This window comes from Macrobrachium nipponense, chromosome 43, assembly GCF_015104395.2.
Source record: "Macrobrachium nipponense isolate FS-2020 chromosome 43, ASM1510439v2, whole genome shotgun sequence".
In the NCBI taxonomy this organism is placed as follows: Eukaryota; Metazoa; Arthropoda; class Malacostraca; order Decapoda; family Palaemonidae; genus Macrobrachium; species Macrobrachium nipponense.
In genome coordinates, this window is record NC_061104.1 from 38,874,676 (window position 1) to 39,015,991 (window position 141,316).

The window sequence follows — 141,316 nt, forward strand, 5'->3', positions numbered from 1 at the left end:
ATGATAAAATGTTTGAAGTTGCAATAAAGACCCAGGAAATACTAGGATGCAGTCAATGTCACTTTACCTCTAGGAAAAAGGAGACTATACTAACTATACACAATGTGCTAGTTTGGCCTCCACTTAGAGCATGCAGTTAGTTGGTCACTGGCCTAGAGTAAGTATAATTGAAAATGAGAAGCATTACAGGCCAGAACAGCCAAACTAATACCTGAAATCACCTTGGATATCTAAGGAGGACAGGATGCCTCAACTTGTACTCATCAGAAAAATGTTCACCAAGAAGTTAATAGAAACTTGCAAGATAATCAAAGGTTACAAATATAAACTACAGTAACAGAAATAGATTGTGGGAATAGATACATATACAGAGTAGTATCCAAACTTGGTCTAGCAGATAGGAATTGGAATTAAAATGGTTCAGCCTTTGTGGGAATTTCCTTTCTTATGAGATAGTCTCATTTTGGAATAGACCAACCAACTACAAGATTAGATTACAGGATCAACACATTTTCAAAATTATTTTTATTAATTTGTATTTTTACAGTGGTCTTTTTGGATTCACTAGACTCTTGAGACATGTTTATCCATGTAACATGCTTTGTATTCAGGGTTGCTTTGTTGCTTTAAATACAATGTTATTAAAAAAAAAAATTTTTACGCACAGGTGTTAGTGATGCCTACCAGCATGGACGTGGAGTCGCGTTGACAGATTTCAATGGAGATGAGAAAATTGACATTGTTTTTGGAAACTGGAATGGACCTCACAGGATCTTTTTGCAACAAGAGGATACAGCAGGACAGCCAACATTCATGGTGAGAGTAATTATTTATATGTGGAAAAAGCTTTTGGCATTTTAATATAAAATTTAAGGTTGAATATTCCTTGTTTGGTTTGCTTTTGTAGTTTAGTACTTCTTTATAATTGAAAAATACAAATAATTCTGAATTCTCCTAGAAATGCAATAAGTACTTTATAGTCTCAATTTGCACAGAAAAATTGTCCCCCAAAATTTATTGGGATTAGAAGTACCAGCCAAGAGCAGAGTCGAAACTGAATAATTTATATTCCCTGAGAATGATGAGAATGAGGCATTCAGCCAACTCGTAAGCTAGGCTACTGACAACTAGTAGTTCAGTGATAAGGCATTGGTGAATTGAACTCAGAACACCACAGATTGTTTTAGAGTTACTACTATTACCTGCATTTCTCATTACAAACCCATTATTGTATTAGCCTTATTGTACATCCACACAATCATTTAGGCCCTGTACAGAAGAAGAATTTTGCCAGTTGTCCTGGCTGAATATGCATTTGAGCTCACAGTTTCTTTTGGGGTAGAGGTAGTCATTCCTTCTACTAGTCTGAAACAGTTTCACAAAACATGTGAAATAAGAGGTTTGTGTTACACAAATTAATTTTGTTTTTAAGATAAATAATATTGCTTAGAGATTGATTGCATTGGAGCTACAAGGGAAACATTTATGAAATATAATGAGATGCAGTGCTTAGTAGAGACAAAATGATCAATTTTAAGTTAGGTTAGTTACAAGCAGTGCCATAGAGGTAATTAGCAAATGATTGGTTGCCTGATAATGACAGTACAAAAATCAAAACAGAAAACTGCACCAGATCAGGAAAATATTAAAAAAAGATACCAGAACTGTAACAGAAGTAGTAAGTATGTGAAAAATCCTCTAAAATACCTCCAAGCCAGCATTGAAATCATTGTATCTATTCTTTGTTAGGTGGCTGGCAATGAAATTGTAACTGCTATTAGATAACAGTGTGCTGAATGAAAAATAGAATAGGGATAAATGAATTAAATGAATAATAAGAGGGTAATTAAGGCAGTCAAGAAACTAATCCAGACTGATGGAAAAAACTTCTTTATCTTGGTAAAAAAGGGATCCAGTTTGCCACTAGAGTCATGGGGACAGGAAAATGAGATTATAAAGCTAATGAGTTTGCAATCAAAATTTAATTTTTGAAGGATCCACTGATGTGCATTTCTAGAAGTTAAATATTGCAGCTAGTATTTAAAAAGATAATTTTACAAACATAACTAAGATAATGAAAGATAGCCGAGACAAATCTTTGAAATTTTAGCACTCCTATTTTTAATTTACAAGTTTTCTTCATAACAGAACATTGCAACAGAGGAATTTGCAAGCCCTTCTCCAATTAGAACAGTCATTGCTGCAGATTTCAACAATGATGGAAATTTAGAGGTTTGTTACTTATTATAGCATGTTCATTACAAATGTATGTGTTGTTTATTAGAAGAATATTTTTTAATTTTCAATACAGTAGTCATAATAGTTTGATATTTATATAGGATATGGTAGTATGATTATAAAGATAACATACAGTTGTTGCCATGTTTTTATTATGGTGTCAGGTAGTCATAATAGTTGATGGTTTATATGGAATACAGTATTTTGAATATAAATGTAACATGCAGTTGTTGTCATGGTATTTTATTGCCTGTCAGGTTTTGCTCAACAACATAGCTTATCGCGGTGCAGCTCCAAACAAATTGTTCACTGTTGACCGTGGTCTGAATGATCAGGATTTAACTGTGAGGAAGCTCAACATTGGAGATGCAGAAGAGAAAAATGGACGAGGCACAGGTATTTTAAGATTATTAAATAACCTTCCTTCCAAATCCCCCACCCCCTCAAACACACACACACACACACACACACACACACACACACACACACACACACACACACACACACACACACACAAGGTCCTCTACAACATCCCTACTTACCCTGGTTCTCAGGTGTATTGCTAATCATCCATTCCTTGTAGTGTCTTCCCAGTTAGCTGTCCAACTACTTTAATGTGACCTTGCTCCAGCTTCACCTCTTATTTAAGAACAGATCTTCCTGAAGACCCGAAAGGGAGTCAAGAAATGGTATTTACTTGTCTCATTAAAGTACTTCATAATGGTAGAGGCTTATTTGTGTCAGTCATAATAATCATTAAGTAATGTCTCAGTAATGATAATATTAATGAAATATGTAGTAACCTTCTTGTTAACTGGTATTCAGATAACCAACCTGAACTCTCAATCATCTGGCCAAAATAAAAAGGCTGCTGGGTACAAGTACAGGCAGTCCCCGGGTTACGACGGGGGTTCCGTTCTTGAGACGCGTCGTAAGCCGAAAATCGTCTTAAGCCGGAACATCGTCAAAAATCCTAAGAAAACCTTACTTTTAATGCTTTGGGTGCATTGAAAACTATGTAAACTGCATTCTTATGGCATTTTTCATCAAAAAAACCTTCAAATATTGATTATTTTGCATTTTTGGTGTCATATTTCATCTGCCAGATGAGCGTTGTAGGCGTCGTAACCCTGGAAATAATGTCTGATGAATATAATTGAAAAGCGTTGTAACCTCGGAACGTCTTAAGCCAAGACCATCGTAACCCCGGGACTGCCTGTATAGTCATATAAAGTAGACAAGGTGTTGAGACATCTGCCAGCTACTAGATTGGTACATCTCACAAATGAGATGTCAAGTTTGGAGGAAAATAAAGTTAAAGTACTTGGCCCACTATGCCAGGTGAGAAAAAACCAAGGAGAATGGGCAATAAGAAGGCCAGAAACTGTATTCTGAAGTCAAAGGATACTTCAATGAACCTTCATTGCTACCTGCAGTGTCTTACAAATGAAAGGGGTGTCGTCTGCATTTTTTCTCATATTGTAGGCTATACTAAAGATTCATTGCAACCTCTTTTCAGATTCCAGCTGCACTGCATTCTTTTCTGTCTTGTAGTTTTTTCTTACTTGCTTTGATCTTTCTCTGCATAGCTGTCCAACTGCTTTAACTATGTTTTGCTTCAATCTTGACTCTTTGCTCAAGCAAAATAGAAAGAGACTGCAAGGATCGGAAACTTTTTTTATTCTTTTTTTTTTCTTTTTTCTTTTTTTTCAGATTTATTGCTTTGTATAGTTTTTGTGTAGTTACTTATGAATATATCCTCACAGCAGTATGGTTAAACTTCTCCTTGTACCCTTTTTTTAACAGGAAATGTACACGATGGTTTGTTTCTCTTGGTAGATGTTTGTCTTCTGATATGATGATTATTATAGACATGTGCCTCTTAAATCTGCCTCAAGAACTCAGCCAGTTTGGTCCACAGCTAAAGTTTTGTTAAAAGGGTGTAGTGAGGGAGGGGGTTGGGTGAAGTATCCCATAAATGGTTGAACTTGAAGGAAGTAAGACTGCCGATAAAAGCCATTGAAGAATTTTTTGACAAGAAACTTTCTCCTTTATAGGTGGCACAGTAACAGATTTAGATGGTGATGGTGTCTTGGAGGTTATTCTCTCTCATGGGGAATCAGCGGAGCAACCACTATCTGTGTACAAGTTAAGCTCAGACCAGGTATAAAAAAATTAAATACCTTTTATAACTTTATTTAGTGTATAGAAAATTGTGAAAATTCTGAAAATGTGAATACATATCATTATTGTCAAACTTTGGCATCTGGATGAAGGCATGTTCAGTAGATACACAGTATACAAAATAAATAGCCTAAATCTTCTATCTTAAATCTGATTACTAGGTAAAAATGGAGAATCTGTCTCTTGTATAATACAAAATAAATTCTTCTTGAGGCTATTTATTATTTGTTTTTGATAAAGTAGTCTCTGTCTTGTTATCAAGGATTACCCTCCCATGGTCTATCCAGAGCTCCATGTGACCAGACTAATGTCAAAGAATTCTCTTTAGCTGGTCTTGTGGTTGGGTATTGTGTCGAAATGATAAACATTGTAACTCATGATAGAGTATAAAACAACTCGGGATAAGAGGGCGCTTTCTCTTATCCTCAGCAAATGCTGAAACTAGTTTACTGAAATCAAAACCCACAAGAAGAAGAAGTGGTTGTTTTGCGCATATGCACTGTCATATTGTTTACATATGAGCAAAAATAGACCAAGAATCCCTTCGTTTTCTGTCAGTAAACAAACCAGAGGTCTGAGAATTTAATTCTTTGCTTATTGTTTTCGTTACCAAGGATGATGGAAACATCTAAGTTGAAAGCTAAATTCATAATTTTAAGTTTCGGTTAAAAATTATTAGTTTAGAATGTGGAACAATGATTTTATCGTATGTGAGAAGCCGTAGACTGGCTTTTTTGCCAGCACACAGCGCTTCTCACGATTGATATGATCTTTATTTGTAGAAGTGCAAATTGTTTAGAAGAATTTATCATTCTGTTTAGAAGTTTTATCTAAAGAAATGTTCCACAGTTATTATTATTAATAATAACAGATAATCCTTTCAGATAACAATGTCAGCAATAGCCTACCTAGTGGGCAGTAGCCGACAATCTACATCGATGTACTAATGAGAATAAGTTAGCTACAATGTAGTAGATATTGTCTGTAGCTTATAACCAGGATTGTATATCCTTAAGGTGAACAAAAATAACCTAGATTAGGTAGTAATCTGAATTAAGGTAAGATTTAAAGACATATCCTATTAGGCTATGGGCCTAGGCAACAGCTAAAGTTTACACCAAAGACCTTAGTATTAGATGAAAGGCTATAGATAATTTCTTTTTATATTGCCTGTATACTTAAGCATAGTCTTAATAGTACTCTAAGCTATCATGTGCATACCCTTAAAAGGGAATTAAATAATTTGGATTGATTAGACAATAACCTAGACTAGGTGACAGCCTAACTATAAAGTTTCACATTAGTAAGTTACTATTTTTATATAGTAGACCAAAAACAGTATGTAAACCGAATATGCTATGAGGTCTAGACTAACCTGAAGGCTACAGATTACATTTGGTTAATCCCATACCCTTAAAGGTAAATTAATTAGGATTAGACAATAACCTATACTAGGTGATACCTAACTATAAAGTTTCACATTAGGAAGTTACTGTTTTATATAGTACATAGACCAAATGGACCATGAGGTAGTGGCCTATCTTGAAGGCTGCAAATTACACCAGGTTAGTCCCCATACCCATAAAGGTAAATTAATTAATCAGGATTTGACAGTAACCTAGTACGGTATACTAGGTGATAGCATAAGTATAAAGTTTCACATTATAAAGTTACTGTTTTATATAGTAGACCAAACAACCTAGGGCTAGATATAAACAATCTGGTTTAGGTAAAAACTGTAGCCTAACTATGAGTTTACATAAGAGTTAGTTTCTTTTTTTAATATGGTTTGACTCTAGTGTAGAAGTTGTCAATTCCCTTTACAGTCCTTTGCACTGCAAAGACCCGCTCTCAAGAGGTTCCAATTACTTGGTCCCTGAACAAGGTGCTTAGACCTAATTCAAATCAGCCCCTCAATTCAGCAGACCTGGTACAACCACAACTCACAAGCTACAATAGGTGATCTTGATTGCATTAGTATCAGGAGCTCGTATTAGCAAACTGGGCTCTCTTAGACGGGGACAATACATTATGCAAATGGCTGACCATGAATTATTATTGCCCTCTGGCCGTTTATCCTGGCCAAGAATGAGATTCCTTTAAGAAGGAAATCTTCTAAGTAAACTATATGTAGCAGCAAAACGTTACGTTTATGCCCATTTCAAGCACTTAAAGTTTACCTAGAGGTAACAACAAACATCCCAGAAGGTCTGTTTTTTCCTATGCTCCAGCAACACTATTGCCATAGTGCCACGAGCTTAAACAAATTTGACTACATTGTGTATTGGTAGGTGGCATGGATAGTCTTGACCCATAGGTGCCACAATGGCAAATCACGGTTCATCCTAACAGGTGGATACACTAACTATCACTGGGGAAGATTTGACAATACTGCAACCATACCCAGAATGCTTAGTTTAGTCACCACAGAACTTCACCCTAAAAAACGTAGGTTCGCACATGGTTTCTTGTTCTTTGCTACCAAACCTGAAGGTATTTAGAATAAAGAATGGGGCATTGAAACTCGTGGCTTGACCGTAAACCAAAAATGTTTTTGGGTTGTTAGGGTTAGAATTTGAGAGCTTTTCGGCACCTGTCAATTTCTTTGTATAGCTCCTTGAGGACATGACAGTGACTACGCTGTCAGAAAACAGGTTTTTAGGTAAGAAAACCCTGTTTTTGGTAGTCGCTGTTGAGTCTTCAAAACCCTCCCTCTTCCCCGACAAAAAGACATGCGATTTGGATAAGGGATTATCCTGCATTGACCCACAGAAAGGGATGGCTTCTTGGTCTGTTTTTGTTCATATGTAAGCAATATGACTGTGCATATGCACATAGCTGCCACTTCTTTTTGAGGGTTTTGACGAAGGTTAATTGGATTCAGCATTCACTGAGGATAAGAGAAAGTGTCTTCTTATCTTGAGTCCAATTATACTTTATCACGTTATATTAATGTTTATCATTACGACACAATACCCGGCAACAAGACCAGCTAAAAGAGAATTCTTTAACATTAGTCTGGTCACCATGGAGCTCTGAATAGAACATGGAAGGGTAATCCTTGAGGAATCAACAGCTAATACCAACAATAGGTTTTTCCAAAGTCAAAAACTTTTTTAGTTTATGTAAGCTATTTTATCCAGGACACCTCGTCCAATGGTTGGTTGCGTGTCCAAGTCCTCACATCATCTGGAGCCCCAGCAAGAGGTGCTAAAGTAACATTGCACACTACTGGGAGGAAACATTCACGAGTCATTGATGCCGGGTCTGGATACCTATGTCAGATGGAACCGGTTGCCCACTTCGGTTTTGGGCAAGATGAACCAACAAGGTAAGTGTGCCTCGGTACTATCATGTTTTCCTAGTTATATTTATGACACCTTTTGTTAAAAATTGATCTTTGCACCAGTAGCAGAATGTTAATTTGAGTTACCTGAAATTTTTTACGGATAGTTTTGTATCATTGTGGGAGCTCATAATGTTCAAATTGCTATATATTACCAGTGTTTTATAAGATATCATTTTAGAGTTATGATGTAATCTTATACATTTAGATCCTTGACCCTTAAACACGTTGCTGTTAAGGAGTAGTGACTTTAATATATATGTTGCTGCTCGTTTCATAGTTTCATTCTTCAGAGATTTTGGGCATCTTTTATAATACATTAAGTATTGGACTTAATTTTTGTCTAATTTTTTCTAAACTTCAATTTCAATTTCACTCCTTCAAATTGTCCCAGGCTTGAAGTTGTGTGGCCTGACTCGAGCTACGAAATGATGGAACTGAACTCCACGAGTACAAACATAGAAATTACTGTGAATCACCCAAGGCCTGGGGTCCAAGCCCTGAAGCGTGGACTACCTGTTGCTGAGGTATAGTTTTGTATTTTTACTAATGCATAATGCATCACCATCTTTACCTATTTAAGCTTTATGCAAATGCATTGAGACTTGCTGATGTTTTTGTTTCTATATTTATCACTGACCTTGCTAATTTTCATGTTAGAGAAGGCAGATATTCTGTGCACATGCAAGCTCATTCGTTAACTACACTAACTTAAGGATGGCTGATTACTAGCAAAATACAGGCGGTCCCTGGGTTACGACAGGGGTTCCGTTCTTAAGACACGTCGTAACCCGAAAATTGTCGTAAGCCGGAACGACGTTCTTGAAAACATGTCCACAGGGAAAATTTCACTACTAATTTGCAATTTTTCTTAGGGCTGTATCTCTAAAATTATCACTAATTTACTTTTTTTTTCATGTGCAACACTGTGTAGTTCACAAAATTACTGTATAGTTTTTCATTAAAATACGAGAGAGAGAGAGAGAGAGAGAGAGAGTGAGAGAGAGAGAGAGAGAGAGAGAGAGAGAGAGAGAGAGACGAGAGAGAGAAATAACTCCTTAGAAAGTTTAAATCACAATAGATTGAAATGAACGTCTGTAGGCAACTTTTTCCCCCTCCCATAAATACATATATTTCTCCAGAGAAGAGAGAAAGAGAGGACTGTGCAATTATGTTTGTCTGTCTATCAATTCTTTTGCTGAGAGCGAGAAGGAAGAAATAGAAACACCAAGTGTATGACAAGTATCTTGTGGAGAGAGAGAGAGAGAGTTGTCCTTACAGTATTTAAAAGAGAGAAATGGAATGATTATTGTATTTAAAATACTCAGATATGAATTTTGTACTTATAGTATTATTATTGGAAAATATTAATGATAAACTTACTTATTACATACACGTCCATGAAAATGATCTCATCTCAGTAAGAGAGAGAGAGAGAGAGGAGAGAGAGAGAGAGAGAGAGAGAGAGAGAGAGAGAGAGAGAGAGAGAGAGAGAGAGAGAGATTACATAAAACCATTAAATTCGTTGACCATTGTATGGCATTGTTAAGCTTGAGCGTCACTCGAGTTGAGGTGGGGAAATTGATACAGAAAAAGACAAAGGGAAGAATTTTCTTTTGAAATTAGTTATCATATTATTACTACTTCTATTATTATTATTATTATTATTTGAAAAATATAATAAACACGTGCATCTACCATAAAAAATTCTCTCATCTCGGTAAGAAAGAGGAATTATCCTTACAAGTGAAATGGAAAGGTCATTTTCATCTCTTTTAAAATACGACCATTATGAATTTTGTAATTAAAGTTTTATTATTATTATTATTATTATTATTATTATTAAATAACTGAATTATCAATAAACATTTTACATACTAGTACCATAAAAATTCTTTCATCTCGGTAAAAGAGGGAGAGAGAGAGAGAGAAAGTGTTTAATCTCTCTCTGTTTATAACGCTTCCAGCGAAAGAGAGGGAGGGAGTTACCACTATGTATGACACATTATTATCTGTAGCAAAAGAGAGAGAGAGAGAGAGAGTTAACCTTAATTAAAAGTGACATGAATAGATTAGTACGTAGTGTATTTCTTTAAAATACTATCACATATGAATTTTGTAATTACAGTTGTATTATTATTATATTATTATTAATTATTATTATTATTATTATATTATTATTTTGAAAGTATTAAAAACAAATAGTACAAGTACATAAAAAATCTCGAGTCTCATTAAATGAAGGAGATAGAGAGAGAGAGAGAGAGAGAGAGAGAGAGAGAGAGAGAAGAGAGGAGGAAGAGAGAGAGAGAAGGAGAAGGGGGAAATGTCAGGACCACCGTGATTGCAAACACTGCAGCTCTCTCCCCAGAGAGAGAGAGAGAGAGAGAGAGAGAGAGAGAGAGAGAGAGAGAGAAGAGAGGAGAGAAGGAGAGAGAGAGGGGAAAATGTCAGGACCAAACGTGATTGCAACACTGCAGCTCTCCCCCAGCTCTTCCCCCTCCTGTCTGTCACAGAACTTGATATATAGCTAACAGTTTTAGTACCTGGATCTCGAAAAAAGGTTACTGGAAGTTACTTCAAGAAGACTGGGATTTCCTTCATTCTTCCATAATTAAATATAAGCTAAAATCTTACTAATTCACTATGGTATTTTCTTTAATGAATTGATATTATTGCTGTATAAATTAATATTAATTATTTGAAAATAGTAAATCATTTATTTATCATACTAAAAAACATACATCTTTGTAGTAGAGAGAGAGAGAGAGAGAGAGAGGAAGAGATGAGAGAGAGAGAGAGAGAGAGAGAGAGAGAGAGAGAGAGAAACTGTGCTAAACTATAAAGGATTCTTATCTTATCATAGTATGTGTTTTTTAAAAAGCATCGTAAACTCGGAGCGTCGGAAGCGTCAGCGTCGTAACCTCGGAACAAGCGTCGTAACCCAGGGCGGATTTTTCAATGAATATTTAAGAAAAAGCGTCGTAACCTCGGAAGGTCGTAAGCCGGACCCGTCGTAACCCGGGGACCGCCTGTAGTGGAAACTTCTCTGAGATGAAAGTTCTGTACTGTGGGTGCTTTGGCAGTCGATGTGCTATGTAACAGTTCGTTATGTTTCTGATCTCTTGTGTTAGAAGTATCTGTGATCTCTGCATTTTATTTGTGGGTCATCATCTTGGCTGCATACAAGTTGTATTTATTTTTATTCTATTTAAAAATGATTAAGGCTAGTATGTTTTGTGCTTTTTTAATTTCTTTTATGTATGAGAATTAACTGAAATTATTGACTCTGCATATGTTTAAAAATATTGGTTTGTTCAGAGGGAATTTTGAATACTGTTGTTGCATTAAAAACCAGTGGTCAAATTCATATACTTTAAGAGTTGTATGTGGCTTAGTGTAGCTACCAATTTAGCTGGCCAAAAGTGACTGATAGCTTCATTTACTTTCACCTTCCACCATTGTTTTTCTGTGTTATTTTTATCTTGATGGGTTCATTTGACTTAATATAATTAGATTCATTAATCATAGTTCTCCCAACAACCTGGTTGATACTAATATGTACTGACATACTTGAATTGAATTGTTAGAAAAAAAAACAATGAATTCTTTAAAGTTGTTGATTCCAAGTTCAAATTTTCCTGTGCCAGCCAACAAAAATCCTCAGGTGGAAGAAATGCAATATCCTCTAACTTCCACTCATATTGCCAGTAGAACAGAACTGATCCAAGTTGCACTTCATAATATGAAACTTTTACTTGTGATTTAACATAAATATATGAGGCTCTGGCAGCATTCTAGAGACCATACACTGTCTTCTTTGATTTTCATTGCAAACCAGTAAAATATTTTTGGGCAATAAAACATCACTCATATTATGATATCCAAGTAAAACTTCTTCTTGATTTTATATTTCAATGTCATTTCCTTTAGTGGCATTCTCATTATCATCACTATACTCTGCATTGATACCTAGGGAAGATAAGCTGACTGAATGGTAAATATGCATTGATACCTAGGGAAGATGAGCTGACTGAATGGTAAATAAGCATCACAAAGCTTTCAGTGGTCTTTTGATAGCTTTGCATTTGAATGTCATTGTATGTCATTGCTTGCCAAAACAGGCTGTAGTTTGAATCCTTCTTGTGGCAAATCAGTTATCAATTATAAATCCCCTTAAATGTAAAGTGCATACCATTCCCAAGGTATAGTGAATGAGATATTAATTGATATTTGTGGCTTTATATTTGAATCTAAAAAATATCACAGTATAACAAAAATATATGCCTAATTTCATACAAACACATATACATACAGGTGTATCTTGCTCAACGTCAGTAATTGGCTCCAAAACACACAACTTGAGTTAAATAATTACAGACACCACCCTACTTACAAAATGTCCCAGCTTACAAGCATTCAGAGATGCAGAGAAATGGGATCGCAGATTAAAATTGTGTTCAGAGCTTCCCCTTTGCCACCCATAAGTACAAATTTTTGGATGAAAAAACATACAATGTATTGACTTTATATAATGCTTTACTTAAATAGGCATATACAGGCAGTCCCCAGGTTACAATGGGCTCCGTTCTAGAAATAATTTCTGATGAATGTAATTGAAAAGCGCCTTAACCTTGGAACGTCGTAACCCAAACCCATCGTAACCCGGGGACTGCCTGTATAGTGCTGTAATTAAATATGCACGAAGAGTAGAGTGAAAACTTACAAACAATTCAACTTACGAACGGCCATCCAGAACATAACTCATTTGTAAGTAGGGTGGTGTGTGTATTTAGTACCAACTTAGCTTTCTAAAAGAATAACCTGGACTGATATAACTACCCAATGTATTTGCCAAGGCATCCTCATCAACCCAGTGGCCCCAGAGTAGGATCCCTTGGAGAAGGTGAACGTGGTCTACTGATACACATGCCCCATCCGAGGATGCCTTGGCAAATACATCAGCATGACCACCATGTGATTATCCAAGCGAATCTCCTGCCAAGCCAAAGAAGGAGCCATTTGTAATCATGCCAGGACTTCCCATAACAAGAATAAAAATGAGTGATATACCTAATATCGAGATTATCGACCAAACTACTGATACCTGACGTCTACGCCTCCTGGGACCACCATATAGGAAAGGAGAAACCTGATTTGGATATTACTCAAGAAATGTTTCTCCTTCCTACCGCCACCCAGAGATCAGCAGCAAATGACCCTCCGACAATGCCAGATATTCAGGAGCACCTGCAGAATGATAGGACTCCTGCTGCAGGCAGGACTCCAGACATTCATTCCTGGGCACACTACTCGAGTGCTCACATGGCTGAATCCCTGTGACCATCAGTGCAGGATCCACGACCTCGCACAAGACTGGCTCAACCTATCAGGATTCAGCTCTAGGTCTGAGCCGCTATAAGTAATGGCATGCAGACACCACCTCTTTACTTTTACTGCTGACTAGCCAAGAAGATGACCTAGGAGGAGGTCAAAATGTTACAATAAGCCAGCTACGCCAGCTGAACACCAGGGACAATCCTGGCCTGACATTGACCTTGCTTATGGAATAATACTAACACTGACAAGAACCCCTGCTTGACCTGGACCTGAGATCCACCATTCCTGTATACCATTACTATAGTATACCAGTATACCAGTTTATGACAGCAAAATCCTGTTTAGAATTTAAAAAATTCACGTTCAGCATCATTTAAATTTCTCCCAATATGAATGAGATTTATTGGCTGGTTATTGAGAAAAATTGCTGAGCCAGAGAAGTGAATAATAAGAAAAATACTAGAAAAAACAATATATTATTATTATTATTATTATTATTATTATTATTATTTTATTATTATTATTATTATTATTATTATTATTATTATTATTATTATTATATTCAGAAGATGAAACCTATTCATATGGAAAAAGCCCACTGGGACCATCGAATTAATCTCTCTCCATAACAACACGCTGTTGCCTGGAAGGGTTGGGAGTAGCCAATCACACAGCTCGAAGGTCGACTTATGAGTTGTATTTTTGCTCTCTCTCTGCTCTCGTCCTCTTCTCTTCTCTCCTTCTCTCTCCTTCTCTCTATCTCTCTCGCTCTCTCTCTCTCTCTCTCTCTCTCTCTCTCTCTCTCTCTCTCTCTCTCTCTCTCCTCAGATGAGAGATAGAGAGATCTTTTATGCATATGTATCTGTGGGGGTTGTGTATGTACCAGACCCCCACCCTCACAAATAGCTAAAATCCGTGAATACTGAAAAGCCCTCTAAAAATGCTAACTGCCTATTTTGTTAGTTCAAACATAAAAAGCTATCTAAAAATATTTATACCTGAATAATTCAATAGTTTTATCACAAAAAGTGCATTTAGTCTTGAAATTGATATGAAAATACAGTAATTAGTGAATATTTCCTGGTTAAAAACACTGCAAATAGGCAAATTTTCCTCAAATAAGGGGTAGATAGATACGACCCGTAGAGAAACCCGAGAATAGCTGAGTTCACGAATCTTGTGAATTTGAATATGGCGGCTCCACTGTAGTTTTATAGGTAAACGCGACGTTACTTTGTCATTCAATTTTTAATATTTTCCAAGCTATAATTGGAAATTTTTGCATTTCAATAATTAGGTAATTTATGTGGGTATACAGTACCTGCATGATTTACGTAATCTTAAACGTATCATTATTTCTTATGTACAGTACATATTGGTGTTTGAACCATTAAAATAGGCAGGGAACTATGTATTAAAATAGTTACAAGCATTTCAGTTTAAAAGTATACAGGGTATGATAAAAAATTATAAACAGGCAGTTCCCAGTTATGGGTGAGGGTTCCGTTCTTGGGGGGGTGCTGATAAGCGAAAGCCACCATTAACAAAAACTCTTTGATTTATGGCTGCCTAGATTGCCAATTTTATGGTGGTAGACAATCACCATAAAACCGGATCGCCATTAACCGAGTATGCCGATAACCAAGGACTGCTTGTTCTAATTTTCAATATTAACATTAATGTAATACAGCAAAACAATTCGTTAAGAAAATAATAGTAAATTAGGATTTTAGCACAATTCTTTACCCAGTCTTTACTGTCACGAAGTCTCCCGCTTAGGTTGAGGGATGTAGGTTAACTGTCAATCATCTTGACATATTAAAGGGAAGGGGGGAAGCACCTGGACAAAGAACTCTCTCTCTATCTCTCTCTCTCTCTCTCTCTCTCTCTCTCTCTCTCTCTCTCTCTCTCTCTCTCTCTCTCTCTCTCTCTCTCTATCAGGTATTTCTGGAAATATATGATGTACTTATATACATAATATCAACATAGCATTATACTACAAAGTAAAGAATGGGAAAATTTGTGACGGTTTGTGTTTGTGAAGAATTGAAATTTGAACTTGCATGTAATCCACCACAGGAAAAGTTTATCCCAGTTTGCCTTGCTTGTTTTATTAAATATAAAACCTTTCTGTGCAAGTTGCTCTCTCACTGCTCTTTTCTTTTTTTCATATTACAGAGCAAAATTCTTAGAGATGAAATGTAATGTGTTCTACTGCATAGTAGACAGAACAGTCTTCATGTCACTAACATCTACAGAATTGCTTTTGCCGCTGACATATTAAGATCTTTGTAAATATCAGACTGAAATTACTATTTCTCAGAACTAACAGGTGCGTTTTTCCTTTTTTTGTTTTTTCATTCCAGAATGCTGAGGCAGCCACTATTCGTGGTCTGGAAATATTTGATGTTGCCATGTTCTTAGTGGCTAATCTGCTATTGTTTATCTTGTAACATATATGGGTATGAGATTCATGTTGTACACATTTACTTTGGTAAAGTCTACTTGCGCATTGGTGTTGTTGGTAATTTCCATATTTCTTCAGAAATGTTAAATCTGTCATTAATCTTTTGGAGTAACAAAGACATTTCTTTCAACCATAGTTCTCCAGAGTATTATCCTTCTCGTGTACAAATACTATGAGCTTTTAGAGCAATTTGATTACAATGGCATTTGTAATGATATTAATTTTTATTCAAGTTTTACAGAACAAAAGGTTTGTATCAAAGATTTTCAAAATGTTCTTTAAATGTGAAATAAAGGCTTGTACGTATATGTTTATTAGAGATTCTCCTTCCTGATGTTAGTAACTGTATAATTACAATGTATTTCAATTTTATTTGCCTACATTCTTGGTCTCCCCATCCCAAAACACTTCACTCACTTGTTTAACAGACAGAAGTACTCTAATTCAATAGAAGCACAGCATATTACCACCTGGAAACAAACCCCTCACATTTGTTGTGTGTTCATTGCTGTTAATATCTGTAAAAATTTCCCTAGGTCTTGTCCTCCTCTGCAGAATCCTGACTCACTGATCCATGTATTTCTCCCTTATCTAATTCATTCTCTTATTGTGTTCATGTAAGTGATTAAAAGTGGGATATTTACTAAATTCTTAGCATATAATTTCTCTTTTTCAATTCTTGTCTCCTTTGATTGTTGGCCTTGTTGTGAGCATGTTAATTGTATGTAATTCTACTTACAATGAGACAAGCCAAGAGTAATGCTACTAACGTATATATCGTCAACTTTGGAGTCTCCAGCTTTATCTCCAGATCAGCAGCAGAACTTCTTTCCCTTTGACAGACTGATTTGTAGCCCAACTTTGTGAAGGGCAATGGCAACCTCCTACTATTTTTTTCGGCTGAACAGGATGTTCCGCAGAGCCCATAAATGTGCAACAAGAATTTTTCTGCAGGGAAGATTATCTGCTGTGACTGAAAGGATGTTCCTGATTAACTCTTTCCAGTCATCATTGATTTTTGTTATTTAGTGCTCTCTAAGGTATTTTTGTTGAAGAATGGCTAAAGACCAAGATTGTTCTACTGCGAGGATTGCTAATTGAAGCCCCTGACCAAGGGCTAAATTGAACATTGGTTATGGTAAATGTATGGAAACCCCACATTCTTCTTCTTCTCTGCATGACCATCTCCTGCATAGATTTTATATCCAAAGCTGGTTCTCACAGGTATGCCATCCTTCTTCAACAGTTATATAGTCAGAGCTGGCATCATAATTGGTTCCTTACTCAGTTCTGTTTTCAATGGTGGAAATCAGTATATGAATTTGTTCATGAAGTAAATCTCTTTCTGGAAGGAAGCAGTGGCCTCCTTTTGATTGTTCCTTTAGGAAAGAGGGACCTTTGGCATCCTTGTACAGTATGCATACTTTCCCACCCCAGTAGACCTGTCTGGAAGAAATCACCTGCACTGCACTACTGCTGATCTTCTGTCTCTCCCTCTGTCTGTTACACAATTGAGTGCTGTGTCTGGGACATTCAGAGACCATAAGTTTGGGCATATATGAATATGTAATGGTATGGTATGACAGGATCAGTTGTACTTCATACATAAAAATTCAGCATTGTATGTTATAGGACAAGAGTGGGAATTAAAAGAGCCAGCACAAATGGTGTAGTGTTAACTAGGATGTATTCACTTTTTTATGAAACTAGAGGAAACTTTAGCTAAATTTTGTCAGATTTGATTTAACCACCTGATAGTATCCTTTACTGAGCAGCCTACTTTTTTAAGGTGTTGGTGGATCTGGGAGGGACCCATGGCTTGGAAACAGGAAATGTTTGTTTATCAAATTCAAATTGCTTTTTTCTTCAGTTAAGTGCTGTGATCTTTACCAACCTGAGTCCTGTTAATTATTTTTTAAATGATAAAATTTTATAGTTTAAGGTAAATAAGATTTATATTCATTACCATAAGCTACTAATTTTCTCATTTATATGGTAAAATATCAGTGACTAAAAATATTTGGTTTTGTCTTATCTGAGAAGTTTGGTTGAACTTAAAAATTTGCAAATCAGAAGAAAACAACAGGAATTTATAACTCCTATTATTTTCTTCTGATTTACAAATTTAATCTGTATTTTACAAGGAATAGCATTTTCCTCAAACTGCAAGTTCTAGTTTTTTTACTTTGCAAAATAATCAATGACAGAAGATTCAAGTATAATAACACTAATGTAATGTTTCCAGAAAGCCTGTATTATCAGATATTGATGAATCAAGGTTGCTTTTGCTTTACTGCACATGAACAAGCATCCATATAAGAGACTGCTGGTTCATTTTGTATGTTTGTGTACTGTAACAGGTACAGCAGAGATATGATAGTTTGGCATCCTTGGAACAGAACCCGTTCTCAATGTAAAAAAATTATGAACAATTATATTGTCTGTCTTCTCATTTCCTGAAATATTTTGTTGATCAACTTGAAGCAATTTCTATTAGTAAGTGTATGTGTTGCTACTAATATTATGGCTAAAAGTATATTCTTGTTAAAAAAAATGTAAACTAATATATAAAAAGTAAAAAAAATGTAAAGTAGTATATAAAAATACACCTCAACTACATTTGACAACATTCCAAAATACCTGTACAAAAAACACCTCAGAGATTCAATTGTCATAAAAGATGCTAGGAGGCCTAAGCTACAGTGGGGATCTCAAGCAATAGAGGGCTGTACTACAAGCTCCTCTGATGCTGGATCAAGAAAACCACCAAGCCTCAAAGCCATCAGCATCGGAAAGCTTGAGGTCGTAAGTTTCCAAGGGCTAAGGATTATCAGTGTACAAGAGCTTGGCCAGGGTCATCCAGCTTTAAGCAGTGACAGATGGCTCTGATATTAAGTTGTACAGCGTCAGAAGAGGTTCAAGAGTTGTTGCAGATGATGGGAAGAGAGTGAGAGATGAGTAGGCAGAAGTTCTATCAGTATACCTAAAAAGGTCTTAGATTGTTGCCTGCTTACAAGATTCTGCTCTTGTATATGATGGGGTAGTGCATAATTCCTGTGCTGTTAAAGTGAGAACACCTCTCAACTGGAGTGCAGTTTCACGCGACTAATTCAGTTCTTCCTCTTTTTGTCTTCATCATATGGATAGCAATACAATGAATGCCTGCCACACCAGAAGCTTGATTCAGAGTTTTGCATCACTCTATCTTTAAGTTGCAGAAGAGAGAGCTCTCTTTTCAGCTCCATGAAAATTACATTAATTTAATTGCCTACCTCATCTCTCACTGATACAGGAGTATTGAGCCTCATTGGAGGAACAAAACCTCCCTGCTGTGACATCACTTGCATGGAATGAATAGGCGGTATCTTCTCGAAAGTTGGATGGAAGTGAACTGGCCAAGGCAAACCAGATTTTCATGCAAACAACCTTGCCTTCATTATTTTAATAATAAAAAAATTTTTGAATGCGATTTATCTGGAAAAAGGTTACCAGATTATCATGGTTTATGGAGAATTAGCTGCCAAATAATCATATTTCTACTGTAATGAGTTTAAGCTTGTTCCTGTAATTATGTATTCTCTTTTTGTATTTATTGCAGTACATATATAATTGTAAAGAGTTTGTAATTTCCCAAGGTAATTTTCAAAATTAAGAAACCATGCTTTTTTGAGTATATCATTACAGTAAAGCTACTGACATTCATCCTTTAAGCTTCAGACGACATCATCCGCCAAAAAAAATTTTTGAGGAGAACTTGGTGCTGTTCGTACCTTTTATTTTTAGAGTTTTTCACTTACAAGAGTGAGTATAGTATGGATATTCACTTCAAAGTAGCACCAAAACCAGCTTGAAAGTAAGTAGCAAGTAATAAAAAAAAGCAGTTTGTGTGATAAAAATCCACAATTATATAGTAAGCTGTATTACTGTGAAAACAGTTTATTACTATACACATGACTGTGGATTTTGATTACTCAAACTGTTTTTTCACGAGATTGTGATTTTCTCGGCAAAGAAAATATTGCTATGTGCAATATTGGTCAAAGTGCTCTTTGCCAGACAGATTTTGCCCCCCACCCCCCAAATCTTGAAGGGTTAAAGAGTATGAAAATTTATATTGCCATTATTTATGATAGCACTAGCTAGCCATTTAATCCACTAATGAGCTATAGAATGTACCCTATCAAACTTACTCTTAGTGCCTGCCCATGAAGCTTTGAGGCTTGACATTAACTCACATTAACATAAAATACTGTTTGTAACTTATGTTAAAAGTAACTTATGTTAAAATATGTTGTAACTATGAATAAGCAATTCTATAAAACCTCTCTTTATATTAGTCAGAAATATTAATATAATTATGATTTTCTATTTAAAACATATTTTTTCTCTCATCCATATTGTTCTGCAAAGCTGTTTTGAAATCTAAATCTGTTTATAATAAAAATGATCTTAGTGTCTAGTGTTTTGCTTTGTGCTTTTTCATTGAATAGGGTCATAGCATTATGTTGTAAGTGGCTTGCTTACCTACTTGTGAAATGTACAGTACATATTTGATTGTTTTATAAAACTTTTTTTGTAAGGTTATTGCAAAATCATTATGACTTAGAAAACTTTGCAGAGTTCATGAATCTATTATTAAAAATTTCACGGTTCATTCTAGTTCATTAAAAATGCAAAGTGTATTCTTTAAATCTGATCATTTTCCCTTTAAATCAGGATTGTCAGCATGGCAGATGCGTTAAAACTCAAGAAAGGTCTCTTTCTTTGGGTAGCCATGACTATGTTTCTAGAACTGTGGGCAAAGTTAGTTATGGCCAAGATAGCCCAGACAGTGTCAGTTCTTTAAGGGAGGATCTTGAATCTAGCGTCAAGGATTTGAAAAGAAGTCTCAGAACCATGAAGGACAGTCTCAAATCTACGTTAGATGTAGAGTCATTGAGGTCAGTCATTAGGTCAAGCATTAGAATGCTTCGGAAAAGTCTGAAGTCAAGTCTTAATGCACTGAAGACAAGTCAGGAGTTGTAAGTGGATTAGTATTTACCAGGCGTATCCCAAGTGGCACACTGCATTTATTGACTGTCTAGCTTAGTTTATACACTGCAGTAACCGAGTGGGTTTTCAATGTTTCAAAAAGCATATGTGTAATACTGTACCTGTTGGAATTATTCCAGTTTTTTTGTTGTCATACTAAATAGTTTTTTAAATAACTTGTTTATTTTGTTGTTTATTTTGTAAGAATTTTTACATTCAAAACAATTCCCAATTTGTAGAAAATAAAGCTTAAACCTACATTTTAATAAAGCTTTGAAGTCACAGTTGGTTTTATTCTTGTCATTGTGAATTAAAATCATTTTTTTCTCTATTGGAACTGAGCAAGGGTTGGGTTCCAGTGTCAATAGAATCTTGTGGTACCATGTCTGAAAATACCCAATTTGACTACAGTTTAAACAAACTCAAATCTTTGTGTTCATAAAGAAGAACTCTAATACAGAAGTGGTCATTAAAACTGAATGATCACCTGTTAGTTGGGAAGATTAGTCCCTGAAACTACTGAAATGATAGTTAGAGGGTTGATAAGACCTCCTCTGCTATGGGGATTTCCCCCTCCCACTTGCCACAGCTCATGTTTCTCAGCATGGTTTGACATTGGGTAAGTTTCCCAATTTTTTCGTAACTCATTTTTGACACTTCATTTAATGTTCACTTCATCTTCATCTATTTTGGTATTGGGTTTAGTTAGTTTGTTTGGGAGTGTCGGTGTAAAATGATGTAGTTTGTACGTCATTGATGGCCTCTTTAGCTATGTAGTTTTCAACATCAGTTGCTGATTTAGGTCTTAGAACTACAAGGCCTTTTGTGTAGTAAACCATTAATGAACTATTAATTTGTTTTACCTGTTTTTTCTTGCTGGTTGTAAGTTTCTGTAAGTTTCATATCTTCATTACCATCATCATCATCAACATAAACATTTTAATAATAGATCTTCCATTTATGGGGTTAGATATTTAAATGAGGCCTCTCCACTTTCCATTGTCATGTGCACTTTCTACTTGAATTCCCATCATTTGTTGAGTTTTACCATGTTTTGCTGGCCTTCCGGCAGGTCTTCACCCTGCTACTTCCAAATCTGCTTTCCTAACTGTTCCTCATCTCTTCTCATGAAATGTCCAGCCAGTCAGACCACTATAAATAGTGTGAAGGGTGAGGTACTGTAACCTTACTCTGAAGATGAGAATGTTGATACAACAATGCTAGACTTTCTTCAGTGAAGATATGATAACGTGAAGGCCTATGGTAAGCCTATATCTACATCTGCAGTTTTGGATGGTATGCCTATATCTACTGCAGTTTTGGATGGTAAGCCTCTATTTACCACAGTTTTGGATGGTATGACCATAACTACTACAGTTCTGGATGGTATGCCTACATCTGCAGTTTCAGATGGTATGACCATAACTACTGCAGTTTTGGATGGTATGCCTATATCTACTGCAGTTTTGGATGGTATGCCTATATCTACTGCAGTTTTGGATGGTATGCCTGTTTCTACTGCAGGTTTGGATGGTAAGCCTAAATCTACTTTAGTTCTTACTCTGGAGGGAGATTGGAATATATATCTGACCTCTATTTTTCCCTTATTTTTCTGAAGATGACCCAGCCAATGAATTTCATTTTTTTGCACTTTAATAAGGCTTCCTACTAGGAAGCCTCATTAAAGTGGGAAAAAATTAAATTCATTGGCTGAGTCATTTTAAGAAAAAAGGGAAAAGTAGGGAGGTCAGATTATATATTCCAAGATCCCTCCAGAGTAAGAACTAAGTAGATACAGGCATACCATCTAAAACTGCAGTAGATTTAGGCATAGTATCCACAAATGCAGTAGATATATGCATCCATCCAATAGCATCCAAAAATGCGTAGATATATGCAATACCATCCAAACTTCAGTAGATGTAGGCATACCATCTGAACTGCAATAGATGTGGGCATACCATCCAAAACTGCAGTAGAAACTATAGGCATGCCATCCAAACTGCAGTAGATATAGTATACATATAGGCATACCATCCAAAACATCATTATATAGACATACCATCCAAATCTGCAGTAGATATAGGCATACCATACAAGACTGCAGTAGATACTGGCATGACATCCAAAACTGTAGTAGATATAGGAATATCATTCAAAACTGAAGTAGATACAGGCTTACTGTCCCAAATTGCAGTAGATAGGTATAAGCAAATCTGCAGTAGATGCATCTCAGGACACCATCCAAAATTTCAGTAAATATAGGCATTATGTCCAAAACTGCAGTAGATACAGGCATACCATCCAAAACTACAATAAATACAGGCATGCAATCCAAAACTGCAGTATATATATAAGCAACCCATCCAAAAATGCAGTAGATACAGGCATACCCTCCAAACCTGCAACAGATAAAGGCAAACCATCCAAAATGGCAGTAGTTATAGGTGTACTGTCCAAAACTGCAGTAAATATAAGCAAACCATAAAATCTGCTGTAGATGTAGGCATACCATAAAAAACTGCAGACGACATGGGCATACCATACTAACTGCAGTAGACAGCCAAACCATAAAAACTGCAGTAGATGTAGGTATACAATAAAAATAGTACAATAAATATAGGCAAACCATAAAAACTGCTGTAGATATAGGCATACCATAAAATACTGCAGTAGACATGGCATACCATACTGACTGCAGTAGACACAGACATACCATAAAAAAACTGCAGTAGATGTAGTCATACCATAATAATACTGCAGTTTGATATAGGTATACCATAAAATACTGCGGTAGACATAGGGTTACCATTACAAAACTGCAGTAGATAGAGGCATACCATAAAAACTGCAGTAAACATAGGCATACCATAAAATACCGAAGTAAATATAGACATACATATAATGCTGCAGTAGATATAGCATACCATAAAATACTGTAGTAGACATAGGCATACCATAAAATACCAAAGTAAATATAGGCATACATATACTGCAGTAGATATAGGCATGCCATAAAATACTGCAGGAGACATAGGCATGCCTTATAAATACTACAGTAGCGCATACTCATACCATAGAATACTACTGCAGTAGACGTAGGCATACCGTGAAAACTGCAGTAGATATAGACATACCATAAATAAGAATAGCAATCTAGGATGCTGACTCCATGGGCGCCCACAACATATTTTCTAAGGGGGGGGGGGGGGGGGAGTGGCGGCAAACTTCATACATATACATGGATAGGTTATGGTATCAAGCAGACAAATACTTTTGACCATTTGAACTAGCAGCTTAATTCCAAGAACCATATCAGCGCCTGCATTTCTTTAATGAATAAAACACATATATATATGATATACATATACTGTGTGTATATATATATATATATATATATATATATATATATATATATATATATATATATTATATATATTACCATGTATACAATATATTATTTGCAGTGGAATTGGGATGCCAATAATGTAAGTGAAGCAAGATGCAGAAAAAAATGTCACTGACTTTCTTTTTCAATAGTCCCATATCCTGTTCAACTGAAATTAAACCTTTCTTGAAAGAGTAATGCAGTTATATACAGCATAAATATAATAAGGATACCTTTAATTTACTTGAACTGAAAGAATACACTGTAGAACGGAAGGAAAACCAAAGTGATATTGTGAGGACTGAGTAAGATGAGGAGAGTGAGCGAACTAATTTTATTCGTTGTTGTTCGAGATTAAGCTGGCCTTATGCCAGCACGGGCTCTTGCTCCTAGTTTTTTATTCGTTGTTGTTTTTATTAAGCTGACCTTGTGTCAGCACGGGCTCTTGCTCACAGAGCAGCCCGTAACTATTCGGCAAATGAGGCTGAACATAAGGCGGCGTGCGGACGGAAGCGTAGTATCCGTCACACACGCACGAACAAACATAAACATAAAGGGACAGGGCCCCCACTGTGAATGTCTTTTTCACAGACGAAAATACGTGAATACTATTACATAGAGGGAACGGATTACCGACATATATGCATCAAAAGAAAGGGCGTAAAATAATCTGCATTTTAAGTTCCTGGAAGAAAAGAGAGGACATATGGATATACAGATTTTTACAATGGAAGGGCGAACATTCGCCCGAATGTTGTCCTTACAATATGATTAAATGTAATAATTTTGTTTCAAGTTAGTCACTGTTCATTTTGTTTTGTTTATATGGTGTTTTTACGTTGCATGGAACCAGTGGTTATTCAGCAACGGGACCAATAGCTTTACGTGACTTCCGAACCACGTCGAGAGTGAACTTCTATCACCAGAAATACACATCTCTCACCCCTCAGTGGAACGCCCGAGAATCGAACTCGCGGCCAACGAGGTGGCACGCCAACACCATATCGAGCGCACCACTGAGGCGCTTCACTGTTCATTTTTGAAAAGGAACTGTAACCTCATGTGGTCACAGGATCAGGATTTCTAGGGGTGAGGGGTATAAGCAACCTTGCCCCTACTACGTGCGGGTGCCCCTGGCAGACTAAGCAGATCAAATGACAACCCTCCAGTTACTCCAAGAACTCCAAATCTGTCCACAAAGCCATCTTCACGGTGCCTAACTTTGCATTTAAAAAACCTAAGGCGACTACGCCTTCATGTTCTCCAAACAAAGAAAGAAGAGATTTAAAACTTTTCTGAAAAGACTCTCTCTCTCTCTCTCTCTCTCTCTCTCTCTCTCTCCTGTTATCAACCTTTTGGTCTCCAGTCCTTGTAGTACATTTTGTACGTGACCAGGCCATCTGAAAACACCCTGACTTATCTTTACATGTAGAATTATTTCTTCATTGCTTCTTCTACTTATTCCCTACATAAATTCGGTTCATGACACTTATACTGCTTAAATAGTTGCTCCAAGTTTTTTTTTTTTTTTTTACATTCAATTGCATTTAAAATCCACAATTTACTTTCGTAATGGAGGAATAGCTTAACAGCTTGTTTTTTGAGGTCGTACTCATGTTCCAAATCTTATGCATGTCATGCTATCATCCTACTACATCGTCCATTACATTCACTCCCAAATAACTCTACAAATCATCAGCTTCCGTTCTCCTTGGAGAGTGTCGCTAGATAATTGGTCATATTTCAAATCCTAATTCGTAACGGTTGGCTGCTCAAACACAGACGCATCCAAGTGCTTCAAATATTGATTTTAACAAGGTTGCGAAATCAACTAAATCCCCTGTGGCTCACTTTCATCCAGATTGGAATCTGTTATTATGATCAATGTAAAAGGGACAACGGTCTCTCCTTCCTCCTCTTGCAAAGGTATTTATGTGTGTGTGTGTGTGTGTGTGCGTGTTCTTAGTGTTTTAAAGATGTATAGTAAAGGTAGTTAATACATCTTTGGATAGAAAAAGAAACATGTAAAAGGCGAACACCCTCTTTTAACTTGCTTTTTCTTCTTTGGTAAACACTCAAGCCTTCCTCCTGTGGTTATCATCCAAACCTCAGTGACTGCTGCTGTTTGTTAGAGGAGTTTAGAATATAAGGAAATTTGGAATGCCTTTTGGAAATCATATTCATTCCAGTTTCATAGCCACTCTTTCCATTTATCTTAAACTGATTCTACAACAGACTAATGAAAGAAAGAGCTGAAATGTGAAGAAGAAAAACATGAATCCCACTATTCTGAAGCTGTGTTTAAATGTAGGCCCTCTGGTAAACGTCTTCTTTTCCCCGTAGTGGGGTAGTGTCGTCAGTGCAACTCACGTGGTGCACTGTAGACATTATTAGAGGTTCACTGCAGCGTGCTTTCGGGCCCTTGCAGCAACCACTTTCGTCCCTATTACTCTATCTCCATTCATATTCTCTTTCTTCCATCTGACCTTCCACCCTCTCTAACAGTTGTTTCATAGTGCAACTGAGTTTTTTTCCTGTTACATCTTACAAACAACCTTACTGTCAGTTTCCCTTTCAGCCCTGAATGACCCCATAGGTTCCAGCGCTGGGCCTTTGGCCTAAATTCTATAATCTAACCATCTTTCTATTAGACAACCTCTTGCTCTCATCATCCATGGCTGATTGGTGAATTATCTCGTATCTGGCAACCATTGGTTGTTATCAACAAGTGTATCCTTGATTCGGACACCGGACGCGAAAGGTAAGAAACCCTGGCCTGCGGTGTCTGCCAGTTGTATGCTGAAAAGTGTCACGGGAATGGGTTCTAAAGATTTTCTTCGTCGCCCCCTTCTTCTTCTTCTTCTTACTCTGCTTTTGACATCCGTCGCCTCTGAGGAATCCTGCGGGGACTCGAGCATCAACTTACGACCAATCATAGGTAAGATCAAGGTCTAGACCTTGGATAAGATCATGACGAGGAGAAGCCATTTTCTTGGAAGATCTCAGAACTAAGAACTTATTTCAGGTGTGCTTGTGCTTGTGGCCCCAGGTGGTGTTAACATCTGTAAAGATGTTCTCTGTATACGTGAACAAATATCCACATTTTAATATTCATGCATGCACTAAATATGCTGTGTGTCTGGAAGTAATGGAGTCTCTTGGATTACAATGAAACCTGGAATCCAACAGATGATAATAGTGCTTTGATTTATGGGGAATGGTCAATCGATTCTAAATCAATAATGTGTTGACCACATTTTTCTTCATCAAGTGAAGTGTAGTCTAATAGCAATTGCGTCCCATAAACACTCTAAGTGATTTGCAGGATGCTCTAGGAATTGAGTGTAAGCAACATTGGATCCCAAGGATTCTAGTATCCGAAAGATTTTTGAGAGAATTAGAAGAATGAAATAGTAAGTCTTTCCTTCGAAGCAAAGGTACCTTCACTAAGAGGTAGAACAGATTCCAAGTAGGTTTGTATTATGGTAGTGACTTATTTATTCATTTATTATTTCTTTTTTGATAAGTGAGATCTCTTCTTTCTGTATTTCCAATTACCATGTGTTACTTCTTCGTAAAAAGCACCATATTCTTTGGACGCCTGAGTTTCAAGTCAGTGGCCCCTGTGGTGGTGGGGTTGTTCCTGATGAATAGGGTTCTTCATCTTCTGAATAATAATAATCATCATCATCATCTTCATTATTAACTGGAGGCACATTCCCATGAAACATTTAAAAAGCCCATCAGCCTCCAAATCGAGCTTTCATAGCACACAATACCTCTTGAAGTCTGACAAAAGAGAGAGAGAGAGAGAGAGCTCATGAATAGTCATTCCAATAGGGCTAGTGCCGTCAGTGCATATCATGCGGTGTACTACAGGCATTATTTAAGGTTCTTTGTATCATCCCTACCTTAGGAACGTAGCTGCAACCCCTTTCATTGCTTTTACTGTACCTCCGTTCAGATTCTCTTCTGTTTCTCTTTTCCACCCCCTCATAACAAATGTTTCTGTCACAACTGCGAGATTTCCTCCTGTCACACCTTTCGAACCTTCTACTCACTTTCCCTTCCAGAGCTGAATGACCTCATCGTAGGTCCCAGCGCTTGACCTTCGGCCTAAGTCTTATATTCCGTTCCATTCATACCAATAAGTCAGCAGACAAATAAAAATCCCCCACAGGCATTCTCACCCAAGAGCCTCCGGAGGACCTACTGGAATTGTTGCCAGATAAGAACTACACATCTTTCATCGATGCCTGCTACGTCAAGTTCGTAGAGAGTGCTGGAGCCAGGGTGGTTCCGATATTGTGAGTTTCAAGAAAATGGCCTTTTTTTGTTATCTTATTAGGGTACGTGTCATGTTACGAGCTACAGGACTCTTTCTGGTCCATTTAGAATCTTGTGTTGTGCATCGCGTCTTCAGTTAACGGGTTAGTCAGTGCGTCTGTTTCCTTGTTCATTCCTTGCAGTATATTACCTTGTGCAGTTTGTGAAATCCCCTGTCACCCTCTCTTTCCCGAATTAGGTAGGTACCATGACGCTATCTGACAAGCGCAGACATCATCACTGAGACAGAATGGTGTGCTTAGATGCAGAGAGGTGGTTAATGAATCAATGGATCTGGAGGTAAAATGTGCTAATGAAGAGTTACTGTCGGAAGGGAACGCGGTAATATTGACGGAAGTGATGAGCTGCTAGATTTTGAAGGCAATAGAGAAGTACATTTAAATGAATCAAGAGTTGAAGGGGTTCATAGGGATTTGAGATCGACTCCAGAGGTGAAGTTTGAGGATGTAAGGGTGAAATTGAAAGACTTCAGAAAGGGAATCTGTCACCACTTTCTTTTTCACTGGCTCTTATGGTCTTTCATCTTATTTTACCTACCAGCTGGTGCAGTTTTTGTGCCAGTTTGTATGCAGAACTTTGCACAACATTTTGAGGATTTTTACAGTAATTTGGAGAATGTGGGCTTCGAGACTACCAACGAAAGAATAGATTTTGGGTGAGTTTTTTTCCGGCTGAGAGAGGACCTCACGGGCGGTTGAAGACATAAAAAAGCAAAACTGCGCACCAGTGCCATAGATTTTGCCAACCAGATGTCTTCGTCACCTCTGCGGATGATGTCAGAAGAGAGGATATGCCCCAATTCAACTGTAATAGAGTTCGTTAGTGATCTTCCGACTAAGCATTTGTAGCTTGACCCCGACGGAGGAAAGAGCTCTGCAAATGTCTCTTATACATAATGTTTGAACAGGGTCTCATATAGCTTTACAAATGTTCATCCTTTCTTCTCAATATGTGATGATATTAATAGGAATAATGGTAGCACTGCTTCTCATGTAAAGTTTATGTTAATATTATTATTCGTTGGAGAGACATTTAAATTAATATAATTATTTTAACATAAACTTCCCAGAATCCTATTTCCCGGAGGGGACGTCTCCATGACCAACTCGAGTGGCTATGGCGCCGCAGGACAAAAGCTTTATGAACTCGTGAGTCTTCTACTTGTCATTTTGGTTATGTCCTTCTTTTCCATAATCAGCAATATGAATAACAAGAAAAAGAAAATTCCGTTCTTTCTCGCATACTGAGTCTGTATACGGAGATACTACATTGAAAAAAAAATTCCGTTCTTTCTCGCATACTGAGTCTGTAGTATACGGAGATACTCCTATGTTGCTTTCACAGGCAGTGAAAGCTTACGATGAGGGAATTCACCTGCCCATCTGGGGAACGTGTCTCGGTCAGGAGATGATCCTGTACTTGGCTGCGAACCAGACTGACTGGATGACCAGCTGTCTGGCGGAAAATAAAGCCGACTCTCTCACCTTGCAGCCAGGTAAAGACACAGTGCTTTCACCGCTAAAACTTTTTTTTTTTTCATCTATGGTGTATCACTATACCGTGCCCTGAAATAATAGGTAAGAAAAAAAACGCAATAATGTATTTATATGACCGACTCTTGTTTTTCAAAATACAAAAAAGGTTAAAAAGGGGAAGTTTGGACTGTTTGCACAAAGGGTCAGCGATGTGTATTTCTATTGATAGAAGTTCACTTTCGACGAGGTTCGGAAGTCACGTAAAGCCGTTGGTCCCGTTGCTGAATAACCACAGGCTCCATGCAACGTAAAAAAGCCACACAAACAAACAACGGTCGAAAGCTCCCTATTTTTCACCATTTTTTGTACTCTGAAATATTAAGGTGCTCAAAAGCAGCTCCTTTTGTGAATAATACAAATCATTACTGCAGAGCAGATTAATATATATATTTAATAATATAATAGTGAAGAAATCCAGAGTGGTGTAGGTGTCAATGTATATATATATATATATATATATATATATATATATATATATATATATATATATATATATATATATATATTGACACTTACACCACTGTGGATTTCTTTACCATTTTAGTAACTCATTCTCTGTTATAATATAATAATAATAGTGATAAGAAATTCAGTCTCGTTAAAAACAATGTGTTATAATAATCCACAATTACATAGAAATACAGTACTAATATAATAATAAAATAATAATAATAATAATAATAATAATAATAATAATAATAATAATAATAATAATAATATATGAAGGTAGGAGACCCTCTCTTAAACATGTTTTGTTGAAGAGGATGGCAGGCATCAGTGTAATTGATTCTATATATGGTCTTTTCAATTCTTATTATTATTTTCTCATCAGGGCTGATATTTGCTAATAGCTGGCCGGTGTTCATATTCTGGTTAAGGAAATGTCTTCTAAAAACATTAATTTATTGATATGATAACTAAAAGTGGCGTGTGGTCGCCGTAGAGTTTACAAAGTGTAGTCTGGAAATCAGGATTATTGTTCTCGTTGTCTAAGGGCGTAGTAATAATGTTTATAATATTAATATCGGCTGCGCTCCACAGATCACGAGGAATCTCTCCTATTTCGCGAGATGCCGAAGAGAATCAAGCACTTCCTACAATTTGAGAACACCACAGTAAACTTCCACGAGTTCTGTTCAACCCCAGAGGTAGGTAGTACGGTAGTTGTCTTACTGATTCTGTACGTCTCTCGTTAATCTCAGTTATATTATCTGCGTTCCTTGACAAAATCTTGTGCTATTTATTATTATTATTATTATTATTATTATTATTATTATTATTATTATTATTCATAAAAATCTCATAATAGCTTGTTACTAAAATGGAAATCAATCCACAGTGGGTGTAAGTGAAATTCATAATATTATATTATATAATATATATATATATATATATATATATATTATGAGTATAGTATATATATATATAATATATATATACTTCTTTTGCAAGTAAACAAGTTACAAAGTGATTTTGTGGGTTTCTTTTTCAATCTTCAGAATAAAACTGAAAGAAGTTTTTGTTTGGTTTATATATATATTACACCACGGCAGGATTCATCATCCTAATTGTTATTATTAGAGAAACGAATCCACAGTTATGTATGGGTACAAATATATTTCAAAATAAGTCTAATCTAATGAGAGAGCGCTCTCTCAGTTTAGATTTATTCTTAAATTAATATATTTGTACCAGTACATAATTGGATTCGTCTCTCCATTTCAGGATTCGAGCTGCTATGAGTATTTTCTTTAAAATCTTTAATTTTAATTTCAAAAGTTCAAGCAGAGATGCATAGCATTGCTTCCCTAAGGCTATTACCTGTTTATTCATTTTTTTTTCCTTTTTAATAAGCGAGATCTCCACTTTCTGTATTTCCCCATACCTCATCTTGCTTCTTCCTAATGAACACCTTAATATTCTTTGGAAACTTGAATTTCAAGTCAATGGCCCCTGTGGTGGGCTTGTTCCATATGAAAAGGCTTCATCTTCTGAAAATTATTATTATTGTTATTATTATTATTATTCTTATTATTATTATTATTATTATTATTATTGAATTATTATTATTATTACATTTGAGAGAGCTCCCTTTATCAGGAGTGAGCTATTTGTCATCATGGGAGAGGAGCAGATGGTCCCCTGTTACCTGTTCATTAAGTGGGAAAAGTTGTTGTGCTACCTGTGTGGAGCTATGAAAAATTATTATATAATCATATGCGGTTGCCTTGAAGATTACATGATGGAAAAAAGTGCACAGTGATAGTTTGCAAAGAATGCTCTTAAATTTTAGGGTATATATATATGTGTGTGAGTGTATGTATGCATGTATTGATTGTGTGTATGTAAGCATTGCATATCATCTTTATTAACCGACCTCGTAAACTTTTACCAGATTATGATAAGTGGTGGCCTTCAAATGGCCATAAATGGAATTTTATTTTTAACTTTACTAATAGCTGAGTCTTCTAAAAAAAAAAAAAATACACAGAAATGGCCGTTCTTCGTCGTGTTTGATCTGTTTATGATTATTGATAAATTCCTGTCAGTTTCACTTATATTCCATGTAATGAAATTAACTGACTCTGTTCTTATGTTCTTGTAATGTTATAACTCTTCAGATAAAGAGAAAGAGTACCCAGTGCTCTAAATGCAAATTTTGAACCGCCGAACTTGCATTAACAGCTACGATTCTTCCATTTTCACAGTCACACTTTTCCATCTTAACGGTGAGTTTGATCATGCGGTGCACTGTAGGCATTACTTAAGGTTCTTTGCAGCGTCCCTTCATTAGGCCTCTAGTTGCAACCCCTTTCATTCTTTTTACTGTACCTCTGCTCATATTCTCTTCCTTCCATTGTACTGTTCTTAAACCTCTCCTTAGAATAGATTCACAGTGCAACTACGCGGATTTCCTCCTGCTACAATTTTCATTCCAAATTTATCTAAGTATACCATCTAATGAGCTATACAGCTGCCTTTACCTTCCTAAAAACACGAACATTGAAACGTAGGACTCACAGAGTTTTCAATCAGAAGGTTGAAACTCAGAGGTCACAGAAAACTGCCAGCATTCTGTTACAGGGATAAGAAGCGACTTATTCGCTCCTTTTATTGTACCTCCGTTTCTTTTTCTACTGTCTTACTTTCCACCCTCTCCTATCAGTTGATTCGCAGTGCAACTGCGAGATTTTCCTCTTGTTACACCTTTCAGACCTTTTTCTGTCAATTTCCATTTCAGTGCTGAATGACCTCATAGGTCCCAGTGCTTGGCCTTAATTCTATATTCAGTTCAACGATTTATGTTAACAGGAAGAGGGCTAAAACACACTTATTCAATTTGCTAAATATGTCCTGACCATCCTTCAGTATTAAAAAAAAATATATTTACTCTGACCAAACAATTTTAACACTTTATTCTTAAAAGTCTGTTGCAGTATCTATTGGTAACTCTGCTTTCCTACAATGGTCACAGTTCCTCGTTGGACGAGTGGGTTACGTGCTCGCCTACCGATTCGGTAGTCGCGAGTTCGATTCCCCGCTCTGCCAACGTGCAATCGGAGGAATTTATTTCTGGTGATTAGACATTTATTTCTTGATATAATACGGTTCAGATCCCACAGTAAGCTGTAGGTCCCATTGCTAGGTAACCTGGTTCCTAGCTACGTAAAAAACATCCAATCCTTCGGGCCAATACTAGGAGAGCTGTTAATCAGCTCAGCGGTATAGTAAAACCAAGATATACTTAACTTTTACGACTGTCACGCAAAGATGTCTCAACAGATTACATTAACCGCTTTTTGACAGAACTTCACTGCCTCTGGCCTGATCGGCGACTTCAGGATGTTGGCTACGAGTTTTGACTACTCCGACTTGGAGTACGTGGCTATGGTGGAACATCGCAAGATGCCAATCTTCGCCAGTCAATTCCACCCGGAGATGACTCCTTTCCAATGGCCAGCTGACGGGCGCCATAACAACATTCCCCACAGCTCGGAGGCTGTGCAAGTTTCACATTTTTTTGCCGATTTCTTTGTCAGTCAAGGTTTGTGTGTGTGGTTATAGTCTCGTGTTTTTAAGAGATAGAATCACTGGTTTACACAAAAAAAAATTTTGGTCTGAGGCAAGAATGGGGATAGGTGTTTTTTGCTAATTTGGGTGTGCTGAATTCAAATTTATAAATAGTTTTGCTCTATCTCTAAATATTTTGCTCTATCACCTCTAGTTTTCTGGCTTTTAAATAGTCTCATTTTAGTATAAACAGAGAATATATGTGCACATTTCAAGAGTTGCAGCAGCTTATAACAGATAAAACAGGATAGATAACTAGAGGTGATGAGTAAAATCGGATTTCAAATTTGAATTCAGCACCCCCAAATTAGGTAAAAACGGGTATTTTTGTGCTTGCCTCAATTTCTTTGTAAACCAGTACTCTTTACGTAACTGTTATAACAGTTACGTAACGAGTACTTGTTCCAGAAAGACTGGCTTGTTTCTTTCTCACCAGCATAACGGCAAAACCACACCTGATCACGTTACTCTATGATTTCTAAGATTAAATAAACATCACAATTCTTTGGCGAAAATGGCACTCATTGGCTAGGATAGAATAGGATGGAAAAGAAAACTGGGCGATGGATGTCTAATTATACATTATTGTCTCCTTATCAAGGGGTAAAAGTTGCAGAGGAAACTGTAAGTCTTTTAGAAGCATAAATTACTTAGTGTATCGAAAGTGCTTCGAGTAAATTTATACGAATCTGAATCGGTGAATCAGTTGCCTTTGGAAGTAAGTCTGGAAGAGGAGGCATATGCCGATCTAGAGGAGGACCTTAGAATAGGATTTTCTAATATAAATCGGAGACTTGCCACATGGAAGACTGAATATGTAAGGGGTGGCCGCCTGACACTTGAGAGGAAACAAGTTGGTTTTTTTGTGTCTTGTACAAGAGATCAATACTAAATACAAATTTTGCTCGTACAGAAAATGCGTGCATATATGAATTGCAAGATATTGCAATATTTAAGAACAATATTTTTCTTTCTGTTTTTGCAGCTCGCTTCAATGACCAACATTTCCAGACCCCCGAGGAAGAGCGGGAAGCCTTGATCTACAACTACCAAACTACCTTCACCGGATATGAAGGAATGATTTACACCGAGGTCTACCTTTTCCGGTAGACGAGAGAGAAATTAGGAATCTGGCAAAAATTCTGGTCGCTCTTCTCCCAAACTTTTTTTTGTCAATTCTAAATGAGCGTTACTACATTTTCCATAAAGTTTACACAATCTTACGTCGTAAGTCTTAAGACACGCGTGTACAGTAACAAAAGGACTAAACTACAGTCTCCAAAAGCATTAGAACCTGAACACATTTATAACAAGTTGAAACTTTCAGAAAATGTTCAGACTTCAGAAAACTGTCTGGAAAAATGTAATAAAAGTCCCCAAGAATCCACCTTGGGTCTTTTAAGAAATTCAAGATGGTGTCCAAGATAGCCACTGTCTAAAGATTTTCTCATATTTCAGGATTAAAACATCATAGAAATGCAAATAATGATTCAAAATATATGTTTTTGGGGGCATTGAATTCAATTTCAGTAATATCTTAAAGATTTACTGAAATCCTTATTCAGTTGTACATAGCTATGAGCTATTTTCACTATACCTGTGGTAATACTATAGAAACCTTAAGAGTAGAATTAGAATATTCATGGATTGTATGTGTTAGGTATTTATGTTTATAACTACCTATTACCAGAGGTTATATTTGTGTTTACAGATACTTACTACTCATTAATACAACTACCCTGTTAACTATCTTGTCTTCTTTTAAACTGTATATCATTATAAGTTAGTCTTAAAAATAAAGTCATTCAGGAAGGATCTATCTGAGTTTCGTGTACATCCAAATATACTTCAGTATGAAATACATTAACAAACAACTGTTAACAAAATAAATACAAATGTTAAAGAATGTGAAACATATTTACAACATCAGTTCGTGGAGAAACAGGAGTTGATTCCTCGGTTTTTTCCTCAGCATCCAGCAAGGATGGCATGGGGCTGCATTGTTGTAGGTTTGACCAGTGCACTTTGTACACAAGACACAACAGTGCATCCCCATCTTCCTGCAGCCGCAAGAGATCATGTTGAGCAGAGCCTGGAGCAATGGGATAGTCAGTGTCAGCTGGTGTAAGGATATCCTCCAGTTTCCATCCCCATGTCGTTGGCTGCAAGGGCCTCCCCATCCATTCCTCAATAGTGAGCTATGCTCTGTAGAAATGTTGAATGTTGCTTGGCTGCAGCACTTGTCGGAGGCCAAGTTGCCAACTGGAAGATTGAGGAAAGTGACGTTGTGCCTTGTTGTATACATGTCCAGTGATGCACAACTGAATGCACCACAAAGCTTCAGGAGGAAGATCTCACTTGCTCTTCTTGTACTTGTACATTACTGTTTAGTTAGTGTTTAGTGACCGTAAACGGAGAAAAACCTGTAATTTACAGGAACCATTTATGCTAGACGCTGCTTAGATCCAAGAGCAGATGCTTAGGCCTTGACCACAATGGTTGGAGTACTTAGGGCAACCTGTTTTTTGTAAGGTAATTTTGCCGCCTGAGGTCACACACTATGTACACATCACTCACTACAGGCTCCCACTCCATCGCAGGCCTGTAGTACAGTAATCACACACCCACACTTTCACAACCCCACCCACAACCAGAAACACCACATAACCACATACGAAGACGTTCATGAGAAGATGTTCAGATTCATGTAACATATTTTCCATGGTGTCTTGGATCACCATGCGCCGTTCAGCGAGTTTAATTGTACTTCACGAGTTGCAATGTTATCAGTTTTATGTCATACAAGAGCCACAGGACATAAAACTGAGAGGGAAAATGCAAAATAAAATAAAAGGAGAAAAGACGTATGGAATGATAAAGAAAAGGAAAAATATTCGCACGAACAATTGTACTCTTATCATTATTATGCCATATCAGAGCACACAAGAGCCACATGAACAAGGAGAGAGGAAAAGAGGCAAGATATAGTTAAAACAAAGACATGGGATAATAGAGAAAGAAAAAAATGTTAACGAACTCGCGATTTTACTTGTATCAGCTTTATGTCATAAAAGAGCATAAAAAGCCACATTAAGAAGGATAAGGACAAGGGGCAAAACACGATAAGTAGGTATATCTTAGTTTACCCAGACCACTGAGCTGATTAACAGTTTTCCTAGCTCTGGCCCCAAGGATTAGATTATTTTACGTGGTTAGGAACCAAGTGGTTACTTAGCAACGGGACCTACTACAGCTTATTGTGGGAACCGAGCCGCATTATATAGAGAAATTAATTTCTGATCACCAGAATAGTTTATTTCTGGTGATTAGAAATCCATTTCTCGATATAATGTGGTTCGGATCCCACAGTAAGCTATAGGTCTCGTTGCTAAGTAACCAATTGGTTCCTAGCCACGTAGAGAGAGAGAGAAAAAAAAAACTTTTTATTCGGGCCAGCCCTAGGAGAGCTGTTAATCAACTCATTGGTCTGGTTAATCTAAGATATACTTAACTTTTTCAATATATATATATATATATTATATATTATATATATGATATATATATATTATATATGTATGTATGTATGCTTAAAAAATCACAGTAGATTGCACGTGCCTTCAAAATAAATAGACGAATTTCCACAGGAAAAATGGAAAATAGATAGTCAGAAATCCAAGCGCGTTTCGTCCTTTACTCAGAAACATGGTTCCAATGGAGCTTTGATGAAGTACAATTGGAGAGAAAGGTCTCAGGTACAACACAAGATCAAGAATACCAGAAGGTTAATTGTCAAAAGGGTAAAAATTAAAAGAGATAATCCAGGATTATCGGATATCACACGGTCTTATATATGTACGTATGTATGTGTGTGTAAATAAATTCTTTTGTTAAAACAGGATACGTCTCAAGTATAAAAGGCCCATTAATGGACTTTTTCCTTTACATATATATACACTGTATAGTGTATATAGCGGCGCATTGGGAGCAAAATACAATGAAAGGAAAATGAAAAAAAAAGAAGCAAAAGAGGGTGTGCCGTTGCAAAGGTAAAGTTTCTAACCCCCCACCACTATCCTGATTTTGGCACATGGAGAAAATAGATACCATAAGGTCTCGCGTAATAATTGCCCGAACTCTTTTGTTATGGTAAGAGGAAGTTTTGCCGAGTTTTCATTATGATTAGAGAATTCTTGATCAATATTGTCGTTATCTACTTACTTTACCAGGTAGTTTAGCTCAGCAATGATTACAATTAAGGAAAGGAGGGCGCAGATTGCCAGCCAGGCAGCGGAATGTCAGGGAATTTACCCTCGTAGTATCTATAGAAGCCCCTCGTTCAACTTGATGCCTTCAGTTATAGAAAAGTATCCGAAATTGTAATTTTTCCTTTGGTTGAGGCCAATGCAAGCATAGGCCTCTTTTGGCCACCGACCGCAACCTAGGCTAGTTGCTGTTTACTAATACCTAGGGTAAAAAACCGTAAGGTCCAGAGTGGACCATGTAACAATCAGCTTGGACAATCCCTAAAAAAGTACATTATAACGAGTCCTGACATCGGAGATGGCATCAGTCGCGACTTGTTGTTGTGAGAAACGGAGCTAAAGACCTCTAGTACTCTCTTTCGAAGAAAGTATTTTCTCCAAAGTTAGAAATTAAGGCCAAATTTTAAGATTTAAACAGAGGGTGTGGCGGGATCACCAGCTAGAAAAAAACAAGTGCAAAATCCCCCCCCACATTACCTAAACGATCCACAAGCCAAAATCCACCCTCAGTCACACTTTCTTCTTTACACAACAAAGACCACGCAGGACAATTGACCTACACCTATACAAAAACAAAAACAACACAAAACACACGTACTTACCAACACTCCAGATACTCCGGGTCTATCCTGTGCTGTCCATTGGTTGAGGTCACAGAAATACCAACAACAACACAAAAATCACATAGTAACAACAAAACACAACAAAGACCACTGCACAAACAACACAACAGCACAGGCACAACAACTCTAAGCAAAAAAAAAAAAACACTACTTAACAGCAACTATAAAACCAAAAAAAACACAAAAAACAACTAATTTCCAATCCTTCATATAACTGCTTCCTGATACCCACTAACTCTCACCAGCTCTCACCAAAGACTGACCCGAAAACTCTCACTCAAAACACAGACCTCTAATAATCAACAGGACCAGCAGACAGCCCAGAACCTACCAACAACCAATTCAGCCATTAACCATCCTTACAGCAATTACACCCTCTCTCTCTCTCTCTCTCTCTCTCTCTCTCTCTCTCTCGTCTCTCTCTCTCTCTCTCTCTCTCTCTCTCGGTCTCTACTCCTCTCTCTCTCTCTCTCTCTCTCTCTCCTCATACAGACGTTGTCAAATGGAACTTCATAACACCTCCATAAGGGTAATGAAAACAGTGTCAAACGTAGTTGCAATCTCACCAAACGCGTTCAACATTTTACTTACAACTCGAAGTAGTATTTAGAAGATTGACGCCATCTCGATGTTTACGGAGTCGCTTGTGTCAATAAACTAACCATTTCCTGTGATAAATCCGCACACACAACAATCGGAAAACTTTTCTTCGCCGAGTAACCAACTGTTTTTGTAGAAGAAGACGACAAAGAGTGCACTTCGATAATTTTTTAAATAATAGTAAAACATCAATGTTTTTACATATTTATGATGATTAATTTGAAATATTCATTATTGAAAAAGTAACTCGATTCTGACTCAAATTTAAGTAGTTATTTTTTGGAATTAGAACGTTCTTTTAAGTCCTGTATTATGACGTCACGACATCTTGACTTTCGTACCTATTGTAAATAATTGCTTTACTCAACTTTCTTGCAGAACAGTTTACCAGTTATTCATGCAGATTATCAGCTTTTCATGTAATTGGTATAATCGTAATGTGCATATATATCTTTATTATTTACTTTTGGATATATGAAGATGTTTTACTGCCGGATTATCACCGTAGTGTGACGCAATCGTTTTCGGTCCCTGCGCCTCTGTTTTCGCACCATAAGAAATTATGGGCCAAATTTGCAATGACCAGAAGTCGTTTAAAGAGGAAAGTTACCATTGAGGGGCATATGTTTTGATTGAGAAAAATACATATTTATTCAATAGCTAGCTTGTAAAAAATACTTGATTACAAAAAACTTGATTGACAACGAAGCAGCATACCTACTATGGGTTTCAGAGACAGTGCAAGCACGTTTTTGGGCAATACCTATTTCTGTAGCGAACACTCGTATCAGAACGAGATTTTGCTATAGTGCATTACACCACCAGTGCCGTATTTAGTAAGGGTATCGTGAATCACTATCGTAAAGAATAACGACACTTGTCCTTGTACCAAGAGACAAAAACTCCATTATGCAGAAATGGATCAAACACGGCGTATAAAGCTCCACCTACCCTCTCCCACCTCCACCGCCACCCCTTTTCTTCTTCGTTCCTTCACCTTCCTTTCTCTCTCTCTCTCTCTTTCTCTCTCTCTCTCTCTCTCTCCTCTCTCTCTCTCTCTCTCTCTGTTGCCATTCGGTATGTGTTGACCCTCCAAACTGGGTATAAGACTACACACAAAAAAAACGTTGAAATTGGTGAAATTTGGCTATGTATTGGAAGTATATATACATAAATATAAAAGCAATTTTTTTCATTATTGCATTACTGTGACAACTAGAATTCATGGAAACAGTTTATAATAATGAAACGGCGTATGTGTGAAGCTCCACTAATGTGGCACGATGATTTTGCCATTCTTAGCATGCAAACATTAAAGGTTACATTTATTTCTGGCATACGGTTATTAAAGAAATTCAGAATACTAAATATAGACTGAAATCAATGAAAAGTGCTAGCAAAAAAAAGATATGTATATAATTTCACTTATCTGTAGTCGTTCCTCTATGGTTTTCGGCAGCCAGATGTACGAAAACGTTAGAAACCATTTGATTGTATCTACTTTAGAATATCTGTAATTTTTCGGGTAATTTTGGTTGCAAAAAAGGGATAATATACATGAATTAAATTAAAATTTTTAAATAAAGTAAATTTGAACTAAATAAGAAGTAAAGTAAACAATTTAGGGAATAAAACTTTGCAGTTTCGTCGTCTGCTGTTCGTAACTGTGTTTGTGGCGCGCTTAGGAACCAGGAACAGCAACTGGTTTAAAGTGCAATGTGGAGTGAACTGAGACCAAAATGTGTATAATAACAATCAATAAGCACTGTGGAGTTTCAGTTGTGATGGCAGTAAGGATAAAAACCACCGATTACAAGGTAAGAATGAATTCAGTTCAAACCATGACTCCGGGAATAAAAAGTTTCATACTTTCAGTAATATAGGCAACAAAATTTTGTTTTATTGTGCTGATTACAACTGCAATCTTGAGTAAGATTAAGAAACGTTACATACTACTCTACATTGTTCAAATGATTGCTGGAAGGCTGGGAAAGATGATTTTCGTCACTGATCAAAACCTGTACATCCCACGGTAGCCGCCATATTGGATTTCAAAACTGCCTTGAAAACATATTTTACGAAGAGCGTCACATGCTTATTTTAGTTCGTATTGGGCTTTCATATATCACATTATGTTGACGAAACTTCAATCTTTTGAATGGTATGCTTTGGAGTTGTAATTGTATTTTTGTTTCACCATTTTAAATATCGAGTGAATAAGACCTGAAAACCGTGATAAGGGTTGGTAGTCGCTGGTGTTTCCCCACCCTACCATTCAAAAGATCGAAGTTTCGTCAACATAATGTGATATAGGATAAAACACTGCGTGGACTGGCCAACTCACCGACTACCACGGCTAGGCCACCCTCCAAAAAAGTACTTTTAACGCGTCCTGACACCGGAGTCACGAGTTGTTGTTGGTGAGAGTAGTAGCTCAAGACCTCTACTACTCCTTTCGAAGTAGGGTAAACAATCACGGACGATCCACTATCATCACGCTGGCCGGGTTTTATTCACTTGATATTTAATTGGTGAAACAAGAATACAATTACAACTCTAAGCATACCATTCAAAAGATTGAAGTTTCGTCAACATAATGTGATATATGAAAACCCCATACGAACTAAAATAAGCATGTGACGCTCTTCGTAAAATATGTTTTCAAGGCAGTTTTGAAATCCAATATGGCGGCAATCGCGTGACTGGCCGTTCTAACCACAGCCTTCCTAGCACTCATTTGAACAATGTTAGCGGATATATGTAACGTTTATTGATATTACTCAAGATTGCAGTTGTAATCAGCACAATTAAACAACATTTTGTTGCCTATATTACTGAAAGTATTTAACTTTTTATTCCCGGGGTTATGGTTTGAACTGAAATTCATTTTTACCGTGTAATCGGTGGTTTTATCCTTACTGCCATCACAACTGAAACTCCACAGTGTTTATTTGATTGTAATTATACATATTTTGGTCTTAATTCACTCCAAATTGCACTTGAACCACGTTGCGGTTCCTGGTCCCTAAGCACTCACTCCACAAACACAATTACGAGCAGCAGACGACTACATTGGTTATGAGGTGCAAAGCTTTATTCCTTTAATTGTTTACTTTACTCATTATTTAGTTTAACTTTACTTTGTTACTTCAAAATGTTTATTTAATTCATGTCTATTATCCCTTTTTTGCGATCAGATTAACCCCGAAAAATTACAAATATTTCTGATGTACTTATGAGCAGACGACGTGATGAAAAATGACTCGTCGTTGCCAATCTAGTGGAGGTTCACACATACTATTATGCATTTACAAACTGTTTTGATGAATTCTAGTTGTCATAGTAATGCAGTAATGATAAAATTGCTGTAATATGTATATATACTACAAATAGATACGCTAATTTCATTTATTTCCCCGGTTTTGTGTAAGTCTTATACCCAGTTTGAAGGGTAAACACATACCAATTGACAACACTGATAAACAATTGAAGAGCGCAAAACGCCGCAAAGAATGCCATAGTTCCCTTGGATAAGTAGTGGTTGAAAATCGTATTTACGATTGTTGTGATGAAAGTGCCCCAGCGTCTATGGTACAAGTGGTGTACGGATTTAGCACAGGAAATGGTTAGTTTGTTGACACAAGTGACTCCGCAAACATCGAGATGGCATCAATCTTCTAAACATTTTTAATTGTAAGTAAAAATTTCGAAAGCGTCATGGGGGTAGTGTGCACTGCGTTGGCCACACTTTTCATTACCCTCTGTTTAAATTTTAAAATATGACCTTAATTTCTAACTCTGGAGAAAATACTCACTTTGAAAGGAGAGTAGAGGTCTTGAGCTCCTGCTATCACCACCAACAACTCATGACTGATGACCATCTCCGGTGTCAGGACGTGTTAAAGTACTTTTTTGGAGGGTGGCCAAAAACGTGGTAGTCAGTGAGTTGACCAGTCCACTCAGTTGTTTACCCTAGGTAGGGTAAATGACCGAACGGCAACAAAGCAGCCACTTCTCTCGGAACGTGTGAATTAGGGCAAACAACTGACCAGACTGGCCAACTCACTGACTACCGCGTGCAGAGAGTGAAGAACAAGATTCTTCATGAGCACATGCAACACCAAAACTGCAAACATTAGTATGCATGAGATTATTTTGTCAGTCACAATGTAATGGATTGCAGTCTAATTTATTGGGATTGACAATTTTTCTCATAAGATTTAACTGGAAATTAACTATAATTCAGCATGCAATTTTCCAGGGTTTGGACTGGCTGCCTGAAATTGGAGATTCAAGTGATGGAAAAATTTTAGGATAAGCATAAAAAACTTGAGATACAAAAGATTGACCTTATCACTGTAAATATTTGAAAGCATTGCTGCTTGATAACAACACACTTCCAGCAGCCAAATGAAAATGCATTTTTCAATTCTTCCCATTGATCTAGTATTTTGACTACTGCATTGTATCTGCTTAGCCACCGAGTATCAGATAGCCCAGGAATTTTCACTGGCATTTTGTCATTCTTGGTGCAGTATAAATTAGCATAAGTTTCCTGTCTTTTTGGAGATCTACTAAACCACTCATGAGATTCCCTTATCAAGTAATCTAAATTTCTCAGAAGAGAGGCCACAGCCTGGGAACATGCTAAATGAAAAGAATGGCAAACTCATTTAACTAACTTCAGATATGGAAACTCCTTAAAAAGTTGATAAACTGATTGATGCTTTTCTATCATAATTTTGCACCATCAGAACCAATCCTAATGCAATTCTCCATCTTAAGATTATTCTTATGAAAAAAAATCCTTGATAACACTACATCCCAATAGCAGTGGCATCTTCAACCTTAAGTAGAGCCAACATCTTTGATACAATGTCTTTATGAGATTCTGAGAAGTACCTTACAAAAATACACAAATGTTTTTTTAAACTTAGATCCGTAGACTCGTGAACTAAAATACTAATTGTTCCGACGCGTTATACAAACCATTGGTCCTTTACATAAGGAATTACGTACTATTCAGCGCCAGCTGGACCAGTCGTAAGATTTACTAACGAGGTAGTTCAGCAGTCACTGCTTGTCTGATGGTTGGGAGTCCCGCGTGACTGGAGGTAAACATACGACTTTGCTTTCGACCGCCGTTGGGTGAAGACGTGTGCTCGCCTCTCTGCCCGCCTCTGTCGTGAGATTGTTTTCAGGTTGAATTTGTTTTCAAGCTTACCTTGACTTTCAACCTGTTTCTTAAATACTAGTGTGATTGAATGTAAGTACTCTTTATTTGTTTGTTATTATTTGTGGTATTGCATCGCTGGATTCATTATGCAGTCCCACGAATTGGAGAAGCCCTCGTGCCCCCCATCCAACTGGAGAGTGTGCCCTAGAGTGGGAGGCCGAAAGTGTGGGGCTTTTAGGTCCAGTGATCTTGTGGACCCTCATCCTCTGTGCACAAGGTGCCGAGGGCGCAAATGCTCTTGTGATTTAACTTGTGTTTGTTGTGTCTCTTGGTCGGAGGAGCAGTGGGAGCTGTACAAAAAGAGGAAGAAGCCGCGTAGGGTTGCCAAGGTGTTGTCAGAAAGCTCTCCTTCGACACCTTTGGTGACGGATATGTCATCTTCTTTTCTCCCTCCTCATCAGCTCCCGCGTATGGCTCTCTCCCCTTCGGGGGACGTGTCTCTCTCCGCCTCTTCACTGGATCTGTTGAGTGCAGAGGAGGGAGGGCAACATCCCGACCTTGAGTTGTACTCGGGGTCGTCTGTTCGCTGAGGGGAGGAGCCTTCCCACGCTGAGCGAACAGGACCCCCCCCCATTAACCCGACTGTTGCTTCCTCAGGTATGTCTGCCTCTGTGGGTGGGAACCTTCAGCAGGTGTGGCGCCTGTTGAGTCTTCCGGGCACTCCGAGTATTCAGGAGCTCGTCATCATCTTGCTGCAGGCCCGGTCACTCACGGGGTGGAGACGAGGATGACTACGAGTGTGTCGACCCCGGGTTATGCAGCTCCACCTCACCTGGTGTATACCCATGGTCACCCCCACGGCTACGGTACAAGCTCTGTTGCCGTGTGTTCCCCGGAGGGAGTTTGTACCACCACCTGGTTTTGCTGTCCTCGCTCCTCCCCCCTGACTTCGAGTGGCCGAAGAGCTCGCCGTTAGATCGCCCACCTGTTGCTGTCGCCGTACCTGCTGCCACTGTTCCTGCCCATGGAAGTGCTGCCACTCCCTCAGGTCCTTCCAGCCAGGTGGAGTTGGGCCCCGTTGCCACTGCAACTGCCCCAGCTCCAGCCTGGATGGGAGACCTGTCTGCTGTCCTGAGGAAGTCCAAGAAGAAGAGGAAGGTGTCGTCGTCGTCTTCGTTGTCTTCATCTTCATCTTCATCTTCGTTATCGTCTTCTGCTGCCTCTTCCCCTTTGATTTCCAAGGCCCCCCAGCCAAGGAAGAAGAAGGTGGCCTCGTCCCCCCCCCCCCCCCCCCCCCCCACCCCCCCCCCCCCCCCCCCCCCCCCCCCCCCCCCCCCCCCCCCCCCCCCCCCCCCCCCACCCCCCCCCCCCCCCCCCCCCCCCCCCCCCCCCCCCCCCCCCCCCCAGGAAGAGTCTGTCTCACTCGATGGGACATGTAGGTCTTCCACTGGTCCTCCTGTTCCTCAGGGAACGGGGCCCGTCTCCTTCCTGAGGGAAGAAGAAGACTGGGACCGTGGAGATACCAGCCACCGGTGGCTCCGCTCCCAGCTCCAGATGTTCCATCTTCAGACCGGGAATCGTCTTGGCCGCTCGCGAGCGAGTGTCATCGAGTGTACGATCACCTACCAGTGATCGTGCACCCAAGGTCCAGATGGCTGAGCACGCTCACCACCATCAGGACCAGGCACGGAGTGGAAGGATGGTAAGAGTCGCTCACGTGACTCTCGCCAGACTGGCAATTGCTCGTGCAGCGATCGTCCGGTTCCCAGGGTTGACATGACGGTCCCACCAGACCGTCCACGTGCCGAGGCTGGGAAGAGGTCCCTCCGGTCACCAGGAACAGCCTTGGCTGCTTCTGGGACTGTGGTACGTCGTGAGGACGGTGCTCGTTCTCACCGTGTTAGCGGACGCTACCATTCACCCTGACCGTTGCTCCCACCGGAACCAGACGGCTCACACGGCTGGTAGCAGCTCCCCTGACGCTACCGTCCTCGGTCCAGTGTTTCTCCTCAGAGAGACCGCTGGTCCAGACCTGCAGCTCGATCACCACCGTGGGTTGGCGATCGCCTGCAGTCCTCCCAGCCTACCGGCTCTGCTAGTAGGCAGGGTAGGAGCATCAGGTCTTCCTCACCTATCCCTTCAGCCTCCTCAGGCTCCACCGGGAGGAGCGAGGTGAACAGGAGTGACCGTGAGGAGTGCGCTCCTTACAGTCTGGCCATGAGAGCCTACGACCCTGGCTTGGTCTTAGGACCAAACAGATCGTACACTGAAGTGGTTGGAGGAGACCACGAGGGGTCTGGCGAGGTTCTTCCTCCTGAAGGAAGAGTGTCTCAGGAAGTGATTGGCCTGGATGGATCTGACGATTCATCACCTCAGGATGCGATCACCCCCGAGATACAGGGATCCTTTGCAGAGGTCATAGTGCTGATTTGTCAGCACAACAACCTCAGGGAAGGATCGGTGGTTGCTCCCTCTGACCGTCCATCTAGGTTAGAGTCGTTCTGGGGTCCTAAGAAGGAACCCAGACCAAGTGAACGCCCTTGTCTCCAGACAAGAGGCCTCACTCAGGGCCAGCAGGTCGGACAAGCTGCTTCCCCCTCCTCTGCCTCGTCAGCGTCGTTTCTATGTGCCTTCAGCAGACCCGTTGCCGACCAAGCAGGTTGATCCGGAGCTAGCTCGCGTAACTCCTGGAGTGCCTCTTCAACACCTGCTGTCAGAGAACCTCTGGTTCTCGCAGCAAGAGGCATCGGCCCTGGAATTCACTGCCTTGGCAGCTTTCCAGGCCGTCTCCTGGCTGGATCAGTGGTCCCTCACAGTATCCAGAGTCGCAGCCTCCTCAGGAGCTATAGTTCCTGAGGAAGACTAGGTGTTCGGGAGACTCTGCCAGTCTGGAGGTAGGGCCATCTCCTACCTAGCCCACCAGACAGCCAACCTATGGGCCAACCTGGTTTTGAGGAGAAGGGACACAGTCCTGATACACGTAACCAGGGCGGTCGGTCACGAGGTAACATTGGGTCTGCGCAATGGACTGTTGCTGGGTTCCTCCTCTCTTTCTCCCAGAGAGATGATGGATGCTGCGGTGGAAAAGCGGAGAGCTGAGGACGGCGACCGCTTAGTACACCAGGCAGTTATGAAGACTTATGCACAGTCTCGTTCAACTGCAGCTAAGCCTTGGAGCTTAGCTAGCGTTTCCTCTGCTCCCAAGATGTTAGCACCATCGAGGGTAGCGTGAGGAAATACCCAGCCTTCCTCTTTCACTTCAAGAAGTGAGTGTCAGCCCTCCTCTCAAGCCTCCTTCTCTTGCAGGAAAGGAGCTAAGTGGAAGGGGAAGAGAGGGAAACGCTAGGGACGGCATTCCCCCTCAACTGCTGCCGGAAGTGGGGAGGTGCCTGGTGAGCCATTGGGCAATTTGGCAGCGCTACGGAGCCGAGACCTGGGTGGTGGATGTCCTTCGGGAGGGATACCTACTGCCCTTCGAGTCGAGGCCACCCCTCACCTCACACCCGGTCCACCTTCAGACATATGTCCCCAGTTCTGCCAGGGACGTAGCACTGATTCAAGAAGTCAAGACCATGCTGAGCAAAGGAGCTGTGGAGATCGTGTGAGATCAGTCACCTGGTTTCTACAGCCGACTTTTCCTGGTGGAGAAGTCTATGGGGGGCTGGAGACTGGTGATAGATCTCTCTCCCTTGAACCGTTTCATTTGCCAGACTCGGTTCACAATGGAAACGGCACGCTCAGTGCTCGACTCCATCAGGGAGAACGATTTTCTGCTTTTGGTAGACATGAAGGATGCGTATTTTCAAATACCCATCCATCAGTCCTCCAGGAAGTACCTCTGCTTTATCCTTGACTGGACGGTGTACCAATTCAGGGCACTTTGTTTCGGTCTCTCAACCGCCCCACAGGTGTTCATGCGAGTATTCACTCTGGTGTTGGCTTGGGCCCGTTCGGTCGGGATACGTCTGATGAGGTATCTCGATGATTGGCAGAACAGAGATCGACTCCTTGACTTCTGCCGTGATCTGGGGATCGTGGTAAATTTCGAGAAGTCAGATCTCGAACCCAAGCAGAGGGTAAAGTACCTGGGCATGCTGATCGATACGGTAGCATCACAAGTCTTCCCTGCAGACTCGCGGATCAGCAGGTTCAGGGAGGCAGCCCGACGGTGGTCAGCTCAGCAGTGGCAAGTCGTGATCAGTCACCTGTCGTCACTAGAGAAGTTAGTCCCTCATGGGCATCTTCACCTGTGGTCTCTTCAGTGGAGACTAAAGGAGTGCTGGTCACAGGCACGGGATCCACAGTCCTTCCTGGTTCCTCTCACGGAGGAAGTAAGGGAGGACCTGGCCTGGTGGCTAGATGACAGGAACATCTTAATAGGAGTGCCCCTGCGCACTCCCCCTCCGGAGATGCTTCTGTTCTTAGACACATCGACTGAGGGTTGGGGCTCACACCTGGAAGAATTGCTGGTTGCAGGAGTGTAGAACCATCATGACAGGCACCTTCACATCAACTTCCTGGAAATCAAGGCAGCGTTTCTCGCGTTCCAAGAATTCCGGGAACGACTGATGGGGCACTCGGTGGTGTTGATGAGCAACACCACGGTAGTGGCATACGTCAAGAGGAATGTAGTGGCAGACAAGCTCAGCCACCAGAATCAGGTGATTGGGACAGAATGGTCTCTTCACCCAGACATGGCGGAAAGGCTCTTCGACCTGTAGGAGCGTCCAGTAGTGGATCTGTTCGCCACTCGGCCCAACAGAAAACTTCAGGTTTTCTTCTCAGTTGTGCCGGAGCCATGGGCAGCTGCACAGGATGTGTTCCAGCACCCGTGGGACAACCTCGTAGTCTACGCCTTTCCCCCGTTCTGCCTGATTTGCAAGGTGATAGGCAGGGTGCTGGTTACCAGCAATCTTTGGATGATTCTGGTGGTACCCAAATGGCCTAAGGCCATATGGTATCCGGACCTGCTGTGTCAACCCCATGTAGAACGGAACCACCAGGCTGTTCATTCCCTGTGTCTTCACGGCTGGCAGTTATCCACCATCTCTTGAGAGCGAGAGGCTTTTCTTGCCGAGCAGCAACAGAGGTGGCTGAATACCTCAGTCAGTCCTCTGCGGCAGTATACCAGGGAAAGTGGTACGTCTTCTGTGGTTGATGTCGTAGACAGGGTCTCTTTCCGTGCAGAGCCACTCTTCAGCAGGTAGCGGATTTCCTCATTTTCCTTCGCTGAAAGAAGCTCCTCTCTATCTCCGCAGTCAAAGGATACAGAGCCACCCTGGTCCCAGTCCTTAAGCTGCGAGGAGTTGATATCTCTTCTAATGAGGAGCTTCGAGAGGTCTTGCCCACCCAGGGAACTCATGCCCCCGGGGTGAGATGTGACTCTTGTCTTAAGGAGTTTGGCTCGTAGACCCTACAAGCCTCTCCAGGAGTCATCAGACAGGGATCTGACCCTCAAGACCATCTTTCTGCTGGCCCTGGCATCGGCGAAGAGAGTAGGAAAACTCCATGGTCTTTCCTTCGATGTTAAACACTCGAGGGGATGGGTATCGGTTAAGCTTGATTTCGTCCCAGATTTTGTAGCAAAGACTCAGAACCCCTCGGTCCCTGACACTAGGTTCAAGTCCTTCACGATCCCCTCGTAGAGGACTTCACCGGTAATGATGCGGAAGAGATGCTGCTTTGTCCTGTGAGGGTGCTATGGCACTATCTAAAGAAAACTCAACACCTCAGGCCTGAGTGTCGACGCCTCTTCGTTAGCACTGGGGTGACCAAGAAAGAAGTGTCCAAGAACACTGTTTCTTTCTGGCTTTGTGAGGTAATCAGGAAAGCGTACGACTCAGACAGGAGTGCCGACACCATTACATTTTGTCCGAGAGCCCACGAAGTCAGAGGCAATTGGTCCAACCCTTGCATTCCGCAAGAACTTGTCCGTTGCACAGGTGCTGAAGGCAGGGGTGTGGTCCAACCAGACCACCTTCACCTCCTTCTAAGTTCAGGATATTGCCCATAGGTCCTTGGAACTTTTTTTCCTTGGGACCCGTGGTGGCTGCTCAACAAGTTGTGTAGCTTACCCAGCTCCTTTACAGGACAAGGTAGCATCTTGTCCTTGTGATATCGCATGGAAGGAGAATGAATGAGTGTGACTGGCTCCTCTTCCTCCTCTTTTCTTCCCTCTCCCTGCAGGCAGAGGGTAGTGGTCGTCACTAAGCTGGACAGGACGACGATGCAGGTAAGCTATGTAACTTGAGCTCCATTCTATCCCTTTCATTAGGGATAGAAGCATTTATCCGTCCCTTCCCCAACAAGGGGGGAAGGGGACACCAGTAAGAAACAAACCCAATACTTTATATTTGGCTTCTTAACTTAGGACTTTAGTTCTTGCTTGGTCCAGAGGTCTGACCACTGATCTTGCGGTGCACACTCAGATCAGTTGGACAGAGCCTAGGTTCCCCCCGTTTGCTCTCACAATCGGGGAGGGAACTCAGGTTGGGTGAACACCATTCTGTTCACAAGACTCAGATTCCGCCCACCAATAAGTGAGTCTTCCTTATGTAAAGGACTGGTGGTTTGCAAAACTTGTCGGAACAAATCACAATTTTTGAAAGTAAATTGTATTTTCATACAATCACTTACCTGTCAGATATATACATAGCTAAGACTCCGTCGTCCCCGACAGAAATTCAAATTTCGCGCCACTCGCTACAGGTAGGTCAGGTGATCTACCGGCCTGCCTGGGCGGCAGGACTAGGAACCATCCAGTTTTCTATCATATTTTCTCTGTCGCCGGTGGTATCAACATTGTTTGTTATTACCTCCTGACTTAGATTCATTTTTCAACCTTTGATCAACGTTTTTCGGCTTTTTGGTGACGTATTTGGATCGTGTTTTGGCATTCGCTACTGTGGACTGTTTTTTGGAATAACTCTTTTGGATTTTTTCTCAGTATGTCTGATTCTAATGTGAGTGTGAGGAATGTGTGTGAATGTAGGCTGCAGGGTGAGGATACCGAAAGCTTCGGTTGATCCTCACACTGTATGCCGTAAACCTGTAGGGGGGTTCAGTGTTCTGCTATTTAGTACTTGTAAGGAATGCGAGGGATTGAATGCAGAAGAGTGGAAGACTTTGACTTCTTATTTGAAGAAGTTAGAGAGGGATAGAGTTAGACGGCTGAAAGGTGTGAGTTCAAGGCCTATTGAGCCTTTCACGGATAATTCTAATCCTACTGATGTAGATTCTCCCTATATATCTCATTCTCAGAGTGCTTTTTCGGATTCGGCATCGGAAATCGCCAATCTGAAAGCTACTATTAGAGACATGAAGTCCAAGATGGCTGCCACTTCCCAAAGGTAAGGGCTAGTGATAGTGAACATTTCAGTGAAGTGAGTTCTCTCAGTGTTGTGGAGGGGGCGTTTGATCGTCCCTGCGACGCTCCCAGGCCTAGACCTCTTCCAAGCTCCCATGCCCAGAGGAGAAGGAAAGTCGAAAGCCTTAAGGAGGTCGTGGGGAATCCCCAACGGGGTCAGACGTCCCTTCAGCTAGCTCTGCTTCATGGCAGGCGGCTCAAGGGCGCTATAGAAAAAGCGTCCTTCGCGAGTGTTTTCTCGTCCTCTCCCTCTCCCTCACCTAAACGAGGGTGGAAGGAGTCGAACTTATCGAGACCGCTGAAGCGTCATATGAAGCCCGACATAGATTCGAGCCCAGAGCGCTTCTCAGATGACGCTCCGTCTGCTATTAAGAAAGCGAAGGTGGCGTCAGCGTCACCTGACGCTTGTGCGGAAGTACCCCTTCATTCTTCTTCCCCGAGTGATGACGAAAGGCGTCATGCACTAGACGTGGGAGAAGCGTCAAGAAAGATAATTATGGCGGTTCAGGAACAACTGTCATCTCTTGTGGGAGTTTTAGCGCCCCGTCGGAAGGACGTGACGCTTCCGATTAAGAAGTCTCGTCCTCTCTCACCTGCTCGAAAAGGAAGAAGCGGCTCAGACCCAGACGTGAAACTGCTAAACGATCTTGGCCAGAAGCTTCGGTAGTTTCGAGAGCTAGAACGGGGGCTTACGAGAGTTTCGTAAAGCCAGAGAAACGTAAGACGTCTTTTAGAAGTGAAGCGTCATTCCAAGCGGATCTTAGACGTGACGCTCCGTCCAATATTGTGACGCCGAGTAGGACGCCTTTAGAGAGCGGAGCGTCTTCCAGGCGCGAAGCGTCATCAAGACGTCAGCCATGACGCTCGGAGAACGGGAAGCGTCATACAAGGCGTCTTCTAAAGTTCAAGAGAAGCCGGAGCTTGTGACGCCTTCCAATTCTTTTTATAACGGGAAAAAGAAAGAGTATCATTCCCTTAGCCCCTCTCCTATTAGGAGTTTGTCTCCTCCAGAAGAGGAAAGTTCAGAAAGGAGAACGGAGACTCAGATATATCCCGAGTTGGAGGAAAACTCGGATGATGAAGATCATGGAAGAGAGGGTTTGTCCAACTATAAGGTTTTGACTACCCTGCTTCTTGAGGGTATGGAGACGAGTTGACTCCTGCTGCTCCTCCTTCTCCGCGCTCGCTCTTTTTCCAGTGCTAGGACGAAGAAGCCCTCGTCTTTTTCTAAAAATGAAACCCAACATCTCGATGAAGCGGGCATTACACGCCTTAGACTCATGGATGAAGTCTAAGAAAGACTTAGTCAGGACAGTCTTTTGCATGCCTCCAGCAAGATTAGCTGGGAAAAGAGGCATATGGTATAAGACGGGAGAGAATATGGGTATCGCTCTCCCTTCTACAACAGAGGCAGATTTTTCGACTTTGGTTGACGCTTCAAGGCGTCCAAGTCTCAATTCTGCTCGAATTACATGGAGTATTTCAGAACTGGATCATCTCCTCAAGGGACTCTTTCATGTATTGGAAGTCTTCAACTTCTTAGATTGGTCCCTTGGGGTGATGTCCAAGAAAGCCCATGATTCAGAAGGAATCGAACCTGAAGCCCTGTTTATGCATTTTGTCTTGCATTGACAGAAAGCGGTACAGGATGGATCTTTTGAAGTCTCTTCATTATTTGGAGCAGGTCTTTTAAAGAAAAGGACGGTGTATGGCGCCTTCTTAACAAAGGCAGTCTCGCATGCTCAGAGGGCAGCTCTACTGTATGCGCCTCTTTCTGACTTTTTGTTCCCTTCTCAGTTAGTGAAGGACGTTGCTCACTCTTTAACTGAGAAGGCGACTCAGGATCTTCTGACGCAGTCAGCTAGGAAGAAGAAACCTGTTTCAGTATCTGACAAGAAAGGACCATAGTACATCAATGCAGCCCTTTCGAGGTGGTCCGACCTCCAGACCTCCCGCAAGAAGGAAGGCTCCGGAGAAGAGAGGTAGTCTCTGCCTTTCGTCCCTTTAAAAAGGGAAAATGAAACATCTCTCCTCCAAGCACCAGTAGGTGCCAGGCTCCTGGGATTCGTGGAGGCCTGGACACTGATAGACGCAAGACGGCGTCTTCATTGAATATCATAAGGAAGGGATATCGTATCCCTTTCCTGAATACTCCTCCCCTAACGTCAATACCAAGGAACTATCAGCCAAGTACAAGGACCCTGTGCTGAGGGATACTCTTCGATCGATGGTGGAACAAATGTGGGACAAGAGAGCGATAGAACTAGTACTGGATCAAAACTCCCCGGGGTTTTACAATCGCCTTTTTCTAGTGGCGAAAGCCTCGGGAGGCTGGAGACCAGTACTGGACGTCAGCTCTCTGAACAAATTTGTTCAGAAGGAGAAGTTCTCCATGGAGACTTCTGCTTCAGTCCTAGCGTCATTAACGACAAGGAGATTGGATGGTGTCTCTAGATCTCCAGGACGCCTACTTTCACGTCCCGATCCACCCTTCATCGAAGAAGTACCTCCGTTTCATGACGGGGGGAAGGATCTTTCAGTTCAGAGCCTTGTGTTTCGGCCTGTCCACAGCTCCTCAGGTCTTCACAAGCCTGATGAGGAATGTGGCGAGATTTCTTCACCTCAAAGGAGTGAATGTCTCTATGTATCTAGACGACTGGCTCATCAGGGCCAGATCGGAGAGACAGTGCTTGGAGGACCTCAAAGTTAACTCTGGATTTGACCAAGGCGTTGGGATTGCTTGTGAACCTCGAGAAGTCTCAGCTGACCCCCAGACAAGACCTAGTCTATCTGGGGAGTTCGGAATGGATTCTCGGGGTTTTCGAGTTTTTCCTTCGCAAGAGAGAACCGCAAAGGTTTGCGGATAATCTCTCTCTTCTTAGAGAAGCAACAAACGTCGGCGAGGGAATGGTTGAGCCTTGCCTTGGTGGGGACGCTTTCCTCGCTGGAACAATTCTTCCCTCTAGGAAGACTTCATATACGTCCACTTCAATTCTTCCTCAAGAAGTCTTGGAGCTGGAAAAAACAAAACCGGACAACTGTCGGACGTTTTTCCCATTCCAGTGGAGTAAAGGCACACCTACAGTGGTGGTTGCTACCTCTGGAAGAGAACAAAGGGATCTCTCTAAGAACACAGAACCCAGACCTAGTGTTGTTCTCCGACGCGTCGGAGACAGGTTGGGGAGCAACATTAGGCTCAGAGGAAGTGTCAGGCACCTGGGAAACAGCAGGTGGTCCTGGCACATAAACTGCAAAGAGCTCTTCGCCGTACATCTGGCCTTAAAGAGCCTAGAACCTCTGGTGTCAAACAAGGTAGTGCAAGTAAACGTGGACAACACCACCGCACTTGCCTACATTCGGAAACAGGGAGGGACGCACTCCTCGTTCCTTTACGAGCTCACGAGAGACCTATTTACTTTGGACGTCTCACAGGAACATCTCCCTGCTGACAAGGTTCATACAGGGAGTAAGGAATGTGAGGGCGGACAGGCTCAGCAGGAGAACCAGTCCTTCATACAGAATGGACTCTACACGAGGAAGTGTGTCTCGATCTCTGGTTTCTGTGGGGAACTCCTCATGTGGATCTTTTCGCAACATTCATTTCAAAAAGGCTCCCAGTGTTTTGCTCGGTCGTGGAAGATCCAAGAGCAATTATGGTAGACGCCTTCCTGCTAAACTGGTCTCGAGTAGACGTTTATGCTTTTCCCCCATTCAAAATCCTGGGTTAGTAATGAGAAAGTTTGTGGCGTCAAAAGAGACGAGGATGACTTTAATAGCCCCCTTTTGGCCGGCCCAGGAATGGTTTCACGAGGAGGTGGTAGAGTGGATCGTAGACTTTCCAAGATCCCTACCAAGAAGGACGGATCTTCTCAGACAACCACACTTCAAGAAGGTACCCATCAAAACCTCCCCAGCTCTCGCTCTGACTGCCTTTCGACTATCGAAAGACTTGTCAGAGCGAGAGGCTTTCTCGCGAAGTGGCAAGCGCGATAAGCGAGAGCACGCAGAACCTCCACTAACGAAAGTATAAACCAGTCGAAGTGGGAGGTCTTTAGAAGGTGGTGTAGAGCCAAGAAGTTGACCTCCTCCTCTACCTCTATAGCGGAAATTGCTGATTTCTTGCTATTCCTGAGAGTAAAATCTCATCTAGCCGTATCCACAAAAATAAAGGGATACAGAAGTATCTCTCGGCTGTATTCAGGAACAGAGGATTAGATCTGGCAAATAACAAAGATCTCCACGATCTCATAAGATCTTTTGAGACTTCAAAGTCTAAGGAACCATACCTCCGAACTGGAACCTGGACGTAGTCCCTCAAATCTGTCTTCGGATAGATTCGAACCTCCTCATCTGGCATCGTTTTTTAGAGACAATAACTAGAAAATGCCTATTCCTTTTATCTTTAGCTACGGCAAAAAGAATTAGTGAATTACAAGCTCTGCAGGATAAAGTAGGATTCAAGGGAGACTCGGCTATTTGCTCGTTTAAGACCCTGTTTTTAGCGAAAACGAGAATCCCACGAATCCCTGGCCTAAGTCATTCGAAGTCAAAGAATGTCGAGTCTCGTAGGCAGAGAAGCAGAGAGGTCTCTATGCCCTGTTAGAGCTCTGAAGTTCTACCTTCAGAGAAAGCGTCAGTTGGGAGGCTCTAAGACAAGGTCTTTGGTGCGCGGTAAAAGACCCCACAAGACTGATGTCCAAGAATGCTCTGGCGTTCTTTGTAAGAAACGTCATTACGGACGCTCATAGGTCTGTCCTGACGAACAGTTACAACTACTGAGAGTGAAAGCTCATGAAGTAAGAGCGGTTGCGACGTCTCTCTCGTTTTATAAGAATATGTCGCTTAAAAACATCATTGATACGACATACTGGAGATGCAACTCAGTATTTGCATCTCATTACTTGAAAGACGTACGTGTGACGTATGAGAAGTGTTTTTCTCTAGTCCTATCGTATCGGCAGATACGATTCTGGGTACGGGAGCCGACACCAATCCTTAAATGTATATACTGTTCTTCTTTTTGGATATGGTCGAGAGTCTCTTCGAACAATGGAGGATTTGGCTCGCACGGGTCGGCCGTCCTATGTTGTTCAGTAAGAGAATTCTTGTCATATCCAATTAGTTTGAGTATAATTTTTTTTTTGGAAAATTATGTGTGTGCGTAGTGGTTTTGAGTTACGTTGTTGTGACGAGTTCGGGGATAACTCGTACAATCCTTAGTTCTAACATATGGTTAGGATCAGGTGGTCGGGATTGGTTGTGTGCTCCTTCATAAGGTGTATTGTCATATAAGTGGATCAGCACCCATTGACCAAAGTCCTTTTTAAAGGCTCTGCCGAGTAAGCGGATAAATACCCCATCGGCAGACCCACAAGATCTCTGGCCATAGATCATATATCTCGCTAAAGTTTCTTGAGGTGATGCAGACTACTGGGCAAACACCCACGAAGTCTACCACCTATCAGGTAGGAACCAAGGTTTTTATTTATACCTACAACAGATGTTGTTTACCTGTCTATTCCATATAGTAGCTGTCTCTTACCCTCTCCACCGAAGGGTGCCAATCAGCTATGTATATATCTGACAGGTAAGTTGATTGTAATGAAAGAATGATATTTGTTATGTTACAAATAATGTTTCATACATACTTACCTGGCAGATATATACAATTAAAGGCCCACCCAGCCTCCCCGCAGGAGACCAGGTGGAAGAGAGAAAATATGATAGAAAACGGGGATGGTTCCTATTCCTCCGCCCAGCCCGGAGGGCAGGCCGGTAGATCACCTGACCTACCTGTAGCGAGTGGCGCGAAATTTGATTTCTGTCGGGGACGACGGAGTCTTAGCTATGTATATATCTGCCAGGTAAGTATGTATGAAACTTTATTGTAACATAACAATATCATTTTTCCTAACTATACAAACCTGAGGTCCTTTACATGTAGTCCCACCTCATGCCACCCCTCACTCTGTTACTGGGCCTAAAGCAAAGTGTTATGTTTACCTCCAGTTGGGCGGGACTCCCGACCATCGGACAAGCAGTTACTGCCGAACTACCTTGTTAGTAAATCTTACGACCGGTCCAGCTGCCGCCGAATAGTAATTCTTTATGTAAAGGACCTCAGGTTTGTATAGTTAGGAGAAATACAATTTATTTTCAAAAATTGTGATATTTCCCTGTCATGACCCGGATTTTTTTTGCAACTTGATTTAATTTCATTGGGTCTATCCCAAAAGCCTTCCATAATTTAAGATTATTTGGCACTGTATTAAGACCATTTGCAATTACAAAGAAGCCTGCATTCTCTACTTCCACAGTCATTCCTATCATCTAATGGACACATGAATTGTCAAAATATAAAAGATGGGTTGTCTCTATTTAGCACTCAGACCCTTCAGCATCAGCATGATAACCTGAACTTTTCCTTAGGGTTTATTCAATCTATATGTCAGATACCCTGCTGTAACCTGGCTCGGGGCACTTCGTCTCTTCCCTAGTAAGTCATGAACCCCCCACCCCCCCCCCCCCCCCCTGCATTCTGCCATCCTCCCCGGGTATGTTACAAGTAGGGAGATATGGGTAGGTGTACTACCTCAGCCAGTCCATGTCCATGTGCCCAATGTCAAGTGTTCCTTGGTGGAGTCTAGGGGGTAATCCTACATTTTAGGGGTCCAAATTCACTGTATTAACATAAAGTCAAGATCAGCACTCATAGATAGGTGCCTATTTAGCTATCAGATATTTATTGAATCATGGAAAACAATGAAAAAATCAGCAGCTTGTCTGCTATCAGAAGCAGAGATTGTAAAAAAGACAAGAGGAATAAAGAGGAAACATAAATAAACAAAAATATATCTTATGGGGAAATTGACCTGTAGAATTTTGAGAAAATCCTCAATCTCTTCTTCTGTAAGCAGATAAACTGCTCATTTTTTAACAAATATACTTCAGTTTGAAGATCTGTCGAAAGACGATATTAAAAGTTGGAAAGAAAACTGAAATACACATAATGGACTGTAAATCTGAACCCCAAAACTATAGGATTACCATCTAGGGTGGATAAAGCCCCCTGACCTGGTTAGGGCACAATGCCATAGGACAAATTAAGAAGGTAATAATATCTAGTTAGGTCAGGGGACAATGCTCTAGGAAAGGGTAACTTAAGGTTGTTTTGGTTAGGTTGTAGTCAGTGCTAGGTCAGGGGGCAGCACCCTAAGTCAGGTTAGGAAGGTGAGGTCTGGTTACGTCATGCCACAGCATTCTTGACACGGTTAGGTTTGCCCTGTTTTCATGGTGGGATTTCTCATGGCTACCCATGTTTCCCTACTCTGCATCTGCTCCCTTGGTAGTATGCAGAGTACCACAAAGGGGTAAGCTAAGCCAGTCCATGTGCTTGATGTTTAGTGTTAGGTCATATCCCCTCTTAAATGCCTACTAGACCTACTTTAGCTCTGACCCATCACTCTGCATTTGCTCTAGGGGTTGTCCAGGAGGTCAAAGGCCCTCCAGCCAGGTTGGGGCATGGTACCTATTGATAGTTGGGTTATATTAGGAGGCATCTCAGTTGAGATATGCTTGATTTGCTTTTAAGGGGGCCGGCTGGAACCTCTATATACCAGTGGTATAGGGCGAAAATGCAAAGTCATGAAAAATTCATGGAGCTTCATATGGCAATTGAGAATACGTATACGAAATATTTCGTCAAAATTCCTCTTACTTTCGTAGTTACAAGGTAATTAGTAACATAACTCAATAAGCCTAAAACATTCATACCGTACAAGAAAATGCAATATTTCTTCTGTTATCGTAAATTTTGATAATTATTGGCAAAGAAATTGTGAGAAATGGCACCTGTAGAGATTTCGTGGCTCGCAGACGCAGAAGCGAGTATCTGGTTCAACCATGAATCAGTGCGACCATAGACATCAAGTAGATTAGACGTTCGAGTTTCACCTCGTGACTTTCGCTTGCTTCCACACGTATGTTTATGTATGTTTCGGCGAAGAAGTTCATCATGCCAATGAGGAAAAGACAAGGAAAACATCTCGCTAACATACAGACGAAGAAAAATCGCTCAAGCATTATTACAGAATATCATAATATCTCGTAGTTAGTGAAGAGAGAGGGGAGGGTTGCTTAGTAACGCCCCCTTCTTGCCTGACAGCACACGTCCACTATGCCCAAGGCTCGTATCTTTGAGCAAGAGATCTCCATTTATGATAAATAACATAGTTTTGGTTTTTGAATACCCAAAATGGACTATGAAATTCATAATAATCATGATTTATTAAATTGTCTTTGTAAAAAGAGAGTACATCTTCGAGTTTCACCTCTGACATTCTCTTGCATTGATGTTGTTTATCTTTGTTTCGGCAAGAATGTCATCATGCGAAACGTAGGAAAATAAAAGGAAAACATCTCGCTAACATACGAAGAAGAAAATTCGCTGTAATAAGCCGAGTTAGTGAAGGGGAGAGAGGGGTTACGTAGGAAGGAGTGCCCATCTTGCCTCAAGCAGTGCCCCAGCTCGATGTATGAGCAAAGGGATCATCATTTATATTATTTATGATTAAATTATGATAAATAAAATAGTTTTGGGTTTATTAATACACAAAAAGAATATACATTCATAATAATCATTATTTATTAACATTGTCTTTATAGAAATACGAAGGAAAACTTTGAACGCCCGTATCTCAAAACTATACTTATTGACCTTCAATGTCTATCTCCTCACTTATTTTTAAAGCTATAACATTGGAATTGGTATATAACTCAGAAAGACATTATAGAACAATCAAATAGAGCCCTTTTTTCCAATTTTGTTTTGGCGTCTTTTTTTATACATTTTTTTCTCGTGATTTATAGGGTTATTTTTTTTTTTTTTTTACCATATTGAAAAATTCATATCTAGCAAAAAAAATAAAAAAATGACTTTTAGAAAAAAAACTCTCATTTGATTGGAGGTCTACATCAGGTCTATATATGGTAGTAATCCCAGGTCTTAATATTAAATATCAAGGGAGGAGATAGAATTTGAAAAGTGGTTATTTTCGGGATAAATCGCCCTGGCGTCACAAAACCGAAGGTCAGAGGCGAAAATCATATGCGGTTTGGAGATGTCCCAAGTCACCTTATTAAGTGGTATGAATGTCAAAGTCCTGTCGTTAAAAACGGCATTAGCCGGCCGGCCCCCAACCCCCTTAAGCAGGCCTTTGTTATTGTAAGGAAGAGCTCTGCATGGAAACAGTGCTCATTAATGAAATATTTGAACAGTATAGAAAAGGTTGTAAACTATGTTGCAATATGGGTGAGATAACTAGAAAAATTTGCCAAAAGTTGTTACAAATTTACTGTTTTCTTTGTTTTTTATGTTAATCCTTCCTAATGGACGGACATGCTCGCGTGAATAGCAATAACAGGTTTTGGGTGGTGGGTGGAGTTGGCTCATGTTGAGTAACAATATTACGTGCCATCCATTAGGAGGAATCAGGTGGGAAAGAGGTGCCATTACTTCTATAGCCCATAAATTTACTGTGTAATGGCAACCTTTAGAGTGGCTAAAGTCCACTGGACAGCTCATGAGAGAGTTATTTGGGATTTTCATGTATGGGACACTTACCTGCAGGTATATATATAGCTATATTCTCTGTTCGCACTGGAAAAAAAAAAGGCAGAATTTTCAAAACTCGCGGCAACCGCTAGATCACTGGTAGTTCAGTGATCACCCACGCTAGTGCTCGAATCATCCCAGTGCTCGGAATCTTTTTATTTTCGTCAGATTTTTTTCTGCCACTGAACCGGCAACATCGTTGTTGGTTCCCTGCTAGAATTCGAACTCGTTAGCTGACTTTCGCTGTACTTGGATGGTTTATTGGGTATGGTATTGGAAAGTTGGATTGGCAATCGCGATTGGAAGTATTATAAATGTCTGATTCTGGTATAGTATTTCGAGTGTGTATGAAAGAAGGGTGCAAGGTGAGACTGCCGAAAGCTTCGGTAGACCCTCACACAGTATGTAAGAAGTGTAGAGAGGTTTTGTGTACTTGGATAATAGATGTGATGAGTGTGAAAGTTTAAATGAGAAGGAGTGGAAGACTTTCACAAAATATGTTGAGAGACTAGAAAAGGATAGAGTAAGAAGATCGGTGTCTCGGAGTGAGAGGTCAGGATCTTCTAGTAAGGCCTTGAATACTTCTGTTATTTCTCCCCCTTCTTCCCAAGTAGAAGTTGTTAATCCTTCTCCTCAGGTCTCTCCTGCGCCCGCTGCTGTTTCTGAGGATCCTAATTATGTGAAAGTGTTTGCCGTCCTTGCGTCAATGGGCGATCAGATTCAGCATCTTACAGACAAAGTGGGTACGTTTGAAAGTGTCAGTGTAGTGGAGGGGGGCGGCTGATCGTCTCACTCGTGCTCCTAGACCTAGGCCTCTGCCAAGCTCCCAGACCCAAGGGAAGAAGGCATGTCGACAGTCGAAGGGAGGCGAGAGGGGTTCCCTTACGATCAGTCGTCCCTTCAGGCAGTCCTGTTGCGTCCCAGGCTGCAGCAGTGCGTCGTAGAAAGGGCGACACTGGGAAGTGTTTTTCCTCTACAGATAGTGCTGCGTCAGGCAGGTATGGACGTTATGCGGAAGTTTCGCGTCCTCTGAAGAGGACGCATAGACCTACGTCTTCTCAAGATGAGCGTTACCCTCAAGAGCGGTGGAGTAGTCCCGAGATTTTCTCTTCTAGTGATGAGGAAGAGGTGGTTCCGATTAAAAGGAGGAGATCCTTTAAGTCAGACAAGACGCAAGACCTCATGTATACGACGGTTCTCTGGATAGGAGCCCTCCTTCTGAATACGGAGCAGTCTCTCCGATATCTTCTCCTTATCGTAGAACTCAAGATCGAGTTTCTCGTTTTGATGATCCGTCTCGTCGTCGTTCTCCGCTTGCTCAGACTTCCCCGCCAGGAAAGCAGAGACTAGGAACTTCCTTGAAGAGATGCAAGGAAGGTTAGCCGATTTAGTTAAATCGTGGGGAACATTGGAACATCCTCCTACGAGGCGTAAGGACGCATCTCTCCCCGTCAAGTCATCTAAAAGGACGCATGATGGTTTGCCTCCTTCTCATCACGCTTCGGAGTCTCGTGTAGTACGCAAGTTACGGGAGCAGACGCAGGACGCAAGTTACGAGAACAGGAAGCAGGACGCAAGTTTCCGGAGCAGACGCAGGACGCAAGCTTCCGGAACAGGACGCAGGACGCAACCTCGGAGCTCAGAAGGACGCAGGACGCAGGCGGCAGGAGCCGGTTTGGTTTTTCTTCCCGCGAGGTTGGAGAAGATTTTCTGCAGCAAGACCTTGGTTTACAGGATGTGTCTTCGGCGAGAAGAGGAAATAGAAGACTTAGAATCTGAGGAAGAAAAAGAGGGTGAAGCACCTTCTTCAGACTATAAGAAATTAACGAATTGCCTTCTTTCACTTTTTGAAGGGGATTTTCAGCCTGCAGCTCCGACATCACCCCTTTCTCAATTCTCCAAGAATAAAACTCCGAAGAAGTCCTCGTTTTTGAAGATGAAGTTTTCGATTACGGCTAAGAAGGCTCTTCAAAGAATTGATACGTGTTGAAGGAAAAGAGGGAATCGTGTTGAAGCAAAAGAGGGAAGCGGCAAGACTGTGTTCTCTTTTTCCTCCTGCCAAATTGGCATCGAAGTCCGGAATTTGGTATGCGACGGGGGAAAATCTCGGCCTGGGAGTTCCTGCCTCCTCCCAGGGGATTTTTCCAACATTGTTGACAGTTTCCCGCAGAACATGCCTTGAATTCGGCCAAAGTGTGGTGGTCTCCATCAGAATTAGATCATCTCATGAAAGGGATTTTCCGACCTTCGAGGTTTTTAATTTTCTGGATTGGTCCTTGGGTGGGGGCTCTGGGACGAACAGTGGAAGATAATGTATTCAAACGGCATTTCTCAACTCCCAAGCAGTATTATGTCCTGCATGGACAAAGCCTTAAGGGATGGCGCTAATGAATTAGCATCTCTTTTCACCGCAGGAGTTTTAAAGAAAAGGTCACTCCTATGCTCTTTTGGGGGGGGGGGCTGCTAAGGGCTTTTCTTTCTAACGCCCAGAAATCCGAATTGGTTTATTTCCCCACGTTTCGGATCAATTGTTTCCTGCGGATATTATCAAGGATATTTCGCTTTTCCCTAACTCAGAAGGCGACGCATTGGATCTGTCCAAACTTCATCGGATAAGGAGGAATTTTTACCCAACAAGGTGGTTAAGAAGACGCCTAAGGAATCAAGACAAACTAGTCAGCCCTTTCGAGGCAAGTCCTTTTCTCGTCCTGCCTTTCAGAGCAAGAAGAGCTCCGTCCAAGAGGGGTTCGAAACCCAGTACTAAACAATGAACAACAAGTCCTTCAGACATCAGTAGGTGCCAGACTCCAGAAGTTTTGGGAGATTTGGCAAGAAAAGGGAGCAGAGCCTTGGGTCGTCAAGGTAGCCAAAGAAGGTTACAAGATCCCTTTTCTGAAGAGACCACCTCTTGCGACATCGCCAAGAGAGCTTGGAGCTCACTACAGCGATCCAGGGAAACAAGAAGCACTACAAGAACAAGTTCTTTCTATGCTCAAGAAAGGAGCAATAGAACCTGTTCTGGATCACTTATCTCCGGGATTTTACAACCGGCTGTTTTTAGTAGCGAAATCCTCGGGGGGATGGAGACCAGTACTGGACGTAAGTCAACTCAATTTATTTGTGGAGAAAACAAAATTTACGATGGAGACGACCGATTCAGTACTGGCAGCGGTACGTCCAGGGGACTGGATGGTCACCCTGGACCTTCAAGACGCATATTTTCATATCCCAATTCATGCAGGATCCAGGAATACCTGAGATTTGTGATCCAGAACAGGGTCTTTCAGTTCAAAGCCCTTCTGCTTGGACTGTGCACAGCCCCACAAGTTTTTACAAGAGTGATGGCGAGCGTGGCGAAGTGGCTACACATTCTAGGAATAAGAGTGTCTCTATACCTGGACGATTGGCTCATAAGAGCCCAATCAAGAAAGCAATGTCTGGAGGACTTAGAAATGACGTTAACATTAACGAAAGAGTTAGGGTTGATGGTGAACTTAGAAAAGTCGAATATGACCACCCAGTCAGAGCTAGTTTATTTGGGGATTCTGATCTCCTCAGTGACTTTTCGGGCTTTTCCGTCTCCCAACAGACAAGAGCAGTGCATCCGGAAAGTGCAAGCCTTCTAGAGAAAGAACAATGTTCAGCACGAGAGTGGATGAGCTTACTGGGACCCTCTCGTCCCTGGAACGGTTCGTTTCTCTAGGAAGGCTTCACATGAGACCCCTACAAATATTTTTGAAACCAAGTCTGGCCAAGAAAATCGCAACCAGATTCCTTCCTGTTTCGAATTCCTCGCAAGATCAAAGAGGAATTGCGGTGGTGGCTAACTCCGGGAAGTTAGCGAAGGGAGCGTCTCTCCAGCAAAAGAACCCAGACCATGTATTGTTCTCAGACGCGTCGGATGCAGGCTGGGAGCGACTCTCGGACATCAAGAAGTTTCAGGTCGTTGGAGCAAGGAGGAAGCGGCTTGGCATATAAACAGGAAGGAACTGATGGCGATTTTCTTGGCTTTGAAAGAGTTCAACATGGTGATTCGCAACAAGGTGGTGCAAGTCAACGCGGACAATACCACAGCTCTGGCGTACATCCGCAAACAAGGAGGGACACATTCAATCTCTCTTTGCAAGTTGGCGGAGGAGATCCTTCTTTGGGCAGAGAAGGAAAAACGTAACCCTTCTCACCAGATTCATTCAAGGGGAGAAGAATGTGAGAGCGGACCTGTTGAGCAGAAGGTCAACAGGGAAGGTCAACTTCTATCAACAGAATGGACTCTTCATTTAGAAGTATGCCAGAGTCTGTGGAAATTATGGGGTCGCCCAGTGGTGGACTTGTTTGCGACAGCAATGACAAAGAGATTGACGACTTATTGCTCTCCAGTCCCAGACCGTCAAGCAGTCGCAGTAGACGCCTTTCTTCTAGATTGGACGGGGCTAGACGTCTACGCCTTTCCCCCGTTCAAGATATTAGGAAAGGTTTTGAAGAAATTCAGGGAGAGTCAGGGCACAAGAATGACTCTCATAGTTCCATACTGGCGGGCCCCTGAGATTGGTTCACAGAGGTACTGGAATGGACAATAGATGTACCAAGGACACTTCCAGCAAGAGTAGATCTACTCAAACAGCCTCACTTCAACAGGTACCACAAGAACACCCTCGCTCTGGGTCTGACTGCGTTCAGACTATCAAAAGACTTGTCAGAGCGAGGGGTTTTTCTAGAGAGGCGGCCAGAGCGGTGGCCGAGCTAGAAGAGCCTCTACTATTAAGGTGTACCAGGCGAAGTGGGAAATCTTTCGCAAGTGGTGCAAGAGTCGGAAGATTTCTTCATCCAGTACCTCTGTGACCCAAATTGCCGACTTCCTTTTATACTTAAAGAAGGAAATAAAATTGTCAACTCAGACGATTAAAGGGTATAAGGAGTATGTTGGCCTCAGTAGGACATAGAGGTCTAGATATTACAAATAATCTAGATCTGAGAGACCTCATAAGTCCTTTGGACAAGGGAAGGATCTCTCAAACAGAGTCGCCTTCCTGGAATCTCGATGTGGTCCTGAAATTTTTATGAACTAGTAAGTTCGAACCGATGGATCAAGCTTCGTTGAGAGATATCTCGAAAAAAGACCATATTTTTGGTGGCCTTGGCCACAGCTAAAAGGGTGAGTGAGCTGCAAGCAATTAGCAAACATATTGGCTGGAAACATGACAAAGCGGTTTGCTCATTTCAGGAGGGGTTCTTGGCCAAGAACGAGAATCCAGCTCATCCATGGCCAAGGTCGTTTGAAATTATGGGTCTTTCAGATTTAGTAGGACAGGAACAAGAGAGAGTTCTTTGTCCAGTAAGGGCATTGCGCTATTATTTGGAGAAAACCAGTAAGATTAGAGGAACTTCAGAATCACTGTGGTGCTCTGTGAAGGATCCTAGCAGAGCAATGACCAAAAATGCTATTGCCTTTTTCCTTAGGGAACTAATTAAAGAATCTCATATGTTATGCCAGGAAGAAAATTTCGGCATCCTTAAGGTTAAGGCGCACGAAGTGAGAGCAGTAGCTACTTTCTTTGGCTTTTAAAAAGAATATGGCCCTCAAAGATATCATTGAAACGACGTTTTGGAGGACTAATTCAGTGTTTGCAAGTCATTACCTTAGAAAAACGTCAAAACAACGTTTGACAATTGTCAAACGTTGGGTCCATATGTATCCAGGAGCAGTATTGGGCAAAAGGATTTTCCACCCCATAACTTACTAACATGCTAGGTATTTTAATGAAGTGGTGTTGTTTTTAACGGTTTGTCTGAGAGGGTTATTTCCTCTTCAGTCTGTGAAGTGTAGTGTGTTAGGTTAGTTTTGTGTGTGGTTCAGGTGGTCTAACTTACCTAGCATGAATGCCCGTGGTAAGAGAGGGCTAGGGTTTCCTGTCAACAAATTGGTCCCGTCCAGTTGTCAGAACCCTTGTATTTAGCTTCATCAACTAATAGGTCGCACGTCCTAGTTGGAAGTTACTAAGGTTTAGCAGGCTAAGAGGCAGGAATGCTGAAGTCAGCTACCTTAGCAGGTAAGGAATCTAAGAGTATTTTGAATTTTAAATTTTAAAACTCTTACAATGTTGCTGTCTTTGACCCACCTCCAAATGTGTCAATCAGCTATATATATACCTGCCAGGTAAGTGTCATACATGAAAATGATGTTATTATGATATAACAAAGTTTCATGTATACTTACCTGGCAGGTATATATAATTAAATTCCCACCCACCTCCCCTCAGGAGACAGGGTTCAGAGAAAAATCTGACGAAAATGGGAATGATTCCGAGCACCAGCGCCACGGGAGCGGGGTGGCGATCACCTGAACTACCAGTGATCTAGCGGTTGCCGCGAGTTTTGAAAATTCTGCCAGTGCGAACAGAGAATATAGCTATATATATACCTGCCAGTAAGTATACATGAAACTTTGTTATATCATAATAACATCATGTTAACTTCAAGGGAGGATGTACTAGTGCCTGTCTGTCTCACAAGACGTCTTTTTGTAAATTTTGCTCATGAATGTACCAAGGGGTTGCTGTTGGTTTTAGTTATGTTTTATGATAGTATGTCAGTTTGAAATGTAATTTTGCAAAGAAATATTAGAAGGAACATGTATAAATTCAAAAAAGTTATTGCATCAATGTTCATGGTAAATTTACATAAATATTTTACAATAAATATGCTCAGAATTTGTTACTGATTTTGTTTCTTATCTGTTTTGATATTTTATGAGCTATAATTATCGTTTCAGAAAATAAATTATTAGAAAAATCATGTATAACTTTGTAAAATTTATGATTGTCTTATAGAAGAGGCCTCACAGGGGTTTGTAAATATATAGTCATTTTCAACTCATGGAAGGTAGGAAAATTTTTTTATCTTGCACCATAGTGGCAGGATCACAAGCAAAGCAAAGCATAGCAAAGCAAACAAGATTTCCCCACATTTACGTTAGTTTGTCCGGCTATCAAAATTTCCCCCTGCCACACTTTCCTCTTTACATTACTATTACTAACAGGACTATTGGTTCAACGAGATGAAATACAAAAACTCAACAAATATGTACTTATCAACTCTTCGACACAGTCAGGGCAAAACGCCTTGCTGTCTACTGGATTTTGTGTGAGAGACAAACAACTGCTGAATATCAAACACCAAAAAACCATACAACTCAAAACAACACAACAAATCATTACACAAACCAACACGTTTGACACCAAAACTTCACATAGCTCAACAAACACCACGATTCTAACACAAACAAACACCAACCAACATCGAGACTACACAACAAACCAATAACACAAACAAACACCAATCAATACCAAGAGTTCACAACAGAAACTCACAAGCTCAACAACCTTCAGACAGACACAAGCACAACAAACTCAATTATACAATATCAAAACAATCCAGAAAACACACAACAGCAACTCACTCCCTCAAGGATCCTCGACAAAATCCGCAGTCGACCCCAACTGCCTGCCAACAAGCAGTTCACACACTTAACTACCCACCTCTCTCTCTCTCTCTCTCTCTCTCTCTCTCTCTCTCTCTCTCTCCTCTCTCTCTCGTAGTAGCCATCTTGCTTGGTGAGACGTACCCGCGTGAAGTCAGATTAATCAACAGATATCACAAGTTTAAACATACGACTAGAATTTGAGAAATATCTAGAAGTGTTTCGTGTGAACTATCGTTGATAAGATTAGTGTGAAAATAGTAGGATAAAGCGTCTTCTAAGTTAGTTTATCAAGTGTAATACTATAAATCAGAACAAGATGGCAGTAAGTTCCAACTGCGGGAAGAGGTGGCGTAATTTGGCGTGTTTAGCAGATTCGCAATACGATGAGGTAGCAGGAAGGAACTGGGCATTTCTCATCTATGAAATCAGCAACAGTCCTAACCAAAAAGATACAAAAGCATTCATAGATATATTAGAAGGATATCCTTCAAACTGGAACAAATCTAATGAAAACATCTTGAAAATAATTGAAGAAGTTCCAAATAAAATCCAAGTGGTCAAGAGACCTCATAAAGAAAATTATACATAAACCAACATATTCCGACAAAGAAAATGAATAAGGTGAATCTTGTGAATATCCTAATTGATGCATTAGGAAAAAGAATGCCAAAAGCATGCAAACTGTGTAAGGTTTGGTATAGCATAGTCAATCCACAAAACCTAATCAGAAAATGTGCTGCATGCAACATTCCGACCCATCCACAGTGTGCTGAGGTAATACAAGATTTGAGAAAAGATACAAGAATTTTTTGTTGCAACATGTCTATCATGGATAGACAATGTTATTAAATCAAGATTGAATGTACAAATAGTTGAGGATGAAGAAGAAGAGGAAGAGGAAGAAGAAGAAGAAAAAGAAGAAGAGGAAAACGGAAGAGAAGTAAACAAAAATGAAATGACAGAAAAAAATAAGGAAAACAAAGAACAAGATAAAAGTATGGATGCAGAGATACTCATTGATACTACATATGAGGCCAATAAAGCAGCATACCTACGAAGAAATAAAATTACGATATGACAACAGAAAAGCAAATCCCGAAGAGGCTCTACCCAGATCTACACAATGACGGGAAAGAGGAAAAAATAGACAAGAAAGACAAAATCTGCAACCTTTGAAAAGAGGGAATTGCAGATTTGGAGAAAGATGTTACTACAAACATCCTAAGATATGTCAAAACTATGAAATATATGGTAAATGTGCATACTTAGATGGATATGGGGATGATTGCAGAGATCTGGCCATCCAAAAATATGTGAAAAACCTAAAAGAAGGAAAAGGATGTAAGTTCGACAAAAAATGCAAATATATGCACCCTGTAGCCATGAATCATAATCAAATAAATAACCAACCAAGTAATAAAATCCAAAATAAGAAAGAAACAAATAAAGAGAGAAATCAAGAATATCAGGTAAAAGAGAAAAGCAAACCACCAATGAGATATGCAGAGGTGTCAGCAAAAAATTTTCAAAGCATCAGCTCCGAAATTCTACTCAAGAGATAATAACTGTATTTATTATGCAAGAGGATTGTTCAGAAACGGAGAAAATTGCAGATTCAGACACAAAATGAATAATTATGATGAGGAAGATCAAATATTATGGAAAAGTTGGATTTTTTAATGTCAGAATTTCTGGAAATGAAAAAAAGAACAACATACCAAGACGGAAAGAGACATGGGAAAATCCTTATTACTATCAGTATTAAATGAAGGAGAAAACACGCAAACCATCATAGTGATGAATGCGCAGGGTTTAGAGTACTTAGAAGAACTAACCCAAAATGAAAAGAAAATAGATATAATGAATATAAGTGAAACCTGGTATTCCCAAGAGACTGGGAATGATGATCAAATAAAAGGGTTCCAAACTTATAGATCAGATAGAAAAAATAGGAATCAAGGGGGAACCGCAATATATGGGAAAGACAAAAACAAGGAAAAATATATGAGAAATATAGTAACTCAGAATGTGAACTAATAGCGGTAGAATTTGAATCAGAAAAATTGATGAACATAGTAATATATAGACCTCCTAATACTAAAGAGTTTGACTTAATAATTGAAAAATTGGATGATATATGTAGAAATCACAAGGACTGGACTATTCTCCTATCTGGTGACTTCAACTTTCCTTTCGTAGAATGGAAAGAACGAATAGGAGATTGTGGTTGTACTTATACATATAAAAAAGAGAGTAATAGTAGTGCAGAAGATAAGAGGCAATTTGAAAAGCTATTAGATATGCTACTAGAATACAACATTCAACAAATAAATCACCTGCCAACAAGAAAGGAAAATACTTTAGACCTAGTATTTGTGAACGAGATGAATTATGTTAAAGAAATAATAGTTTATAATGCGAGTATTTCAGATCATAATGTCATAGAATTAACAGTTCATTCCAAAGCAAGTGAAAATAGAGATAAGCAAGAAATGAAAAAGTGGGAAGGATATGGGAAATACAACTTCTACAGTAAAAATATAAAATGGTCAGAAATTAATGAAGAATTAAACAAAGATTGGGATAACATTTTCGTAACGTTAATGACATAAATGGGTCAAATACGGAGATATTATATAAAATATTGAGAAAATAGTGGAAAAATAATATACCGAAGAAGAAAAGTAAACATCATTCATGCATACCAAGAGACAGAAGGATCTTGTTCCAGAAAATCAGAAAGTGGAAAAAAGGTCTTGCAAAAGAAAAAAATGCATGGAAAGTTATAGAACTAAAAAGTAAGATAGAAAATGCAGAACAAAAGATTATACAATCAAAAGAAAATGAAAAACGGGACTTGGAAGAAAAAACCCTATTAAATATCAAGCAAAACCCCAAAACTATTATACTCATATGCGAAGAAGATGAATAAAAGAAGAATAGAAATAGGCCCTCTGAGAATTGAAGGGAGATTAACGAATGAAAAAAAGGAAATTTGCAACATACTGGCAGAACGATATAAGAGAGAATTCACCCCTAGAATAGATAATGAAGATAATGATATAGAAGTAAGGGAAGAAAATAGTGAATATTTAGCTGACATAGAAATTAATGAAGCTGATATTGTGCAGGCAATTAATGAAATTAAAAATGGAGCTGCTGCAGGGCCGGATGGAGTCCCTGCTATTTTGTTAAAGAAAGTAGTTCATTCCATCGCAAAGCCACTTGCAATATTATTAAGACAAAGTGTAGATACAGGCAAGATTTATGATGAGCACAAATTAGCATATATCACCCCTACTTTCAAAAGTGGATCAAGACTAGAGGCAAGTAATTATAGGCCTGTGAGTCTAACATCACATATTATGAAAGTGTATGAAAGGGTAATGAAGAAAAATATTATGAAACATTTAATAAAAAATAATTTGTTTAATATAGGCACACGGTTTCGTACCCGGAAAAAGTACACAAACCCAACTGTTAGTCCACCGTGAGAACATATTCAAAAATATGAAAAGCGGAAATGAAACAGATGTGGTTTATCTAGACTTTGCAAAAGCTTTTGACAAAGTAGACCATAATATATTAGCAAAGAAAATTAGAAAAACACAATTACGTAGATAAAGTAGGAAGATGGTTAAAAGAATTTTTACACAACAGAAAACAGATAGTTATTGCAAACGATGAGAAATCGGATGAAACCAAGGTAATATCCGGTGTGCCACAAGGTATGGTGCTAGCTGCAATATTGTTTGTTATTATGATTGAAGACATAGACAGTAATGTTAAGGATTCGGTAGTGAGTAGTTTCGCTGATGACACAAGAATAAGTAGAGAAATTACTTGTGATGAAGATAGGAACGCTCTACAAAGAGACCTTAACAAAGTATATGATTGGGCAGAGGTAAATAGGATGGTATTTAACTCTGATAAATTTGAATCAATAAATTATGGAGACAGAGAAGGAAAGCTATATGCATATAGGGGACCTAATAATGAGACAATCACAAATAAGGAAGCAGTTAAAGACCTTGGTGTGATGATGAATAGGAACATGTTATGCAATGATCAAATAGCAATTCTGTTGGCAAAATGTAAAGCAAAAATGGGAATGTTGTTACGGCACTTCAAAACAAGAAAAGCTGAACACATGATTATGCTTTATAAAACATATGTTCGTAGTCCACTTGAATATTGCAATATGATATGGTACCCACACTATCAAAAGGATATTGCACAAATAGAGAGTGTACAAAGGTCCTTTACAGCTAGAATAGAAGAAGTTAAGGACCTAGACTACTGGGAAAGACTACAATCCTTAAAATTATATAGTCTAGAAAGGAGAAGAGAACGCTACATGATAATTCAGGCATGGAAACAGAATAGAATGGAATAACAGAAAATATCATGGAACTAAAAATATCAGAAAGAGCAAGCAGAGGTAGATTAATAGTGCCCAAAACTATACCAGGAAAAATAAGGAAAGCACACAGGACATTAATCCACTACGCACCAGCATCGATAATGCAGCGTCTATTCAATGCGTTGCCAGCTCATCTGAGGAATATATCAGGAGTGAGCGTAGATGTGTTTAAGAATAAGCTCGACAAATATCTAAACTGCATCCCAGACCATCCAAGATTGGAAGATGCAAAATACCGGAAGATGTACTACCAACTCTCTGTAGACATTAGAGGCGCCTCACACTGAGGGACCTGGGGCAACCCGAACGAACTGTAAGGTCTGTAAGGTAAGGTCTCTCTCTCTAGGGACCCTTGAGAATGTTGTCAAATGCAACTACTATTACATCACTCCTCCATACCATGTGCATTTGCATAACTTCCTCTTTCCGTTGAGGTGTTTTTTTCTTAAATTCGCCGACCTCAAAGTTTTGTCGGCTTGGGGTGATGCATACTTGTTTATTACCCTCCATACCTAAGGGGATAATACTATGAAGATGGGGTCCCACGGTGTCTTGAGATTTTATGTTATAGGAATTAGGCTTAAGGCTTGGTATTTTAAAATTAATTTACATTTGAGTAACTTTCGTATTTGTGTTATGGTCATGCAAATTCACTTATTAATTTTGTTACTACAGTACTATGATTAATTTAAAAAGTTCTATGTTTAGTTCATAATGTATGTATATGATTCTTTCATTATCAGTAATGAAAATGTATGCATTTTGCAGAATACTCTGAAAAATGGAGGGCAACATGAGTGACTTTGGGAGTGAAGATGAGGATGCAGAATTTGCCCTCTATGCCCAATTGTATTTTGAGCCAAATGATATAACCGTGGATGACATTCCTAAAAGAACCTTGTGTGAACTAAGTAAATGTCCCCAAATTGGTGTGACTGAGAAGCAAAAGAAAGACTTCTGCAAAGATGATGATGAAAGAACTTATGACCAGGTGGGTGAAGATCTGGATAAAATTCCAAATAATGGAAGTCACCTGGAAAGTGTGACAGATACTCTCAAAAGAAAATTAAACACAGAATGCAATGGTAGTAAGTGCCATCAAGTGAGTGATGTTCAACACAAAAGTCAGAATGGTCTTGAAACAAAGTCCAAAGACTTAAAATTTGAAGGAAAACCTGTTGCTTCTGACCAGTTTAACACATCCCAACAATTAATGATCAGTAAAAGTGATGGTCTTGTAGGGTTGTCAAATTTACCCTTGAGGAGGAGAAATTCAAGCATCTGTAGTGTAGATAGCATATCAGGGAAAGTCCCTCTTGATAATTTATATTGTAATGTCTTTGATTCTCTTGCTGAAAAGGATGAACTTGAGGGAGAATTATCTCCAAGCAAAATAGTGAAGGGTTTGAAGAAAAAGAAGGTGATTACTGGAAAGAGGAAAAAGTCATCGAGTTTGAGTGATTCCAGCGATGAAGAAGATTCCAGATGCAGAATTTTGAAGGCACTAAATAATAAGAAAGGGAAGTTTGGGAAGGGTGGTAAAGGTCTAGAGAAGATGAGTACCAAGAAGAAAGGTCTAGATAAGAGGAGTGTCAAGAAGAGGAAGGCACTGGAAGTAGTGACCATTGATAGTGATACAAGTGAAAACTGCAGAAATCTGCCAGCATGCCAAGAAGCAAGTCAGGTTGTTAACGGGCATGATGAAATACAGGTGATTGGATCACAGGACAAAAATGCTGTATTCCCAGGCATCCAGGAACTAGACAAAGAAAAGAGATATTCACAGCCTGCCAGAGTTGTAGTTATTTCAACAGCAGAGGATCATTTACATAACTCCATATCTGTTTCAAAAGCAGATCATTCAGTTAATTCTGAATTGGTTCTTGAATCATCCTCTTCATCATCATCATCTGACAGTGACTGTGTTATGTATATGAAAGAAAGCCCAAATCTTGTTATGAACTTTGTTAAAGAAAGCAACCCCAAGTTGAAGCAGAAAGTTACTGGTAAAGAAAGGAACCCGAAGTTGAAGCAGAAAATTACAGGTAAAGGATGCAATCCCAAGTTGAAGCAGAAAGTTACAGATCAGAGCAGACAGTTGAGAACATTTGATTATACCAAGAGAAGACCAGCAACCAAGAAGACCCCCTCTTGCACCAAATTCACACCAGAAATGGCAAGCTTTTATGATTCAGATGAATCAGATTTTTTTGACATAGAAGAAATTCATGACCAGCAGTCCGGTGAGTTTGTGCGATGTCTTTTGCTTGATTGAAAAATAAATGTTAGTTTCCTGTATGTATATTGAGTACTATAATGGATTTAATGATAGCATTTGGCAATTTTTTAATCAAGCATTTCAGACTTTTACTTTGCCCCAGCAGGTAACGTCAACTTTAAATTATTATTATTTTTTTAGGTCTGAGTAGTGACTGGAAAATTATATCATCAGACTTGTATGTCACACCTAAAAAACGGTATTACAACCAAGAATCCAAGTGCACACTCTGTAGGCAGTGGGGCCATACTATATCAGAATGCTCCAGAGTTCAATATTGCCATATTTGCTCTGGGACAGATCATGTCCGACGAGAACAGTGTCCCAGTAATTGCTGTTTCAGGGTAGGTTTATGTGCATTATATATAAATATAAAATATATGGTCATTTTGATTTTAGTACTGTACAGCAATTGAGTTTATTTACCTACACTTGATTGTTCCTACACGATATACAAACCATCTGTTCTTTTACAATAGGAATGCTTGAGGAGTATCCCGGACATGGCTGCAGAATTCTTCAAACAAGGCGGGTTGGTAATTAAATACCGATCCAGTCGTTTGTACTCCCTCCAACTGGACGTAAATATTCCCATTTGCTTTCGGCTGTCGTGGAAGAACGAGTTTTCACCGCTCTCTACCCTACTGTTGTTTCTCTGCTTTCTTTGTATCTTGTATCCCAGTGGGATTGTTCCTTTTACTTTGTGTGGTTTGGTTGTATAAGTGTTTGATATGAATACCCAGCAAACCTTTGATTTGCAACTTATGTTGCCTTCTGCCCCCAGACGGCGCTGCTCCGGGGTAGATGGCAAGAAGTGTAGGAAGATCCACGCTTTTCTTGATGTAGATTCTCACTCCCTTTGTGCCTCCTGCCAAGAGCGTGAGTGTGACGGTGAAGTGATGTATGCGGAGTGTTCCCTTTGGTCCACTTCATGAGGGAAGTTTGTCAGGAGGAGGAGATATGTAAGGAAGCCTAAACTTGTGGTGGGGAGTAATTCGCCCCCAACCACTCCAAACATAGTGAATTTTTCGTTTTCCTACCTCTCTCCCGGCAATTGTCCTGTACTCTGGCCTCTCTCTGCAGTTCCTTCCCCGATGAGTTGAGGGGGGAGAGGAAGGGGGGGTTGCGGCTGTGAACTTGGGTAACACTCCTCTTAGGATCTCTGCTTGCTATGAAGGTTCTCCTTCAGAGCGAGGAGGGATCCCCCAACCCGACTTTTTCTTCTGCAGGTGAGGTGTCGGAACTAAGCCAGGCATGGTCTTCCCATGGGCTCGTGGGATCTGCTTCCATAGAAGCGCTGCTGGCTCATCTGAACTGAGCATCCACCAGTAGTGTTACTCACATCATAGCCACCACCACCATGGCTACTCTGACCCAGCCCAGCTACTACGCGCCGCCACACCTGGTATGGTTGCATAACCCTACGAGCATCTCCTCTTCAGCGTTGGTGTGTGCACAACACATGCCATCCATCCACCTTCCAATGCCCCCAGTGCCTCCCCCTCTTGGTTTCAGGGTATCACCATGGGCAGTTTCCATGTTTCCTGCTTCTCCCTTGTCTCCCATGGCAATGACAGGAATGCCATCATGTCTCGCTCTGCTCATGCTCCGGAACCTGGCCCTGTCGCTGCTGCCGACCCTGTTCCTGCCCCTGGACCTGCTCCTGCTCCTCCCACTGCACCCAGTGCCAGAGTAGCTGATGTTCCTGGGGTGGCCCTGACTACGATCCTGCAGAAGCTGTTGAAGAGGAAGTCTGTCCCCAGGGGCTAGAGTCTCAGGAGCCTTTTTAGCTCAAACCAAGGTTTGTCCTCCAGTCCCTGGTTCTAAGGGCGCTGCCTGTGGGACCAGGGCCTTGTTGGAGAATGGTTCTCGAGTCCCTCTTAATGACAACCTCCCAAGGGAAGTCGTGCATCCACAGTCTTTGACAGTGGCATGATCAAGAGAAAGGACCAAGCTGTGGCTCGTACCCATCTGCGAAAATCAAGCTTGGTTCTTTGTCAGGAGCCATGGTTGATGTCCCTGTCCCTCAGGGTAGGGCATCTGGAGAGGCTAAGAGGAAGTCCCCTCTACAGACCTCTTCGCATGAAGCTTGAACCTCGAAGAGGGCTGGGGTACATCATGAGGACTATGCACGGTCTCGCCAGGCAGGGAGCCGCGTCATGGCAAGCAGCGTGGCTGCTAACAGAGGTTTGGCTTCCACCAGCGCTGTTACCAGTCCTGCTACCAGCCCTTGCACCACCGCGGGTTGACTTAGTAGATCCAACCGATCTGAGAAACTGCTTCCTCCTCTACCTTGCCAGAAGCGCTTTTGCACGCCCTCAGAGAGGCCTATGCTGACCAAGCAGGTGAACCTAGACCTGGTTTACTTTGGTCCGGGTCTGTCGCTGCAGCACCTGACAAGCGAGAGTATTTCTCTCTCAGCAGGAAGCAGCAACTCTGGAAGCTACCGCCATAGCAATCTCCTGGTTAGATGCTGTGATGGATAAACAAGATGACAACAAGGACCGGCTCGTTCACCAGACAGTGGCAAAGGCATCAGTGCCTTTGCACTCCAATGCGGCTAGACCTTGGAGTCTAGCTAGCACTTCCCTGGCCACAAAGAAGTCCTCCACTTCCAAGGGAGCTCGAGGAATGACCCAGCCTTCTTCTTCCTCTTAGAAAGGAGCACTGTCACGCCTCTTTCAGCCAACCTTGCTATCGTGAAATGTAGGTAAGTGTAAGAAGAAGAAGGGAAAACACTAGGGTCAGCATTTCCCCTCCAGCTGCTGCCATGGGTGGAGGGTGCCTACCGAGTAATTAGGCAGCTTGGCAGCATTACAGAGCAGAGATTTGTGCAGTGGATGTCCTTCAGGAGGGTTATCTACTCCCCTTCAAGTCTCCACCACCCCTCACCAAGCACCCGGTCCGTCTTCTTTCCTATGTAGTGGGAGTAACAATACACCAAGCACTAGTAGGTGTGCTGCAGATGCTGAGCAAGGGCTCCATGTCAGACTGGTTCCTGGGTTCTACAGCCAAATCTTTCTCGTAGAGAAGACTTCAGGGAGTTGGAGACCGGTATTAGACCTTTTTCCCTGAACCAGTTCGTTTGCCAGACCCTTACTGCTACTGGCTCAAGATGGCAACAGCACGTTCATTGCTGGCCTCGATCAGGGAGAATGACTTTGTGCTTACTGTAGACCTAAAGGATGCGTATTTCCAGATACCCATCCATTGGTCATCCAGCAAGTACCTCTGCTTTGTCCTAGGGGAAATAGTCTACCAGTTCAAGGCACTATGCTGCAGACTCTCGACCGCTCTCCAGGTGTTCACGAGAGTGTTCAACCTGGTCTCAGCTGGTCTTGGTGAGCTCACACTCACAGTTGCTACAGGACAGGGATCGCCTCCTCAAGTTTTGTCAGGATCCAGGGATCTTGATAAATCTAGAGAAGTCCATTTTTTAACCCAAGCAGAGGACGTTGTAACTGGGCATGCTGATAGACACGGTAGCAGTAAGGGTCTTCCCCCTTGTACTCTAGTATCAACAGGCTCAGAGAGACAGTTGGGCTGTTCCCGTCAAGGTAGGAGCAACCCGCTCGACTTTGGCAAGTCATGATTGGTCACCTGTTGTCATTGGAGAAATTGGTCCCTCATGGGTGCCTTCACCTTCGGTCTCTCCAATGGTGACTGAGGGAATATTGAACCCAGTCCCAGGATTATCAGTCATTCCTCGTTCCTCTCTCGCAAGAGGTGAGGGAAGACTTGGATTGGTGGCCATAGATGACAGGAGCCTCATCGTAGGAGTGGATCTGTTCACTCCCCCTCCAGACATGCTCCTGTTCTCAGACGCATTGAACGAGGTATGGGGTGCATATGTGGAGGAGTTGCTGACTGCAGAAGTGTGGAACTTTCATGACTAAGTGCCTTCACATCAACATCCTGGAACTCAAGGCAGCCTTCTTGGCTCTCCAAGAGTTTCAGGAACAGGTGATAGGACTCTAGTGTTGATGAGCGACAACACTACTGTGTTGGTATATGTCAACAAGCAAGGGGGACTCGCCTCTCGAACTACATCAGTTGACAGTGTAGGTGAACGAGTGGGCAGTAGCCCACTCAGTAGAGCTGTCAGCCAGGTACTTTCCAGGCAAGAGGAATGTAGTGTCAGACAAGATCAGCCTCCAGAATCAGGTGATAGGAACTGAATGGTCCCTTCACCAAGATGTTGTGGGAAGGCTATACAGTCTATGAGGGCATCCAGTCATAGGCTTGTTTGCCACCTGGTTCAACAGGAAGTTAGAGACTTACTCTGTTGTTCTGGACCCATGGACAGCTGCAGAGGACAAGTTCCAACCTTCAGTGGAACAACCTAGAGGTATATGCCTTTCCCCTGTTTTGCCTGATTCAATGCAAGATCAAGAGGATGTGGATCACTCAGAATCTCCAGATGATTCTGGTGGCTGAGGCCGTTTGGTATCCCGACCTCCTGCTTTTCTGTCCGAGGCACCAAGAGAGATTCCCCCATGGTAGAACCTGCTGTGTCTCACGGCTGGAGGTTATCCACCATCTCTTGTGAGTGAGAGGCTTTTCTTCTGTGGTTTGTGTCGTAGACGGGGGTATCTCTCCAGTTGGAGCCACTCAGCAGGTCGTGGACTTCCTCGTCTACTTTGCCGGGAGAAGCTCCTCTCTGTTTCAGCTGTAAAGGCCTAAAGGGCTGCATTGGCTTGGTCCTGAAGCTGAAAGGTATCGATATCTCATCTTCCTTCAAGATATCTCTATTCATGAGGATCTCAGGCCTCCTGCATGAGAAGTGACTCTCGTACTGCAGAGCCTGACTCGTGCTCCATATGAACCACTTCGAGAGTCTTCAGACAGGGATCTGACCCTCAAGACGGTCTTTCTGCTGCTACTTGCATCAGCAAAGAGAGTAGGCGAACTGCATGGTCTTTCTTTCGATGTAAAACACTCAAGAGGGTGGGGATTCGGTTATGCTCGACTTCATCCTGGATTTCGTAGTGAAGACTCGGAATCCACCGGTCCCTGGTGCTAGGTTAGAGTCCTGCACCATCCCTTCCCTGAGTGACTTTGTTGGTAATCCAGATGAGATGCTACTTTGTCCAGTTAGAGCATGATGGTACTATCTGAAGAGGACTCGCCATCTCCGGCCTGAGTGTCAACAACTCTGTTAGCACTGGTGGTTCCAAGAAAGATGTGTCCAAGAACATTGTTTCCCTCTGGCTTCATGAGGCAGTCAGAAAGGCGTACTCTGATGCTGGCAACAACACTAGTACACTTCATGCGTTCACGAGGTTAGGGGCATTGCTCCGTCCCTCACATTCAGTAAGAACCTGTCAGTTCAATAGGTTTTGAAAGCAGGGTTCTGGACGAGACAGACCACTGTCACTTCTCATTACCTTTGGGATATTGCCCACAGGTCCTTGGACACATTTTCCTTGAGACCAGTGATGGCTGCTCCACAAGTTGTGTAACATACCCAGCTCCTAACTGGACAGAATTGCATCGCGTCTCGCACAGTATGATTGAGCATGAATGTGGAGTGACTGGCTCTCCTTTCATCTCTGGGTAGAGTATGCGGACCATTACATGTTGGACTGAGTGTAGATGCAGGTAAGACACTCCTTAGAGTAACCTATCTATTTTCTGTTGTTAGTTAATAGAAGCAGATATCGCCAACTTTCGGTTAATGGTAGATTTCGCTTATCAGCACCCTGCTAAGAACGGAACCTCCGCCGATAGCCGGGGACTGCCTGTAACATGTATTTGTCTAAAAGTCTCTGACATATGGTTTTTTGCTTTCCCATAGGGGGACTCATACCTCTCCCCTATGAGAAAAGCCCTGAAAACTGACTGATCTTACATTTCCATAACTCCAATCGGATACCAGTGGCTGGATTCACTTCCTTGCTCTTTCGACCAGGAAGAGAATGCAGTAGGCTGAACCCCAGTCAGTTCACTAGAGCTCACTCAGATTCCTCCCACTGGTCAGTGAGTCTTCCTATTGTAAAGGACCAATGGTTTGTATATTGTGTAGAAACAAATCACAATTTTTTAGAGTAAAGTGTATTTCTCCTAACTATTCAAACCTATGTCCTTTACACTTAGTGCCCACCTCATGCCACCCCTCAATCTGTTACCTGGGCTGAAAGCAAATTGGAATGTTGACGTCCAGTCGGAGGGAGTACCAACTACCGAACTGCCTTTTTGAAGAATTCAGTAGCTGTGTCCAGGCTACGCCTCAAGCATTCCTATTGTAAAGGACCTAGGTTTGTTTAGTCAGGAAATACAATTTACTTTCAAAAGTTGTGATTTTTACTTTTATAATTGTTGTTTGTTCTTACACGACATACAAACCCTTGGTCCTTTACATAAGGAATTTATTTCAGCGTAGCTTGAATTACGACCGTTAAATTCTTGAACAAGGTGGTTAGGCAGTAACTACCATGTGGCAGGCAGGTAGCCTAGCCTGCCCGGATGTAAACACTTCACTTTGCTTTCGGCGGTCTTCCGTTGAAGATGTGTGTTTGTGAGCTCCGACTGACTGATCGTTGATCATTTTTCCCTGTGGGATCTTTCATGTATTGTGAATATGGATTTGTTTACCAAGTTCTGAATAGCTGTCACCTATAATCCTGTAATTGTCTTGTCCTTGTATCTGAGATGATTGTCTTAAACCTTTAATTGCACCCATTGTTTATGCTTGTTTGGGAAGGTTTCTCATCTTCCAAGTGTGTCGGATTCTAGGTACTAATCTCTTTATAATCCCTATCTGTCAGTTATACGAATCTTCTTGTATTGTCTTTTCCCTCATTTATGTCAGTTTCTGCTTAGTAAAGGACGTTTAACGTCGAAAGGTCTCGCAGATCCTCCTTCGTTTATTTTTCCTTCGTGGCATATATCTTTATTTATGGATTTATCACGTTCCTAACTTTTGTGATTCAGTTATACACAGTGTTTGATATTAATGTTGAATTTAATTAATATACAAACCCACTTTTATGTTTGCAACTTACCAAGTACGTAGTTACATAGCTATAGTTTCTAAAACATCGGCAGCTAGAATTTTTGAAATTCGCGGTAGCGCTAGTTTGTTTCGGTCAGGTGATACCCCCCGCCCACTATCGGTAGAGTGAGGAACCAACACCGTACGAAAATCAGTTGTTTCTGCCGGCTGGTACTGTTAACACAGTTTTCAGTAGTCAGCGGAATTTTTGGGATTCTTTACCGTCACTCATTGTTGGAGTTATTTGATGAAGTACTCTGAATATTAGTAGCTTTTGTTTTTGGTGATTAGCTATTTAGGAATTGAAATAGTTTTAAATACTTTTGCACCAAAATTCACTAGTTTTGAATTGGTCTATTCAATGTCAGACTTCATTTCATCTGGGATTAGGTATTGCAGTAAAGGCTGCAATACTAGGATTGCTAAAGCAGATAATGATCCACATTCAGTTTGCACAGGTTGTAGGGGACAGACTTGTGCACCAGATCAAACTTGTGGTGAATGTATTAATTGGGATCAAAGAACTTGGAAGATCTTGACTAGTTACACGAACAAGTTAGAGCGAGATAAAAAGAGAAAAGCGGCTTTTAGAGGTAAAGCAAAAAGCTTAGTTAGTCAGGAATTGTCTAATGATAATTTGTCTCTTTCTGAACCTTCCCCTCCACCTGTCATTCCCAGTCCTAATCTTGGCTCTCTCACACCCGTACCTGATGCTGTGGCCAATTTAGAGGCAAGAGTTGATCAGAAATTTTCTATCATGCTCCAAGCAATGGAGAAATTAGGAGCGTCCGTGAAAACCCAATGGACAAGGTAAGTGGTGAAGTGAGTGCAAGTGCAAGTGTTGTGGAGGAGGTGGCTGTTCAGCCCACTGATTCTCCTAGGCAAAGGTCCCTGTCAGACTCCCCAGAACCTGGGAGGAGGCATACTGGTAGCCCAAGGGAGGTCAGTGGGGTCTGCCCACGAGCAGTCGCCCCCTCAGGTGATTCTGTTGACAAATCTAAAGGAGTACCGCTGTCGTCTAGTGCTTCCAGCTCCGGGAGTCCTCTCCCAGGAGCCAGTGGCGTTTCCATGATGAGTCCTGTCTATTGAAAAGGAGGGCTTGTAAGTTGTCTCCCTCTCCAGTCCCCTGAAAAAAGACTAGCCCTTTCCAAAAAGAACAGCCTTCATGTAGTTTTTGGGACTCTCCAGAGAGATTCTCTCAGGATACGGCAGGAGAGGGACATCGTAGTGAGAGGATCGCATCCTCTAAGTCTAAGTCGTCGTCAAGAAAGTCTTCCTCTGGCAGACTTTCGAAGGTGAAGAGTACGGGGAAAGAGTAGACTTCCGGAGATGTCTTCAGCACCGTTCCACACCTGTAATGCTGAGGGACAGGTAAGACTCCCATCAGTCTCTCCTGTAATTCACGAGACTCCTGAGAGACAGGTTCAGCGTTCGGAATATGAGAACCCACCGACTCCCTAGCGCCCATTGGCGCCACAATTTGACCGCACGCCAGGGCAGCCTTTGGCGCCCGGAACTTCCACGGCAACACTAGAGCAACCTTTGGCTCCCGAGCGTCCATTGGTGCCCAGAAATACAGTTGCGACCAACCGTCCATTAGCGCCCGAACGTCCACTATCCCCCTGGTGTCCGCTAGCGCCCGAGCATCCACAGGTATACATGTAACCAAGTGCACAGAGGGACCAGTATGAAGCGCTCTGACAGGCATTTGGAATGCAGAGCAAAAACAGTGGCATATAAATAGGAAGGAACTGACTGCCATCCACTGGGGATTGCTGAAGTTCGCAACAAAGTAGTGGTGATACATTCGGACAGCACGACAGCACTCTCGTACATAAGGAAACAAGGAGGGACACACTCGTTTTCTCTTTGCGAGATGGCAAGGAGCCTGCTGTTATGGGCAAATTGGAATCATACCACATTAATTCCGAGGTTTGTTCAGGGAAAATTCAATGTACTCGCGGAGGAACAGAGCCGCAGGAGGCAAGTACTTCGCACGGAATGGATGATGAACACAGTGATATGCCTCGAATTGTAGAAACTCTGGGGGAAACCTATGATAGATCTGTCTGCCACAGCAAACCATCATCTCCCCCTTTACTGTTTACCAGCCCCGGACCCAAAAGCATGGTCAACAGATGCAATGCTTTTAGACTGGTTGAACAAGGACTTGTATGCTTTTCCTCCATTAAAAATGGTGAGAGAAGTTGTCAACAAATTCAGAATACATCACAACGTTTCGATGACTCTCATTGCTCCATTCTGGCCAGCGCAGGAATAGTTCCCAGATCTTTTAGACCTTCTAGTGGATTGTCCAAGGTTACTTCCTCAGAGAACAGATCTACTCAGACAACCCCACTTCAGGAGCTTCCATTAAGGACTATCCACTCTGTCCCTAACCGCTTACAGACTGTCCGACAACTCTTACGAGCGAAGGGGTTTTCAAGACAAGTGGCGAGAGATATTGCTCAGTGCAGAAGGGAATTTTCAAGTAAAGTCTACCAGGCAAAGTGAACTGTGTTTAGAGCCTGGGGTAAAGAGCATAATGTTTTCTCTTCTAAAACAACTAAAACAGAAATATCAAATTTTCTATTATATCTGAGAACAGTTAGGAATCTGTCTACTGCGACTATCAAAGGTTATAAGGCTATGTTGGGATCTGTTTTCAAGCACAGAGGATTGGAAGTATCGACGAATAGAGACCTTGCAGATCTCATTAAGTTCTTGGATATAGAAAAACCCAAAGGTTCAAAGATATTATCTTGGAACCTAGATGTAGCACTTAAGTGGCTGTCGGAAACTCCATGTGAGCCGTTGCAAAGAGCATCGTTGAGAGATTTGACAAGAAAGACCTTATTCCTAGTAGACCTGTCTACAGCTTAAAGCGTGAGTGAAATATGTGCCATGGACAAGAGAATAGGCTTTGCACAGGTTAATGCGGTTTGCACATTAACCTTGGGGTTTTTGGCAAAAGACGAGATCCCGTCCATACCGTGGCCTCGTTCATTCAGTATCAAAAACGTCACGGACTTAGAGCTCTGAAATGTTATTTACAAAGGACAGAAAGTTAGGGACCCATCCGATCGTTTATGGTGTTAGGTAAGGAATCAGCACGCCCGATGTCTAAAAACGCCCTGGCGTTCTTCTTACGTAGCGTAATTGTAGATGCTCATTCACAAGTGAAAGAAACTGACCTTAATAAACTTAGAGTGAAAGCTCACGAGGTAAGAGCAGTGGCAACCTCTTTCTCGTTTAAACACGATCTCTCTTTGGACTCGATTATACAAGCAACGTATTGGAAATGTAAATAAGTGTTCACCTCGCATTACTTGTGTGATACTGAAACAGTCTGTGAAAATTGCAGTACCCTGGGTCCATATTTAGCGGCAGGCACAGCATTGGGTAAGGGTGTGTAGGAAGTCATACCTTCCTAGCCTATCTCTTCGCCTTGAACGAGGTTGTTGAGTTTTTAGAGGAGCCTGGAGGTACTATGGATGTATTAGGAGTACCCTTCAGTCAAGTTTAGAGTTGGGTATGAATACAGGCGGCCCTCGGTTAGCAGCAGGGGTTCCGTTCCTGGCCACCGACGCCAAGCGATTTTCGACACTGAGCGATTTTAAAGCCTACGGCCGCCGCACACCTTCTTTCGAAACTCTAGACCAGTCAAAGGTGCCGTAATCCCACAACGGCGCAATAAGTAAAATTATATTTATCAGTATAGTACTATAGAATTTACTGTACAGTGGTCCCCCCGTATTCGCGGGGGATGCATACCAGACCCCCCCCCCCGTGAATAGTTAGAACCCGCGAATGTTTGGAACCCCTATAAAAATACTAAAAACAGCCTATTTTGTTAGTTAAAACTCAAGAAAAACCCACTAAAAATTTTCATACTTTGTTTTTTTATAGTTTTATCACAAAAAGTGCATTTTATGATGAAATTCATCAAAAAAAACCAGGAATGGATATTTACCATAGAAAAATACAGCGAATGTGCGAATTTTCCGCGAATAATGCAGGGAAACGTTCCCAAGAGAAATCCGCGAATGTGTGAGTCCGCGAATCTGGAGAACGCGAATACGGGGGGTCCACTGTACAGTACATGTGGGTGTCTAGAGTATGTAAAGATATAATAAAGTTTATACAGTGTACAGGTAGCTGTAGTGTTCAGGTTACGATCATTAGTCTTAGATAGTTCAATTTTATGAGAGATCAAATTACAATGGCCTAACTTTATCTATCTTCTAGTTACATAAGTTCAATAACAGCAAAAGAGAATGATGAAAGTATGGTTTTAACGTTATACTCGTTGCGTGAACGCGTACAGCCATGAACAACCGAACGAGAAAAGACTTTTTTTTTTTTTTTTTTTTTTTTTTTTTTTTTTTTTTTTTTCTAAGTACAACCAAACTGGATAACATCTGTTTGGCTTGTATTTCGATCATCGTACTACAGTGCAACATTACCGTATTTGTTATAAATGGCGTTATGTTATAGAATAGAACTGAGATATCTTAATGTAATAACTTTATTCGCTATAGATCAGAGATCAATATAGATTAAAGATCAATCGGGTAAAATATACCGTTAAATTTAAACCTAGTTATAACTGAAGCTGAGAAAACTGTTCAAGCTGCTAATGACTATTATCGTACATCGGCAACAACGGATAAAAGAACTGCGAAGTCAAACCGTCTGACCTGCCCATCCACACAACGGTAGATAAAATTGGGCGGATAAAATCATTTTAATCAAAACTACTGTGCTTGAAAGAACACATATTACTGTTGGTTTCACGCCGATATAAGATAAATAACGTAAATTTCGTATTACGATGATATAAAGGATTACGTATTGCGAACGGAATCACATAATTTTTTACGCAATAAACATGCAGCCAACGTAATCTGTTAACGAAAAATAGTAGTTCACATTCACAAGGAGACATATTCAATAAATATTTCCACCTAAAAACACGCTGTATACGGAAAAATAACTTTGTCTTATATAAGTCAAGTATATAGATATTCGTTTATACTACTAACTAGAAGCACGAGCATTCGCTCAGAATTGCGTTATGGTGAAACAGACTCGTATTCATCAGCTGATTTCAAACCACAACATTGGCCGCTCCGCGGAATACGGGCTTAAGTTTGCCGTAGTATTTTAAAATACAATAATATGAGAATACATACAATATCTTGGATACAGTGAAATAATGTATAACTTTTTAAAGGATTTATGGAAAAGATGCATAATTAATAAAATAACACAATGCATTTTTCGGAACTGGCGGACAAGAACGAACATGAAAAACCATCCCCTGACAACGTGGAGCGTAGTTACAAAGGCTGCCTTAATTTGTATCTTATTTCTGTACAAAAATGAAAATACCTTTACGCAGTATATTTTCATACACATTTTAAACATAAAAGCATAAACATTTGAAAAATCGACACATCGATCGCTAAATTTGCACTCGATATTTTCGGAAGAGCGGCAGACGGCGGCATACAGAACGAACTTGAAAAACATCGTAGTCGATAACTTGAAGGGGAGTTTCAAAAGCTGCCTTTTTATCATATTTCTGCACAGAAATAAAAATACCCTATTCGTAATACTTTTCATACACATTTTAAACATAAAAGCATAAACATTTATAAAATCGACTACATCGATCGCTAATTTTGCACTTTTTTTAAAGATATTTTTCGGAAGAGCGGCAGGCGGCGGCTTACAAGAAAGACAGTGAAAAAACATCGTATTTGATAACGTGAAGGGGAGTTTCAAAAGCTGCCTTTGTATCATATTTCTGTACAGAAATAAAAATGCCTTTCACGTAATACATTTTCATACACATTTTAAACAAAAGCATGAACAATTATGAATCGACACATTCATAGCTAAATTTGCACTTATGTAACTCGATATTTTCGGCATAGAACAGCGTCAGAGGCATATATTTGTTCCGATACGTAATACAAACCATCGGTCCTTTAACAATAGGAAGTAGCTAGCGGCAGCTGGAACGGTCGTAAGCTTCGAACAAGGGGAGAACGGTAGTTAACTGCTTGTCCGACAGTCGCGCGGCTGGGAGGTAAACAAATCACTTTTGCTTTCGGCCGCGGGTGTGAAGGACGTGTTCGTCATCGCTCTCTGCCTGCTTCATCGTCGTATGCTTTGTTTATATTGTGTTTTCTACCAATGGTTTGTTTGACTTGAAATGAAACTGTAAGTACACTGTTTTCATTTTCATTACTTAATTATGAACCAACATGGAGTTATCGCCGTAGATGCGGCGATTTCCTCTCTTTTCATGAATTGAACCCTTGAATTATGTCTCGGTGCCGAGGGCGGGCGCGCTCGCGCCGAGTCATGTATTTGGGCGGAAGTGTGTAATTGAAAAATGTAAGTACTCTTTTCATTATATTTTTGCCCTGTGCGTTCGTTACCGAGAGTGTGATTGCGCTCGGCACGAGCCTTTTAATTTTGTATAATAGAATGCAATGAGAGTGGATTCGCAATTGCAATATTCTTTTCATTTTCATTTATTTATTTGCATGAAATTTAATTTGGATCAATTTTCGTTCTTACCCGGGAATTGATCCTTACGATTTTTTTATGTGAAAGTGAATCGCAAGTGCAGTATTCTGTTTCATTTTCATATATATTTTATGATAGCATCATATTATTGGATCAAGTTTCCGTTCTTACCCGGGAATTGATCTTTTCCCTTTAAGTTCTATGAAGTGAATCGCAAGGGCAGTTATTCTGTTTCATTTTCATATTACTTTTCACTGCTGTGCGGGGGTAGGGGAAGCGAAGGTCTGCCAGGAAGTCGTCGGAAAGCTCTCCCGCGACTCCCTTGGTATCCGATTCTTCGTCTTCCTTCCTGCCCCCCCGCTCAGCTTCTTCGTTGTATTTTGTATTTGGGGTCTTCCTTGCGTTCGGGGTGGGGCATGTCTTCCCCCCGTGCGTGAGGGAACCCCTCTTACTAATCTATCTATGTTACCGCAGGTGCTACATCCGTGGGAGACGACCTTGGACAGGTATGGACCACCGCGGAGGCAGGGCGTTGCCTAGCATCCCGGGCTGCTGCAGTGTCTAGCGAGGTCTGGGGCGGTCTCCACTACTACCACGGCCGCTTATGCTGCTCCCCCCCCGCCTGGTCTACACTCCCCATGCTGTGTCGATGACGCCGTCTGCCGCTACTAGGGCAGCCGCCGTACGAGGTGGGTTGCCGCCGCCGCCTGTTTTCTTCGTGTTGCCTGCCCCAGACTTCCGCTGTTCCAGCAGCCTCGCCCCTGGACGGCCGCCAGGACCCAGGTTCCGCTGGCTGCCAATGATTCTACGAGGCGATCGCTGGGCCTGCCGTACCTGCCGCTGATGTGATTCCCGCTGTTGGCTTGCTGTCCCCTTCTGGGTCTACCTACCGCTGCCGCTGTTCCTGCCGCTCCTGAGCTGGTTGCTGTTCCTGTCGCTCCTGGTTCCTGAGCCTGTCCATGCTGGTCCTGCCCACGGTGTGTCTTCCCCAGTCCCAGGTCCTTCCGGACAGGTGCAGTCGGGGCCGTGTTGCTTCGGCAATAGCCCCGGCTCCGGCCTGGATGGAGGACCTGACGACTGTCCTGCGTGAGCTGACGAGGAAGAGGAGAAGAGGAAGCTGTCATCTTCGTCTTCATCGTCTGCTGCTGCCTCTTCCCCTTCGACTTCTAAGGCCCAGAAGCCGAAGAAGAAGAAGGCTGCCTTCCCCCCTAAGAAGTCTCCTTCGGGAACTTCTAAGGGCCCGTCCCCCACACCCCGGTGGGACGGGGGGTCCTTCTGCTGGTCCTCCTGCTCCTTCGGGAGCGGAGCAGGGCCCCGTCTCCCCCCTTTCCGTAAGGAAAGGAATAGACTGGGGACCAGAGGAGTATCGGTTAGCTCTGGTACTTCCTCGCCTGGTGCGAGCGGCGATGCCGCTACGCCAGGTTCCGGCTCGGTCTCTCGTTCGCGAGAGATCCCGAGTGTACGTTCTCCCTCGAGAGACCTTACAGCCACGTTTGGGCGCCCGAGTTCGCTCGGCGCCAAGACGCGGCACGGAGCAGAAGGCTGGTGAGAGACGCTCAGGTGACTCTTGCCAGGCCAGCGGCCGCTCTTGCAGCGACCAGCTGGTAACCCGGGTTTTCCCCCCTAAGAAGGCTCCTTCGGGACCTTCTAAGGGCCCGTCTCGCTCCGGCGATTCGGGGAGCTCTTCTGCTGGTCCTCCTGCTCCCTCGGGAACAGGGCCCGTCTTTTCTTCTACCAAGGAGAAGACGGGGACCAGAGGAGTACCAGCTTCGGCTGGCACTTCCTTGCCTGGTTCTAGCGGTTCTGCCGCTAAACCAGGATCCGCCTCGGCTTCTCGTTAGCGAGAAGTACCGAGTGGACGGTCTCCCGCGGGAGACCGTCCAGCCAAGTCTTGACACTCGAGCTCGCTCGCCGCCAAGACCGAAGCGCGGAGCAGAAGACTGGCGAGTGTCGTGCAGACTACTCTCGCTAGGCCAGTGGATGCTCTCGCAGTGACCAGCTGGCTGCTCGGGTTGACGGTGACGGTCGCTGACCATCCACGGGTTGAGGCGAGGAAGGGGTCCCCGCGGTCGTTCGGTACCAGCCACGGCTTGGCCTACCAGGGCTTCGACGCGCCGAGCGGACGCTCGCCGGTCTCACCGCGACAACGAGCCTAGCAGGTCACCTGACGCCGCTCCCATCGGGACCGGGCGGAGACGGTAACCAGCAACAGCTCGCCTGACGCTAGAGATCAGCGTTGACGTTCTCAGCCGAGCCTCTCTCGCCCCAGGCGAGCGGCAAGGCTAGGCCTGCTGCTCGATCGCCACTGCGGGTGGCGATCAGCAGCAGCCCTCCAAGCACGCTGGTCCTGCCAGCGAGCTAGGGGGGAGCGTCAGGTCTGCCTCTCCTGTACCTTCAACCTCCTCGGGCTACACCAGGAGGAGCGAGGTACCTATGAGTGATCGCGAGAGGTGCGCCGCTCGCGATCCCGCTATGACGCCGTATGGACCAGACACGGTTCTAGGACGACCAGGACATACGCCGCAAGTAGTGGAGGCGACCGTCAGGGGTCTGCCGCTGTTCCTCCTTCTGAAGGAGGAGTATCTCGGGATCTGTTCTTGTTGGAGGGACTGGACGGTCCCCTACTCCGCAAGAAGCGGTTACTCCCGAGATACAGAGGAATTTGCAGAAGTCATTAAGCTGATTCGTCAGCATAATGACCTTGCGGAAGGATTGCCGCTCCCACCAGCAGAGCCCAAGTCTCTGCTCAAGTCGTTTTGGGGCCCGAGAGGGAACCCAAACCGACGGTGGGTCTGCCGCGATCGGAGCTTGCCGATTCTGTCTCGAACAGAGTCTCTCGTCTCCGGACAAGAAGGCTCTCTCAGTTCTGGCCGGTCGATCAAGCTACTTCCACCTCCTCTACGCGACAGCGGCGTTTCTACGTGTCTTCGGACACCGTATTTAAATACTCCTTCGGTCCTCCTGAGAGGTTTCGACCTCGACGAGGGACTGGAATGAGTCGGAGGACGGTATCGGCTCTCTCCTGTCAGGTGTCGATCAGCCCCACCCAGACGACGTTCACAGTGGCGGCAGACCCTTACCTACAGTGAGAGTTCGTAACCCTCCGCGGGAAAAGCGTTTTCTCCTGACGATACGTTTTCCCAGACTGAGAGGCCATCGCCGCAAGGCGATGGCTGCTCCTACTCTTCTCCAACTGCTAGTTCCACTGGGAAGGCGAGCGAGTATCCAATTCCTCCCCATTCCCTCTCTCCTTACGGCTACGAGGGAAAGGGGAGGGATCCTACAGAGATTTCTCTGTAGGATCCCACGTTCGGGACTGCGCTACCGGGGGGACCTTCGGGTCCTACCTGACGTAAGCCCCCGGTCGTTGAGGAGGAATCCTGCCCCAATTCTCGATTTCTACGGGAATCGAGAGGGACCACCAGCCGATATCGTTTGACGAATTCGGTGGGGGTTTCGCAGACTGCTTAGAATTCTACGGAATTTCTAATGCATTCAGTGTTCGAGTTTTTTACGATCTCCAAACACTTACGCGAGACCACGGTCCAAAGTGAGCGAGACGAGAATCCCCACCCGATATACACGATAATCGGGAACCTCGCCTATGCTCGAATTCCTGGAATTTCTAGCATTGGGAAGAAGACTGCTGCTGAAAGAAACTATCTCACAGTAGGCGACCAACCTGGAATAGAGAAGATCGGAACGGGCAATATCCAGTTTGGCTTGAACTATCGTCTTAGTATTCTGTTCACCATTGAAGCTTTCCTTCGAGGAAGACTTCTCCTTCACTCTCTTTGATAGAGATCGAAGGTGGTCGATCTCCAATCCTTGTTTTGTTTTCTTGAAGGAAAGAATTTAGGATGGAGATCGTTGTTCAGAATCCTACAAATATACTATGTATATTAACCTCGCGACATGATTCTACTAAGCAGTTGAATTGTCCGAGGGGGGTAGGCGCATATCCTAGTTAATCTACGGATTGCGACTTATAAAAGAGAAGTATTCTAATTGGAACTGCAACTCGGGGTTGCCTGCAACCTCCCAGGAGTTTTCAGTTTCAATTTATATACTTATGGTTTGTCACGACTAACACCATTTCAACTTTTATATGACTTATGGTTTTGTCACGACAACACCATTTCAACTTTTATATTTACCGAAATTCGTTTCGCCTAAATATAATTGCTCGAGCATATCTTTTATGCTCGGTAGGTTCTAGCCGAACGCATTCCTTCGTGGAATAATGGATTACCTGGCAAACCTCAGGATGACGAGTCAGTGAGAGCTCAGGCTCAACTACTGCGTATTGAACTGCCTAGCAGCTCAGTATCAGCTGGGCCTCCGATATGCCGGTCATGTATGTCCTCTCTCTCCCCTGCTTTGATTGACTACCGAACCATATCTCTGCCCAACAATCATGGACTTAGGTCTCTGATTAACAGGGGATTCTCGCAATAATGAAGGACCATCTACTGCTGTGACGCTAGATTCCATCGCCTTCGACATTGCGAGAATTTTCAACAGAGATATCTCTTGGACTCTTTCATCTTTCTGTTTACCGCACGGTAACAGAAGTCTGTACAAGTCTCCCGCTGCATCGCACTGCGATAATGCGAATGATTTTGCAGACATCTGAGTTTGTCTTCAAAATATCTCGTATTCGTAGGTGTACAATTGTTCATTGTTCAACCCGAATTACGAGATGTGTCAGAAGGACATCGCCTACTCTCCGACCTGACAGCTCTACTTCCAAATGTTCAGCCCATGAGAAGCAGTTCTTCAGGCGGCTTTCCCTGTGTTTTCATTACTGAAGAACGCCCCGCTTTCATTGCAACTACGACTTCTCACCGGACAGCAATGAAATAGCGGTTAGCGTTTTCAGTCATTTGTAAGCACAGGTTCAGAATCTTGAGAATCCTTCTCTCGATTCATCTGTGAAGACGTAGGTTGCATTCAATATCTACCTTCGTCTTCAACGGTACATAGTGTTGTTTCTCCTTAGCTGAGATTCAACAACCATGAGATGTTTTACCTTCAGGGACCTCGGTCTCTAGAAGGTAATTGACTTTCGCCTGTTGGGCACATGCCTTAAGAGAATCATCACCTCGCTGTCCGGCATTGGTGACAAACAAATACATTATTTGTTTGGTCTCTCGGGCATAACCCTTTAAAGGCGAAGTCACCGTGACTTACTCGGATGCTTTGACAACTTGCCTCCCACCGAACGCAGTCAGTCGGCAGCTGTCAGAGCGCCCGAGTCAGTTACGAACTACGCTGTTGACTTAGTTCGGTTGTTACAGAGCAATCATTACTTCGTTTTAATAGCTTGTCACAGTACCCATACCATTGACACCCACCATGGAGTGTCGGTGTCCTATCCACTACCGAGAACTTCGCTGCATGGGGATAGGAGGATGCGAGAGACTTCGTGGCAAACGGACAGACCAGTATGGGTACTGGACATCACCGAAGTAGAGAAGAGGGATAGGTCATGCGACTATTTCCTTCTTTTCCTCTGAGGAACTGCATGACTTCTCCTGCGAAGTCAAGCATCAGGGGATGGGGATCCGTGACGCTCGATTTCGTACCAAACTTCGTAGCGAAGACTCAGAACCCTTCGGTCCCTGACGATTGGTTCGAGTCGTTCACAATCCCCTCCCTAATGGACTTCACCGCCTTCGATGCGAAGGAGATGCTGCCTTGTCCGCAAGAACTTCTCCGTGCGCAGGTACTGAAGGCAGGGGTCTGTCTGGTCAACCAGACCACATGCCCTTCCTTCTACCTTCGGATATTGCCCACAGGTCCTTGGATCTTTTTCCTTGGGACCCGTGGTGGCTGCTCAACACGTTGTGTAGCGAACCCAGACCCTCGCAGGCTGAACAGCATCGAGTCCTGGTGTGACCATAAGAATGGATGAGTGAATGAGAGTGTGACTGGCTCCTCTTCCCATCTTTTCTTCCCCCTTCTCTACCTGTGGTTAGAGGGAGGGACACGGTCGTCACCCTGCTGGATAAGGACAAGATGCAGGTGAGCTACTCAACAGAGCCCCATCCTATCCCTTTCACTAGGGATAGGAGCGTGTATCCACCACTTCCTCCAACAAGGGGGAGGAAGTGGATGCCAGCTTGAGACAACCCATACTTTATGTTGCCTCTTGCAAACAGGAACAAGTTCTTGCTTGCTGGTACGAAGAGATACGCTTGCCTCTCTCTTAGTACTCGGCCCAGAGGTCTGACCATTGATCCTGCGGTGCACACCCCGATCAATCGGACAGAGGCTTGGATCCCTCCCTCGCTCTTACGACCAGGGAGGCATTCCAGGGATGGACGAACACCAGTCTGTTCATCAAAAGACTCAGATTCCTCCCACCAAGAAGTGAGTCTTCCTATTGTTAAAGGACCGATGGTTTGTATTACGTATCGGAACAAATGACAATTTGTCGAAAATTGCATTTTCATACAATCAACTTACCTGTCAGATATATACATAGCTAAGACTCCGTCGTCCCCGACAGAAATTCAAATTTCGCGGCACACGCTGCAGGTAGGTCAGGTGATCTACCGTCCTGCCCTGGGTGGCAGGATTAGGAACCATTCCTGTTTTCTATCATATTTTTTCTGTCGCTTGGAATGTAAACAACGTTTGCAGTTCCTCCTGACTTGATTTTGGATTTCATCGCCATCGATCTTCTGGCTATCTTTTGCAGGGAAGTACTGGATCTTTGGTTCGGCATACGCATATTAATTTGTTTTGATAACTTTGGCTTCGAAAATTTCGAAGAATTGTTTACGTGTAACTACCGAACTTTTCGGTAGACAATCACATAGTTTGCAAGAAGGAAAATTTTAATATTTATTCATAATAACGTGTAGTAAATGTTAGAATTGATTGAGCTAACTTCCTTCTTGACGATGTAAGGAAAGAATAGTTACGCTTCCTTTAGAAGTTTATATAGCTCTCGTACTAACGAGCAGTTAGAGCATTAACATTACTAGTAGTGTGTATCCTCAGATCCTTCTTACTTCACAGAATCTTCAAATTCATATTGCAATTTGAAGACAAAGGAAGGTAGCTCTAAATACGAGCTATTGAAAGGTAAGAAGTGATTTTACTGTTAGTGCAGTGGAGGGTGCGTTCTGTTCGGCTCTGTTTCGCTCCCAGGCCTAGACCTCTTCCAAGCTCACATACCCAGAGGAGAAGGAAAGTCGAAAGCCTTACGGAGGTTATGGAGAATCCCCACCGATCAGGCGTCCCCTCGGCAGGATCTGTAGATCGTCCCAGACTGCCAAGTTCGCCATTGGAAAGGCGTCCTAATTAGTAGAGGGTGCGTTCGACGGCTCTGTCTCGCTCTCAGGTCCTAGACCTCTTCCAAACTCACAAGCCAGAGGAGAAGGAAAGTCGAAAGCCTTACGGAGGTTATGGAGAATCCCCACCGATCGGGCGTTCCCTCGGCGGGATCTGTAAAACATCCCAGACTGCCAGGGATAGCCATTGCAAAGGCAGCCTTTAAAAAGTGCGTCTGTTCTTCCGTTCTTCATCTTTACATCCGAAAAGACGAAGAATGTACATGTTAGAAGTTCGGACGATCTGGCTCGTTCTCTGAATAAGAGAACACTGACTCACTGAGCGAGAGGCTGAGAGCCAGCCAGCCAGCAAGCTAGCGCGAGCCAGTTCCAACAGCCAGCAGCGAGCCGCGTTCCAAACAGACTAGCGCGAGCCGCGTTCCATCAGACGCCAGCCAGGCGCCAGGCAGCACAAAGCGCCAACCTGGCGCGAGACGCCAGCCAGGCGCGAGGTGCCAGCCAGCCGCGAAGCTCCAGGCAGGCGCAAGGCGACCACTACCAACCAGGAGCTAGACGCCAGCCAGGTCGCAAGCAAGGCCAGCCACCGGCCCAGGCGGCCGAGGCGCCAGGCAGGCACAAAGCGCCAGCCAGGCGCGAGGCGCCAGCCACAGGCGCAGGCCAGCGAGCAGCCAGCCAGGCGCAAGGCAGGCTCTAGGCGCGAATCTCCAGCTAAGACGCGAAGCGTCATCCAGATGCGAGGCGCCAGTCAAGCGAAAGGTACCAGACAAGCGCTAGGCGCCAACCAAGAGCGAAGCACCAGCCAGGCGCGAGGTTCCTGCCAGGCTTCAGGCTTCAGTCGGGTGAGATCCATTTCAAGAAAGCCCTGGTCTTCTTTGAAACATGGAGATCTCCTAAGCACTTCATTAGTGACTTGATTCTTCAAACAGCTGAGAATTAAAAGCGCAGGAAGTGCGCGCTTTTGCAAATTTCTTGTTCTTTACATAACAATATGTCATATAAGACCATATTAGCTGTGTTGTACGGTAGAGGCAACTCTGTGTTGACTTCTCATTACACAAAGGATGTCAAGTTAACCTACGAGAGATCCTTCTCTTTTGGTTTATACGTTTCTGCGGATACGTTACTGGGATAAGGAGCCGACACTGATCCTAACTTTGAGTTAAAGTTTTTAACTTTAGTGAAATTATTGGGGTTTTTGAAAGGAGTGTGGGGATAAACTCTTTACAATTTGAGCGCGAACCCCTCGTGTTAGGATCAGGTGATCGGGATCGGTGTTTGCGCTCCTTCCATAAGGTGTATTGTCATATAAGTGGATCAGCACCCATTGACAAAGTCCTTCAGGCTCTGCCGAGTAAGTGGATAAGACCCCTTCGGCAGACCCACAAGAACTCTTGGCCATAGATCATATAGCTCGCTAAAGTTTCTTGAGGTGATGCAGACTACTGGGCAACACCCACGAAGTCTACCACCTATCAGGTAGAACCAAGGTTTTATTTATACCTACAACATATGTTGTTTACCTGTCATTCCATATAGTAGCTGTCTACCCTCCACCGAAGGGTGCCAATCAGCTATGTATATATCTGACAGGTAAGTTGATTGTATGAAAATATGATATGTTATGATACAATAAAGTTTTTCATACATACTTACCTGGCAGATATATACGATTATGGGCCCACCAGCCTCCCCGCAAGGAGACAGGTGGAAGAGAAAAAATATGATAGAAAAACAGGAATGGTTCCTAATCCTGCCCACCCAGGGCAGGACGGTAGATCACCTGACCTACCTGCAGCGTGTGCCGCGAAATTTGAATTTCTGTCGGGGACGACGGAGTCTTAGCTATGTATATATCTGCCAGGTAAGTATGTATGAAACTTTATTGTATCATAACAATATCATTTTCCTAACTATACAAACCTGAGGTCTTTACATATAGTCCCTCCTCATGCCACCCCTCACTCTGCGTATTTTGCATGGGCAAAAGCAAAAGTGATTTGTTTACCTCCCAACTGTCGGACAAGCAGTTAAACTACCGTTCTCCCCTTGTTCGAAGCTTACGACCGTTCCAGCTGCCGCTAGCTACTTCCTATTGTTAAAGGACCTCAGGTTTGTATAGTTAGGAAAAATGCAATTTTCGACAAATTGTCATTTTACCCTAATACCTACGTAATAACTCTCCATAAAATTTGTTAATATAATTTGCATAACCTTTATGGTCTGAACGGCATTTCTACATATGTATGAACTCGTTAGACAACGGCGCTAGCGGCGCTGTTAACTGAAATTTGTTGCCGTAAAGATACCTTTAAAATGCCTTATTTTTTTAATGAATATTTTTGTCGACCGCCGTAAAACCGTTTCGCCGTTTGAGTGATTGCGCCGTTAACCGCGGGCCGCCTGTATTATGTTATGGTGAAGGTAATGTTTTTACTCTGGTAACATTTGGTTATTTTGGTACTGTGCCCTGGGTAGGGGCATCCTTTGGTTGACCATGCTAGCCACGGACACTCCTTAGCTGCATGAGTCCCACTGTTTAGAGGATGAGCCATGGCTATACTGCCACGTCCCTATGAGTTAAGACAAGCGACCTCCAGAGGCAGTAATCAACTGTTCAGCTCTCTTAACAGGTAAGGAACCAACAAGCATCTGCATGGATGCTAGCACTAAATATATATTTTGTATTTATTAAATTTTAAAGTTTATGAGCATATCCATGGATCCCATCTCCTACAATGTGGGATTCAGCAATGTAACTACTTAGTAAGTTGCATACATAAAAATGACATTTTGTACATGCAATTTCCCCGGCAGATATATACTTAGCTTATGTCTCTGACGTCCGACAGAAATTCGAATTTCGCGGCACACGCTGCAGGTAGGTCAGGTGATCTACCCCCCTGCCGCTGGGTGGTAGGAATAGGAAACCGTTCCCGTTCTAGAATCAGATTTTCTCTGTCGCGGTAGTGTCAACATATGTTGCTACCTCCTGACTTGATTTTCGTTTTTCATCGCCATCGATCTTCTGGGCTGTCTTTTGCAGGGAAGTACTGGGTCTTTGGTTCGGCATACGCTTTTATTACTTTTTAATGAATTTGGCTTCGAAAATTTCGAAGAATATATGACGTGTAACTACCGAAATTTCGGTAGACACTCACATAGTTTGCAAGAAAGGGAAATATTAATATTTATTCATTAATACGTGTAATAAGTGTTAGAATTGATTGAGGAAATATACTGACTTCCTACTTTAGGGAGTCAGTAAAGCATGTAACTAGATACGTTTCTTTTAAAAGTTTTTTTGGAAACTCGTACTAACGAGCAATTAGAGTATTAAACAGTATACTAGTAGTGTTGCATCCTCATCACCTTCTTACTTCGCAGAAACGTCAAAATTCATAATTGCAATTTGAAGACAAGGATTGTGGCTCAAAATGCGAGCTATTGAAAGGTAAGAAGTGATTACTAGTGTTCCCCATTGCAGTGGAGGGTGCGTCTGATCGGCTCTGTTCTCGCTCCCAGGCCTAGACCTCTTTCAAGCTCCCAAGCCCAGGGGAGAAGGAATGTCGAAAAGCCGTAAGGAGGTTTCAGAGAATCCCCACCGGTCAGGCGTCCCCTCGCAGGTTCTGTAGAGCGTCCCAGACTGCCAAGGATAGCCATTGAAAAGGCATCCTTAAAAAAGTGCGTCTCTTCATCTTACATCCGAAAAGACGAAGAATGTATATGTTTTGATGATCTCCGCGTTCCAGCAAGCTAGCGTGAGCCACGTTCCAACAGCCAGCAGCGAGCCGCGTTCCAGAAAACAGACTAGCGCGAGCCGCGTTCCTACAACCAAACGCGAGCCGCGTTCTAGCAACTGAGCGCGAGCCGCGTTCTAGAAAATTTTTTCTTGGCGCAAGGCGCCTTCAAAGAGACGAAGCGCCAGCCTGGCGCAGAAAAATAGACGGCTAGAGCAAGGAGCCTTATAGTACAGTGGCAATCAGAACGATCCTCCATTGAACGTTTCCGGGCAAGAGGCTCTTTCTAAAAGGGGTCTAGTAGGCGCTCGGAACTATCAGGGCGCACGGACTTCCACGCAAGCGAACGTTCCAGGAGCGGGTCTCCTTTCTAGCGTGCGGAACATTCCAGGCGCGCGGAAACTATCCAGCGCTAGGCGCAAGGAGCCAGGCGCCAGAATATTCCAAATCTTCTTATAAGAGAGGTCAGTCGCAGGCTCCTCTTTGAGTTTTTAACTTGAGCAACTTTCCCCTGGCAAAGGCCGTCGCGTTTGTCAGAAGGATTCTGATACCAAGAGAAGCCATTTTTTCATTATTCAGAAGACTCCTGTGTTTGGCAGTTCCTCTCAATGCGGACTCTCTCCTTCATTCATGCTCTTCCCTTGTATGAAGAGGCAAGAGCTTTGGGAGTTTTTCTTATAAGAATCTCATCGACGTTTGGTATGATGGCGGATAGGAATATCTACTTCCTTCCGTAAACCCTACAGATGACAGGAATTCTGTATCTTCCGCGATTTATGAGGAAATCACGAAGATTTAAAGAGTTCCTGGATTAACTTCCTTCCTAGGAGATATATATACTCTCTATCATTCTATTAACGAAAAGAACAAGATAGTAAAAATTTTTCCTTTCTCTATCTGCCTCGGCAGGGAAAGAGGTAGTAGAGTATCTGCTGTATGAGAATACGATACGGCAAATCACACATACCGTAGTTACTTTCTTTGGCAGAGCAACTCATTACCAGTATCCTTCCAGAAATTTTCTAGGAAGGACTACGCTTAAAGGGATTGTTTATTACACACACCTACTTAGCTTCTAGATTTATCGAGTCTTGATTCGCTTAATATGCATGAATAGAACTTCCTGAGTTCGATTATAATTTTATAAGATTCCTTTATTTAATGGAGTAGCTGGCAACTCTGAAAGAGTAAGGCCAGACGGCTAACGGAGACTGCTATCGGCATCATCGCGCCTTAGAGACCAACGCAGTAACATGTAGGTGTCGGTCATGAGTGGTTGGTTACATGTCTCTCTCCTGCGGGATGGAATAACTAACCGTGTCTCCCCTACAATCGCGGTTTTAGCCTCGGATTGAGGGGATAGTTAAGCAAACATAAATAAAATATTTTTCTGCCTTTTGCTAAGAAGCTTTCAATGAAAGATATTACAACATTTCAATGCTGTTTACCGTAGGTAACATTATTAAAAGATTCTAACGCAGCGGAACTCTATAGTATATGATGCGTCTCATGCTTACGAAAGCATGGCTTATTAGAGTACATACTTAGTGAGAAGATGAATGTAGTAGAAGAGAATTCACTTTAAGACTACGGTATGGTCAAGTCTTATGCCACATACGAGGTTAACTACAGAATTCCTAGTATCCTTACAAAGGTTTCCTAGATTAATGCTGTTTACCACAATGTGACAGTATTATAAAGGATTCTAATACGGCAGAGCACGATATAATATAATTCTCTCATCCTTTCGAGAAACGCACACAACCTTTTTAGAATCGGATATTGCTCAAGAGAAGATGGGTGAGTCGGATGGGAAACATTCTCTTAGTGGCAGAAGTTGGTTTCCCCTGAATGGACTATACTTACGTAATAAAATAAAAGTTTTTTTTCCTACTAAGAACGGAAATTAACACGTGAAGGATGTCGGGTACCATAAAGGCACAGATGTTCTGGCATATAACCTTAAAAGAACTAGAAGGAAGCGCCAGCCTGGCGCAAAGCGTCAGAAGCGCCAGCCTGGCGCAAATTGCGTCAGAAGCGCCAGCCTGGCGCAATGCGCCAGAAGCACCATCCAAGATATTTTCTCGTTTTAGCGAGTTATTAACCTAAGAGTCCAGTAGTGGTTGGTTTGGTGTTTGCTTCTCACCTCGGTGGTCGCGGGTTCAATTCTCGGCCATTCCATTGAGGAGTGAGAGATGTGGATTTCTGGTGATAGAAGTTCACTCTCGACGTGGTTCGGAAGTCACGTAAAAATACCATACAAACAAACAAACAAACCAGTAGCCTCTCGGAGGCTCGGTAACGGCAAGATTCGTTCCTGATTTCGTTACCCATTTAATCGGTAAGGGGTCGCTTACAAGGAATGATGAAATGATTTATTTAATAAATTCACTTAGGCCAATTCCACGACTCTCTCATATCGCAAAGAGCATCGAGAATCTCTTTTTTCGCCCTGTTCGCGTTAACAAAAGAGAAACCTATTTGGGAACAGACACGGAACGTAACGATCCTTAAAGGTTCGATGCAAGATTTTGCATGTCCGTGAGAACCTTCTCGATCGAAGATAATAACTGTTAACCTATGTCTAACATTTATTGAAAAGAGTTTTGAGAACCTGCGGAAAGTCTTCTTCATAGATCTCTTCGCAAGGTAGAAGACGAACAGGCTTCCTATAGACTGCTTCCTTTTCCTCGAACCAAGAGAGGTAGCAATATACGACATCTTTAATTTAAAGAAGGGGAATAAACTTTAGTCTTTTTTCCCCTTACCCTGTTATAAATTCTTAACAGATATTAAGATAAATGGGCGTCAAAGGAAGACAGGATGAATGCCTCATTTTGGCCTTAGAGAGGTTGGATTCCACAGAAGTCACGTTCTTCTCACAGCATGTTTCGTAAGGCTTTTCCAAGAGTATCTGGATATTTCTATCAGAATCTATTATAAATAGACCTGAAAAACCTCTCCACTCTGAGTCTTTCCGCGTGCAGACTGACCAGAAGTGGACATGAAATGAGAGGGATTTTTCAGGTAAATGACAATAGTCATGGCTAAAGACAATAAGAATTGCTGCAGATCGTGCTAGATGGAATGAGGAAACTGTCCTCTTCCGATACCTCTGTGAACCACATAGCGAGGTTCTTTCTTCACTTTCAGAGGGAAGAATCACCTAGGTATATATCTGCTATCAAAGAACGCAGTAAAAGGCTATACTCTGTCTCTACAAGGGGGAAATTAGAGTAACAGAAGATTAAGATCTTCGGGATCTTATACGATACCGCAATACGACAAAGAGTAGGATATCATGTACTTCGAATGGGATCTTTTTGTGGCCACAGATTCCGGTTGTTCCGACAAATGGGAACTGCTCCTCATCAACTTCTTTGAGAAAGTTTATGAAGGAATTCTTTGTTTCTCTTAGCCCTAAACCGACCAAGAAGACAAGTGAATTTTTTGTGCATTGGAATCTCGCATCAGATTCAATGGAGACTCGGCAATGGGTTCTTGCCAGCATAGTATGTCTGGCAAAAGAACTAAATCCCTCTTTCCTTCCGGACGCAATGCCTTTCAGAGTATAAGTTTTTTTAGATTTGCCCAGGTCAGGGTACTTACATTTTTCATCTACAGAAGAAGAGATGGTTTAAACATTTGCCTACAGAGTCTTGGGGTGCGATGAGGGCTCAAAATGCTTCCCAGAAGGTATTCAGAAGAATACAATAAGAGCTAGAAATCAGGGTTCCGCCCAATTTCAGCTCAGTCTCTCCTTCGACTTCTAGACTCCTTCCCTTCCTTCAGGCAAGGATAGGGAAGATTCTGCAACGAGGAACCTCATCAACATGTAAGAAGAGATCTCGTTAGCAAAAGAAGTGTTCACGAAGGATCCTCCTCGGAGGAAGACTCTTCTCTCTCGTATTTGTTAGATATCCTGTCCGTCTACTTGGGTGGTAGCTGACTAAAACTTCACCTCCCTTGCCAGGGGCCAAAAGCTCAAAGGGGAAGAATTTCTTCCACCCTTCTCCAGTCTCCTGATAAACTATGTGGTTGTTCAGGACTCTCGGACAATGTAGCGCCAGCCTAAGCGCCAAATGCCAATACAGGCGAAAAACGCCAGAGAGGGCGGACAGTTCCAAGCTCTGTATGGCCGGATACTGAGAAGGGAGCGGGCCTCCAACCTGGGCGCAAATGCGCCAGAGGCGAACAAATTGGACAGATATAAGAGTGTCCGATGTGGACATCGCCAGACAGCCTAGAGACTCTTCCAAGCTCGAAGCTCCAGCAAGTGTGGAGGAGCCAAGCCAGGCGCGAGGCGCCAGCCATGGCTGCTAGGAGTCCAGCCTAGGGTCTCTCGGAGCCATCCAGGGCTCATAGAAGCCAAGCCAGGCGCCATCCAGGTGCCAGGCTCCTTCAAGGCTAGGCTCCAGTCAGGATTGAGGATCCATCCAGGCGCAAGGCTCCTTCCAGTAAAGAGAAACCTAAAGCTCTGTCATGTAAGAGGGCTAGTCCCCATTGATATGATACAGGTAAGGCTCTGCCATGTAAGTGGGTCAGCCCCCATTGGCACGATCCGAGAAGGCTCTGTCGTAAAGTAAGCGGGCTAGCCCCCATTGACATGATCCAGAAGGGTTTGTCAGTCATAGGTCCCTACCTCGCTGAAACTCTTGAGGCATGCAGACTCATAGACAGTAATCATGAAGTCTTCTGCCAAGCTCCAGGCGCAAGGCGCCAGCCAGACGCAAGGCTCCAGCCAGGCGCGAGGCGCTAGCCAGGAGGGAGGAGCCAATCAGGCGCCAGCCAGGCGCGAGGCGCCAGCCAGGCGCGAGGCGCCAGCCAGGCGCGAGGCTCCAGCCAGGCTCTAGGCGCCATTCAGGCGCGAGGCGCTAGCCAGGCTCCAGGCTTCACCCAGAAGAGATCTATATCAAAGAATGCCCTGGCCTTCTTTGAGACAATGTGATCTCCTAAGCACTTGACAAGTGCATTGATGATTCCTTCAAACAGCTGAGAATTAAAGCGCATGAAGTGCGTGCTTTTCTGAATTCTTGTTCTTTCCTTAACAATATGTCATAAGGACATATTAGCTGTCACATACGGGAGATGCAACTCTGTGTTGACTTCCCATATCCGAAGGATGTCAAGATAACCTACGAGAGATCCTTCTCTCTTGGTTGATACGTGTCTGCGGATACATTGCTGGGATAGGGAGCCGATACTGATCCTTAACTAGTGAGTTAAATTTTAGTTAACGTCGTGTTTTTTCTTTGGGTTGTTTGAAAGGAGTTTGGGGATAACTCTTTTCAACTTAAGCACTAACCCTCGTGTTAGGATCAGGTGATCGGGATCGGTGTTGTGCTCCTTAATTATGCCACTAGGCATAGGCATATTGTCATGTAAGAGGCTCTGTCGAGTAAATGGATAAGACCCCATCGACAGACCCACACAAGAACTCTTAGCCATAGGTCACATCCTCGCTGAGGCTCTTGAGGCGAAGCAGATTCCTAGGCATTAGCCATGGAATCTTCCGCCTGAACAAGTAGGAACCAAGGTTTTATTTTTTTTTATTACCTACACGTATGTTGTTTACCTGTCTATTCAGTAAATCGTTGTCTCTTACCCACCACCAAGGGTGTCAATCAGCTAAGTATATATCTGCCGGGGAAGTTGCATGTACAAAAATGATATTGTTAGAATACAATAAAGTTTTGTACATACTTACCCGGCAGATATATCGTTGAATGGCCACCCAGCTCCCCTCAGGAGACAGGTGGAAGAGAAAATCTGGTTCTAGAACGGGAACGGTTTCCTATTCCTTTCCACCCAGCGCAGGGGGGTAGTCATCACCTGACCTACCTGCAGCGTGTGCCGCGAAATTCGAATTTCTGTCGGACGTCAGAGACATAAGCTAAGTATATATCTGCCGGGTAAGTATGTACAAAACTTTATTGTATTCTAACAATATCATTTTTATGATAAAATAAGATTTTATGTATACTTACCAAGTAGTTACATGATCAAAGCCCGCCTTCCTCCCCTCACATGGATAATAGGGCATAAACAACTGATTTTCGTACGGCGTTGGTTCCTCACTCCCCCCATAGTGGGCGGAGGGTATCACCTGACCAAAACAAACCAGCGCTACTGCGAATTTCAAAAATTCTAGCTGCCAACATTTTAGAAACTATAGCTATGTAACTCTTTGTAAGTATACATAAAATCTTATTTTATCATAAAAATGTCATTTTTTGCGATAGCCTTTCTAGCCGGCTTTCTACTTGTGTTAAGAGTTGGTGGCAAAGGTATGCCAACATATTATTTACATTCTTTCGCCCTTTAATGTGAGGACGAGATATGTATTCAACGTGAGGACGAGACGTATTTAACATGAGCAATATTGATCCTGTAACAAGACATGTATTCATCCGAAAATCATGCTTACGCTTGGGAATTACCGAGGGGAACTTCAGAGGTTTGTCCTTGTTTTGTTTTTATGGTAATTTCTCTTCTTCATCCTTTCACTTGCTATCGGACGAAGGTAGAAGAGGGGGCGTGTGTTGTTGGTGTTTGGGGGATCTCCTCTCACTTCGGAGGGCGGTGCCCTTGGATGCAAGAGGAGTACCCCTATTACTTTAATCATTTTGTTCTTTATTTTACAGACTAACAGTGGTGATTGTGTTTACAGCAGTATTGGTTGGATAGCTCTTTGTATTGGTTATCCTAACCTTGGCATTGTACCTGTGACTCATAGCATGTTGTGATTCCAATCCTTGAATGTGTGTACTGATCCCCTGCTGGTAATCATATTCATTTACCACTACTACCCTGGAGTTACGTCACTGGATGAAGCTTTCGCGCTGCCCTGTGATGTTTGTTTATTCCTGATGGTAGAAGTCTGGCAGAAATTTTTGTGACTCCTCCCCTTCAACTCCTAAAGCTTTGCCTTCCCCCACCCCAAGAAATCTCATCACAGGACTTCTAAGGGTCTGTCTCGCTCCGGTGAGACAGGTGGGTCTTCTGCTGGTCCTCCCGTTCCCGGGCCTGTCTCTCCTTCCTCATGGAAGAAGACGGGGACCATGGAGATACCAGACACTGCTGGTACCTCCTCTCCCGGCTCCAGAGGTTCCACCTCCGGACCGGGAACCGTCTCGGCCGCTCGCTTGCAAGCGTCACCAAGTGTACGGTCACCTACAGGTGACCGTGCAGCCAAGGTCCAGACTGCTGAGTACGCTCACCGTCAGGACCCAGGCACAGAGCGGAAGGATGGTAAGAGTCGCTCAGGTGACTCTCGCCAGACCGGTGATCGCTCTCGCAGCTATCATCCGGTACCCAGGGTTGATGTGACGTTCCTGCAGGACCGTGCACGCAGAGACCGGTAGAGGCTGCCCATCCAACCCTCTTGAGAGGTTTTGGCCTCGACGAGGACTTGGAAGAGTCGGAGGATGGTATCGGCTGTCTCCTGTCAGGTGCACGCTCGGCCCCACCCAGACGGCGGCCACGTTCACGCGACCGACCAGTCTCGTTGGTGGGAGACGGTCCACCTGCCAGGCGAGAGTTTCGTAACCCTCCTCGAGGAAGTGTGCTCTCCACTGTTGCTCTGTCAGGTCCTCCTTCCCAGGTCACGCTGGGGCCTGCTGCTTCGGCAGCTGCCACAGCCCCTTCCTGGATGGGAGAACCTTCTGCTGTCCTGAGGAAGTTGGCGAAGAAGATGAGGAAGGTGTCGTCGTCGTCTTCTATCGCCCCTTCCCCTTCGACTTCCAAGGCCCCCAACCGAGGAAGAAGAAGGTGGCCTCGACACCCCCTAAGAAGTCTCGCACAGGAACTTCTAAGGATCTCTCGCTCTGGTGAGACAGGTGGGTCTTCCGCTGGTCCTCCCGTTCCTTCAGAAATGGGGCCCGTCTCTCCTTCCTCAAGGAAGAAGACGGGGACCGTGGAGGTACCAGCCACCACTGGTACCTCCTCTCCCGGCTCCAGAGGTTCCACCTCCGGACCGGGAACTGTCTCAGCCACTCGCTCGCTTGCGTCACCGAGTGTACGGTCACCTACGGGTAACCGTGCAGCCAAGGTCCAGACTGCTGAGTACGCTTACCGTCAGGACCCAGGCACAGAGCGGAAGGATGGTAAAAGTTGCTCAGGTGACTTGCCATACCAGCGATCGCTCGCGCAGTGATCGTCTGGTTCCCAGGGTTAACGTGATGTTCCCACCAGACCGTTTACGTGGCGAGGCTGGGAAGAGATCCCCCTGGTCACTGGACCTTGTGCCGTGGCGCGTCGAGAGGGTGGTGCTCGCTCTCACCGCGTTAGTCGACACTACCAGTCACCTGACCGTCGCTCCCACCGGGACCAGACGGCTAGCATGACTGGTAGCAGCTCCCGTGACGCACGAGACCGACGCTACCGTCCTTGGTCCAGCGCTTCACCACAAGGAGACCGCTGGTCCAGACCTGCAGCTCGATTGCCTCTGCAGGTTGTCGATCGCCTGCAGTCCTCCCAGCCTACCGCTGGTAGGCAGGGTAGGAGCGCTCGTAGCAGCTCCCCTGATGCACGAGACTCGTGCTACTGTCCTCTGCCCAGCGCTTCTCCGCAAGGAGACTGCTGGTCCAGACTTGCAGCTTGATCACCACCGCAGGTTGGCGAACTTCTGCTGTCCTCCCAGCCTACTGGTTCTGCTAGTAGGCAGGGTAGGAGCGTCTGGTCTCCCTCACCTGTCCCTTCAACCTCCTTGGGCTACACCTGGAGGAACGAGGCAAACAGGAGTGACTGATGAATGCGCTTCTTCAGTCCGGCCACGTGAGCCTGGTTTGTTCTTGGGACCAAACAGATCATACGCTCAAGTGGTTAGAGGAGATCGTGGGGGCTGGCGAGGACGATGACGCTTTCCTAGACTCACGGAGTGACTATCACCGCTGTTCACGTGACGGTCCTGCTGGACCGTGCACGCAGGGGCTGGTGTGGGCTCCCCCTATGGTCCTCTTGAGAGGTTTCAGCCTCGACGAGGACTGAGACGCGTTGGAGGATGGTATCGGTTCTCTCCTGTCAGGTGCATGCTCAGCCCCACCCAGACGACGGTCATGGTGGCAGCAGATATTTTGCCTACAGTACGAGTTTTGTAACCCTCCTCAGGAAAACTTTTTCTCCAGACGGTAATGTTTTCTTAGACTCGGAGCGGCCAATGGCTCGCTTCTCCGGCTGCTAGTTTCGCTGGCAAGGCGAGCGAGAGCGTCCAGTCCTCCTCCCCCATTTCCTCTCTTCCTATGGCTGCAACGGGAATGGGAGGTATCCTGCAAAGCGTTCTCCATAGGATTCCGCATCGGGGACTGTGTTCCTGGAGGGACCCTCGGGTCCTACTGGACGTAAGTCCCCGTCGTTGAGGAAGGATCTTGCCCATTCCTCCTCGATTTCTACGGGAATCGGGAGGACCACCACTTGATGATCATCTGACGAAATTCGGGGGGGTTTCGCCGAGCGCTTAAAATTCTTCAGAATTTCTAGCACTCTCCGAGTGTTTTTGTCTTCTACGATCTGCAAACACTTGGGTGTGACCACGGTCCAGAGTGGGCGAGACGAGAATTCCTGATAATTGTTACTACGATAATCGTGAATCTCGCCGATGCTCGAATTCCTTGGAATTTCTGTAACTTCCAAACACACTGTCAAGACAGACATTCCTGGTAATTGTTATTACGAACTCTGGAGTCTCACTAAGCCATTAATTCCTGGAATTTCTAGCGTTCAAAGGAATTACTGCTGCTGAAGGAAGAATATCTCGGGAGGGGCTCAGCCTGGATGGACCTGACGGTCCGTCGCCTCAGTAGGTGGTCACCCCAGGGATAGAGAAGAATGGGGAATAACAGTCAATCCTCCTATCTTTTTTTCCCTTTACTTCTTGGTTATACCAGAATGAAATCAAGGAAGTAAGAGGAATTTGGTGGAGTTTAGTCCTTGGAATTCGAACCAGAGAGACTGTTTTTGGTTCAAGCCTAGGATTTTACCGAACATACATCAATCCGTTCAGGATAGATAGCACTGAGAGTTTGAATGCCTCTCCAGTGCTACTGTTTTGGGAACATCCAGTTCGGCTTGAACTGGTCGTCTTCGGTATCCTGTTATCACCGTAGAAGTCTTCCTTCGGGGAAACTTCACCTTCGCGCTCTTCATTAGAGAATGAAGGTCTGCTTCCAGTCCTTATTCTTGTTCCTCGAATGGAAGAGAATTTTGGCTGGAGGTCTATGTACAGGAACCTACAAGTATACTACGTATATTTCTCTTGCGACATGCATCTGTTATCAGTTGAATTGTCCGAGGTGTAGGCACATAACTGTAGTTAACTCTAAGGGTATGTGACCGAGACGAATAGCATCTTCTCTTAATTGAACTACAACTCGGGCTAGCTTGCAAGCCTCCCAAGAGTTACTGGTTTTGATTTTGAGATACTAGTGGTATTGTTTACAATACCACCACCACAGCGTGTGCATTCACCAAATAGGACGGGTTTCTTCCCTCCCATTTCGATTAAAATGCAAATGCTCGAGTTTATTTTCTTGCGCTCGATGGTTCTAGGTGAACGCATTCCTTCATGGAATGGATTACCTGGCAACTCAGGATGACAAGTGAGCAAGAGCTAGTGGTGTATGGGCTGCTTGCCAGCCCTGCCTGCTGCAGCCAGTACAGCTGGCTCTCCTAGATAGTTCGGTTGGGTTTTGTCTCTCCTCCTCTGCGATGATTGACTACCGAATCGAATCTTCCCGGCAATCACAGACTTAGGTCTCTGGTTGGCTGTAATTCTCGCATACGTGTATGACCATCTCTCCTGCATCGCCTTTTGCCGTTGCAAGAATTTTCAGACAGAGATATCTCACTAGACTTGTTATCATCTTTCTGTTTACCTCATGGTAACAGAAGTCTGTAGCCTAGTCTTCCACTTCATCACACCTGCTGCTGCAATGACGCAGAATGATTTCTTCAGACATCTGAGTTTGTCTTCTAAATATATCTCGTAATTCGTAGGTGTGCAATTATTCTTTGTTCACCCCGAATTGTAGATGAATAAAGGAAGACTTGCCTGTTCCCCCCACTGCCAGCTCTACTTCCAAGTAATAGAAATTTCCTCCCTGATCCAACCCATGAGAAGCGTTCTTCAGGCAGTATAAGTCCTTGTGTTTTCATTACTGAAAGGCGCTCCGCTTTCATTGCAAACTCTGACTTCTCACCGAACAGCAATGAAATAGCGGTTTAGCATTTTCAGTCCTCTGTAAAACAACAGGGATTAAAGCCATCTTCACTGGTTGGTGTCATCGCCGGGACTTTTTCTAAGTTCTGAATCATGAGAGTTAATTTCTCTCGATTCAGCTGTGAAAACGTAGGTCTGCATTCACCTTAGTCTTTTGTTGGCATATAGTATTGTTTCTCCTTAGTTGAGATTCAACTACTATGAGAACTTCTGTCTTGCCATCAGGGACCTCGGTCTCTAGAAGGCAGTTGACTTTCGTCTGATGGGAGCATGCCTTGAGAGAATCATCATCTCATCTCCCAACATCGGTGGCGAACAAGATAGACGATTTGTATGTTTTCTTGGCATAACCCTTCAAAAGGCGAGTGTCATGTTACTACGTCTCGGATGCATGACTGCTCACCTGGCACTGAGCACAGTCAATTCGGCAGCTGTTGAAGAGTCCGAGATCGTCATGAGCTATGCTGTGGTCTTTGTATTAGTTGATCCAGATCAGTCATTACTTTGTCCTATTGGCGTGTTGGTGTCTTTATCCACTGTGGAATATTCTGAGACCATGAGAGACTTCTCTGCAGTTGGATAGTCCAGTGGATGGGTACTTGTTATCACTCCGAAGAATATGTCGGACAGGAAGATAGATAAGGTCTCATTATGCGAACCATATTGATTTATTTTCCCTTTTTCTTCAGGGTCTGCCCACAGGTGTCCTTTGTAACCTCAATTTCCCTTGGACCGGCAGTGGTGGATGCTTGGTAGGTTGTTTGCTTACCCCGCACAGCTCTCAAAGGAGGACAAGTTGCCATCTCGACCTATGGGTGTGGCAGTTGTAAGTAGGTAAGGAAAGGATGCGAGAGGTGACTGGCCTTTCCTCCACATTAAACCCCAACCTCTTCGTCCGTCCCCGGCATCCCACTTCTTCTTCTTCAGGCGTTTTGATGGATGAGGACTCCGAAACTTTACCACTGGCCTTGGTGTCGGTGCGGTGGTAACACATTCAGACGATTGATGGGTCGGAATAAAAGACTTACATCATAGTGACGCAATTTACCATTTTAAATGCTTTGCTTATCGAATCAATTAGAAGCAATCCCCAACTGGCCTTTCGCTCTAGCAAGGGAGGAAGGAAGGACTGGCAATCGAATTCGCAAAACCTTTGTCCCATAGAATCTTTGCAAGTCAATGCCTCCGACTTGCTAAATATTCTTTCCACAGCCCAATTTTCCCCATTTTCGGAATGAACGTTGACGATTCCTCACTCATTTTCGAAAACAAAGGCCCAGAAGTCCTGACCTCTTGTATCATGCAGCTTCCTAATTACCTCCGATCCAAGTTTGTCCAGGAGACAGGGCACCGCAACTCCTCGCTCTTACGACCAAAGGAGCAGTAAGCCTATGGTGGTGTTAGAACTCCAGTCAGTTTCTAGAGAACTGCACTCATATTCCCCTCCCACCTAATCAGTGAGTCTTCCTTAATTGTAGGAAGGGGACCCCCGAGGGTTTTGTATTATCGTGTAGGAAACAAATCACTAAATTCTTGGAAGTAAATTGTTTTTTTTTTCCTAAATAATGAATAAAACCGCTGAAGGTCCTTACAGTACATGCCTCACCTGAATGCCAACCCCCTCAAATCTGAACCTTAGGTGCCGAAAGGAGCAAAGGGACAGTTGAGTTTGTTACATCCGGGTGGCAGGCTAGGCCTTCTACCCCGCCTGCCCACCAGGCCTGTAGTTACTGCCTAATGACCTTGGTTCAAGAGTTTAACGTGCCGTAATTCCAGCTACGCCGAAAGTAAATTCCTTATGGTAAAGGAACCTCAGGCTTTGTATAGGTTAGGAAAAATACAATTTATTAACAGTACTTCCAAAAATTGTGATTTTAACCCAGGAAGTGAGACACTTAAACAGTCATCCTGAACAAGTGGAAATTAAAGGTTGTTTTGTAAAAGAATTTATTAACTCGAATAGTATTCATCTGGGATTTTGCATTAAGTGTTAGCACATTTGAGTAATTTGAAAATAAACAACTTTCCTTTACAGTGTGGTGGACGTTTTCATGGCTTTTTGGCATTGTTCTTACCAATCAGCCCAAACGTTGTGATGTGCATTTATGTGGGAACCAAAGAAAGATGGCCACACTGAAAAGAGCGTTGCCCACAGACTTGTGGAGAAGGATATCACTCCACGGTAGTAAAGTTTATTTTGGTAGCGTTGTATCATGTAGATTAATCCGTGAATAACATTCCTTTACTTTATTGCCTCAAACTTTCGTGATTCAAGTTCTACATCAACTTTGCAATCCTTCTTGTAGATAAAAGTGCTAGGATCTCACTACCAAATTGAATCTCTCTCCTCCTCTCTCTCTTCTCTCTCTCTCTCTTCTCTCTTCTCTCTCTCTCCTCTCCTCTCTTTCTCTCTCTCTCAAATTATTTTAGAACATTTCTTTTCTGCATTGTTTTTGATGAAAACATTCGTTTTTATTCATTGTCTCTCGAAGTGAAATGTTGGTTTAATCTAATTGGTTTTCATGGGTGAACTGCTACCTCTAATTTTCAATTTTTAGTTCATGAAACTTACCTGTTCAGATATATATATAGCTGTATTTCTCGTGCAAGTCCGACCAAGAAATTTTCTAAAAATAAACTTACGACAACGACGTAGTGGGAGTTAGGGATGGTTAGTAAAACCCATTTCCCCGCCCGCTGGGAGGCCGGGTATTCAGGAAACCTCATTCCCATTTCTTTGCTAATATCTGAGATTTATTGTCTTTCTGCTCGCCTTTCGGTTGTCGCTAAACAGTCTGTTTATACACACTCCTGCCTTCCAGGAATTTTGGTTTTGGAAAATAAAATTTTCAAATTGCTTTGAGTTATCCTCTGACTTTTTGGTTTTTTTGTGTTCTTGGAATCCGATAGCTTTGGCCATAAAAGCGTTGACTTGGACTGTTTTTTCTTTGAAAATTTGGCTCAGATTTTTTTTCCCTTAAATATGTTCTGGAATGGTAGTTCGGCTAGCGGCCAGGGCTGTGGTTTCCGAAAGTGGAATGCAAGGTTAGGCTTCCTAAAGCCTTGGTTGATCCCCTCACAACAATTCGTGTAAACAAGGGTGTAGGGGGCAAGAGTCGTTAAAATATTGATTTGCCGCTGTAATGGAGCTGTTGAAAAGCTTGGATGATTTACAATGGAAGGACGTATTGAATCCTACGTAAACATAAGTGTTAGAAACGTGAATACGGATTGAGGAGGTCTTCCCTCCAGGAGTAAGTCGGGTGATGCAGACAGGGTGGTTAATTGGTGTTCCCCTTTCCTTAACTCAACCCTTCCTTTAGATTTTTTGGTGTCTAACCGTAAAATCCCCGTAGTGTTTGCCGCTTCGGGCCCTCAAATGTGGTGTCTGGCGGAAGGGTAATTATGCCCGCCCTTTCGCTTATTCCTGGATTCATTGAAAGACCGCTTGAAATCTGAAAGTGCTTTGCCCTTGAAAACAACAGGCAAAATAAAGCTTGGCAGTGATTAGTGGCCCCTAGTGAAGTGGATGGGGGGGCGTCAGATCGGCCTAATAAGCGGCCCTCTAGGCTCGGGAACCTCTGCCCGGACTCCCGCCAGGAACCTCCAGGGAGGGAAAGGGCATAAGTGGAAGAAAGGCCCTGGAAAGGAAAAGGGAGAGGGTTAACGGGAAAAAGGAACCCCCACCGCCATCAACGAGTGGCTGTGCCCGGTTCGGCCTATCAGCAGTTTCCCTGTGGACGCGCTCCCTCCCCAGGCTGCTAAGGTAGGTCGTGCCTCGGGAGCACGTATCCTGAGGATTGATTTTCTTCTCGTCGATTTCCGCCAGGCCGCACGTTGCCTCCCCGCTTCAGCCCGCGCAAGGGGTGGGAATTCTCGTTCGGCGGATTCTGCTGGCACTTCTTGAAGAGGGACTCTTCAAGAGCTTTGACGCTTGCCGATCGTCATGCTTTATTGCTCTGAGTGGAGGTCATTCTTTCTCCGGGGAACAAGTCGTAGCCTTTTTGTTCCGCCCCAGAAGAAGTCTAGGGATCGTCTTATCCAACGCACGATGACGCCCAAAAGAGAAGCTGGATGCCATTTTCTCCGTCCCCGAGGCAGGCTTCGAGCGCCTGCCCGCAGAGCGCCATCCAAGTCGACTCTACCCGACCGAAGGCCAAGTAAGCTTGCCTGGGACTCATTGGAAGGAAGAAGGAGAGATAAGGCGTGCCCGCCCAAGCCTGGCCCGTCCCCGCCCTCTCCTTCTCACAAAGCGGCGAAAGCTCGTGCTCCCGCGGATAAGGAGAACATCTTCAGGACGGAGAATGCAATACATTGCCGGTAGAGATGCCAAGCGGAGCAAACACTGGACAAGCTTTTAACTGAAGCATGAAGGACGGTCCCAATCGGATGCAACGCGCTCCGTTCGAAGGAAAGACGATAGACTTGCCCTATCAAAGAGAACTAAGCAGTCTTCTCCAACCGGCTCCTCTTTCGTCCCCCTCCCGTCTTTCTGATTTTTTCGCCCGCTCCTAGACTTCGTTTTGTGCTCCCAAGGGTTTTCGTTCTAGAGGTGAAACCGTTAGACGCCAGGTTGAAGAGGAGTTCTCTGCATGCTCCTCTCTCGTTCCCCGTAGAGAGGAAACGCTCGGCGTTGCCGACTTCGACTCTGGTCTGCTAGACTGACAGAATTTTGAATTTGTGTAGCTGTTTACGGGACGGACTTCTTCTTATTTGCGTTCGGCCCCCTCCTTCGACATGAAACAGTGTTGAACGCCTCAACATACGCTACGTCGGGCCAGTTTTGATCAAGGTTTCTTCTTCGCCGGGAACGTTCGTTAAGGACGCTTCGCGGGACGTTAGAAAGAGTCTCATTTGATGGACGCTCCGTTGGACCGCTTCGCTGGATCGCTCGGGTTGAAATAAAAACGCGTGATTTGGACGCTCGTGAAAGAAACGCTACGTTGGAACGGGCTCAGATGGACGCTCGTAGACGTTCTTAGTAAAAGAGCTTCTGTGGACGCCGAAATGTGGTAAGTTGCGCTGTCACTCGGATTGTTGTTAACCGGAAAACTTTGGCAACGTTCGCCCTCGTCTAAAGGGATGTTCCTGATCCACTGTGAAACTGTTAAGGCATCCGTTATCCTACTCGTCTTCTCTTCTAAGTTCCGGAAATTCGGATAGGAGACTTGGAGCTAAAGGACTTCTGCCTCTTCCTTCGGATTTGCACTCGGGTAGGGAAGAAGGAGAAACTTAGCGGTTCTTCGGAGGATGTTGATGAAGAACAACCTGCAACGTCTGCGTCGTCAGATTATCAAGTTTTGGCACGACTACTTCGTGATTCGTTTGGCGATACTTTCCAGCCTGCTGCTCCTCCTCCCTCCTTCTCAGTTTTCGTCGTCGAAGACAAGCAAGTCTCCAGGTTTCGTGAAGATGAAGACGTCGTTATCTACTAGAAGAGCTTTCAGGAAGGTTAACGGAATTAACGTGGATGGAGTCTAGGAAAGCAAAAGGAAGGACTACTTTCGCCCTGCCTCCGTCTAGACTTAGCGGTAAAGGCAGGGATGTGGTATGAGACAGGCGAGGAAATTAGGATTGAAGGTTCCTACGTCTGCTCAAGGTGATTTCGCCAGCGTGGTTGATGCCTCAAGGAGGGCCCTTTTTAGCCTCAGCTAAAAGTATCTTGGACGACTTCCGAACTGGACCATCTTTTGAAGGGACTGTTTAGGTCCTTAGAGGTATTCAACTTCTTAGACTGGTGTCTTGGAGCCTTAGACAACCAATCTCGTAAGCCAGACTCGATCAGCTTGGGGGAGCTGTCCAGTGTATTGTCATGCATGGACAAGGCCCGTCAGGGATGGCTCAGAGGAGTTAGCCTCTCATTTTTTCAGCAGGGGTTCTTAAGAAAAACAGGTCGCTTTATTTGCAACTTTGCGGCTAAGTCTGTCTCTCCCGCACAGAGGACAGAACTTTTGTATGCTCCCTTCTCGAGTCATCTCTTCCCCCAAGCTATGGTGAAGGATCTGGCAGTTAGTCTGCAAGAGAAAGCCACACAAGACCTGTTGGCTCAGTCTTCGAGACGTCCGGCTGGCCCTCAACGTCGTCAGGAGCCCAACCGTTTAGAAAGCAGAAGCCCTTTCGTGGAGGGACTTTCCGCTAGATCATCTCCTCGAGGAAGAAGCCTTCCTAGAGGTAGAGCCCCTTCCAAGTCTAGGGGCAAAGAAGTGAGAGATCGTGCCTTCAGTCACCGGTAGGAGCCAGGCTGCAGTTGTTTGCAGAAGCCTGGAGAGTAAGAGAGGCAGACACCTGGTCTCTCGACGTCATAGAGAAGGGTTACAAGATCCCTTTCATAAAGCCGCCCCCGTTGACTTCCACTCCCAGGGACTTGTCCCCATCGTATCCTCTAACAAAGCGAAAGATACTTTTCGACCTGCTCGAGCAGATGCTCGAGAAACGAGCAGTGGAACAGGTTTTAGACCTGCACGCCGAGGAGATTTTACAACAGGATTGTTTCTTAACGGTATCGAAAACAATCGAGCTTGACGAAATCGGGCCCGGGTGGCTTGGCCCCGTCTTGGATGTAAGTCGTCTAAACCTCTTTATAGAAAAGCAGAGGTTCAAGATGGAGACACCTCAGTCAGTTCTGGGGCCTTAAGACCGCCCGGAGATTGGATGGTATCACTCGACCTCCAGGACGCCTACTTTCACGTCCCGATACATCCCCAATCGATGAAGTACCTTCGGTTCGTATTGAAAGGGAAGGTCTTTCAATTCAGGGCTCTTTGTTGCGGACTGAGTACGGCCCCTTTTATCTTCACCATCAAATTAATGAAGAACGTGGCGAGGTGGCTCCATCTTTTCCAAACATCAAGAAAATCCTCGCTTCTATCTGGACCGACTTGGCTTCATAACGAGCCCTCCTCGCAAGACCCGGTGCCTGGAAATGGAACTTTGCAAAAACGACTCTGTCTTTTAGCTGCGTCCCTGGGAACCTTCTGGTGAACCTTCGAAAAGTCACATCTGACCCCAAACCAACCAGTCCCATCGTGTTATCTGGGGATTCAAAGATGGAATTTCAGTTGGCTTTTCGGGCCCTTTTCCCGTCCCCAGGAACGTCAGCAACAACGGCGATAGCAAAAAGTGTCGGCCTTTCTAAGGGAAAGGAATTCGAATGCTCGGTGAGGGAAAATGGATGAGTCTGGTCTGGGGACCCATTTTCCTCCGCTTGGAGAAAGGTTTGTTTCCCTGGGGAGGGCTACACCTCCGACCTCTTCAGTTCTTTCTGTCGGACAGCTGGAACGAAAAGGACAACTTCGACATGAAGTTAAGCAAAATCTTCGGAAGAGGTGAAGAAACCATCTAAGAATGGTGGCCTCGATTCCGTGGAAGCTGTCCAAGAAGGGCATATCCCTCAAACAGCTTCAGAAACCCCGAACCTAGTGTTTGTTCTTCCGACGCGTCATCCACGGGGGTGGGAGCAACTCTAGGGGGGGAAGGAATTTGTGTCAGGTACCTGGTAGAAGGGGAACAAGGTAACTGGCATATCAACTTCAAAAAGAGCTGGCAGCCCGGTTCAATTAGCGCTCCAGTTGTCTTCCAGAACAAAAGTCTCCCCGTCGTGTAAGTTCAAGTCAACTCGGACAACACCACAAGCCCTGGCAATACTTGAAGAAATAACAAGGAGGGAACACAACCTCTCGCTCCCTGTTTACTCCTAGCCGAAAGAGATCCTACCTTTGGGCAAAGGAGAAGAAGAAGTCACAAGATATTGACAAGATTCATTGCCGGAGTCGAGAACGTCCGGCAAGATCTCCTCAAGTTCCACGACAAGGACAGTTATTGCCGCGAACAGAAGTGGAAACTCTCAATTCAAGAAGTAATGCCAGGAACCTGTGGGGTCTTTGGGGATGCCCCTTAGTGGACATCTTTGGCAACGTCAACAGGACGGCGAGACTTTCCCTCTGTATTGCTTCCCCCGGTTCCTCGATCCGGGGAAGCAAGTAAGCAGTTAGAACGCCCCTTCTATGGGATTGGAAACGGGCCCTGGATCTCTACGCTTTTCCCCCCTTCAAGATCCTGGGGGAGGTGGATGAGAAAAATTTGCAGCATCGGAGGGGACGAGGGTTGAACTTTAATCGCCCCCACCTTTTGGCCCGCAAGCGATCTGGTTTCACAAGAGGTGAATGGTTCTACCCTAGGGTGGATTATCCGAGAATCTCCTTCCGTTAAGGAAGAGATCTTAACTCAAAACAGCCCCACTTCGACGAGGTACCCAGAACAAAAACCTCTCCCGCTCTGAGTCTGAACTGCGTTCCAAGACTATCCAAAACGTTTGGCCAAGAGCGAAGAGGTTTTTCGAAATCAGTGGCTAAAAGCTATCGCCACCGCGGAGGAAGACCGCATCATCAAAATCGCGGGTTTAGCGCAATCGAAGTGGGCCAGCCTTTAGAACCAAGTTTGGTGTTAAAGTGAAAAAGGAAGTTTCCTCTACCTACTACCCTCTGTGAGCCAGATTCGCCGGACTTCTTGCTTTAATCCTGAAACAAGATCTGAAGTTGGCACGTGTCAACTATTAAAGGCTTAACAGAAGCCGTACTATCTGTAAGTTTTTTCGGCCATAGAATGGGTCTTGACCTCGCTAAACAACAAGGATCTCCATGATCTAATTGGAGATCTTTAGAAGACGACCTAAAGGGTACCACTTACCGAACGCTACCTTCGTGGAACCCTGGATGTGGTTCCTCAAATATTTAAATGTCAAATCGCTTTGAAACTCTTTCCTCCTTCGTCTCTTCGAGATTTTTGACCGAAAGAAAAACTGTATTTCCTAACTGCTCTTGGCGACGGCGAAGAAGAGTTACGGGCGAAAATACAAGGCTTAATCAGCAAACACGTCAGGTTTCAAAGGGCATAAATGCAGTCTTGCTCCTTTGGGTAATGTCCGTTTCTGGCCAAAAAACGAAAACCCTTCCAAATCCGTGGCCCTTAGAAAACATTCTAGAATCAAAGGGTATGGGCAAGAGATTCAATTGGTCAAAGAAGCCCAGAAAAGAGTCCTGTGTCCTTGTTAGGGCTCTTAGAGGAGTATATTTCTGTAGAACCGAAGGATTGCCGAGGTTCTGCGGAGAACTTATGGTGTTTCGGGTCAAAGAGACCAAAACATGCCCATGTCCAAAGAATGCACTGGCATTCTTTTTAAAGAAACACCCATTAAAGAGAGGCGCACGCTTCTTGCCAAAGACAGCGACTTTAATTAATACTAAAAAGTTCAATGCGTCACCGAAGTAATAGGGCTATTTCCGACCTCAATAGCCTTTCAAGAAAAAACATGGCTCTTAAAAAGACCATTTTTAAGTGCTTTACTTTTTTATTGGAGGAGTAACTCAGTGGATTTCGCCCTCGCACTAACCTAACGGGAGGTGAAAGAACGAACCTATGAAAACTGTTACTGCTCTCGGACCAATAACGTCGCTGCAAAGACACCTATTTTGGGGGCAGGAGGTAGCACATCCATCCCTTTCCCATAGAAAAAGGGTAACGGTTGAAGTTTTTAAATAATTTGTATATTTAATGGTTGTAAGGGTCGGCTGCCGAAAGGACAGTCCGTCCCTTCCTTTTTAGCCTTTGGTATATGGGAGTTTGTTGTTTAGGCTAACTTAGGTGGTGGTTTTTGCCTCGTTGCCCTCAGAAGTATGGTCAATGGGTCTAGTCAACATTGTGGTCCCCGTCCCCGTTGACAGATCATCTTAGAAGCGCAACCAAGCCCTCTACACAGGTCACTACCTCGTTGGTAACTCTAAAGTGGAAGCAGAAAGCAAGGCTTCGGGTGACAAGTAATCACGAAAGTCAGTCTATGCTAACAGGTAAAGGAACCAAGATGGTCCCAACTCATATACATTTATATGTTTCCCTAAAAGAATCCTTTTTCTGTCTCTCCCAACCGCCAAAAGGTTTGGGATTCAAGCTATATAATAATACTGACCAGGTAAAGTTTCATGCAACAAAAGAAATGAATATTGTTAAAGATACAATAAAAGTTTGTTCATACTTATACCTGGCAGATATATATAAGATTTTAGTACCCACCACCTCCCTCCAGGAAGACAGTGGAAGATAGAAAATCTGAATAGAAAATGGGAAATGGTTCCCTGATACCCGCCTCCCAAAGCCGGCGGGAAATGGGTACTAACCCCCACCTAACTCCCCAACTACGTGTGTCGTAAGTTTAAGAAAATTCTGTCGGACTTCAGAGAAATACAGCTATATATATATCTGCCAGGTAAGTATGAACAAACTTTATTGTATCTTAACAATATCATTTTAAATCTTATTGGCAGATAAAGTGTTTGATGTTTATTTACTTGCAAGTTAAGAGCGTATACAGCTTAGGATCTGTACCTTGATATAATTTCAACAAGTTGTTATTTCATTAATGTAAAGAAAGTACCCAAGCACTAGTAAATTTTTTTGAGGCACTGGGATATTTTCTAAACAGTTTAACTGTTACTAACAGTGGTAGAGACCAAACATTTACACATGATCAGCACCCAAGCAAGGACCAGTGATGAGAATCAGGTAGTGACTGCTAGGAACTCGACATCAACGGTTTGGCTCTACCTTAGATTTTCCCAGTAAAATCTCTTAAGTCAAGAGAGGGACATTAACTCTGGACCACTATATGCACTGTCAATAATTGCAGTTCTTTATTTTTTTTTTCTGTGTTACAGTTCAGTATATTTTCCATACCAATTCACAAAGGCTGTCACCAGTGTGTCTGAACATTGCGACAGTTATTAACAGTGTAATTTCGTATAAGTAACTTACCAAGTGATTACTACATAGCTAAGTAATTTACCTCGTGCAGGAATTTTTTTTTCAAATTCGTGATAGCTCTTCTTAATTGCTTACCTAGGTGACAACCCCGCCCTCTATGGGGAACATCGGAACACCATGGCAGCCATTCGACAATTCATTTTTGCTGGCCGTAATGTAAACACTGCCACCATTTTCAGCAACTTTGGTTTGGATTTGCATTCGTTATTTCCTTCTTTCAGTGAAGAACACTGTTTTATTTTGCTTAGCACAGACTATAGTTAGTATTTTGTAAGAATTAAGACCAGCTTTTCTCATGTCAGATTCTAGCGTTTCTATTGTTCGCTCTTGCAGCGGAATAGCCTGTACAGCTAGGCTACGTAAAGCATGTTTTGATTCTCATACAATATGTATGAGTTGTAGGGGGGTAGTTTGCAGTGTATATAAAACCTGTATCAAATGTGCTATGTGGGTTAGTAACCAATGGGAAGTCTTTAATTCTCATTTGGTCAGGTTAGAGAAAGATAGAAAGAGGAATGGTACTTATGGAGCTTAGAAATGTTCTCTTAGTTCAGAGGCTATAGGCCTAGCTTAGAGATTAACCCAATTATTCCCCCTTCTTCTCCCCTTCCTACTTTCTCTCCTGATACTGGCCCTTCTACTCCTGTGCCTGGCTGCCTTGCTTCCGATCCTTTTGCCATCACCAGTCTCAAAGCTAGATATGATGAGAAAATGAATTTGGTTGTTGGGGCTGTGGCTGAATTGGGGAATTCTGTTCAAGGGATTTTACAAAAATTGTCTTCAGTGAAAGTGCAAGTGGAGAAGGTGTCTGCTCGTTCTGGCGACTCTCCTAGATTGAGGTCACTGTCCTGCTCCCCCACACCAAGGAGAAGACATACTGAAAGTCCAAGGAAGGCCGAGGGGGTTTGCCCATGGGCAGTTGTTCCTTCAACCAAACTGTTTTATGGTCCCGGGTGTTGGTAGAAAGCCATTGGAAAGGCTTGTCCAAGAGTGTACGTTGTTTGTCCTCAAGCTCTTCCAACGATGGTGGTGCGGACAGTAAACGTCATTCACATTACCTGGAATCTTCCCGTCCTCTCAAGTGCTCTGTGGCAAACCTCACTCAGGGTTTGGATTAAGTGGGAAGCCCAGTGCCTGTCAAGAAGCATAAACAGTTTTTCCACAGTCCCAGGCCCTCATGCAGTTACACAATGGACCCTCATGTGTCCACTTCGGTCCAATTAGCGCCCTCCTCTGTCCACTTCAGAAGATCTGGAGTCCATGTCCCGTCCTGATCAGACTGTCCAGACAACGTCTCACCTGTCTGCTTGACTTTTGTCCACAAGGGCCCACACTCAGCTTCCAAGTGCCCAACTTCCAGACATTCCAAGACTCCTGGACACCTGTCGGCCTCGTCATGACAGACTGCTTTCCACTGCTTTACCTTCACGAGAACCCTGATGAACCTACTCTGGCTTCGATTAAACTTCAGTTGGAGCAAATGTGGACCTTTTAAAAGCTCCTAAGCCTGTCCAGAATGACATCATGTCTCAGATTTCTTAGGACGAAGAGCTTGAATTACTTAAATTAGTGCTGTTCTTTTTGGCACGGAAGGTGTTGAAGGAGATTAACCTTATGCTGGAGGATGAGGGATCAAGGCAAAATGAACTTGTTTCCCTCCTTCTTGTCTTTCAATGAGAAGACATCTATGTTACGAAACCAGAGAAGCCTTCTCTTCGGGTGTATCTGCCTCCACCCAGGGAGACTTTTCCAGTCTTAATAACTCAACGAGAAGATTACCTTTCAAATCAGCCAAGATCATGTTTACAGCTTCAGAATTGGATTACCTCATTAAAATTATGTTTAGGGTATTTGAGGTGAAAAGTTTCCTGGACTGGACAGTGGGAGCCTTGCCCGTAAACTCAAGGATTGTACTACATTGAATGAGGATGCCTTTTGTGGACATTTCAGGAGTTATCTCCTGTCTAGACAAAGGAATTAGAGACGGATCCTTGGAACTAGCCTCTCTTCACGTTAGACATCCTAAAGAAGAGAGAACTTTGGTGTTCTTTAATCTCAAAAGGAGTTTCTTGTACTCAGAAGTCTGCATTGTTGTATTCTCCATTGGATAAGAAGCACTTTTTTTCAGAGGAGACAGTAGTGCTAGTTTCCTTGGAATTACAGAAGTTGGCAACACAAGATTATTTTGCACAATTCGCTAAACGTACTCAGGAGACTATTCCCAGTGTGTGTCCTTTGCCAGCCATGTGCGGACAACCCTTTCGGGGCAGGGGATTTGCTAGATATTTCCCTAGATCGAGGGGTAGAGGACGTTTCACCCCTAGATTTATGAAGAAAAAAAATCCACAATGAACTCCTCTTCCAAAAAGTATTGTATCAGTCCTTTTGTGCACCAGTAGAAGGTATTAAGAGAAGGTTACGATATTCTAGTCAAGAGCAAGCCTCTGTTATCAGACTCTCCGATAGCTTTGAAAGCCTACTCAGAAAGTTCAGAGAAATTCATCGCCCTTTTGAAAGAGCCACTAACCCCAGGGTTTTACAATCGTCTATTCATAGTCCCCAAGTCCTTGGGGGGCTGGAGGCTCGTGTTGGACGTAAGTAGTACTCTGAACCAATATGTGCAGAAGACAATGTGTTCATAATGTAGGCGAATCAGTCGGTGGTATCAGCAACCCGTTGGGGATTGGATGATCTCCATCGATATGAAGGATGCCTACTTTCACATTCCAATCCACCAAAACTCAAAGAGGTTTCTGCAATTTGTCATCAAGAACAAATCTGTCAGTTCAGAGCACTGTGTTTTGGGCTGTCGACCGCCCAACAAGTGTTCACTTGAGTCCTATAGCAGATTCACATCAACCGTGCATCCAATGTCTAGGCTCATCCCTTACGACGCTCCTGATTGGCTGTTGATAAGCCAATCACATGGCTGGAAACTCTCAGTCTCTCGAGAGAGTTCACATAGGCAGGATGTATCCCTCAGGAGAGGTGGAACATACATTCTACCTATGTGAACTTTCTCGAGAGACTGAGAGTTTCCAGCCCTGTGATTGGCTTATCAACAGCCAATTAGGAGTGTCATAAGGGACTGGCCTAGACATGAGAAGCAAGGTTGATGTGAATCTGCTATAGCTCTCATTGCGAAAGGTTGCATCTAGTCGGGATAAGAATACCCCTATATGTCTTATAGGTATGAATTGATGTGTTAGTGAATTACATGTTGTATCAGCTTCTCTTGCTCGGAGACAGAGAGCGCCGTAGAGATAGCCTTCTTGAACGAAGGAATCTGATGTGTGTGCATTTTGGGCTGGTGGCTGTCTGTACTGTAACCATGGGCCATAGCAGAGAAGGTGGTCTCCCCCCTAAGAAGTCTCGTCATGGGACTTCTAAGGGTCTGTCTCGCTCCGGTGAGACAGGTGGGTCTTCCTCTGGGAACGGGGCCTGTCTCTCCTTCCTCAGTGAAGAAGATGGGGACCTTGGAGGTATCAGCCACTGCTGGTACCTCCTCTCCTGGCTCCAGAGGTTCCACCTCCGGACCAGGAACCGTCTCTGCCGCTCGCTTGCGAGTGTCACCGAGTGTATGGTCACCTACGGGTGACCGTGCAGCCAAAGTCCAGACTGCTGAGTATGCTCACTGTGTCAGGACCCAGGCACGGAGTGGAAGGATGGTAAGAGTCGCTCAGGTGACTCTTGCCAGACCGGCGATCACTCTCGCATCAATCATCCGGTACCCAGGGTTGACATGATGTTCCTGCGGGACCGTGCACGCAGAGACCGGTGGAGGCTGCCCATCCAACCCTCTTGAGAGGTTTCGGTCTCGACGAGGACTTGAAAGAGTCAAAGGACGGCATCGGCTGTCTCCTATCAGGTGCACGCTCAGCCCCACCCAGACGATGGTCGCGTTTGTGCGACCGACCAGTCTCAGTGGGGGCAGATGCTTCACCTGCCAGGCAAGAGTTTCGTAACCCTCCTCAAGGAAGCGTTCTCTTCACTGCTGCTCCCGCAGGTCCCTCCGGATGGGTACAGTTGGGCCGTGTTGCTACTGTAACTGCCCCAACTCCGTCCTGGATGGAGGACCTGTCGGTTTTCCTGAGGAAGATGGTGAAGAGGAAGTCCAGGAAGAAGAGGAAGGTGTCGTCTTCTCTGTCGTCGTCTTCTGCCGCCTCTTCCACTTCAACTTCCAAGGCCCCCCAGCCGAGGAAGAAGAAGGTGGCCTCGCCCCCCGCTAAGAAGTCTCCCACTGAGACTTCTAAGGGTCTGTCTCGCTTCGGTGAGACAGGTGGGTCTTCCGCTGGTCCTCCCGTTCCTCCGTTCCCCAGGGAAGAAGACGGGGACCGTAGAGGTACCGGCTACTGCTGGTACCTCCTCTCCCGGCTCCAGAGGTTCCACCTCCAGACCGGGAACCATCTTGGCGTTCACTTGCGAGTGTCACCAAGTGTACTGTCATCTATGGGTGACTGTGCAGCTAAGGTCCAGACTCCGCAAGGAGACCGTTGGTCCAGACCTGCAGCTCAATCGCCTGCAGTCCCAGCCCACCGGTTCTGCTGGTAGGCAGGGTAGGACCGCTCGCAGCAGCTCCCCTGACTCGCAAGATCGACGCTCCATCCTTGGTCCAGCGCTTCTCCGCAAGGAGACCGCTGGTCCAGACCTGCAGCTCGATCACCTCCGTGGATTGGCGATCGCCTGCAGTCCTTCCAGCCTACTGGTTCTGCTACTAGGCAGGGTAGGAGCGTCAGGTCTCCCTCACCTGTCCCTTTAACCTCCTTGGGCTACACCAGGAGGAACGAGGCGAACAGGAGTGACCGTGATGAATGCACTTCTTACGGTCCGGCCACGAGCCTGGTTCGGTCTTGGGACCAAACAGATCGTACACTCAAGTGGTTAGAGGAGAACGTGGGGGCTGGCGAGGACAATGACGCTTTCCTAGACTCAAGGAGTGACCAGGACCGCTGTTCACTTGATGGTCCCACTGGACCGCGCACGCAGAGACCGGTGTGGGCTCCCCCTTCGGTCCTCGACAGGTTTCGGCCTCAATGAGGACTGGGACTCGTCGGAGGACGGTGTTGGTTCTCTCTTGTCAGGTGCATGCGCAGCCCCACCCAGACGACAGTCACGGTGGTAGCAGACGTTTTGCCTACAGTACGAGTTTCGTAACCCTCCTCGGGAAAACATTTTCTCCAGACAGTAACGTTTTCCAAGACTCAGAGCGGCCATCACCGCAGGTTGATGGCTGCCCGTAACTCGCTTCTCCGACTGCTACTTCCACTGGCAAGGCGAGCGAGAGCGTCCAATCTTCCTCCCCCGTTCCCTCTCTTCCTGTGGCTGCGACGGGAATGGGAGGGATCCTGCAGAGCGCTCTCCGCAGGATTCCGCGTCGGGGACTGCGTTCCTGGAGGGACCTTCGGGTCCTACCGGACTTAAGTCCCTGTTTTTGAGGAAGGATCTTCCCCATCCCACCTCGATTTCTATGGGAATCGGGAGGACCACCACCTGATAATCGTCTGACGAAATTCGGGGGTGTTTTGCCGAGCGCTTAAAATTCTTCTGAGTTTCTAGCACTCTCCGAGTGTTTTTGTCTTCTACGATCTGCAAACAATTGGGCGAGACGAGAATTCCTGATAATTGTTACTACGATAATCGGGAATCTCTCCGATGCTCGAATTCCTGGAATTTCTAGCGTTCGAAGGAAGTACTGCTGCTGAAGGAAGAATATCTCAGCCTGGATGGACCTGACGGTCCATTGCCTCAGTAAGCGGTCAGCCCCAGGATAGAGAAGAATGAGAAATAACAGTCAATCCTCCTCTCTTTTTTTCCCTTTACTTCTTGGTTGTACCAGAATAAAACAAGGAAGTAAGAGGAATTCAGTGGAGTTTACTCCTCGGAATTCGAACCCGAGAGACTATGTTTTTGAGTCAATCCTAGGATTTTACCAAACATACATCAGTCCGTTCAGGATGGATAACACTGAGAGTTTGAATGCCTCTCCTGGGCTTCTGTTTTGGGAACATCCAGTTCGACTTGAACTAGTCGTCTTCGGTATCCTGTTATCACCGTAGAAGTCTTCCTTCAGGAAAACTTCACCTTCGCTCTCTTCAGTAGAGAATGAAGGAGGTCGGCTTCCAGTCCTTATTCTTGTTCCTCGAATGGAAGAGAATTTAGGCTGGAGGTCTATGTACAGGAACCTACAAATATACTACGTATATTTCTCTCGCAACATGCTTCTGTTATCAGTTGAATTGTCCGAGGTGAAGGCACATACTGTAGTTAGCTCTACGGGTATGTGACCGAGACGAATAGTATTTTCTTAATTGAACTACAACTTGGGACTGCCTTGCAAGCCTCCCAAGAGTTACTGGTTTCGATTTTGAGACTAGTGGTATTGATTACAACAACCACACCACAGCGTTTGCATTTACCAAAATCCGTTTCAGTTAAAATGCAAATGCTCGAGCGTATTTTCTTGCGCTCGATGGTTCTAGGCGAACGCATTCCTTTATGGAATGGATTACCTGGGAACTTAGGATGACAAGTGAGCGAGAGCGAGAGCTAGCGGTGTCCGGGCTGCCTGCCAGCCCTGCCTGCCACAGCCAGTCCTGCAGGCTCTCCGAGATAGTTTGGTCGGGCTTTGTCTCTCCTCCTCTGCGATGAATGACTACCGAACCGAATCTCTGCTCGGCAATCACAGACTTAGGTCTCTTGTTGGCTGGAATTCTCTCATACGTGTATGACCATCTCTACTGCATCGCGTTTTGCCGTTGCAAGAATTTTCAGACAGAGATATCTCACTAGACATTTTCATCTTTCTGTTTACCTCACGGTAACAGAAGTCTGTAGCCTAGTCTTCCACTTCATCGCACCTGCCACTGCGATGACGCAGAATGATTTCTTCAGACATCTAAGTTTGTCTTCTAAATACATCTTGTAATTCGTAGGTGTGCAATTATTCTTTGTTTACCCCGAATTGTAGATGAATAAAGGAAGACTTCGCCTGTTCCCCCCACTGCCAGCTCTACTTCCAAGTAATAGAAATGTCTCCCTGATCCAACCCATGAGAAGCAGTTCTTCAGGCAGTATAATCCCTGTGTTTTCATTACTGAAAGGCGCTCCGCTTTCATTGTAAATTCCGACTTCTCACTGAACAGCAATGAAATAGCGGTTTAGCGTTTTCAGTCCTCTTTAAAACAACAGGGATTAAAGCCATCTTTACTGGTTGGTGTCATCGACGGGACTTTTTCTATGTTCAGAATCTTGAGAGTTAACTTCTCTCGATTCAGCTGTGAAGACTAGGTCTGCATTCACCTTAGTCTTTCACTGGCATATAGTATTGTTTCTCCTTAGTTGAGATACAACTACTATGAGAACTAATGTCTTGCCATCAGGGACCTCGGTCTCTAGAAGGCAGTTGTCTTTCATCTGATGGGCTCATGCCTTGAGAGAATCATCATCTCATCTCCAAACATCGGTGGCGAACAAGATAGACGATTTGTTTGGTTTCTTGGCATAACCCTTCAAAAGGTGGGTGTCATGTGACTACGTCTCGGATGCACGACTGCTCGCCTCACACAGTGAGCACAGTCAGTCAGCAGCTGTTGAAGAGTCTGAGACCGTCATGAGCTACGCTGTGGACTTTGTATTGGTTGATCCAGATCAGTCATTACTTTGTCCTATTGGCGTGTTGCTGTACCCATAAGGATCGACACCCACCATGTAGTGTTGGTGTCTTTATCCGCTGTGGAATATTACGAGACCATGAGAGACTTCTCTGCAGTTGTATAGTCCAGTGGGGATTGTAAAGTCAAGCCCCTTCTTGTCTATCGTTCGGAGACTCCTCGAGCCTTCAAGGCCCACAAAGTGCTAAAGGAGAAGCTTCCAGTGATGTGGAGGGCTAATGTGAAAGCCGGGGTAACAAGAATTTTGTTCACCGAGGGGGTAAAACTGTGTTTCGGCCCAACAGTGAAGAAATTCTTGGAAGGGAAGCGCCTCCCTCTGAAATGTCTGCTGTTGTTGGACAATGCCCCTGCTCACCCTCCTGGCCCCGAGGAATATATCCTAGCGGAGTATTCTTTTATCTAGGTTCTTTATCTTTTGCCTAACACCACCCCTCTCCTCCAGCCCATGGACCAGCAAGTGATATCAAACTTCAAGAAGCTGTATACAAAACATCTTTTCAAGAGATATTTTGACATCACCGATACCACAATCCTCACCTTGCGTGAATTTTGGAAGGAGCATTTCAGTATCGTGATATGCATCTGACTCATCGACCAAGCTTGGCATGAGGTTTTGAGGCGAACCTTGAATGCTTCTTAGAGGAAACTCAGGCCTGATGCCGTATCTGCCCGAGATTTCGAGGGATTCAACGTGGGCGAAGCTGATACAGATTCAGAAACAGTTGACGGTCCTGAAACTGTTTCTCAACCAGATCTTGACGAGATCGTTGCTCTCAGCAAGTCCATGGGCCTGGTCGTCGACGAGGACGACATCAATGACCTTCTCGAGGAGCACCAAGAGGAGTTTACGACGGATGACCTGAAGGAATTGGAGGCCATGCAACATAACGTCGTTCAAGAAGAGTTCTCTAGCAGCAGCAAGGAGGAGGAGGAGGACCCTACGACAACGGCAGAAATTAAGGATGCTCTAGCTGCTTTTCATAAAGTGCAATCATTTGTAGAAAAGAGACACCCCGAAAAGGCTACACAGGTCATATGCTTGCTCAGTTCAGTGAAGTTTGCCTAAGTCGTTTCAAGAACATTGTGAAAAGCAGGCAGAAGCAATCTGCCATGGATAGTTATTTTTTAAAGAGGCCTTTAGTAGGAGTAAGCAAACAGGAAGATCCAAGTGATAAAAAAAAACAAAAGTTGAAAATGGTGAAGAAATTGAAATTTTGTATAAAAAAAAAGAATGTAAAGTATAAGAAAAAAAAATGTAAAAATCAGAAAAAGACAAATAAAAAAAAAAAAAAAAAAACATTTAATTTTAAGTATTTTGTAAAGTTAAGTGTTAATGTTTTCTGCCATTTGTTAATGTGTTTCGTAAAGTTTAGTGTTAATGTTTTCTGCCATTTGTCTTCCTCCTCTGTCGCCACTTTCGGAGATTGCCTCACTCAAAAGGTAAGGTTCCACATTTTACTACATATGTACGTATGTGCAGAAATACTGTATGTATGTACGTACAGTATTTCTTGTACCTTGTACACTAATACAGTTTATTTACAGGTACATATAGTAGTATATGTAGTTTAAGTTAGGTATTGAATGGTCCAAATTGTTGTATTTCATTGTTTATTGGTCAATTTAGCTTTATTATAAAATTTACTGGGGTATTTTTGTAGGGCTTGGAACGAATTAGGCAATTTACATGTTAAATGTGGTTCAAGATACAAAAAAATCAGGGTATGAAGGCCACTTCGGAACGGATTAATTTCGTATCCTGAGGCACTACTGTACTCACCTGCAGTAGCTCTCTTGCCAGGTAAGGAAACAACAAGCATTGCATTCAGTGCTGGCAGATTATTCTATTTCAAAGTTATTATCGTGCTTTAATGTTTTGGAGTAGATTATGTCCATGTGTCTCACCTCCATTCAATGTGGAATTCATTTGTTAGCAGCAGTGAGTTTTTTAATTTTGGTTTGCTTCTCATTTAGTTGTATTTTACAACAGTTGGTGAAGTATTTTCATTTATGGTAGCCGTTTTGGCAAAATAGTTAGTGTCAGGCATTTTATTGACCGAATTTTACCATTTTTTAAAGTTGTGTTGAATTTGACTAATAGGCTTGTTGACCTGTTGTCCTATCAGCATGACCAATACTAGCTCACAGAGTATCAGATACAGTAAGCCCCCCATATTTGCAGACTCTGGATTCACAGACTCAAGTATTTCCTGATTTCTCTGGAACATATATTAGTGCTTGTGCCTTGTATGATAAGGCGCCCTATGAGGTAATGTTAGACTTGCGATAATCTATACGCTAAGTCGGTTGGTATTGCACTTCCATCTTTCATGGAGTGTCTGGGGTTTTGTAGATCACTTACGAAGTCGGTTATTATCTTTACGACGATGTGTTAAACTCATGGTTCGGTGAGGTCTTGTAGAAAACACTAAGTATAAAAATAGATATAATTTCTTCTGAAGTTTTACATGCTGAAGATCAGATATGATTGTACAAGTCTTCTAATAACGATAGCTTGATCGCTTCTGCCAATGATAATGGCTAATCCTATTCCTCTACATGATAAAGCTTAGGTAAAGAGGTACAGGTCTTCTAATGACGATAGCTAACACTGTTCTGCCTGTCTACCATCTCTGTTACAAGTTATGAAGGAACAGACAGTAGTTCGAACATATGAACATACTATCAGATGACATAGTTCATACGAACACACAATTCAAATGAGACACGCTACAGATCACGTAGGCGGTAGTTGTCTCAAGCAGGAGCTTGGACTAATGTTTATAAACAATTGAGTGACTACAGGTGACGGCATGTTATCTTAGCCTACATACTTATTGTATACGTCATCTTTAGCGTCTCTAGTCCTGATCACATTCCTGCAAGCAATCTGGTTTGACCTCTTAGTTTTAGACTTTTAATATATATGGACCTAACATTCCATATTTTTATTATGTAAACACTTACATCAGCTCGGTCAGCTACCAAAACCAACTACTGAATATTACTCAAACTTGACTTGCACTTAACTTATAGGAGTGTGATACAGACACTATGAATATATATATATATAAGTAAATAAAATTCATGGTGTACATGAATTGATTCAAGTAATAAAATATAAAACAATGATATTGGTAAATAATAGTGATCACATGATATATATGATGATCAGTTTTCACTTCATCTCATTAAGATACATATGCTACAGAAATTACTATGTACTCTGATAATTGCATAGAATGAAGATTAACATGATAAAAATCATATTTTAAACTGATAAAAAGGTTCATATATGAATTGATAAAATTATTAATGTTTATGCTGATTGATTCGTTGATTTTTATGCTAAATGTTATATATCTGATTCATTAATCAATATACTAACTCATATATAACTGCAGATAATGGTAAGATATAAGTTAACAGATTGATTATAGGCTACCTGATTTGTTTATACATATGTATATGGATTCTATATAATTATGATTAATATATGTGCACTTTAAATAGATTCCTATTGCGTACACGCAAAGATATATTTAGATTCTGTTATGTATGATCATTTATATAATAGATTCCTATTGCGTACACGCAAAAAAGAAAAATATTTCGATTCTTTATTTTTATGATCATTTTATAGATATAGGATACATGATACTTTAATATATATAGGATAGATTCATGACCGAGGTGATACTACTTCACTTTTAACTAGCTTTCGAACAACTTTTCGTCCATTACACAGTTCCAGCAACCACCTATAGCCAATGAAACGGCCTTTTTCAATGGTTAAAACAAGGGGAAAATTTGCCTGGGCGGGTCCAACGTTCTATTTTGCGCTATACTTATTCTCTGCATCCTAAGCTACACGATTACGTTCGCGATGAATAAAAAAAACATCCCCAGCACGAGTCCTTTCGCCAGCAAAAGTAGAGTTGAATATCCTTCGGGTCGTAATTGTCGGAAGTATGTCCCTTTTGTAGTCGAATTCCGACAGCCGCTGGAGCGTTCCGCATGAAAACGAGATTAACGACGAGATACGGTGTCGGTCGAAGAAGTCCATGAAATTCCTTTCACATTGTAGGCGGTTGTTACTTGGCTGTAGTCGTCCGCTGCGACGAACGATTTTTTGAAGTTGCGATGTGAAACTCTCGTACTGCAGGATACTGTAACCAGGTCTTCCATTAATCAGCCTGCAAGTGAAATTATACTTGTCACAAGGGCAAGTAAATTCAGACGACATCCAAATACAGGGAGGGAAGAGAGCCATTTAGACCAGACTTAAACCACATGAATTCGCTGATATTTTGGAATTCAAAGAGTCCGTTGTACAAAACTTTTTTATCCATGGCATTAACAATGAGTGAACCTATCCAGGTCTATGATGACTGTAAAAATATCCATAATTATAACAAATAAACAGATATCTATACAAATCCCAAACAGAAAATTCGATATTACTGGTAGTAAGTTACTAGACAAAGAAGTGGAAAACGGAGCTATTTGTAAGATTGCCAGGCAACATAAGAGTCAAAGAGAATATTAATCATGACTCTATGTGCCCTAACAAAAGTTTAATATTCAATTTTCTCGCGCGCATCCTCTGAGGTTAATTTTAAAAACTTTATTAATAGGTAGGAGATGCAACGAAAAAAAAAACCAACTATGTAACTAAATTTCTAAATAAACTTTGGGTTTTTCAAGAAAATGTGACATTTTCCCATGAATGTTTTACTTGAATTGTAATAGGCTAATGTTGCAAGTAAATATTTCACATATATATCTTGATACTTCTAAATGTCTATGAGGTTCAGAAAAATTAATTCATTTTGTTGTTATAGAAATTCTATTTGCTTATTTTGTTATTAATTTTAAAATGATTGCAACTCCTTAGCTAAAGTTGCATTGCGCACACCGATAGACATGTCGGCCTTGCCATGAGAAGTTTGGGCCTAAGACATTCCTTTCTCCAGTCAATCTGCTTTGCAATTGCGAGATGAAGCCTGTGTAAGCAGATTATTGAGGTTAAAAGGAACAAATGCTGATACGGCAATGATGACGTCGTCACTTGGCAGGAGATTGCTCTCAGCCAGCTAAGAGTTACGTTACTTGCTGTAATACATACGACTTTAGGATAAATTTATTGTCTTTTAATACTCGACCCACATGAGAAGAATGTCTGAAAAAAAACAGTACCAAAATTGAACAATATATTAGTTTCATGTTGGAAAACTGCATAATTGTAATTATGTTAAATTAAATATTCCTTATTCAAACTAATGAAAAAGGTTTCCATACAAATTCTATATATATTATTAGCCCTGTATAAGATTCATATAGGATTATTTCATAGATAACATTTTCACTTCTAGACTTCCTGACTTTAAAATCTCTTTTATTTTATTTTATTTATTTTATTTATTATTAGTTTATTTATTTATTTATTTATTTAATTTTTTTTTTTCATTGACTACGAATATAAATCACCGGGACAGACAATATGTCAGTAGATTTTGGATATGTGTTTGAACTTTTAGCTTATTTGTCATTACTAAAGCGTTAAGTTAGAGTTCAATCTTTACGCATATATATTTGGATATTTAATTATCTATGGTTACGTTTTGCTTATTGATTTTATCGTGATTCCTTTTTTATTATAATTTGTAACCCTTCCGACTTCTTACGGAGTGTATTATATTGACTCCACTTGTATCCATATTTATCTTATTTTTTTTTATATTTATTTATTTATATATTTTTTTTATATATATTTGATAAATTAATGGTTGGCTTGAATATGTGGAAAAGTGTTCTAGCGGCGTACCGTACAAGGCTACTTGCGGCATCAATTCTATAGATACAAGATATAAATAATAAAGGTATTTTAAAACCGCAAGAACCGCTACTAATCCAGTTCGGATCCAACATCACGAGTTTGTAACTCGTAAGATATTGACACTTCCAATTTAATTATCCGTTATTCTACCAACCGATTGACTCTGGGTGATATATATTATTGGTTTTCTTAATGGAAAGGAATTCACACAACGTGTTAAGGAGATTATTATTGATTTACACCACCCGAGTCACAGATTATTATGTGTTGAATTCCATATTTACTGATTTAGCACTCATAAATATTCGTAACGCACTCAATTGCGGTGTTGTTTTAGTGCTATTAATTCTATATAACGTGTCAAGGAACTATTAACACTAAGAAGTGTTTATTCCCTCTGTCAGACTCGTAATTCTGTTAATAATTCTACGTATATTCTTTCAAGGATTGATTTGGCACAGGATAGGCCCTTAAACTGACAGGTGTCTTAGTGTATCCCTTGTTTCATGACACGTGTTACAATTAGTTATGTGCTTTTTATATCTGTAAGCATTGTAGGCCAGTAAAATAGTGATTTGGCTTTCTGTGACATAGTAGAGAACCCTGGATGACGGAATGCAACCAGTTTATGACGATTGGTATGAAGAGATTATTATTACTACCTGGTCGTTAGTCATCTGCTGTGTTCTTCGGGTTTTCCTCGTCACAGACCTACATATAATATTACATTTGATTACATTATTCTGATCACATACTTTAAATGTACTTTTGCTTTAGGGTTTCTGCTCAAAAGTGTTTATTGTTTTTGCTTAGCCACTGACCCTGTTTCCGTTTCGAAATGTTTATTGTTTGATGTTTTTATTGCTGCTGACTCTGTTTCCGTTCGAAATGTTTATTGTTTTGGTTATGTCTGTTGACTCTTGCTTTGTTCAGTTTGTAACAGTTTTCTGCCGCTCCGACCCAGATATTCAATGCTCGCGATCTCTTGGTTAAGGGATTTTCTTGTTTAGATACGGTTTTAACATAGGCACGGATGTTTCTATATCATTTAGTCCAATTAATGGTTCTTTGCTGTATGGTGCGGGATTGTGGGATAATGCGTCAGCTATGATATTTGCTTTCCCAGGTAGATATCTTATCTTGGCTCCAATAACCTGAATGATCATTTGTCACCGAGTTCCTTTGGACTGTGATTAAAGCCTTTGAAAAACTCGGTAAAGGACTCATGTTCAGTAAGGACTTTATCAGGATAGCCATAGATTATGAACTTAAAATGTTACTAGTGTTAAAGATACCTAGCCCTTCTGCTATTACTTGCATATTTACTTTCAGAGGGCTTTAGTTTACGTGAATAAAAAGCTATAGGGAAGAACTGTTTATCATATACTGAAAGTAATACCCTCTTACCCCTTGGTCTGAGGCGTCTGTTGCATAAAAAAAAATTCCTTATTTAAATCAGGGATTTTTAAGTTAGGTAAGCTGCATTTCCGCTTTTAAGATATCGAACGCCTGTTGATGCTTTTCAGACCATAATAAATCTACGCTCTTCTTCGTAAGATCTGTTAAAGGAGCTGTCATCATTGAAGAGTTACATATTTACATACGATTGTAATACCCACTACAGCGCAAAAGTGCTGTATCCCCTTTTTACGTTAATAAGTACCGGAAAGTTATGAATAGCCGACACCTTACCATGGGACTACTTTAAGAGACCTTGACCAGACACATAAAACCTAGATAACATGTTCGTTTTAAAAAAAACTCACATTTAGATATTTTACTCTGAGATTATTTGTCTTTGTCTCTGTAGCACTAGCTCTACTTTTGTGAATGTACTTCTAAGGTATTAGAAAAGATTACAAGATCATCCATATAGGCATGTAGGTTATCCCCCCCTAAAAGTCTCCAAACACTATACTATTGTAATTGGGGCGCAACGTAAGCCGGAGGCATACGTAAAAAATTGATAATGTCCCTGAGTGTGCTGAAAACGGAGTATGAGGTACAATCACTTAGGTAATGGTATCTGGTAAAAGCTTTTAAGTAAGTCCAAGTTGGTGAAAAAAATTTATTCTAACCTAACAGAGATAAGATGTCGTCGGTATATCGCACTGAAACTATCGGAAGTCGTTTTCCTTGTTTTTAAGCGACAGAAATCTACGCAGATACGCCAAGTCCGATCTTTTATGGCATGACGTCTGAGGGAAAAAATTATATGGGCTATTTGATTTCCTAATGACTCCTATTACTAACATTTTTCAACTTCGTCATTTATCTCTATTTTGAAATTTCATTGGAGAATCTATACGAAGGTACGTAAATAGCTTTATGTTTGTCCTTTAGGACCGTATTTTGTGTTAAATTACATCCGTTTTTTTCTCCCAGAGATCACTCGCTAGTGGAGAAACTTCCTGGTATTCAGGTAAAAGATAAAAAAATTTCTGCTGAATCACCTCTGCTTGAATGACTTTACGGATATTACTTTAGATAGATTATCAGAGAGATTCATCCACGACTGGTTTTTTTTTTTTTTTTTTTTTTTTGGCGTTGTTAAAAATTAGCAACAATAAAAAAATGCGATATTTATAACTTCCGTATCCACGATATGTATACTTTTAGAGCTTGTTCGCGGAAATCGTTTATATTTCAGAGTGTCGGGAAGGATTAAAATTTCATTTCCCAGCAAAGTCTTTTTACACGCACTAAGACATTCGAGGGTGCATGCTTCTCGAGATTTTGCGTGCAAAGTACGACTGCGGTTGTGGGAGAATTCTGTTGGGTCATTTGAACAATGTTACGATTTATGAGACAAATGTATAGTTCCTTTATATAAGTTATTATTTGATTAACTGTCTCATTTTTGTTTCAAACGGATTTTACTATGTTTGAAGGTTTATAGGATTTTCCTTTGATAAACACGCCTTAGTTTTGCAGGGATGTAAGATAATATTATGTATACCCCCTAGATGGATCTTACAATTACACTACATACAGATCAACGTTTTTTATAACTATAGAGGTATCTGTAAGCGCTCGCTTATCCGGACTTCTCATTAGGGAAGTTCGAACAACAGACGGTGAGTCCGTAAATACAAGATATTACGTCTACTAAAGAAATAAACAAGATATTCTAATTTTTACGGGCGCGTACAAGTTCGGGGCTTAACTTCCACCAGTATTTATTATAAACTTAAGTATTTTAAAATTAAACTAAAAATCCTGCTCTGATTACTTTATACGGTCGTGTGTTTCATAGGAAAAATCCTTTTTAATTAATTTTCAAAAAGATATTGGTATGAACCAACATCGCTTTTCCCCACTCTGCTAGAGTCGCTTATTGTGTGGAATTTGCTATGTTTGAACACTTCGGCAGTTTTTTGACTAACCTTGACCGCTTGACTAGGTGCACAGTCACCGAGTTTTCTTGTTTGATTCTGAACGGGCTACTGTTTCTATTTCTTTTTGTAATAATTAGGATCCTTCTCTTTATTACCATCGGCAACTTATTGTGTGTTTTTAGCATTATGTTGCTGGTTACGTATAAAGCAATGAATGACGAACTATTGGAACTGAGCGATTACTAATAAGACAAGTTATCTCTACTGTATTCAATATTAACTGTTTGTACTTCATTCTTTGCTAAAATTTGAAATAGTGAGGGATCCTGGTCAGCGCATTTAGCCTGATGAAAGTTTTTTTTACAGACATGTTATTCCTTGCAATCCAGCCGTATTTTTAAAGTTAAGTTGAGTCATTGAGGTTCGATATTTTATATAACTCAAAAAACTCAAGGCTAAAACTGCGATCGGGACTTTGCAAAGGAGCATTTATTGTCATGACCCGAAATAGTGTTACCTCTAATTTATATAGATTTGTACGGTGTTCCACTTGTTTTTTTGTGTGTGTTTTTTCTAATCACTACGGTGCTTAACGACCCTATCCATGCATCTGTATAAATACAGACGTCCACTGCGTAAACGCATATTCACTGTTTAATATGATTTGTTACGTAAGGGATTAATAATCACCCAAAATGAATAAATTAACATAGTATATGATTATGATATTTCAGTAGAACTCTGGAAACAGACACTCAAAGATAAAAAAACTCGCAGTAGCGAAATCTCAATGATATAGATAATTTCTGTAAAAAAGTAAGATTAAGAATGTCTCGTAAACTTCAGCCACAGAAATAACGAAATTCGACCTGCAAAGGAAACACTCAAAGTTACTCCAAATGAATAAAAATTGTACTTAGCTTGCTTTTGTGGGAAGTCACGGTGTTCCGATAACGACACACGGCCTTGTCCTCCTTCTCTATTTAGCGGACGACCTGGTTGGCTTCAGTTTCCCCCGTGCGCGTTGTTTCAATGATTCGAGCCCTTGAAAATCCGATGCTGCAGACGCGTTGGTTTGTTTCTTGCAGTGCCGGAAACGCTCACTAACGATGTTTTCTTGAATGATTCTAATGAGAGACGAAGCTTCCGTTGCCGTAGGAGGACACGTCGGTTTGTTTCTTGAAGTATTCACTAACGATGATACTAAGTTGCTTGACGAATCTTGTTGTTTTCTGAAGTCGCTCACTAATGATGATACTAGGTTGCTTGAAGAATCTGCTGCTTTCGTCGTCGTTGACTTCATGATTTATTATTCTGTTTTTTCTCGTAGGACGTTGTAGAGTTCTTCTGGTCCGCTGGCCACCAATATTGGGGCTTGTGCCTTGTATGATAAGGCGCCCTATGAGGTAATGTTAGACTTGCGATAATCTATACGCCTAAGTCGGTTGGTATTGCACTTCCATCTTCAATGGAGTGTCTGGGGTTTTGTAGATCACTTACGAAGTCGGTTTTATCTTACGACGATGTGTTAAACTCATGGTTCGGTGAGGTTCTTGTAGAAAACACTAAGTATAAAAATAGATATAATTTCTTCTGAAGTTTTACATGCTGAAGATCAGATATGATTGTACAAGTCTTCTAATAACGATAGCTTGATCGCTTCTGCCAATGATAATGGCTAATCCTATTCCTCTACATGATAAAGCTTAGGTAAGAGGTACAGGTCTTCTAATGACGATAGCTAACACTGTTCTGCCTGTCTACCATCTCTGTTACAAGTTATGAAGGAACAGACAGTAGTTCGAACATATGAAATCATACTATCAGACTGACATAGTTTCATACGAACACACAATCAAATGAGACACGCTACAGATCACGTAGGCGGTAGTTGTCTCAAGCAGGGAGCTTGGACTAATGTTTATAAACAATTGAGTGACTACAGGTGACGGCATGTTATCTTAGCCTACATACTTATTGTATACGTCATCTTTAGCGTCTCTAGTCCTGATCACATTCCTGCAAGCAATCTGGTTGACCTCTTTAGTTTTAGACTTTTATATATATGGACTAACATTCCATATTTTTATTATGTA

At 42.6% G+C, this 141,316-nt stretch overlaps 3 protein-coding genes across 5 annotated transcripts in view; all 3 read left to right on the forward strand.

Annotated features, from left to right (window-relative positions):
- The window catches only part of LOC135213668 (cartilage acidic protein 1-like), an 80,543-nt gene extending 59,655 nt beyond the window's left edge, over positions 1–20,888 (forward strand). The window contains exons 8-14 of one of the 3 annotated variants that reach the window (XM_064247731.1): positions 668–816; positions 2,149–2,232; positions 2,496–2,634; positions 4,296–4,402; positions 7,566–7,753; positions 8,163–8,295; positions 15,475–16,578. In XM_064247731.1, the coding sequence (XP_064103801.1) occupies positions 668–816; positions 2,149–2,232; positions 2,496–2,634; positions 4,296–4,402; positions 7,566–7,753; positions 8,163–8,295; positions 15,475–15,561 (887 nt within the window). In that variant the 3' untranslated portion in view covers positions 15,562–16,578. The other 2 variants (XM_064247732.1, XM_064247730.1) reach the window with 2 other exon arrangements.
- Positions 20,889–28,409: 7,521 nt separating this feature from the next.
- LOC135213955 (gamma-glutamyl hydrolase-like) lies at positions 28,410–35,753 on the forward strand. The gene is made up of 6 exons (XM_064248038.1): positions 28,410–28,424; positions 29,411–29,489; positions 29,686–29,836; positions 30,918–31,024; positions 33,684–33,921; positions 34,933–35,753. Exons 2-6 carry the CDS (start codon positions 29,439–29,441, stop codon positions 35,055–35,057), a joined length of 672 nt encoding a protein of 223 aa, XP_064104108.1. The 5' UTR covers positions 28,410–28,424; positions 29,411–29,438; the 3' UTR covers positions 35,058–35,753.
- Positions 35,754–37,971: 2,218 nt separating this feature from the next.
- Positions 37,972–113,698, forward strand: LOC135213895 (uncharacterized). The gene is made up of 4 exons (XM_064247991.1): positions 37,972–38,093; positions 74,259–75,733; positions 75,910–76,112; positions 113,597–113,698. The coding sequence occupies exons 2-4, from the start codon at positions 74,272–74,274 to the stop codon at positions 113,696–113,698; spliced, it is 1,767 nt and encodes a 588-aa protein (XP_064104061.1). The 5' UTR covers positions 37,972–38,093; positions 74,259–74,271.
- Positions 113,699–141,316: the final 27,618 nt, after the last annotated feature.

Bases quoted from the DNA above. Each gene is read 5' to 3' on its own strand.
- LOC135213955 (XM_064248038.1), top strand. From the start codon at position 29,439: ATGACCAACTCGAGTGGCTATGGCGCCGCAGGACAAAAGCTTTATGAA. The intron at 29,837-30,917 runs GTAAAGACACAG...TGCGCTCCACAG, and splicing joins CTCTCTCACCTTGCAGCCAG to ATCACGAGGAATCTCTCCTA. The intron at 31,025-33,683 runs GTAGGTAGTACG...GCTTTTTGACAG, and splicing joins AGTTCTGTTCAACCCCAGAG to AACTTCACTGCCTCTGGCCT.
- LOC135213895 (XM_064247991.1), top strand. From the start codon at position 74,272: ATGGAGGGCAACATGAGTGACTTTGGGAGTGAAGATGAGGATGCAGAA. The intron at 75,734-75,909 runs GTGAGTTTGTGC...TTATTTTTTTAG, and splicing joins AATTCATGACCAGCAGTCCG to GTCTGAGTAGTGACTGGAAA. The intron at 76,113-113,596 runs GTAGGTTTATGT...TTTCCTTTACAG, and splicing joins CCAGTAATTGCTGTTTCAGG to TGTGGTGGACGTTTTCATGG.